The sequence below is a fragment of the Gavia stellata genome, chromosome 1, assembly GCF_030936135.1.
Source record: "Gavia stellata isolate bGavSte3 chromosome 1, bGavSte3.hap2, whole genome shotgun sequence".
NCBI classification, from domain to species: Eukaryota; Metazoa; Chordata; class Aves; order Gaviiformes; family Gaviidae; genus Gavia; species Gavia stellata.
The window spans coordinates 120,501,731-120,645,036 of record NC_082594.1 but is presented as its reverse complement, the minus strand read 5'-3'; the positions used below and the strand labels follow the sequence as shown (position 1 = coordinate 120,645,036).

The window sequence follows — 143,306 nt, the reverse complement described above, 5'->3', positions numbered from 1 at the left end:
CCACTTCCTTACCTTTTCTGCACCTCCAGAAGATATTCCTGATCTTTTTTCAACGTGTCTGACCATATTACTTGGACTCCTGGTTGATGTCAGTGAACACGAGCAAACCTGGTACACTGGGGGAATAGAAAGGGAGGCAGCTGCATGCCCCCTCCCACCCTGGCTCCCAGGGCAGGGATGGCCTAGAGTCCTGGAGCTGGGAGAAGACACCGCAGCCATGCGTGCACCCGTGTCCGTGCCTGGCTTCTCTGCAGCCATGCAGCTCCCCTGGCGCTTTGAAGGATGTGGGCATGCAAGAGGCATCTGCAAGGACGGGAAGGTAGAATAGACATGGGGGAGGGTGGTGGTGGGAGAGGCTGAGACACCCAGTAAATTGCTGTGCCCATTGGATGCTGTGAAGGTCAATGACTACAGTCCTGAAACCAAATGTCAGCTGGCCAGAAAATCAGGACTTGAGCTGGATGTCTGCAGGGGTTTTCTATCATCCAGCGGAGTGCCAAGGGCACTCAGCCCACCTAAACAGTGGGGCAAGGCTGGGAAAGCCTTTCCTCAGGCAGGCAGCTTGGATGAGGAGCATTGCTTCAGTGAAGGACTTGGCCATTTCCTACATCCGAGAAGCGATGGACAGACAGTAGCTGTTGTAGTAGCTGGCTGGGGGTGAGTACTCTCATGGCAGCCAGCAGTCCCACAGGGCTCACACGTAGGGTTCAGGCCATTGCTGTCCCAAGCAACCTGCGCCGTGAATAATCTGCAGAGGAGGCTACCTCATGCTGTTGCTTCCCCCAGGGAATTAAAAGTCCCCTTGGACCAGAGCTGCCCCTGCCCTGTGGCATGGGGTGGTCGGACAGGTATCTGGCAGCTCACGAAGGAAGCAAAAAAGGATCCTTGTGACGTGGCTCCTAGATACTCTGTTGTCCCTTCTCCAAAGGCTTATTGGTGTCACCATTTGCTTATACATCTGTGATGTGAAAGATTAAGAGTGTGCGTGAGGAGACTGGTTTTGTAATGTAACCTCCTGCAGTAGGTCCCTAAGTTAGATGCTGCAACTACCCTATCCTTCCTCTGGCAATGAAAACAGCTGTTTAAAATTTACTTTGAATGTTGTAACCTAAACCTGTGTGTGGATCGTGGGTGACCCACAACAAAGTCTCTGCTGAAGGCACAGGCTGAAATTGCATGGCATGATTTTCCAAAGTGACTATTGGCATTGTCTTCACAGTGGTGTCGTCTTAAAAGATGCTATGTAGCATCTGGGTTTTCAGAGGGGAAGTCCTCAACGCTGTTTGAAAACCAAAGCCTTCTGAGCTGCTCTGTGTTGCATATGCAGAATCAGAGAGATCTAAACTCACAGTTACTTTAGAAAATATGGACTGGAAGATTTAAAAATTAATTCTTCATCTTTTAATTTCAGAGAATAGTTCTGTTGACATCACCACTGACATAGAAATTGTGAGTCTTTCAATTTCATTACCATTGTTGTGGGTACCGTAGCAATGGGACCATTATAATACTTCTAATTCTTATAATGCACAGAAAATCCCAGGCTTTTTAAAAAGACTTGTTTGCTCTGACAGAATTCAGAGAAAATCCTAGCTTTTGCTTTTGTTTGGTTTGGGTATCATAATTAGAAGTTTGGTTAAACGGTGACTTTTGGCCATCTTTTTCTGCAAATCTAGATAGTTTCTTGTATATCAGAAATCAAAAACTAACTGAAGTGTATCAAGACTTTAAAATATTAGCTTTTCCAGATGTGACACTTGAGCACAAGATGTTCAAAGAAAAGGCTTTTGGCTTTCTGCCAAGATATCAAAGACATTCACAATGAATTAAAATAAATTTTGTTAATTGTCAGAGACTAAATGGGAAAAAGAAAACATTTTGTGCAGAGATAGAAAATTATTCTGACTCCTTCCTGTTACACTGATGATAAGCTCTAAGTTCCTTACTTAGACTGATGCAGATCCGTAATACTACTTCCAAAATCAATACCTAACCCATATTTACACTGCTGTTCAGGCAAGTGAGCTGAATATTGCTCAGGTACTTTCTGCAACTTTGATAAATGATTCCAGTTCTCTCAGATGAATCACCTCAGATTAAGCTTTTAAAAGGTTTACTTTAGTCTTAAAATGTATGTTTATTGGTTCATCATTTCAAATTGGAAGAAAGTACAGCGCAGTCTGTTTGTGGAAAATAAAGCCATGTTTTAATTGATACTGGTTACATCCTGCTAAAATATTTTTTGAAATTTAACAGTAAGTGGAAAACCTACATTTAAGAAAAAGAAAGTAAAAAAAAAAAAAGAAGCTTCTTACTTAGAGATACATGGATGTATAATATACCGTGAATATTTGTTTTAACAGCCTAGTTGCAGGTATGGAGCATTAGAAGTAGGAAGTAATGAGAAGGAAGAATTTAAATTAAAATGGTAATAGTGAAGTCTCATTTTGATTTAATCTCTAAAAGGACAACCTGCTAGTTACAAACAAATGGAAAATCTAATATTCTTTTACCAAAAACCCCACCCCAAACCGAAAAAAAAAAACCCAAAACCCAAAACAAACTGAAACAAAAACCCAAGACAGGTAAAATACTGGATGTTTCTCCCATTACAATCCTTACAATTGTTCCTAGAAAATGGGAGTTATTTGCTTCAAGTAAGTCACTGATTGAACGTATTATCACTCTCTCAAATTTCCCAGACCCAGCAGGATACACCTTGAACTCATGTGCTGAGATAAGAGATAACATTTGAAATTTGCCTAAACCACATGGGATGTCAGCTCGTGCAAGCTGAAGGTACCCCGTCAATGTTAACGTTTCTCTAGGGCCGGTCCTTTGTGGCAGAATCCCTGCTTGGTCATTTGTTTGAATGGTTCCTGCTTAAAGATAATGAAAATCAGACAGGTTTGCTGCTGGAGATACTAATACGGAACTTCATCCTTCTGAAATGTGGCTCTAATGGACTCTGAATGAGCTAGACAGTATTAAAATGTCATTAATTTGCTTTCTAGAAAGTGAATCTAAAAAATATCCATGGTTTGTTTTTCTTCCTAATAGCATGCAGTCAGAGCTCATCAAGAGGAGCACACAAAACTAACTTGTTGGTCCTGGTGCTCTTCTGTATTTGGCCTAAAATGGTTTATCAAATTTGATCTGAATTTGTGCTTTTAGTTCCCACAAACCTGTGTATTTCTGCAAATAAACTTGTCACTATATTACACTAATACTCATTGCTATTGCTAATACAGAGTAAGAAAAGAATTTTCTTTGTGCATCAAATTTCATGAAGCAGGAGTGCAGAGCATGCTCCAGGGTTAAATTATTTAATATAGGGTATAATACAAATGACAGAAATAGGGTAAAGCAATTTATATATGGTATTTATTGTATGTTAAACAAGAAAAAGACTTCAGTCATGATTAACACAGGAGAGAGAATAAAGTCAAGAATCAGAGGAAAAAAGAACACAAGATTAGATTTTTAAATAGTAGCTTAAGTTAATGTTAAAGGAATATTATCATAGAATCATTGAATGGTTTGGGTTGGAAGGGACCTTAAAGAATATCTTCAAATGCATTCTTTAAATACAAATCCTATCTCCTAAAATCACCCCACTCCCCCAGTCAAGGGACAAATTCAAGATTAAAACCTTATCTTGCAAGGCACAAGGTTAGAGCTCTTCTCACCAGGTCCCCAGTTGTGTTCCTCTAGCAACATAGCTATGTGCCTACCTTTGCATGGGTGCTCTGAAGGTGGAAGATGCATCACAGACTGCTTTAGCTTCTGAAGAAATAATCTAATTTTGCAGAAGAAGTGACACTTCTGAGTAAAGAAAAAGAGAGAGAAATGTTTTTGTTGGCCAGTGAAGCTCATTACACCTTCATTTCAAAATCATAGTACTGTGATTTTGTGTTTTGACCTGTGCTTGTAGCACTGAGTCTGGGAAGGTGCAAAGTGGAGAACTTCTGGGAGCCTGGTTTGCTATAAGCATTCCTGCCTTTGGCAGAGGCTCTTCTGCTTGCTCCTTTCTGCAGCAAAAATAATGGGCATTTGTTAAAATTGGGATCTGAAAGCAAAAAACGGATAGGACCTGTACTGGTCACTGGCTGTTGTTGGATCTTGAGAAGCCAAAATACACTACTTAAAATTGTAAATATGCACAGTGTAAATTAGACTCCACAATTCTGATGAAAAACTCTGGTATGAGGAAGAAATATATCTTAGTCTTCCCCATTAAGGCCCAGGTAACTATTTGCCGCAAGATGAGCAGAGTGCATGGTATCTTGTAGGGTGAACTCTAAGACATGCCGATAGTTTTAATTTTGGTATAATTTCACCTGGGGGCAACGTATAATATGTTGATAACGTGGTGATTCATAACCACTTTCAGAGGGGGGATTGCACATTTATTGGCATGTTCATCTTGCATTGTGAATAGATGGCTGGCTTTTTTGAATGACTGAGGTGACACACCTTCTTAGGATGTGTTGAGCAAAGGATGCTCTATTTTTTTCATTATTGTTACCTCGCTGCTATTGTGTTACTGTTGAATCTGATTGAAAGTTAAAAAAAAAAAAAGCAAATGTCTATGAAATAGGTCATGGTGGGAGAGGAAATAAATAAATTGGCAGCTGGCACAGTCGTAAGACTTACAACCTATGGCTCCCGAAACTCATCTTTGGAATGAACAAATAAGGTCTTTCAGTGTAGCTGTGCTGGTTTCCCTGGGTCCTATAGGCTTGAGAGCTTCTGGAAATGTTTCCTGTCTTGGTTCTGTTTGGGTGCCTGTTAGTCATGATTAGGTTTCCAGACCACTTTGTCATCGCTCGTGTTTTGGAGAAATCTGAGAATAAAAACCAAATACCTCGTTTTTTGTTTTTCACTTGAAATGTTTTTATAGAAAACAAATGAGCCTGCTTTTCATTATTAGCTATGGAGTAAGCTGGACTTCTCTGAGGGACAAAACAGAATGGAGAAATGGCATGTTTTAGTATTTGTTTTACACTAAAGATGACAGATATCACTTGTTTTCATTTAGAAGCCTCCTTTGGTTAGAGCTACCCTTGTTTCAGTGTGGACTTTACATAGCAACTTACTGTGTGAAATTAATTAACTTAAAAGATACAGTTTGTATTAAGCCTGCACAAAACTTACAGCTTCAGGTAGATTTTCCTGTCTTAACAGTTTTTAATCTGAATCGTCAAAGATCTTTTCACCTGGGCACTCTCTTTCTTCTCCTCGTCTTTATACTCAGTCCAGTTTTCATTCCATTTACCTCACTGCCTCATGCAGATACTAAAACACATGCTATTCTTATTTACCTTGGGCTGCAATTTCTGTATCTCTGGGTTGGTTTTCTTCCCCACCCCCAGCCAGGAAACAAAAAACAGGGTGTGCTTTTAAAGACAGGAAAGTAGCTTTAAATATCCTGATGGCAGAGCTCTGAGATATTTTTCTTTTTTCTTAAAAAAAAAAAAAAGCATGATTTTCTTGAAGACTCTCCAAATTTGTAGCTTTGTGAAATGTTTATTTTAGAGTCCCTTTCTGAGCCTAGAAATGAAGCTTCTCCTAACAACACAAGCAGGACTTCCTTTTCTCCTCTTGTCCCCCTGCCTTCCCGGGGCCTTACGAATAGCATTTTTCCTGTAGAATAAATAACTTCACCAAAATAGATATATAAACCCGCTGTAAAACTCGGTCTGTTTATAGCTGTAATCCAACTGTTCTTTTGCAGCTGGTCTCTGTAGTTTATGCTGAACCTCACAGAAGGTTGTTAGCTTCTCGGAGATCTTTGTTTTGCACATTAGTTCCTCTTGAATGTCCCTTGTCCCTGACCTTTCTTAATGCTCATTTCTACAAGCAATAGGTTCAGGAAGGCTCAATAAAAACAGCTGGGGCTTTGTTGAGGCTTGCAAACTGTTCACCACGTACAATTTCCGAACTGGAAGCTGCACCAGAGGCAGGAGCTGGTGTCAGGGCTGGATGCAGCTCTGGCAGCCATCGAGGGCAGCAGAGGAAGGTGATGCCCAACATAGTTGTGTGACAGGCTGCTCGCGGGAAGGTGGTGTGAGTCCTGCCAGCGTGCCTCTGCTGCTTCCCTGCCCTTGGACAGCAAAGGAAGCGATTAAAATTGGGATGAGCCAGAGGCTGGAAATCACGTCAGACGAGAGAGACTTGTGTGGCACTTGCCCGTGGTGTAACACCATGAGTCGCACATGTCCCTAGGCTGTGTCTCATGTGGCGAAGGTCATTAGTCGTGTGCTCGGTAATGGAGTCCATAAAGGGTACCAGTAGCTCAGTACCAGACTTCCTTTTCAGCCTATTACTTAACTCACTTGAGACAGGTAGCTTAAGCCCATACAACGATGTTTGTGTTGCATGGTCTCATTTTGCTACGAAGCATGCAGAAGGATTCAGCCAAAAAGAGCTGGTCCCCTGAAGACTCCTCACCTGTGAACGGAGCTGGGGCCTTGCAGTGCTGAGATAATAGAAACCAAGCAAAAGCTCCACGTGATTATCATTATTCCTGCTCTACTAAGCCGTGTTGCTTTGCTTTTTGTGGTTTTGAGGCGGGGGAAGAGAGACAGAGGAAAGATTCAATGAAGTAATCTGTGCAGGACTTTTTGTGGGTGAGTTCAGGACACGGCTAGCATCTTTATTTCGTAATAAACTGTAATTGCCAAGCTATAGGTCATGGTCATAAAAGATTCGTGATCCTGGAGGTGATGTTATGTGCCTAGAAGCACGAATAAGAAATGTATTTATGAAGCAAAAATTTTGGGAAGCAGCCCTCTCTTTTTGTCAGAGCTACTCTTAGGTTCTGACCACAAGAAAGCCAAGTGTGGAGACAACTGGAAAATTATGTTGCTGTTCCAGTTCAGGTGGTGTTGTCAGAATATGCAAGACCTGACAAGATTAGAGCAGTTTTGCCCTTTAATTTGAACAGATGCAAGTTGGAGTCACTAGTAGATTTGCATCATAACTTTGGTTCAACCCTGAGTCATGGGATTATTTCATTCTGCTGTATTCATTTTTGATGAACGACTTTGCTCCTTTTTTTTGTGAGGGTGGGTTAAACAAATGCTAATTTCTCAATGAAATACTTCTCCCTTGTTGAAACTTGAATGGGATATTTTCCAGAGCGCAAGATCAGAAACCACCCTTCACACAATAGCTGTGCCAGAAATGGCTTACCAGGAAAGCAGACGGCCTAGGGGTGGGTAATATTAATGAAACGGGCAAGGGGGGCTTTTCAAGGAATATTTCTATTTTGATGTTTCTTGTCTTGCGACATTAATCTAATTTTTTGTACCGAATCAAGTTGGATGTCACACATTTCTTTGATCCAAGTTGTTAAAATTCCCAGCTCTTGCTCAAGCAGACTGTCATTCCTGCTTTTCATTAAGGTTGTCTGACTATTTCATGTCATAGAAAAAGAAAGCGGTTATTCAGATCACGGCGTTCCTAGTTGTGAACAGCAGATGGGATCGTACCTAAAGCAAGTCCAGGACCAGGTAGTGACTTTGTGGATTTTTACAGGGACCCACGTGTTCAGATGCCTACAAGGCGAAACGGGCAGGAGCGCAGCACCTACCTCACCCCAGCTGAGGAGAAGGCCTGGGGCACTGCAAAGAATGAGTCATCTGTGCGGTTCCAGATTGCAGCTGCTACAGCATCGTAGGGAAGCGCTAAACTGGAGCTTAAAAACGAGGGGAAGGGACAAACCCAGTGCACAAAGAAACTACAAGCTACCTGAAGGATGCAAAGAGGTTTTTGAGAGACCTGTAAGATTTTCTTGTAATGCCAAGCCTTTAATGAAGAGAAGCATTTGTCCCAGGATGGAAACAAAGATGCAGCTACATGTATGGTCAAGCTAGGCCTGGCTGTGGTTGCTAATGTAAATGGAGAATGGATTTTTTTCCAAGTCAGTACATTTAAACCAGAGCTAAAATGTCTGAAGAAAAAAGACCATCCTAGCCTAGCACTGATTTTCCTTTTACATTTTACCTACGTTTAAATCCGTTTTGCTTTTCCCCCTAGAAATTTGATCCTCCCCAAAGTAGACTTTGTAGCTATAGGAGCAAGACTGCACTGTTCTTGGAAAAATCTGCATGCCTTTGTGCTTAGATTCCCTTGCTTTTGCGTCTGAGCTGAGCCCCTGACAATTGAAAATATTTAAAGAAGGAAAGCTAAACCCCAATAAATGTGGAAGGCATTTGTACAAAAACACAAGCCTTCTTCCCTCTGTCTTAATTGAAATACCTTCAAAGGCTTGCATAGGCTATACAAATACATACAACTACTCGTTCCCTCTACGCTCTTGTGCGCCAGTTTTAAATGTCTTTGTTTCTATTTTTGTCTCCTTATTCTTTACCCTAATAAAGCTCTGTAAGAAAACTTTCTGTCTGTGTCTAAGCTCAGCAGCTACGTGGTCACATCTCCTTCGTATCGTTTTTCCTGTGAACTTTCAGTTCCTTCTCCTTTACTTGGAATAAAATCAAGCACTGTCAGTGGCCAGAAGCCTGCAGTGGGAGGGCCGTACCGCAGCTCATCTGGGCCTGTGGATGCAATAGGTGAAATGCTGTCAGTCTACTGGAAGGGTGATGAGTATCTTTAAAGTCACTTTCCTATAATAGCAACTTAGTTTAAGAGCAGAAAAAGTGCTGGTCTGCTTCACGACTTCTCAAGACCTGTTTTCACCATGTAAAGTCAATTGGCTGTAAGCTGTGAACCCAGCTTGGCTTCAAAGCGTGCCTGGCTCTTCATTCACAAACTAAATGCTCTAGAGAGCTGCCAAATTGGGGAGATTATTCTGTCTCATTTTCTGGCAAGCTGCGACTGCGTGTATCACTTCATTTATATGCTAATTGAGGCCAAGCCTCCAAATAGACTCCGTACAATATCAGTGTGACTTGGCTCCGTCTGTATGGTTATTGTGCCTTCCAGCAGCCTCAGTGCGTGTGCTCTGAGCCGCGGAGGGTTTAGTATGTCTTCATCGATGAAGTCCTGTGTCCCGACCCCAGCTTTCAGAAAGCGATGATTAACCTCGAGGAGCACGGGTCACTCGCACCAAGGATGACCACGTCACTGTGAAGGTGAGCTCACGCCATTTCTTGACTGGGACTCTCCGCATTTCAGCTCTGAGGAGATACTGATAGTTCTTAGGCCAGCTGGCCTAATAAGAGGTTGTAGAGGGACAGTGTGTTGACGAGCTGCCTAGGTAGAACAGCCCGTTTTGTTACCTCCTCTCCTCGGCCAGCTCGTGCGTGACTGAATGGCAAAAGCTCACTCTCCTCTAGACTGCCCATTTTTGAAGCGTAGTAAGGATCCACGCTTTGTCAGCCGTTTCTTGAGGAGCACTGTGTTGTTATAGAAAGAGAAGGTACAAATATATGCATTCAGGGCTACTTTAAAATACATACATTGAGGGCTCCATTTGATTGTTTAGGATGTAATGAATTTCAAAAGCCAAGGATGAGCTATTCAGTAAATGGACTCACGCCTCACGCTGAATTTTACGGGACGTTTCACCGAAGGCTACTGAACTTAGGTTGGGAAGTGCACATGTTCATGATACAAATTCTTTGAACCTTTTCAGAGGGAAGTATTAGTACCTCGTGCTTTAAAGCAGAGATGTGACATTGGCTCTCACAAGCGTATTTTACCATTAACCCCAGGGATTAGAGGTCCATTCTGAAGTTTCTATGGGATATCATTTCCATACTTTTTTAAACTTTCAGAAACATATCGAGGTGTGTTTTTAAAATCTTGTTAAAAGAGAAATGAGCACTTGAATTAGAAAATTCCCAGCTGGCAGTCACCTGTTCGCATCCTTTGCGGGTCTGCATTGCGGCTCAAGCCGCTACAGACAGCAGCAGCTCAGGCATGGGACGAGTGAGCTGCAACACGCCTAACTTTGAAAAACCCAGGGCTTGTACTGCGATTCCCAGTCCTGGTCCAGGTGCCCAAAAAGGGGCTTCACAGCCTACTGGAGAAGGAAAGACTGTTGACAAGAACAAAAATGTGTCAAAAATTCCTGTGCTCTCCCAGGCTGAGGGCATGCTCACAGCTTTGAAATAAGGGATTATTTGAAATCAGGATTCATGGCTTGGGCTCAGGCACCTGCGTTGTGTCTTTGTACATGGGGGATTTGCTGTTTGTTCTCTTCTGAGCTGTGGCAGTGCCCACCTCTCATCTGGGAAGTGAGGGGTATCAATTCAGCATGAGCTTGATGAGCTCCCCTGCCTGAGCCATGTCAAACGTACACCTCGTGTGCAAGATAATTGGCTTATCCAGTGAACAAATCGGCACAGAGACACTCTCTACCTCACCTGTGGATGTGGAGTCATGATCTGGTCAGAAAAGGAAGGAAGACTCATCAAGCCACACAGAAAAAACCAAGAGGTAGCATGACTGTTTTGCCTAATGATGGGGCAATTTCCTGGGATGGAGCAGTTATGGGATCTGGTACTTCCCAGAAGTACTTAAGTGTTTTTGCAATCTGCTCATCACTCATCAGATAAAATTTCCATGGGATTTCCAAAGCCTGCCCATGCATTCAGTTTTCTTTGTTCCTGTGAACAGTTTGTGTCTGTTCTCAACAGTGTGTTGCCTCCAGGTTATGACCTGTTGGTTGACAAAAATAGGTGCCAGGTGAGGTTCCTGCCAGGGCATGACCGCCAGGCTGAAGAATACCACCGCGCTTGTGCAAGGAAGCGACTCATTTATTTCTATGACACGGCTCCTTTGTGTGCTTCGTGGAGCAGGTCTTGGCAAGCGGAGTTCACGCAAGTCTCTCTGTTTTAAGTGGAAAAGCTCCAAAGCTGATAAATTTCCTGTGTCAAATGGGTCAGAGAAAGGACATCCCTGTTCTAGGCCAGGATGGTGTCATTAGGTAAACGGGGATTGTTCCTCAGCCTGGGAACTGGCCCAATCTAGACATGAGCATTCGGAAGCTGTGCTAAAGGAGGTGATTGCAAAGGGCAGGATCATGGTGGGGGATCAGCCACACTACAAGGGCACGCGGCCCTGGGAGGAGAGCTTGTTCCTGCACTCAGAGCACCATCCTGCGCTTTGCGAAGCTCTGCAAGGGGCAGCAGTCCTCATTCCGTCACCCGTCGGCCTCTGCCCAGGAAGCAAAGGCAGTAAAAAAAAACCTGAACAAGTTGGGGAGTGCCAAGTTGGCACAAGGCAGTTCCTAGGAGGCTCATATCTGAAGCACCATCCAGAAGTCTGGAAATACCATATGAACAGTGGAAGCCTGAAGCTTTCTGTCTCAAGTCCGTTGCTACCAGTGCTGCAGTTCTGTTACTGCTGGAGTACAATGCTTGCTCCTTAGCAGCGCTGGAGGTTTGAGATTTGTTTATTCCATACTGGAGTGAAAGGAGAACTGTTTGAAATGTTACTCTTTTTTTACATATATATTTTTCCTGTTAACTCAGTTGTGTTAATGTCTGCGTTTGGATGCTAATGGGATGTTTTAATCTGTGAATGTTTGTTTTGTGGTATCAGACACTGACCTGACACAGGATGCACCCCGCTTTAAAGTGGTAGTTCTGCCTAACTTGGAGGAGAGGATTTAACTCCAGATGTTCTCAGATGAACACAGCAGGAACTTGAACGTGGGTGTCCCATTGTCAAGAGCTCTCCAGAGTACGAAAACAACTTCCACTCATTGCCAAAAATTCCAGCTTTGACTGAAAGGTAAAAATTCCCTTCCCCCCCCCCCAAGATATTCTGGCTACACTGTGTCTTACCACATTGAGGCTAGCTGACAATACAGGTTAATTTTGAAATGTGTAGAGATGTGTTTCACAAAGTTACGAATCTACAGTGAGGGAAAATCCAGCTCTTGCAGCAAAGAGAACAGCCCTTTGGCAGATTTAATTGGAAAAGGGAATTAGCTGGGGAGAGGAGAGTGATTTAAAGGGCAGGAGGAAAAGTGGAACAGGTCGTTTTCCTGAAGTACTCAGATACTGCCTTTGTCAAGGAAAAGGGAGCTGCTGCATTTAAACACAGGGCTTCTTTACTGTAGGAAGATAGAAGAAGGTGGTCTGCAGCTCCAGAAGTTTTATAGGAAGAGATTTGTGTGCCTGAGAAAACTTGTCAGTGGTTAGTGTCCTGTTGAGTAGTTCTGAGGGACAAAAATACAACAGCTTGCCTGTCTACTAAAAATGCACGTCTTGTGATGCTGGCAGTTGCGTGAAGTCTTGCTGAAGGTAGTGGGTGTAACAACCACCCTTCGAGTCGACTGCAAAGTGCAATTAAGCTTTATGGAATAGATAGCTGAAACAATAGGAGCCACCACACCAAAAATGAGGGTACATACAAAGCTGTTTAAGAACGTATTGTGTAGGTGGAGGGTTTGATAACAGGCTGAGTTAACGTGCAGGTGGCTGAATATTGTTCATGTGGAAGAGAGACCAGAAAGACATCAAAGCAGCACGCAGAGAAGGCATCAAGAAAGTCCCAGCAAAATAAATACTTGCTGCCTGACTGAATAAAAGCTGAGTTTTCAGAAGTCAGGCACCTGGAGCTCCGAGCAAGCAAGGTGTTAGCTGCTCTGAAGTTTCACTGATATGTGGTAACTTGTGTTTAAGAAGTTGCTCTGAAATCAGAGGGCTTTGTATTAGAAAAATGCAGTGCTGGGTTCCAACATCTGTCTATCGGCCAGAGAGATGATGCAGAGTATTGACCAGCTCAGAACGGGGTAACACTCTAATGGATCTCCTTATTATTGCAGTGGCAAGGAAGCAGGTATCTCTGCTTCTAGCTGTAGTTAAGGAAGTGAATCTTTTATAGGGAATGCAACTTCAGGTTTCAGTGTGGAAAATATAAACGAACACCAGTTAGAAGGGAAAGGCCAGGTTAGAATAAAACACAAACCAGGCCCACCTGGCCTAAGTAGATTCCACTGGACCTTTCTGTGTAGGAATATTTAGTTGCTACAGAGTCGAATTTGGTGAAGTGAGACCTGTGCTTGGCTTTGGAGGTTTGCTTTTTCTCTCTATTGTACAGTCAGCTTGATCACAGTTAACCTTTACTCATCTTTCTGATCACTACAGTGTCCCACACACTCTTGAACGAGCTTTACTTCATTATTCACCTATCTCATCGCTTAGAAGAAACCAGATTTTTTGCACAATGTTTGCTTTGTTGACTAGATTTAGCATGTGGCTGGGTTCTCTGGCTGTGACAGAAAGGTTGTCCCTTATGTCTTTGTTTGAAAAAGACTTTTGACGGTCTATTTATAAGCATGACCCTAAGAGATTTCTAACATTATGAATTTGGGCTGCAACTGAGACAAAGTTCAAGACCATCTAAACAGTGCCTCCCACAGATAGTTCCTCTGGATTTAAAGGGTCTGCAGGCTCCATGTAATTTCCCGTACAACTGAGTCTGACTTTTATTAAAGCGCTGCCTGAATCTGACTCGCCTTACTCCCGTGAATGATCACTAAGTGTAGATTTAGATTCTTCTTACAAAAATGCAAACCGAATGGGCTTAAGGTAAAACTGAAACAAGGCTGTACGTAATTCTGCTGTATTCTTCTGAACCCCAGCTAGTCCTCTGGCGCTGCACTGGCCAGAGTACTGGCTTTTCTGAGCTTTCCAGAATACGTTACCCAGAGTTCAACCTCTAGACTTTTGTACGCAAAAATCCTTTCATATGTAATAACGAAGATTTTAGTCAACTTTCAAAGTGAGAAAACAATGAAGGCAATTATTTATTTCTCATAAAATACTGAGCAGTGTGAGACACTACACACCATACATGGAATAAGTCAGCGGGGTCATCTAATCCAGTGCCTTACAAGCACAGGGTAATAGCGGGTTAGACCCAAAAGGTCTACAAATCACCCATTCTGCATATACCACAGGCCACAAAACACTCCCCAATGCTCTATAACAGCTTGAAGATATATAGTACAACCCATTCAAAGCCACAGACTGTTGTTTGCCACAGTCGGGCTGTTGCAATCATGGCGATCTAGCATCTCTTATAACGTACCGCAAGAGATGGTGGTAAAGAGATCTAAGGCATTTTCAACATCCTAAGCACCAAACACCCTGAAGGCCTCTAAACGAAAACGCACTGAGCAATATATCCTACCCCATTCTTTAGCCAGACTTTTGCACTCTGCTGCTGTTACATGTGCCTAATATAGCATGCACACCTTGTACTTGAGCATGCACACAGACACATTCCCTGGTGATCTCCCAGAAATTACTTCTCTGTCTTTACGGCACAATTGTGTTGTGTCTTCTGGCCTCTGCAGAGCCAGAGAAGAGAGTGGCACCTCTGTCCTTCCCAAGCACTTCCAAAGCCTGTCAGTAAGCTGCCTGGGGGCTCGGCAGCCTTGGCCATGATCCAGCCCCGAGGCCAAAGGTTTACTGTTCTCTTTGGTCGCTGGGGAAAGACAAAAGCTCTAATCTGTCTTTGAGGTGAAGCAAGTTTTGGGTCCCAACAATCTGAGTAGACACATCTCCTGGGAGTTTCGCTGCTCAGATGCAGAGGTTTTTTTCTCCCTTGTCCTGCTGGTGGCTTTCATTTCCATGAATAATTAGGTGTGAATTGCCAGCAAGATTTCCCCCCTCATGAAAACCCACCTTCTGTAATTTCAGAAACAGCTGCGTATGTTTAATATCACCATATCTGGATGCTTCTGGCAGAGTCGCCGTGCCCTGCTCTCTGTACATTTGCAGAAGAGATATGGAGTATTCTCACTTGTTTTTCTCCCCCTCTCAGACCAAAACATCAAATACAGCAACCAAAAAGACACGTGCTATGCAGGACCCTATAGAAAATAGCTATGTTTTCAAAATGTTTGATGCTTGGTTTTAATTTTGAGATTTAGTCCAGTTTAGGTCTTCATTTACCCAAAACGGTTGCAACCGTCTTAATGTAATACATGAAAATAGCAGCTCTGCTAGGGACCAGAAAGCTAATTCTGTAAAGCTAGTTCCAAATAAACTGGGTCAGGAAGAAAAGATAATCTGAGGACAGTACTACTCTGATAGCAGGTAGATGAGAACTTTGCTTCACATGGAGGATAGACTTGGTCTATTGGCATCCAAACAGATCAGCAGTGTGACATTTCTTTCTCACAGGAAAATCCTTTCCCTAGGGTGCAGGCAGGAAATCCAAAATGAGAGGAGGTAAATACCAAAGGACCGCTGAGGAAAGGGGAGGAGAAAGAACAGTGTTCACTTGTGTTGGCTGAGGAAAGGCTCAGGAAAGAAAACTGCATGAGAAATAAGTGCTTATTTTGAGATTATATGAAGTGCTCTGATTGCAGGATGAAACACTTCTGTGCTGCAAAGCCGTAGCGTAGATTGCTGTGCTGCCTGGTGAAGTCTTTATTTACTGTGTTCTTTATTTCCTCAAAAGGCACTGAATTCCTTTGGGCAAAAAATTTCAAAATTCATCTTATCCAACTAATGCCTGAGGCAGACCCGTAAGTTTGTTCGCAGCACCTGTTTTTCTGACTACTGATCACTCGGAACCAGCAGCTTCTGTGGAGTCCTTGACTCTTCAATGTTAGGAATTTTGGTGCGAACTCAGTGACCCGGTAGCGGGCTAGGACTTACAGCAGCACACACGTATTTAACTCGGGGACCTTTTGCTGACCGTACATTGTCTAGGCTAACACAGCCCTCTAAAGCTGCTTCCCTCTGAGTACGGGGTGCCACGTTACAGGCGTAACGAGGGGTGGGAGAGACAGGAGCCGATCCACTGAGCCTTGCAATCACCGCTTGAACCCACTGATGGGAGCTTCGTTTTGGAGCGATGCTGTCGCATCAGCCTCCCCCAGAGCTCAGCGTGCAAACGCTGGGCAGCAACGGGCGGGTAACGAGAGCTAATTACTTAAGCACAAGGAAGAGAGTAAGGATAATTCACCTTGTAAGGAAGGGCCATGCAAGGCTTTTCTGTGTGGTGCTATTGAGATGCTCTGGGACAGGGAGACTGTGAAACGGGGGCTCTGAAAAGGACATTCCTCCCATTGGATTTGCTGCCTTGAGGTTTTTGTCAGCTGGATCTTTGGGCTTCTTGCCAGCCCAGAAAAAAACTAACAAAGGCCGTTTCTTCAGTTGCATATGATCAGGGAAGAAGGAGAGGAGGAAGAAAAGAAATGAGGGACTGTAATACTTTTAAAAGAGAAACATTTCTTCCAGGGAAGTAAAAATGTCTTATTTATATAGATACTCAGCCTCTGGTTACTGTGAGCCCCAGCATAATTCTTAAACCTCTGCAAAGTGGCACGGATCACATTGCTTTAACATAGTACAGATGCCATTTGGCACTACATGGAAAGTTAGGACAGTCTTGAAACTGAACCTACAATCCTACTGTGGTCAAAAATTTGAAAAGAAAAGATGCAGCATTAAGACTGAGAGGGAATTGGTTGAACTGGATTTGTCCATCAAAGGCAAATTTATAATTTTAAATATCAAATTATAAATTAAAGGCTTATTTCTACTTACTCAACATTTTTTCAGTCAGTTTCCTAGGTTCTTCGGAGTGTTCATGCTCTTAAGACAATGCTTATCAGGGTTGGCTGATTTCTGTCCTTTCAAATAAAGAAATAAATAGGGTACTCATATACCCCTATTTTTCAAAATTCCCATTTCAGTTTTCCAGTCATCTAAAAGCCGTCCGACTGAGCTCAGTGATTTCATGGTGCTCATAGCCCCTGGCCACGGCATATTTGATGAAAGTTGAGCTGTTAGATAGCCCTTCCCAAATAAATTCCAGTACAGCTACATTTGCACAGTCTCTTCCTGATCCTGTGACCAGATACAAGTGGCACCATTTTAAGCATTGACAAATTCTATCCAGCTTCTCTTAAAAAAAAAAAAAAAAAAAAAAGAGGTGAAAACAACATTTTAATAGCGAAGTATAACTCACTGTTGCTGTCCTTTCTCTGTATAAGCTGTTATCAAGTCTTTGAAGTTCTGCCAGCTTGTTTCCATTACAAGGAAAACCTGATACCAGCTGGAATTTTTGGAGTACAGAGGGAGCGATGGCAATGGTCCTGTTGACTTAAAAACTGTGCATAATGTCATGCTTTTTATGAACACAGAATAAAGATATGGGAAACAGTTTTCTTTTTACACATCTCTGCCTTTTCAGCAGTACTGCACCCCTAAGAAGCTTCATCTCTTTAAACTTCTTTCTAATGTGATATCCACAGCAACTTTTCTCATTCTCTCCCTTGTTTTCAAGGCTTTTATTTTCTGTCTCTCCTGCCCATCAGTACTTCAAGCTATCAAACGTTCCAGCCCTGTGTTTATCTGCCCCGCGAGAAGCCTCCCGGCTCACATAGCATAGCTTCTACTTCGTGTTTTGGGTGTTAGCTTCTGGGGTTTTTCTGCCATCACTACCCCCCAGAGTCTTTGAGTCTTCCAGTTTGCTTAATGCAAGCCTGGGACCGATGAAAATGGTTATTAACACTTTCAGTCTAACAGCTGGCTGCAGCTAGTGACATAAAAACCAGCTGCCATGTTCTGTTGATCGCATGCGTCAGTGGGCAGGTAAAGCTTTATAATCAAGATAATCTGCGGTAGGGATCCTTCCTAGCATGCACAAACAAGCTATAGTCCTGCTTTATCTACAAAACAGGGTTCAATATCAGCGTGTGTACTGTATTAAGCTTTCTTTGCATCAATGTAAAAAAAACTTCTGCAGTATGTTGTGATTTGAGCCATATGGCATATAAAGAACAGGTGGAGCAAAGGCTGAGCAAAAAGCATGAAAGGAAGAAAATACCATTTTTTTAATAGTCAAGATAAAGGTCTACCCTTGTGGCCATCACCCTCCCAACAATTATTATCAGAATAAATAGTCAAGCCCTTCCTAACAAAGAACTTATCCAGAGAATGGAGGCTGAATATAAGAAGTTATCCACCAGCATGCTGCATGCTTGAGAGAGGTGCTGCTAATAGTTCATCCGTGTATGTTACAGACGGCCATGAACTGCTACAGTCCTGTTGTCTCTGACTTACATGTGAGTGTTCGCAATCTGCTCTTTTTGCTATGATTTTTTCACCTCCGTCAGGGAGTTTTATTTCCATGTCCCGGTTGCGTGATTCTCAAACCCGCAAAGACTCTTTTCAGTGTGGTTGCTGGAGCAATTCCCAAGTAAATATTTGTTGAAGTGCTTATTAGCAAGATGATTTCCTTGTATGTTTTCTGTTTCCATGAACATTCTTATTAGAAATGTTAACAGAAATGAGAGGCAATTTGCAAAATGTGTGGCTATTTCTAGCATAGTTGAATAGGATGGTTTAATCAGTGTATTTACAATTGCAAGCCTTCTTTTTATTTTGCCTTTTGCTTGATGTCTGTTTTCTTTTTATAACAAAAAAAAGTATGCAGTTGCATGTTCCTATGGCAAGTAAAAGCCAAAGCAGTCATCCAGCTGTTAAAATTAGTGTTAGATCTGAATTTTCTATGGATTTCCCACTGCATGGCAGGAAATCAGCTTTCATTGCTGCTTCCCCCTCCTCCCCATCTAGCCTCCTATTAGATTAATACCAGAAGCATGAAGTAACGTTTAACAGAAAGTTGTTGCTTTTAGCTCTGGGAAAACTTGGCAGCCTCTCCAGAAATGAAGGGGGGAGGGGGAACCTGAAGCCTCCGTTAACTAGAGAGGAGATCTGAGGCATAAAGCAATATTTTTCTCCTGTTAAACTTCTGTGGTTTAAAAAAGCACGCTAATGACAAACTGTTCCTAAGTCTAATGAGGATCTGCTGTCAGCCCTTTCCTCTCCTGATGCATTAATCGCCTGGCTCCGGCGGGCTACTTTTGTGTCCCCATTTCATATTGCTCCCTAATTTATGTCCTGTCAGCGAAGTGTGTCACTAAGACAGTGCATTTCTCTTCTTGGTTAGAACGGGTTTCCAGTTTACAGGACTGTCCGGGGAGCTTGCAACCACAATGAAGGTTGTTGCTCACAAACGCTGGGATGCCCCATTCCCCCCCACCCCGCTCCCGACTGTTTTAACGTTTCAGTAGTAGAAAAAGGGAGGAAAAAAAATGCAACGTGCAAACAAGGCATTATGAAAAAGAAGCAAGACCACCCCCAGCTTCCTATCTCAGATTTCACAGTGGTCTTTAAACTACAGTACAAAATCATAATTTATTAAAACAATGTGTTAAAGATTGTCATATGTTAATTTCCTGTGATACTGTGGGATCAGCAAGCAGATTTTATTGCTTCCTGTGAGCCTAATCCTACATCAGTCAGTGGGAATTTCATTGGAAGCGCATGGTGTCGTGGCCACAGCGGTGCAAGCCCAGACTGAAGAGCGTGTCTAGGGCTTCTTCACAAATAGGCTACCCCGGCTGCCGGGAGCAGTGCTGCAGGATGGAGACGGATGCTCTCAGGTGAGCAGCGTAGACAAGAATACATGCATAAATCAGCAGGCTTTACACGGTCCGGCCCCTGCAAAATAGCATCTCCAAACTTCTCATATTCCCCAAATAGCTGAATTTGTTTTTCAGTTCACCATCGTACCATTAGCCGACGTGTTGCCCCGTAAAGCTTCAGCTTCTGGTTGAAATGCAGGCTGGGCAGGTGGAGAGCTGCGGAGCTTTGAACCTGAAGTACCCGAGTGCTTTACTTTCTTTAGAGTAAGTTCAGGGCGCCAGCAGCTCTTCCAGCAGCTTGCAGCTTCCCTGCAGGTGCCGAGGGTGAGGTGATCCGGAGCCCTCCCATGGTTTCACCCTCTGCCCTGCCTGCTGGAGGCCAATCCTGTCACTGGCATGCCGACGGATCCCGTGAGGAAGGTGGCACATCCAACAGCGGGCACAGGGAAACAGCATTACCGGTAGGATGGTCCCCCATTATTCCCCAGGGTAACCCAAAATGGGCCTGATATAAGGAGGAAGGGGAAGGATACGGATTAATCTGACACTGGGCATATGCGAGGTGTATGTGCCATATCGTGCCTTGCACGCCAACAAGCTCTCTGCTACAGAAGCTGTCGTGGCCTCAGGAGCCAGATTCCTACAGCATCCATCAGTTAAAAACCTGCGGGGAGATGCTTGTCCATCTCCCCCCCTTCCCCTGCACGTTCTACCAGGACCCGAATGTATTTGATTCTGCGACCCTCTCCGCTACCCCGCTATATTTTTAGGATTTTGTTGAAGGGGGTGCAAGTGCAGTGGGGAGGTTAGATGGTGGGTTGTCACTTGACTACTATTTTGGTTTAGGTTGATTTTGCATTGAGCATTAGTACATCTTTAGGATGTTTATCTTTGGGGTTTGTGTATTTTGTCTAAGCATGTAAGGCAGTGTTGAGTAAGGGCTACATAGGGAGAAAATGGTTATAGTTTATATTTTTCAGTTGCTTTTAATCCCGCCCCTATTTGGAGAAAAAAACCCGGAAAGCTGAGGCTAAAATATGTCTCTGCATCTTATTCTGCCCCTATTAAAGTGGGAAAGTAGTAGCGATATTGTGTCATCCTTTGTGCTGTTAATGGACTTAATTCCACATTTGGGGGCCATCTGCTAAGAAAAAACCTCTACAACCCTTCTCAATGCGCATATAAAAACTTGTCAGCAAAGGCAGCTTCATGAATCAGTTGTGAGGATAAATTTTATCTGAACTTTGTTAGGTGGAGCTTTTTCCTTTATGGAAGCCACTGCATCAATTCCAGCCCATATGACTCCGAACAGAATGAAGTAAGTTTTGGCAACCATCTTTCCTTTTGGTGGACATGTATTGTTTTACCTCTTTTGACTCTGTACTAATTAATTGAGTTTCACCCAAAGGGGAAGAATATTTTTTGCAGGAGGAAGAGACCAAATGAGTATTTATTTCAACACAGAGATCTATCTTTACACAGGTTAACTGTGAAATCAAAGTAGTATCTTAGGTTCTTGCATTCAATGCCTTGCTCCTGCTGAGATTTCTTGCATAACCTTGGACAAGAGGCTTAAACACTTTTAGATGTCTTCTAATTTCCTACTAAAGAAGGTACTATCTCACTAACATGACCCACCACGTTGTTAGATATATGAATGACTTCTGCATCCACATTTGATAGAGACCAAAGGAGAACAGAAAACTTCCCTGGCTTGGCACCAGAGGCAAATCATAAGGCCCCAAACTGAAGTGCGTATAGGAACTTATGAATCAGCTTAATGCTTGCTGGGAAAAAGATAAGTCTAGAAGGGACAACTGTAGGATAAAGATACCCTTGTATCCAACCACGGAGTACAAAATGAGTTGCTGCCCTAATCTGTGACTGTAATTGTAAAGCAGTGCAGCTATGGCATTTGCACCATGTCTTCTGACAACCATCTGCTTACTGACTTAGCATCTATGAGGAGCATGGACCAAGGTTTTGCCTGTAGACCTACTGCTTGGAGTTTTCAACATGTTTGCTCACAGATCATGTAAAAAGGTACTTGTATACAGAAACACTTCAGTAACACTGTAGTGAGCTTAGCTGTAGTATCAGAGTGGGCTAATTAAGCCCTAAGCCACCCCCATTCACAGAAGCATGCTAATTCTAGCAAAGGGAAGCAATTAATCAGCTGCAAAGACAGATAGCCATACACAAGCTAATAGGGTAGTACTCTTGTGATTTGAAGCAGAGTAATGTCTGGCCTGTGTTAGCAAAAATCCTTTTGATTACAAAAATGTTCTATTTAAAGAAGAAATAGCATGATCTTTTATTGCACTAAATGGTCTAGTTGCTTTACTAAAAATGGTTACCCTTCCAAAAATTCTTGTCTTGTTTATATCTTAGACATTACGGCCACAACATTGCCACTACTTAACTGAGTCATTATGAGTTGTGGAATTTATCGATAGAGACATTTTTAAGGTAACCACTTATTATTAACAGAAAACTAGCCACCTAAATTAGTTGAGTCCTCACTTCAATGGTAGTTTTGCAATACAGCCGTACTCTGAGCTAGGCAGTCAGCATCAAAGGAAGAGCAGATCTCACAACCGCACTGCAAATCTAGGCAAAGCCTCACAGAAATGCACCAAACCACACCGTACCAGACCCATCCTTTAAGTTCTGAGTTCAGCTGCAAAAGCAGCCAGCACTTGATGATTCAGAGGAATGCAAAACCTAACTGCTTTTTGGCCTTGCAATTACAACCTAGTTAATTGTGTACAACTGCGCAAAGGAAGAGAGTGAGGAAATTCCTTTCTTGACCCTTCCAGCAATTGACTTGTGCCCTGGACCATAAGATTTGATTACTCATGTTACTTATTTTCCCCAGGCAGTTTCTTCTTGACAGCTCTTGTGTGACAATTTAAGAAAGTTTCAGGCCAAGTCACAAGAACACTCCACTGGTTGAACCTCAGCTTATATTATTTTATTATTGTTAGATATACCTCTGTACTGTGTGCTGCCTTAATAGATTTTTAGATTTTAACTTGGACAACCACTGTAACTATTGGGTGTGATTTTTTTTTTCCACGGGAATGGTACTGATGAATGCAGTCATGCTCCAGGTTGCCTTTTTATTTTGCAGAGATTCCCAATGAGCCTTAAAAATCGAGTTTCTTTCAGTACCTAGAACCTAGCCTGCTACACTGCCTCAAAAAGTCTTTGAGGAAGTTACAGCAGAAGAATCACCACTCGCTCTGAAGTTTCACCAGAAGTTCTGGTTGTGACCATTGTTATTATTTTCAAGCTATAAACAATTATGTAGTTTTATTCTGCAACGGCAAGCAACAGCTGGGTTTCTTCACTGAGGCAGTAATTCAAAATGCTCTGGTTACATGCTGCAAAGCACTGAATCCTTACGACCTCATTTGTTGCCATATGTTGGTTCAAAAAGGGTGCAATTTAATAATCCACCGGTGTGCTGGTGATGCCGGTTCAAGAACAGAGGCTCAGTCTCGAGCACAGCTGCTCAGATCTATGTTGTTCCTCTTCTCATCAACCCCTCTAATGCAACTACTTGTGGGACCTTTTTCAGAAGGGGGAGAGGTGCGGGGAAGGAAGAGGTTTCACCTGGATCATTTTCTTGATCTGGTTTTTACAAATAACTGCGTCAGCCCACCAAAGAAGCTCACAAACTATAGATTGGGAACCCAAATGAATAGTTAAGGCAGGAAGGGGAAGAAACCAGACCAGTTTTGCCACCAAAGAAAAGGCTGGGTGTAACTACACCCACTCATCAATGGATAGCTTTATCTCAACTGACTTTGTCAGGCTGGGTATTGTCTCTCCTCCTGCAGGCAGCATAAAGCCTGAACCAACTCCCAGCTGTGGGCTCTGGCTCATTCGACAGAAATGCAGTCATGTCCACACCTGATGTGGATAAAATCTGTAAAGGTCAGGGACCAGGTAATGCAGAGGTTGTGATTGCGGGCGCCTGCTCAGAGGTGACTTCAGATCTGAAGCCGCTGAAGCGATGCCTCCTTCCCTGTTACAGAAGCATGGCACTGAAGTATTTTATTACCATTTTCAATGCTCCTGATTAAAGCATACTTTTTGCAAACATTCCAACATTTGATTTCTACTTATACGAATTACCATGGAAACTAAACTTTTATTGGGCATGCTTGCATACTCAGGGGTGGAGAATTTTAAAAGCTGCTCTGATATGAGGTACAGTTGATGTAGCCGTGCAACTGCCATGAAAACAGTTCAAGCTAGCTAGGTGGACTGTTGAACCCATCTACAACTTGTAGCTCTTGTGCAAGTTTCCATACCCTTTTTCCTGACTTTCTTAAATAGTAGTATTGTTGCTTTTTTTCCAACAAGAGTTTTCAGCTCTTTATTTTTTGGAGTTCCATTTGTTTGCTAATTTTTAAGTATTTCCTACTCATAAAATGTCCAAGAGAGCATTTTTTTTGTTTTGTTTTTAAAGTGCCAGACTCTTGCCTGTTAGACATTCCAACTTATCAAGTTATTTTAGGGCCTCAGCTATGGCTGGTTTTGAGTACCTCTTGTTTTTTTAGAAATAAGCTTTATTCCTTATTTTTCTCTCCTTTGCTGCCGAGAAACAGAATACACTGACTTGGATAATATTTTGCCAGCATACATGTATGAGGGGAAACACACGTTCTGCCTGATCCAGCTCTGCTGTCACCTCACCTACTGTGCAGGAACTAACTAAAGGAATATTTCAGCCAGCATATTGAAAGTCCTTCAGAGTAACAGTTTAGCCACGAGTGCAAAGTTACTCCTTTCCGTACTATTAGACATCATTTTCCCTAGGGAGATTTTTGCAGACTAGTACTTACAGTTTTCCCACTTAAAAGAAAAAGGAAGATCATGTGAGACGAAGGGAAGGCTGCTTGCTTTTGGCTCTGGCTGCAGCAGGGTTAGAAGTCATTCTCGCCTCTTCCAGCTGTGAGCATGTCATTAACTCTGCATTCGTATATGCCTTTATTTTTTTAACTGCGTGTACTCCTTCTTGCTTGTTCAGTGAACAAAACGGAAGAGCCAGGTTTGACACTAGTAGTAAATGAAGCACTTGGACATTTGTAGGGGCATCACATAAGAAGAACTCATCTAGGTTCTGGCCTGTTAGAGTAATGGGTCTCAAAAGCTTGTCTTTTTATACGTGAACTACAGTAGACCCCAGGACAGCTGAGGCCATTTCTTTTTTTTTTTTTTCATATTCTCTGGTACTGTGGGTGTTACCATACAGATTCCAGATTTAAGGAGTTATTACAAAGTTTATATTGTGGTAAAGTAATGGTTTTAGCCAAGCAAAATATGGCCTGCAATATGCAAGGCAGGAACCGGATGACAACGCACCCCGCTTCCCAAGGCAGATGGGAACAGCCAGCGATGGCGGTAGCGGTTTACGTGTCAGCTTCGACTCATCCCGCAGAGCCCCCGCGCAGCAGGTACGTGCTGCGATCCCCACATTTCCTCTTTGGGAAACAAACGGGGAAAGGTAGAGCGCCGAGGCCACACAGCACGAAACAAGATCGCTATCCAGGATACTCTGGCTCACTGCCCTGCGCACAGTCCTCCAGGCTGGCTCGCATCTCTCATCGCTGGCGTTTTCCTTACCAAGCTGACACTATCCATGTGCTTGGAAAGCGAAGGGTTGTTACACGCCCTGGGCTCCCAGCTCCCACCGATCCCAGGGCTGGGACACCTCCCCAGAGGCCCTTCGCCCTTTTTGTTTTCCTCGGTACCAGCTGCAACCCAGCGGTTAGTCTGGCTGCCTCCGTCACTGAGCAGCCTCCTGAGCGGGGACCTCTGAGGGGGTCTGCATCAGCACCCCCAGCAACTCGCCAGGCACGGGGCAGACAAGGTGCCCCGCGCGGGCAAATACGCTTTGCCAGGCTGGCGTTGGTTTGTACGCTCGCTGTGGTTTGGAAGCCCCACCAGCGAGGCCTGGCCAGGCTCACCGGCCCGCTCCCCGCTTTGGGACGGCAAAACGCTGGCGGTGGCAGCTGCGCCCTGCGAGCATCCTTCGCTGACGCACGGGGCCTGGACGGGGGTCTTCTGGGGCCCCCTGTGTGTGTACACACACATATATATATATGATACACGCATGATACACGTGTATTTTTTTCAGGTAAGACTAAATTGCAGGAAGGTTTCGGGCAGGCGGCAGCAGGGCGCGATCCCCGGGCGGGGGTGAGCGGCCGGGACGCCCCACCCGGGCACGGAGGCACCCCGGCTCCCCTCCGGAGTTGGGAGGGCGGAGGGCAGCCCCTCTCCAACACGGCTGCCCCGGGGACGAGGATGAGGAGGAGGCAGGGCGCAGGTAAACGCACTCCCAGCTCCAGGCGCGGAAAACCGGGCCCGCGCCCTCCCAGAGCCGCCCTGTTTGCTCAGCTAATCTCGCGGGCAGGAAATTGCTTCGCGATTCGTATTTATGGACCGCGCAGCGCCCGCGGCGGCCGCTCCGCCGGCTGTCCCCGGGGGCGGCCCCGGCAAGACCCCGCCGAGTCGTCGGCTGAGCCCCCCCGCCCGCACCGCGCTGCCGGTATCCCTGTGCGCCGTTCCCTCTTTTCGCCCGGCCACCTTCCGCCCCCCACCCCCGTTCCGGCTCCCCTTCGGCCGCCCCGCTCCCGCAACCCCGGCCGGAGGGGAGCGAACCATTGCGCCCGCGGGGGTGCCCCACGCCCCAGCCCCGCCGGGGAGCGGGCGCGCCCCTGCGCGGGGCGGCGCTGGCTGCCGCGCGGGGGGCGGCTCCCGGCGGCGGCGGGGGGAGGCGGGCGGCGGCGGCGCTCGCGGCAGCGGCCGGGCGGGCAGCGGGATGCGCGGGGGGCAGCGGCGGCAGCGGTGAGTGTGGGGCCGGGGGAAGCGCCGTCCCGCGGGGTGGGTGTAGCGCTCCCGGGCCGCGGCGGCTCCACGCGCGGCGGCGGAGCCCTGCGGGGCTGCCGGCGGAGATGGGGAGGGGGTCCCTCCCGGGCGCGCAGAGCCCGGGCTGACGCCGGCTCAGCTGCTCGCAGCCGTCCCCGGTTTTTGGCTACTTTTAGGGAAGTTTGTGCCGCCCCCCCCCGCGGCCCTCTCGCTTTTCTGACGGGTGGGGGCGGCGGGGTCCCCCCCTTGCTGCCCGGCTCGGCGGAGACCCTGCAGCTAAAAGGGAGGGGGATCCCCCCGTGTCCCTTTCGGCGCCAGTCGCCTCTCCCTCTTTGTCCGGGTGTTTCCCCCCGGTGCTGGCGGGCGCTGGCGCTGCCGCGTCCCCGCCGGCGAACAAAGCCTCTGCCCCGGCCGGCGGCGGGGGCGTCCGTCCCCCGGGCCGAGGAGGCGAGGGAGGGACGGCGGGGCTGGGCTGGGCTGGGTTTTCCATCGCCGGTAATCTACCTGGCGGAGGGGAAGGCGTAGGACAGGGCTCTTTGTCCGCGCTTCTTTGTTAGGCTGGTGGCTTTTAAAGCCTCCTGCGGCTGTGCGAAGGCTGCCGTGCCCAGCGGAGGTGGGTTTCTCCCGGGGCTGAGCTGGTGATGGATGCCGTCTCGGCATCGCTGGAGTTCGGCGGCGGGCAGCCGGCGTTACGTCCGAGCGGCTTGCGGGAACCGAGCGTTTGGGGCTCGCTCTCCCCGGGCAGATTCGGAGCTCGTCGGCCGCCCCTCGCGTAGCCCTGTCGGCAGCCGGGGCCGGGCTGTGCTTCGGCGGCCGCACGCTCGGTGGTGAATTCAGCCTGGAGATCTTCTCGGAAAGCTACCTGCTGCCCACCGGCGAAAGGAGGAGCGGGCCCGAGACTAACAGTCCCCGCTCCTTCTCCTCCCGCCCCGAAGCCGCCTGAGGAATTTCCCCATGTGCGGGAGTGTAAATAGACTGGCCGTGCTTACATAAGGGCTCAAGAGATGGGCTTTCTCCTCCCGCTGCTGAGCGCTTGTGTGATCTTAAACACATGGCTTTTGTCGCCAGTTCCTTTTCCCCCAAATGCTCCTCTTGTCAACGTGTCATCTTGTCTTGACTCTGCACGTGCCCGAATCCTCCCTGTCCGCAACGCCAGGGCAGCTGGGTGGGCACGGTGCCAGCCAGAACGGGGTGAACCTTTCCTCTTCGTGCCACAGGTTCCCTCTCTCTTGGGGAGGAGGGAGACGAGAGGCAGGTTGGCAAGTTCTCTCATTTGGGGAACTTCTCAATTTTTCCTTTCTCTATATTCTCATAGATAAGGGCCCCAAAGATAAGGTATTATTAACATGGGAAAGGAAGAGAGGCGGGAAGAGGTAAAGCATGGTAGTGCCAAACGGAATCGCAAAGGATGAGGATGGGCTTGCCTTCCCACAGCAGGAGGAAGCAATGTAGGCGAGAAAGGAGATGAAGAAGTTGGAAGATGGAAGAGTGCCTACCTTTGCTGTCAAGGGCAGGGGTAGGCTGAACTGAGAGGGTAACAGAGAACGAGATACTTTTAGGACAGTCAAATAGAAACACCGTATCATCTCCAGAGCCAACGGTACCGTTTTTGTTCATTTTACGCAGTTCCTTTTCCACACCAGAAATGTATTTCCCTTCCATTTTGACAAATGCTAAATTGACTCTTTTGTGTGTCCATGTTTTTACTGAGGGAATGGAAATCTTTGGCAGCAACCAGGACAGGAAGAGTAGTCATTTCTTCTGGTTTTTTCCATATCACTTACTGTCTGCGCTTATCAGATACAATTAGCAACCAGCTCCTTGAAAGTATGCAAAGACACCGTTTGACAATTGTTGGGAACGAACAAAGTCCATCATGAAAAATTTGGAGTATTTTGTTTTTAGATAGGAAGCAGAGGATAGGTGAGTTAAAGATTGCAGGTCCACCTTGAGGCTGGAGTTGGATCAGAAGGACTAAAGGGGTTTCCATGGGAAGATCTTGTCTGTCTTTGCCACTTGAAGACCCAGAGAAAAGCTAAAATAGTGGAAGTGGGTGGGAAGAAGTGCTGGTGATTGTTTATGAAGGAATTAATGCTGTGTTCACTGCACCTGGAGTGTATTCTCTCTGTTTTCATTTGTTAAAGCAAGCGGTTAGTTCTGATGTGTAGTAACTGCCCGTATAGCGAACAGTGCTTCCCATTGAATTAACTAAACAGCTCTAAGAAAATGCCCTGTTCTGGGTGTTCAAATCGGTTTTGTTTCAGACCAAGATGCCACAGAAATCCAAGGGGAGTTTTCCCCTGTAGAAGGTCCTCCAGAGACTGCGACATAGGTGTGAACTCCGTAAATGTGACCAGGCTTGTTTTTTCTTACTCAAGTTTCATGCAGGTGGGATCAGTTTTTAAGTGAACCACTTTATTTAACCTCCTTAATTATATTAAGTGGTGTAACTGCAGGTATGGTAGCTGTACTCCTCGCTTGAGGGAACGCTGATGAATGCTGCCCTGTATTTGTGCAGGCAGGCCCATGGCTTGGTAGCACAACAGCCACGGCAGATGCCACTTGAGCTGTCGCTGTGACGATGTGGTTTGCCAAGCAAGCATGATGAGAAGCATTTAGTCTGGGGGCATGCTCGCTGCCCTGAGAGTGCTGGGAAATGAAGAAGCATTAAAGAGCTAGAGGGAATGTTTGGAAATATGGGGCAAGCATCTCAGGAAGGAGACAAATTGAGGAGAAATGGACAAATGAAAGAGGAGAGACAGAAACTGTCAGAGTAAGTGGGCGCTGGAGGGAACTGATTAACGAAAGGAAGTGACAGGCACAAAGTGGCAGTGAAAGAAATCAGCGCAGAGAAAGCAGATCATGGGCAAAGGTTGCCTTCTCAGGCACGCTCTCGAGTGGGAAAATGCAATAGATGGGGAAAAAAAATGGTAAGGACATCCAAGAAGGAAAAAAAAAAAAAAAACCCCACAAAAGAAAAAGGGAGTAGATGATCTTTGAAGCTGTTCTGGTAAGTTTTTTCTAGCTGCTTAGATTTTCTGGGACTTACCTACCTGCTGTGTATGGTAAACTCTCATTGAAATTGTTAGGGGCATCCTAGAGGCAAGTTTATCATGTCAGGTAGGATGGGAAAGGAGAAACTTTTCTTTAGCGTCTTTCTGCTCTTGTACAGTGAGTATTTCTGCTCCTGTACAGTATGAATTTGGATTCATAATAGTTTTTCACTCAACCCCCTTCCTGAAATTTTAGGTGAAGAAAGTCTGTATTTCTTGGGCTTCAGGCATGAGAATTATATTGGTCTAGAATATTTACGTACCTTTATTATTACACCAGCTATGTTGTTTGTTTTGGGTTTTGTTAATCTGCACAATGAGATAGAAAGCTCTGCTGGCGGACTGTGATTCCTTCTATTTGCCATGTCTGTGTGAATTTTTTAAGTCTCGATTTGCAAATCTGTTGAGCACGCTCAAATTTTCAATAGGAAAGGAGTTAATGAAATAGTGTCAGAATAATACCAGGGAGCTCATGGTTACTGACGTGAGATGAATCGGTCATTGGATCAGATAACTGACTCTTAAGCTTAACTACCAGAAAGGTACCAAGATAGAAAAGATGAGTATGACTTGGGATTGGCTTGTCCTCTGCCAGCCCTGTTTTCCTGCATGAAGAAAGGATTTAATTGTTTTAACAGAAATCTCTTCTAATATGTTTCTACCTGTCAGTGACTTTTGTTTGTGCAGAAAAGAATTAACTCTCCTTCTCATTTCAACTTATCTCAGTGAACTAGTCTGGATGAAACAGTGGCTTGTGTGACTGCAAAATAAGGAGGAGGCAGTGATGTCTGCTAAAATAATGCAGTTTGAGTAGGTGGTCTGATGTCTGGTCCTACCAAATGCATAGGAATGAGATTAGATTCATTGAAATGGGTACTTTAACAGTTTCAATTTCAGGTAAGGGTAGCTATTATGGCACAAAACTTAAAAAGCTTCAACATTTTCACTGTCGTTTTTATTTGGACACACTCAGCGGTCGGCGTCTTTTATGTCAGTGGTTTAAATCTCAGTTTGTAGTCACCAAAGTATAGTATTTCCATGGTAATGAATGTTTTCATTTTTGATGCATATTTAAAATTGTCAGTTGTCGTGACCTGATTAAAACGATTATGTGGTTTCCATCCACTGGAAAGAGCAATTGATTTGACAATGCCTACAACATCAGTCCTCATCAAGTAGGAGAGAATCATGCTTATACAGTAGGACAGAATAATTAAAAATGTTGTATTTGGGTGCAATTTTTGGAGTAGTTGGGGTAGTTATTCCAGTAAAATGTATGTGGTTTATGAGGGGAATAAAGTTATTTAGGGTGTTTTCTGTTGTTGTTGCATTGCCCTTTTTCTGCTCCTTCTCCAATATCCAACATGATTATTTCACAGAGGAAGAGATAAGCCATAAGAGCGACTTCCTTTGCCGCTCCCTTTTCCACATCGGAAACCTGCAGGATTACGGGGGAGTGACTTAGTCAAATCTGATTCACAGATATTTGATTTTTCGTTTATTTAGTGCTGGTGAAGGTGCCAAGCTGTGAGCTTTGGGAAGTAAACCGCCCTATGCCTGTAACCATACTTTGTGCTCACTCGTACTGTGGGGACCAGTGTATTGCAGGACCTGTATGGTGAAAAGCCAGGGGCTGAGCAGATTTCAGGGCTATGCTGGCAGGAAATTAGCTGTAGCTTAGGATCTAGTATATTGTGTTGCGGGGGAGGAGGAAATGAAGAAGGATGTTTAAGGCGACCTTTAGATAAAAGCCTTGCCGAGTTGCCCAGTTTTTGGCAGAGGTGGCTGTGTTCTCTCTTAAGGATGTGTCCGTTCGCTGGTTTATGGGTACAGAATCTCCACCAAATTATGCAGGTGCCTTTCTGTGAATATATTGTTTTAGTTTGACAGTAGGCTTTAAGGGGTTGGGGACAGATGGATTTACACTGAAGTGTTTTTGGAGGTAAACTATAGATCCTGGTGAGTTTTACTTTCCCATCAGTTTGAGCCTATCAAGACTTTCATTTGTAAATGAGCAAAGTAAGTCAGGGGGAAAAAACAGGCTTGATTTAATCAGCAGCAAGTACATTGTCCTCAGATTATGCAGGAGAAAGGTACATCAACTTGGTAATGGAGCAGTCCATTTATGCACCTAGGTGTGCTATACCGTGGGAAAGTTAAATCTCTGGGCACCGAAGCCATCAGCACTCATTCACCGAATTTTGTTCAGGCTGTAAAAAATCTAAGAGGCTTTCTTGTTCCCAAAACAGTGTGTGTTTTATTGGAACAGTTGAAACAGAGCCTAATCATTTGAAAACCTTCTTGTTTCAGAACAAATTAAACTAATGGTGGTGAGCAGACGGTGGCAATGATGGGTTTTTGTCCTTGCCCTCCATCACTTGGGGTTTCACCTGTTTTCCATGGGTGGCTGTACACTGTGGTAGGAGTTTCTGAAGAGAAGCGTCAGAGACAGGAGAGGGGACAGGAGCTGCCGGGAACCACTGCTAATGTTTTGGGAGCAACTGAAAACGAAGAAACAATGAAGAGCAGAAAAGCCTTAGAGGAGAGATGGCCAAATTGGAGAGCTTTGTTTCAAATTGGCTGTTTATTTTCAGTCAGAGGATCACTTTAGCAACGCCTGAGGCATTGCAACCCACTCGGTTGGTAAGGTGAGAGCAAAGTGGGTGCCACAGCAGACCCAGCTAAAGGGAGGTGAGCATCAGCCCGGGCAGAAGTAAAGGAAAGGGCGAGAAACCATGTGGTGAGAAAAAGTCGCCCTAAATCCATGGACTAAATGCTGGGTAGAGCTGTACCTTTGGCTTGGTTGAGCCGCAGCTCTAAGCTCCTACACCAAGGGAAAGGAGCCGTTACTGTAAAGCCACCCTGTCTTGCAGTATCTTAAAATTGGAATCCTTTGTTTGACTCGCTGCCTGTTTGAGTCGTGAATCACTGTTTCTTCTGGTCGTTAGTGAAACAAAACTTAATTTGGCCTGGGCACTGTAGAGATGAAACGTGGTTAGTAATGCTGTATACATTCACTTCAGATGACTTTATAAATCCCAGATGAAATCATTTTGCTTCGTTCCAGCCAAGGCAGAGCGCAGCATGTGCTCTGTAACGAGAGTCAGCCTCGCTGGTTGTTGGATGAGGCCCTGCATAACCCTCATCTGAAAGAATATGATTTCACCAGAGCAGATAAACTGTGGATTTTGAGCTGTTCATTTGCTTAGCTCGTTAATGAATTAATGGTTTCTTGTTTATGGTCACAGTGGAGAGTTTTAGAAAGTTCTTCCCCTCAAAAATCCAATTATTGTTAGGTGACAGCTTCTCTGATCTCTCATCCTCTAGGACGAGAGATGTGTAATGAGTTCTCAAACTTTAACTGAAACCATATAAATATTTAACCTTAAAAAAGACATTTTTCCTTTTGGTTGTTAGCAAACCCAGGTATTCAGCAAACTTGAATTAAAGATTGAATTTTCGATTACATAGAAACCCCTCCCTCTCAGTTGTTCTCTCCTTCATGTGTGTCATGTTGATTAAGTGGTAGCCGTGATCTTATGAGGTAGAAAGGATGGGGTTTTTTTAGTGATCTTACCAATGTTTTTAACCATAAAGCAGCAATGTTAAAGACACAGGAAATCCAATTATACCTTTTCCTTTTCCTTAAAGCAACCCTTTCTTCTACCTTTTAATTCCAAGTTATCCATATTTTGGTTTTCTGTTTGATGATATAATTATACTTTTGTTACAGAACAGTGTGAAATGTTGAGAGTCGCTAGTTTTCTGTGTCAAGTTGAACACGTCCTGAAAAGTTAGATCTTTTGGTTCTTTTCTGGGGAGCTCCAGGCTTGAAACAGTATTTTTAATGGTGATTACACAAGCGATACGCCTAGACAGCAACACAGCGGCAGTTTTAACAGGATTTCTGTCCTAATCCTTCACGTTTCGTAGGCAGGCAAAAGGCAGAGAGGTGGTTGGAGAAGCGGGAGAACTGCTGTGAACGCTCGCTGGGGTCATCTGCCTGTTGGGCGCAGCCCTGCCGGGGGGTCCCCAGGCAGCCCCCCGCTCCCGGCAAGGAAGGTGCCCGGGGTGCTACGCAGGTTTCGAGTTTGGAGGATGCAAGGCAAGCTGGAAGGAATTAGGAAAGGAATCTCTCCATGGGGTGGAAGACCCAGTGGGGTGAAAAGGACGGTAAATGTTTCACGTCAATAGAATAACCTGTTGAGCATGAAACCTGGGTTGAAAAGCTTTCTGCTCTCCAGGCTGTTTCCCACCATCTGCTCTGGAGAGCTTCAGTCCTGTGGTGCTGGAGAGGGCAGACGTGGTGGGTGAGTCCCCCCAGGAGGTCCGGCGCTCTGTGGGTCTCCTTCCTCACCCGGGCTCCGCGGAGAGCAGCGCCGGTTTTGGGGAACGGTAGATTGCGTGCTCTTGAAGGGGGCTGTCAGAGTGTGAAGCCCACCTCTGGCTGTGAGGAGGGGAGAGGTGCCTGACGGGGTGGAAACTCTCTCCTTAGGAGTGAGAAATGACCTCTGCAGGGAAGGAAAAAGCACTGCGAAGTGAGCCCAGCGCGGGGGGATTCCTTGGGGGAGCAGAGGGGAGGGAGAGGGCCTGGCCCCCCGCCGGAGAGCACCTTGGAGGGAGCAGGCGAGGGAGAAGCTGGAGGTCATGGAGAAGGAGCCTCCCTCCGCAGGGATTAGCAGCCAGCTCCCTTCTCCCAGGGCTGTCCTCCCAGGAGAATAATGTGAAAAGGCATGACACGAAAAGTCAGTGCAACGGAGAACTGAAACGTTGCGGCTGTGACGACTGTGGTTAATTAAATAGGTGGCTCGTCTCTAGACAGCCCCAGACATCTGTCTCCATTCTTCACTTGTTTTTCTGCCGCGTTTCTATTTGCTTATCCAGAGTTAAAGCCCAGAGGACCTACAGATGGTCACCATTTATTTTGTCACTTGATGCAATTTTTTTTAAAGCTTTTTTGTCAACCTTTTAAAAACAGATGTGTGTTTAAAAAAATAAATAAATCTTTTAATAGAGCAGCTCACTAGAGGTCTTCTGTTTGGATTTAGATTTAATTTTAGTCTTTAGTGGCTGGGATTTAATTTTGGTGTTTGTTTTCAGCCAAGTCTCTCTTGTAGCCATATCAATTTTTTGGTTTGGGTTTTTTTTTTTAATAAACTTTTAAGAATCTCTTTGATTTCCTTGTCTGTCTTTGGAACCTCAGAAATCATTGCATGCCAAAACATTTTCAGTGTTTTGGATCGCATACCTGTTTTTGTATAGGTTTCTTCGTGACTGCAGGATGCTGGTGTTGCGTGGGCTGAAATTGGGCTATGGCTTTCAAAAATAAAATCTTCAGCAGAGAAGTCCAACTTTGTGAATGATTTCTTAAGGAAGCCACAGGATCACAGGCAAAACTTGGCAGCTGTGACTAGTAACTGCCTGCACAGAGTCAGGATCATAGATAATAGCTGATTATCAAATGAAATTATATGGACTTTTAAACTGATAAAACAACTGCAGACAGGTTTTTTTTCACGGTCTCCAGACTAAACATGCAGTGCCCTTTCCAAATATCTTTTAACGTACTTCTTTTTGAGTTGTCTCTGGAAATTCTGCCATAAGAAAAGCCAATTTTGGTCTATATTATACACTTTGAAAAACGTTCTCAGAATACACTTCTTAACACAACATTTTTGTCTTTTGTTACCTTATTTGCAGGTCAAAATTTATCTGGTTCACTCAAATTAGCGTTGTTTTAACCATCCTGTAGAAGACGAACATGATGCCGAACAGAAGTAACCTCTCCTCCTTTCAGAATGTTGGATCAGGTAATCAATTAATAAAAATAAAGTTTGTTTGTAAACGTACTGAGATCTTTCAGATTTCATTATTGATTTTGGTCCTTTAATTCTCCTGACGCGTGGGTAAGATCAGCGCTCTGTTCTTATTCCATGTCTAGCTCTATTTATCAGCCAAAATAAGGCCACAGCTGGATACGTTGCAGACAGCCAACCCTCCCCCATCAATTTAATGCCTGGCTGGAATAGATATCAGTGACCCCCAGCTAAACAACTTGGGAAAGGAAGGACAAGAATGAGGGGAAAAAAAAAAAGAAAATAAAAAAAATGGAAGAATTTCCTTCTGTATGGCTCCAGGCAGCAAATACTTTGCTAAACGGAGGAGCCTTGCGCTGTGCGCTGCAGGTTACCAAGCGAAAGCTGGGGCTGACCTGGATGCAGGATGGGTTCAGGGCATGCCATGTGCCGGAGCTCCCCGCCGCAGTCCCTATAGCTGCATGCGGAGGCAGCGTCAGCCAGGATGTGTTACATATTCATAAAGTCTCATCCCAAACATTACCCTAAAAATAAACAAAACAAACAAGATCTGGTTTGTGGGAAGCAGCTACGGTTCAGCTAAACATGTGCTGTCGTCCAGTTGGGATTTAACCGTATGATTGCGGGCACTGTGGTGCTGTAACCAAAAATGCAGAAGAACTGGCATAAGGTATAGTAGAGAAAAGTTGAATCTGAGTGGCTACATGAAGGTATCGTGACTTTTTCTTACTGTACTTGTTTGGATTTCAAGTACAATGAACACTTCATTGCTGTGGTGAACAGGCCTGAAAGTTTCCATGAGCTAACTTGTTTTTTGGCAAAAGCCTCCAGTCTTTGTAGGATTAAATGTGCCCTACTGGTGTTTCAAGGGAGTAATAAACAATCATTAATTGTCCTTTAATGTGTCTGCTAAGCTATTTATATAGGAGACAGTGGAATTTATGCAAAAACATTTGAACTTCAGCTGTGTTCAAGTTATGATTTGGACAGTACAATTCTGATATGAGATGAGCTTTCAATTTTAAGAGAGCTTTGGAAGAGGGAAGGAGAGAGGCAAGGATGGAAATTAGGTTCTGTTCCACAATGGAAGGCTAAGTACACAAGGCATATACATTGTGCTTTATATCTGTGCTCTTAACGTTCACCTCTTGTTTTTCTTCCTTATAACACCACTAATATGATGAATGCTTGATCTTTTCCAGATGATTTTGTCTTGTCCCAACAAGAGTTGTGTTGAACATGGGTCACATTCCTCCTTTTGTTCATTTGAACTTTATCATTGCTGTTGATCAAAAGTTGTGAAAATAGCTAAAAAATGTCAAGTAAAATGTCAAATTATAAGGAACTGCCATTTCACTGCTCACAGCAGTGATGGTCTGACGGAGAACTCTGCGAATTTACTAGTTCAAAGGCAACTTAGATGGTTGTATCATCATAATAAATATGTTAAAATTACAGCAAATAAAATCACAGTCAGCATAAAAATAAAAAATTCTATTTAGTAGTAAACCTGAGGCTTGGTTTTGAAGCTGCAAGTTAATGATTTTGGCCGCTACCAGAGCTTGTAATTAACACATGCTTAGCCAGGTCCACTATGCTCAAAAAGGTGTTTGAGTTGTTTGTTTGTTTGTTTTGTTCCTGTCTCCCTGCCCCCCCTCCTTTTATCTTCTGCCTATTCAATTACGTTATTAATGATGGTTACCTTTGTTCTTAAACTTATGGGTTTGTTCCTTAAGAATTGAGGAGAACGTGTTGTTACACACTTAGACTTACCACAGCTTGCATAGAGGAAGCCTGTGTAGCAGAGGTCTATTGAATGATGCCCCGGACAGTAATGAATTCCAGGGTTTTTTGCCTTGTTAGCAAGGAAGGTCCCAGAAACGAGGACCTGCTCAAAGAATGCACTGCCACCTTCCACTAGATACCTGAACCTAGTGATCTTAGCGGATCGTATCAGCTCTGGTGAGGGGTGGGAATCCAAGTTTTGTGTCTAGGTTCATATAATTGTCTGAAGTGGTACTTGGAAGAGGATTAAAGTATTGCCTCTGAGGATTTTAAAGGCACTTACACGTTTGGATGTTAGGTTTTCCTGCTGAGTGACAAGCTGAGATTAGGTTTCTCACGAGGTGGCTGAAGTCGCAGGTGAAATGTGACTGAGGCAAGAGTAAATCCCGGATTTGACCCTTATTTTCGGAAGCAACGCTCGCTGGCACTGCAGGAACTGACACTGAAGAGTGCTTCGAAGCACAGCTAGCACATCCAAGGAGCTGCTGTAAATGTTAACGGTGCCATTTCCACATTAGCTGAGGTCTAAGTGCAAGGCTGCTGGGGGTCCTGTTTATCTCCTGCAGTGACTGACACTGTCAGGAGCTGAATTCCTTTCTTTGCTTTCGGCGAAGTGGGGCTCAGAACTGTAGGCTGGAGCTTGACCCATCGTTGAACAAGAACATCCACCACAGCAAAGGCTTTTTTGGTCAGTGTCCTCTTCCAGCATATAAATTATAACTCTGAACAAGCGTTAGGACTCGGGACCTGAAACCCCTGTCAGTGTTTTTAATGGTCATGTGTTTTTGTTGTTGTTTTGAATGAAGTCACGGAGCTTAGCATTATACTTCCTTAAGGCTGTCTTTTAACTAAAGTGCTATTTGCAGATGTAGTTACAGCTTTGTATTTTAAGAGCACTGAGCTGAAGCACCTTGAAAAACGGGCCTCGGTTTTGTACTTTTCCATGAAGCTTCGCACGACAATCCCCAGAGTAAGCAGAAAGGTGACAAACTCCTACTGAGCTTTGAATTGAGCTCATTAGTATGTTGGGGCTCAGATGCACTAGCTGCAGAGGTTAAAAGAAGAGGTGGTCCAGAGCAGTATCTTATGTTCTGTATCCTGAGCCTTGGGAGACCTGCGGTCTGTTCTTTAACTCTGCTGTCTGCTTTGCATCTTCTCCCTCCACCTCAGCTTCTCAGCTGTAAAACATCAGGACAGTGATGCTTCCTTATGTCGCAGACATCTTAGGAGGCTCAGGATTATAAAGGCTGAGCCACAGACTCCTGCAATGTATAGGACACTAAAGAGAGAGTCTAGCCTCTTTCTGTGTTGCTGATTTGTAGTATGAATTTGGTGATGTCCCTCTACCCCTTCTTTTTTAGTCTCCCTCTTTCGCAAAAACAGAGATGGGAAAGTTGTGCATCCCCTCCTTTGCGTAATGATCTGAGACACATTTATTACAAGCACAGTAATTATTACAAAAAGTGTTCTTTTCAAGTTAATGTGCAGGCATGCACATGCAAGAGGCTACTTACTTGCTAAAAACTTTTTTCCTTGTTTTCTCTTCCTTACAGATTCCAGTAAGATTATGGCAGAGTATAGCCACACACAAAACCAGATGGAATTACAAAACGCTAGTTTGGGAAAGGGTTCTGTGGCGAATTCCCTTGAAAACGGTCTCCAGGATATTATGGAAAACCTCAACCCAAAGAAATATTCATCAAGTCTCAAATTTAAAACAAACGGGGACTATGCTGGCTCGTATTTAACCCTTTCACAACCTATGCCAGTTAAACCTAATCCTTCCTCCAGTGTTAAAAATACACACTCTATTACCAAAATTCAAGGAGGCAAGCAGTTCCCCTGTGAAAGCCCATATCTTCCAGATAAAAGCATCTCTGTAAAGCATTTGGGTTCCGTATCGGGCACGTCTCCATCCCTCAGCGGGTACAGTTTAGGAAGGACAGACTTTGATATTCATGCCAGCAGAGAAAACGAAAAATCCCTTGGACACATGGATAAGTTTCACTACTCCAAGTACAGTCAGAAAAACAAATCCTACGACAATGTCTACTTCCCGGGAATGCTGGAGACAAAGAAGATCTCGGGCTCTCTTCTGACCATGTGGAATGGAAGCTCGGGGAACGAGCTGATGCTTTCACCTGCTAGCAATTCGGGGGCAGCCAGCATGCCTTCTAGCCCAAAGCAAGGCAGGAGGATGAATATTGAAGACAGCCTGGCCCTTCACATGAAACCAGTTAAGCACAAGGATGTGATGATGGAGGCTCTGGGTTCAAGGCCGAGGAAATACTCTGGTGGATCTCTAAGTCATATGGGAATGTACAGTCGTTCCCTACCCAGACTTTATAAATCAACAGAAAGCCAGCTGGTGCCATTAAGTTTGCCCCCCAGAAGCTCTCTGGGTAATACTAAAAGGAAAAAGCTTGGAGAAAAAGATCTACCTCAGAATGCTTTAGATGCTGATAATTACCTGAATTTTTCTTCTTGCAGCTCAGGGGTTTCACCACATGCAAACTCTGTCTCTGGGAACAATCCCTACGTCAGTTCAACTCTTAGTGTTCCTGCAAGCCCTCGAATTGCTAAAAAAATGCTTTTAGCACCTTCTTCCCCATATCTTTCTGATGATTTTGATAGACTTGGACTCTCAGGAACAAGTCCCAGTAGTTCTTTCTCCCCGGTGGATTTTGACAGGTCGTTCTCTGTCCGAAGAAACCTTTCCACCAGTTCCGTGGAACTTGACGACACAGATCTAGAAAGTTACAGACAGACGCCAAACTCACTGCAAACGTCCATGCGAGAGCGGAAGAACAGCATTAGCTCCATTTCTGGAAGAGAAGACCTCATGGACTATCACAGGAGGCAGAGGGAAGAGCGGCTTCGGGAGCAGGAGATGGAACGGCTGGTAATTTTTTCATTTCCTCTTAGTTTACCATGGCAGTTAGCATTTGCAAAATGTCCATCCCAGATGCAGCCATCAGGAGGGTACAGTGAAGCATAAGCTGCCGTGTTTTGAAATTCAAACGTGGCCTGCTTCAGATGCCTCGTTTTATTATCACAGTCCATGAAGCTGATGCTTCAATTGCGTGCTGCTGTAACAGCTCGGATAGGCAGTACCATTCAGCCATCCTAAAAAAGTGTTGGAACCCATGTAAATTGTGTTCAGTCATCCTGTGGGCTCTGTTCAAATGTCTATGTACATAAAACCCACAAATTGCACTGCAGGGATCCAGCACTCTTTGTTTTAGATGATGGCACTGTTTTGTGGGTAAAAAAAATGAGGCTCCGCTATTAGCTGCTCAGCTGCCTGTGCTGCGGAGTCAGGTAGACGTTGGTGTGGGCTCAACATCCATCATCAGAGCTTTCTCTGCTTGGTTGTGGTTTTTCCTTCTGAGTATTTTCATTAAAATATCGGCCTTCTTGCGTCTCCCCCTCCCAAAACGGAGAGTAGCGGAGGGGGACAGTGTTTCTCCCTTTGTCTCTAGTCAACGTAAAGCTTCGTAATTCTTCAGCTCAGGATTAAACTTGGTAGTAAAATGTAATTTATGTATTACTGAAACGACTTTAGGGTAGGGGGAAAAAAGGTCTTCAGAACACACAAAGATGTTTGAAGCAGTTTTTTATTGAAACTATTTCTGAAAGGATTTCTTTGAAAAAGGTTTTCTCAGTGGCTACAAGAGCCTCTGACCCTATTAACTTTTACTCATGTTGTACCGATTTTTATCGCCCACACAGAAACCGAGGCCGTTAGATGGGCCAATTTGTATTACTGAGTCTTAGATTTGAGACGTTAACTTTACATTTGTGTGCTTTAATTCAAATCTTTATGGACTTGAGCAAAATGGGGATAGGATACTCTTAAGCCTGTCGTTTCGAGCCGCAGCCCCGCGCAGGTTCAGCTGGAGGACTGTAACCCCTTCAGATCGCTGCCTCCCGTCTCGCCTGTGTCCTTGACGCGCCCTGCCTTGCCCCCTTTGCCCCCCGAAACCTCCGCCAGCTCCCCTTGAAGCTGCGGTTTCTCGGGAGCAGGGGCCGGGCTCCCCGGGGAGGGGAGGGCCAGCTGCCAGTGGAGATGACTGGGTGGCTTGGGAAAGGTTGTGGAGCTGTGCACACAAAAGCGGGAAGCATCAGCAGAAATGCTGGCAGGTTGTTTCTCTCTCTTCGTGTTGCCTTCTCCCTGCCGTTCCGCCACTCCTTTCGGAAATCTCCTCCCTTCTCCCTAGTCCTGGTGTTTTGTTTGTGCAAAGCGGTGTTTGCTTCTTACGAGAGGGTTTTCCAGACAGTCATGCTGTAAAATCTGAGATAATCAGTCATAAAAGACAACGTAGTAGAGCGTATTTGTATTTCAAAGAGAAGAGCTTTTTTTTTTTTTTGTGGTGGGGGATGGAAGCTATGGGGTTGTTTCAGTATTCAGTAATGCTAAAAATTGTTCTGGTTTTATATTTGGATGTAATGACTACATTTCCACCCTCCCTCCCACTCCCCCCATTTGTTTTCTTGCCGGACAAAACTTCCTTCACGTCCTGATTCTTTAAACAGAGAATTTGCCTACTGTTTTTCCAAGCACGTTAAAGTTTTTGAAAAAAGATGATGTTTTGTGTGTTGCATATAATTTGAACATGAAGAAACTTCTCCCTGCTTGAGTTCGTCTTCTGTTCAGGATCCTGCTCAATATTTGTTTTCCCCTTGTTAGAGCTATCTGGTAGAATAGTTGAATATCAGGAGAGTGTCTCCTTCGAATGGTTTGAGAGTCTGAAAAATGCCATAAATGGGTTTTTAGATCTCTGAGAAGAAAGAATATATTTACAAAAATAAAAATCCGCGCATCAGCTCTCTGTACATTAGGCCCTGTCCTGTTTTGGTTTTGTTTTATTTTTGTCCTTCTGTGTGGCTCTAGTCATGGGTCTATCCAAACAGGGTCTTTATATATTCAGCCTGAGCCTCCAAAGAGCAGTTTTGTCTGACCTTGTGTACTGTCAGATGGACAAAGGTTAGAGATCCAGGTCTGCTCAGGCCTCTCTTTTTTGGGGGGTGAGGGAAGGTGTGAATAAGAAAGCCCAACTAAACAAGCACCCATGGATAGCAAAACTGCGTGCTTTAGATATTCAGTGCTGAGTAAAAGTTCAGATTGAGTGGCTGGTAGGTAAATGGTAGGGGAAATGTACTGCCTCTATGCACAAGCGTCAGACTCTCCCATACTGTGTTTTTGAAGCAAGGTAAGCAGAAGAAAAATGTAGAACCACTCAGAGAACTTCATCAGAAACATAAGCCTCCTTTTTAGAGGATTAGACTGCTCTATGGCCCAGATAAGAAGTGGAGAGCATCTGTTGCTCCACAGTGGAGCGCCGGTCAGAAGCGGAGTCTCCGGGGGTTCAGTTTTGGGGCCGGTTTTGTTTAATATATTTATCGATGATCTGGATGAGGGGATTGAGTGCTCCCTCAGTAAGTTTGCAGACCACACCGAGTTGGGTGGGAGTGTTGATCTGCTCGAGGGTCGGAAGGCTCTGCAGAGGGATCTGGACAGGCTGTATCGATGGGCCGAGGCCAATTGTATGAGGCTCAAGAAGGCCAAGTGCCGGGTCCTGCGCTTTGGTCGCAACAACCCCATGCAACGCTACAGGCTTGGGGACGAGTGGCTGGAAAGCTGCCCTGCAGAAAAGGCCCTGGGGGTGTTGATTGACAGCCGGCTGAATATGAGCCAGCAGTGTGCCCAGGTGGCCAAGAAGGCCAACAGCATCCTGGCTTGTGTCAGAAACAGTGTGGCAGCAGGAGTAGGGAGGTGGTCGTGCCCCTGTACTTGGCGCTGGTGAGGCCACAGCTCGAATACTGTGTTCAGTTTTGGGCCCCTCACTACAAGAAGGACACTGAGGTGCTGGAGCATGTCCAGAGAAGGGCGACGAAGCTGGTGAGGGGTCTGGAGCACAAGTCTTATGAGGAGCGGCTGAGGGAACTGGGGTTGTTCAGTCTGGAGAAGAGGAGGCTGAGGGGAGACCTCATCGCTCTCTACAATTACCTGAAAGGAGGTTGCAGAGAGGTGGGTGTTGGCCTCTTCTCCCAAGTGACCAGTGACAGGACAAGAGGAAATGGCCTCAAGCTGTGCCAGAGGAGGTTCAGGCTGGATATTAGGAAAAATTTCTTGTCTGAGAGAGTGGTGAAGCACTGGATCAGGCTGCCCAGGGAGGTGGTGGAGTCACCCTCCCTGGAGGTGTTCAAGGAACATGTGGATGTGGCATTGTGGGACATGGTTTAGTGGGCATGGTGGTGTTGGGTTGATGGTTGGACTTGATGATCTTACAGGTCTTTTCCAACTGTAGTGATTCTGTGATTCTTTGCACCAGCACTGCCCCCGTAGCTATCCTGCTGGCACAGAGCAGTTTTGGGGTGTTGAGTTTGATAGATGCTATTCACTTCTGGATTATTATTTTTTTTTTTTGTAAAATCTATGTACACATTGTCATCTGACCTAGTATCTGCCCTTGGTCTTTTCTATTTACTTTCACTTTTTTCTTTTTCTTTTCTGTATAAATTATTCTATGAGGTTTACTTGTGCTTAGTTTGCTTTTTAAGTGACAGCGGCTCCTCTGGACGTTTGCATTTTGAGCTGCTGCTACAGCCTGCATATGATCTGCTGTCATTGCCCAAAGAAATAAACAGAGAATTAAAAAAAAAAATGATACAAATAGTGAAAATATGCATTGTGGGATTTTTTTTTTCTTTTTTGAATGATGTAAACGTCTGAGTTTTAATTTGTTCCTGTGCACCCAACAGAAAAGACATGTATGCAGTTGTGTAGGATTTGGTGTTTCTCCCTCTCTCTTTTGATTTGCCTTTTACGGCTGGGTTCACCCACGCTAGCCGAAGGCTGGTGCCGCTTCTGTTTTGCCAGCCTGTTCCTCTCTGACTCGAGGAGCGGGAGGCACCGCAGTCCCCCCGGCCGCCGTCCCTCCGGCGTTGCTGCTGGGCGCTGGGGACCGGTGGGCTGTGGGCACGGGTGGGATGGCGCGAGGTCGCTCCGGGAGCTTGCCCAGGCAGCGGGCTGGAGGGTCACACTGCTCCTGCGTCCTCTCCAGCCCGGCTGGCCGGACGTTGCATCTTGGCGTAGGCATGGTTATACAAGCTTTACACAAGTAGAAGTCAGAGTTAGCTATTGCTGAAGCTAGCCCAGCAGCCTTATAAACAAGGGAAAAAATTATCCCTGTGATCTAAGAATATTCAGTGAGATTCAGTTAGCTATTGAATTTTTATTTTTTTTTAAAGAGGAAATCTCACTCTGTTTTTCCTATCTGAAATGAAAGCCCAACTGTGCTAGCTGCTGGAATTGAAGGCAGTCTTTCTCTTCAGCCTGTGGGGAGGTCAGGGGTGGCACAGCCCAGACAGCATAGTCAGATATATCTTCAGGCCATCTGTTTTGTTTGATGTCCATTCATTCAAATAGCACTGAACTCGATTTTTCTACTGCTGGTTTTTAGGCAGTACAGTGTATTCCCTCTAGATGGTGGTAGGTACTTAAAAATTATATGTGCAGGATCTGCATGATACCTTCCACGGTTCAGCTGTCTGTACGGATCTGTAAACATGTGGTTGTTAATGAGGTTTTACTAGATGTAGGAATTGTGCTGGGAGAGATTTCAGCTCATATGACCGATGCCCGAATGAGCAATAATAAAATTCAAGGAGCTTATTCCATCATCTACTTTTTCACAGTCAGAAGAGCATGGAATTTCATTAAGTTTATTCAGCAAGTAGGAAATAATACAGAATATCCCTGTGCCTGGTTTGCTTTGATGCATTACAATTTAGTAAGATGTGCTCATGTGAGGGGAACATGAAATGAAAATATTTTGGAATTTTCAAGGTGGTACTGCTTTAAAATTATGGTTAATAGAGCTTATGTAAATCTCCTGTACAGCCTGGAAAAACCTCATATACATGTTTTATAAATTTATATTGGCACTGTGTCTTCTTATAGACCCTTTAACCATGAAGTACTCAAGTTGTATGTAAAAGTGTAAGTGACTTACCTCTTACAGGAATCTCAGCCAAGTAGACAAAGGCTAGATCAACATAATTTTTCCCCCCACTAGTATTTGACAGTCTCTATAGCATTACAGAATAGCTACTTAACATCAATTTAGTTTAGTAAATGAACAAGTGCCGTATAACGGGATAAAAACCTCCCTCAGAATATAACTAATACTGTCGACTCAGTAAATTTTCAGGAACGTTCAGTTCTAATTGTGTTCCAAAACATTTCTGTGGGATTTTTAAGAATCCAAAGTGTGGCTTACGTATACTTAATTTTTGCAGCTATATGTTTTATGCAAATGATCAATATGGGCCAGGAAGAAATCAATTTCAGGAGACCTGTTTTCATTTACAGAACTTAAGTACTGCACTGGAGCTCCTTCAGGCTCCTTCCCTCAGTGTAATTCGAAAAGGAGCATCTGCATAGGTACTGTAGGGGCACAAGGGCACTGGCCTGAAGAACGCTGTTATTTTGGAAGCCGACGGCATTTCCTCAGAGCCGAATACGTGCCTGCAGACACAGGAGAGAATTCTGCAGAAAGTCGTCTGCTTGGTTCGTCCCTGGAGGTTTACTCCACTCCGTGCCACTGATCTCTCCTGTTTTTACCAGTCCTTTTCTTCTGTGCCTGTGCCGGGAAGGTAAGGACGAGGCGTGCCAGCCTGGTCCCTGCACCCGGTCCTCTGCTCTGAGCTGAGGCGGTCTCTCTGCAGCGCTTCTCCGTGCAGGTGCCTGTGCTGTGAAGGGCTGCCTGCGCATCGCCTGCGAGAGACGGACGTGAAATACGGGCACTTCTTCTGAACTCTGTGCCGCTAGTGGTAACCTCAGAGCCGACAGACTAACGATAGCAAAACAAGGACTGAAAATGAGAAAATAAGTGAGGCTGGAGCGAGGAGCTGGTGCAAACTGGAGGGAAGGGGAAGAACAGTTGACAGGCAGTTCTCAGACCCAGTTAAAGTCTAGCTGCGAAGTAAGCTTCTCGGTATCTGACAGGTGTGAAATCACCAGCTCCTTAGACATGCAGGAAGCAAAGAGAAACCCTTCTCCTGTCTCGTGTCCATGGGGTACTGAGTATATTTGTAAGAAGAAAATTTGGGGAGTTTCTGCTGCTCTCTGCCTTGGCCTCTCTCCCTCTTCCTCCCCCATCTTTTTTGTCTAGCAGCTGCTCCAAGCTTGTCCTGTGAAGCTGCTTGTTTGCCTGCCCACGAGCAGCAGTGCAAAAGTGCTGTTCTTTGGTAGCTGAAAAGAGCAACAGCCTCTTCTTCAGGCAAAGGGAGCCCTGGCTGCACGGGCTGGCCATAATTCTCGTTAGTGTCAGTCACAAAGGATAGACTGCACGTGTATTTTTAATGAAATCTGGGGTTATCCAGTTGCTAATGGCACTTATCTAAAAAGCTTCCTGCTTGCCACAGCTGATTAACCAAGTCTTGCCTTGATATCTAGATAGAGCATCACCTCTATGCATTTGTAGAATTCATATACGTGACATGCAGCAGATGAACAAATCCAGGAATCACCGACATGGTTGCTGTTGAAAAAGCGGGATGTATTTATCTCTGCTATTCTGGAATATTTTTCTTTAGAGTCTGCCAGGGACGTCTCTTAATGTCCTTGTTAATCAATAACAGAGGAGGGTTATTATCCCCTTATCCCACCCTTCTCCTTCAGCACCTAAATTTGCAGCCATCCATAGGTGGTGTGGAGCTTTGTCAAAGCCAGGAGTGCTGAAACTGCTCAGGCAGAAAGTGCACAAGACCTGTGTACCCCTTTTCGTAGCAGGTAAGAGATCCAGTGAAAGCACATGGAGATATTTTAGTCTGTTAGATGGGGAGTTAGTCTGTTAGATTTTATGAGGAGGTACACTGAAAGGCTTACAAGGCTTGATTCAACACCCCTCCCTCCCACCAGAGCCAATTTTAAACCAGTTTCCTTCTTTTGACGCACCTTTTTTTTTTTCTCTCTGCTGTCTTCAGCACCACAAATAACTTGTGTGGTATTTCTTACAAAATTTTTGACTGGATTTTCCATGTGCTACTGCTTTTGCACTTTTCATTGCAGGGGGTGCTTTCCTAGCTCGCTGCTTGACTCAGATATTTATGCTCGAAACAGTTAAATGCAGGTGTGCTGGCGCTGGAATGAGTTGGCCAAGACGAAATGATGAGAATAGAGTGTATAAAATAACCACAGAGCTTCCTGTCCGTAAGCCTCTCGGCACATGTCAAAATAGAAGTGAGAGATATCGGTATTTCTGTAACGTGTCTGAAAGTTCATCAGGAATTATTTTGGAACCTGGCAGAGGTTTTCCTGCAATTTTTAAGCTTTCCTGAGCATCTGAGACTTGGGGGAAAAAGAATCCCTTTTCTTTTTTTCCTTGACGGCTCAGCAAAGGGCAGGTTTGCGGTGAGAGCCCTTTACCTGAGCGCTTAGGCTAGGCTGAGCAGCGGCTGCGCTTTGACATTTGGCATCTCCTATTATTATTGAAGGGATGGAGGCTCGGCACGGGGTAACCTGATATACCCTGTTGTTGCAGGGAAGGATGGGACTTTATGTCCTGATGCCGTCTTTTCCCATTACAAGGACTGTATGAAAGTGCCAGGCCCGCTGCTGTCACAACAGGGAGAGCTGCATAATTACCGGCGATCCCAGCCAGCACTTGCACAGTGCTTTAGGAATTGGGTTGCGTGGCCAAAAGACTTAGTAAGAGGGAGGATAGCGACATTGGAGGGGTAAGGGAAGAGGCTTAGGGTCTGGCAGTGGTTGCCTGGAGGGAACGAGGCTTTGGGGAGTTATAATTATGTCGATCATTTGGGGTTGAAAGATGTCTGCAGAATCTGCTGGACCCATTTCGTGGAAAATACAAGCTTGCAGTTGCTGCCCCGGGCTCCGTTATTTCAGTGGCTCGTCTCTGCCGGTGCCGTTACAGGAGGCTTCGGAGGAAAGCTGCAGTGGGAACCTGGGAATAAGCTACCTGAAGGCAAAATTTCTGTCTCGTGGTGCTCTCTTGGTTGGGTAGTGCTTGGAAACAGATGGGTTCAGATGGGTTATCCAGCTCAGAAATGCAGCTCTTAACTGCGGGTGATGCGGGGTGATGTGAACGTGTAGTGCATACCCGTGGGTTATCTCTTGGTAGCTGTATAAAAAGCTGGGTGCTTGTAAACCAGTGTTAAATTTTCACGAAACTCCAGTGGCTTGCTGTGGGGAAGGAGCAGGCAATGCATGGGCCGAACTGCTCTGCTCGATTCTTGCTACTACTTGCTGTTGGGCATAGAGAGTGTTAGGACTGTCAGAAATAGCTGCTTTGCAAATCCTGTTTGCAAATGTCATGCCAGGTAGTGCTTGGAAAGCAAATATGTCTGCAGTGGTTCCTGGGGAGGGAGGCTGAGGATTTGGGGGTTTTTTGGCTTTCTTTTTAAATACTACTAAATATAAGAAGGATTTCCTAGAAATCAGAAATGAGATCATTAGTGCAGGTATTAATGCCAAGCGTGGAACTCTCACAGTGGTCTTTTTTCCAGCAGAATTTTCAATAGGCTTATGGTAAGCAATTTTTTACTTACATTGTTTTTCTTCTTTAGCAAAAGAAACATGAAATTACATAAAAGCATTACCTCTTAAAAATGAAAAGGTAAAAAAATTTCATCTGAAGTGGAAGTTACAGGAGGCTGTACGTATAGTAAAATAAAACAAATACAGTGCTACTTTTTGTAAAGGATCATAGAGATCTAGAAATCCTTTGGGAATTAAATGTTTGTAGCAACTTGAAGCACGTCAGGTCAAACTGGCACAGCTATTCAGATTCTCAAGTTTGAAATGTTCCTATGAATCCATAGGGAATTTGAGTTAACTGGTAAATAAAGATTTCCCCCACTTCTGAGCATTTGACATCTGTTGTATTTTAGATATGAGGCCTCATTTTTCTGTTAATGCTCCTAAAACTGTGTGTTTCAAAATGTGGACTAATTCTCTCCCAAAAAATTAACAAAACAGAAAATCAAAAAAAGTCGGGAATGAGTGAGTTCATGGAAAATCTGTGCGATATTTTGCAGCTTAGTAGGAGTATAGCGTAAGTGCGAAAAGGGAACAATTAGTGATTTATACAGTGAGCTCACTGGACACGTGTACATACAAATGGGGTATGGTTACAGCAACCTGAATAAACCATATTAATATTAAAATTTTCTACATTGGAAGGATAAATAAGTGCTAGGACATCTTATATAAGTAGCTATTCATTTCTGTGAAATGTACTTTTAATTTTTTAAGTTCTTCTTCCATATTGACTTTGATTCTTCATCTTGCGCTGTAATTTATTTATCTGTTTATTATCTCTAAATGCTAGAGACATACATGGACCTGGAGGACTTTAATCCTTCACTCTAAAAAAAACCCCACCAAAAACCAAACAAAAACGCAAACAAAAATATCGCCCAAAATAAAAAACAGCAAACTTTTTTTTTAACTTCATCTTTACTTTAGCTGACATGTGATGCTTAGTGCTATTATCTTTTTTTAAACTAGGAACGACAGCGGCTGGAGACAATCCTCAATCTGTGTGCAGAATACTCCAAATCTGACAGCGATCCTGCCGCAGCTACAACAGTTGCTGATGTTCAAAAAATTAACAAAGAACTCGAAAAACTTCAGCTCTCCGATGAGGATTCAGTCTTCGAAGACTCCCAGACGAATCTGGAAACGAGGTTCAGAAGCCACTTGAAATCATCTGCAAGCGATTCGGACTTCTCGGAGCTGAGCAGCCACAGTCGCGGCACTGCTGCCTTCCTCCCCTCTAGAGGGTTGAGAGCCGATGAGCACTTCACCGAAAGCGCGAAGCCTCCACCTTTCGCTGCTCCCGGCTTCCTGAAGGATGCCGCCGAATCATCTTACCTAAGCATCACACCAAAGGTAACGCCCTGTAAGAGGAAAGGAGGAGTACAATCCAGGTTCGACTGCTTGAAATCCTCCTCTAGGAGTCAGCTCTCCTGGCAGGGGCCACGGTTAGCGTGGCTTAGGTGTGAAAATTGATCTCGGAGCTCACACAGCTTGGCAGCCAGCAAATTATTATTTCATTTTCTGTGGAAGCTATTGGTACTGGAAGTTGTTTTTTTTTCAGAGAGGTATGTACAGTTCAGGAAGAGTTTTAAGATTTTCTGAGGGAGAAGGATTTGCTTGAACAATTATAGCTACTTAAATAAGGAAGGTTTCAGGAACCCTGCTTAGCACCGTGCAGGGATGCAGGAGGGCAGGGAAGCTCTGCCATCTTCTCCCAGCCTGAGGCTCCTGTCTTCCGTAAGAGGAGGATGTTTTCTTTTGGGCAAACCAGAACAGTTGCACGGGAGGTGAAGAGGAGTTGCCTGAGCCAAATTTACTGTCCTGTCTCTTTTCCCGGGGTTGGACCTGAGCCACTTGTCAAATCAGCTGTTGCCTCTCGTGGGGCGCGCGGCGGCAGCCAGCCTCCTGCCACTCCAACCCAGCTCCTGCCTTTAATAAGCTGCGGCTCCTTTCCTGTGTACTTCACACTGCTGTTGCGTTACTGAAGGGAAATTGTCCTTTAAAACAATGAGCTAACAGCATTGCTAACAATTTCCTTCAGCTAGGGCAGCAGCAGCCCCCTCCGGGCTGGGGCAGGGGCCTTTCGGCGCCTTGGGTCAGTGCCTGGGCGCTGGTGGGCAGCAGTGCAGCAAATCCTGGTGACAGGCAGCGTGTTAAATAACTCTATTCGAGTTAGAATCAGGAGTGTAATAAGACCAAGCAAAGCCATAAAAGCAGGTTTCTATTTAACAGATTCACACCTTCAAAATACGTTGTGTCTCTCCTTTTTACTGTTACTTACACACTGTGTGAGCTTCAGCACAGTTACATGCCTAACATGAATTGTATTTAACCTCTGCTCAACTTACATCTTTTTAGTTAATAGAAGTGTGTATGTGTAGAAGAAGAGAGAGGTGTGATAGAAAAACATTTTATCATCTAAAGGGGTATCTCTCTGGAAATCTGTCTGCTGAGTCTTTTGGTGTGAAATTATGTGGAACAGAAACATGCTATTATGGCTTTACTTGGTCTTTCCATGTTGAAAAGGTAGTAAGATATTTCACTTACAAGTTACTGCGGTCTTGCATTTCTTTCCCGTTTGTTGCTTTCTTTGTGCAAGTCAGAGATCCTATTTTAAATCCTTATTAGGAAGTTGAAATTGAAGATGTTATGTCAGCATTATCCGAACAGGATACCGGACAAAAAGAGGCTTTCCTGCTAGGATTACTAATGCTAATCAAGGAATACCATTTATTCATTCATTGTAAAGGGTGTTCCGCTAAGCCCTGAGAAAAGCAAGAACAAGCAACTGTGTTAATGAAACACAGCTCATTGTTTTAAAATATCGAGATCAGATTTGTTCAGGATAAAATGCCTGCTCTCAGAATAGCCGTTCAGTAGCTGAGCTGAGCCTCTTTTGAGCAAGGCTGTGTGGTCCAGCGGTTAAGGCGAAGCCCTGCAGGCAGCCCGCTTCTAATTCTGACTGGGGACAATGAGCTAGCAGCCTCACCAGCGTAATTGGATCGCAAGCCCCTTGGGTCAGATGAACATGAAGAATACATTTGAAACTCAATACTCTTTGATCTAGCCTTTGCTGGTATAAGATCACAGGTATTTTCTTAATGTTTAATTCTTGGCACAGTTATCTAGTAAGTAAATGATAATGAAAAGAGCAACGTTAAGGGTACTACTTCCTCAGTGCTAACTGGGGAGACAGAACCAACTTTTGTCCTTATTTTACAGAAGCTGCCCATCTTAATGACTGGTTACAAAAATGTCCTATCCTACCTCCTGGCTTTTATTCTATGAACAGCTGAAATTTACATAGAAAGCATCTTCGTCTATCTGTGTTATTTTTAGAAGGGAAAAATTGGATTTTTATAACTGAAATAGCACAGCATGTGAAGTATTCTCAAAGGTTAGGTTTTAATAATTCCTGTAGAATGAATAGTATTTACTGTTAAGTATAGTATTTACTTCCAATGCCTGGAAGTAAAGTATCATGTTTGTTTCTCTTGTACACCTTCTAAATATAGCAATAGCAATATAGTAGATAAGAAATATGTCATGGGTTCAAAACCAGCAGTACTGTACTTGCCTAAAACAAATACAATACAAAAGGGGGAAGGAGAGAAAATGTTCAACTCTTTTTCTAATGAACTTCTTGTAATGTGCAACTGCAGATGCCAGAATGCACAAGTGATGAGCAAAGAGGGCAGGAGCTTGGTCGACTGGAGGAGGAGCGTATAGTAATACTAAATAACTTGGAAGAACTTGAGCAGAAGATCAAAGATTTAAATGACCAGATGGATGAATCCTCGAGAGAGGTATGAAATATGTTTTGGTTTTAATTATTTTGTTAGTTAGGTATGGCTACGTAGCATAAGTCTGATGGGTTCAGCAAGTGCATGGACAACTCATGGATGTATGTAGCCTTTGCATTCTGTGCTTTTTCACCAGGATTAGGCACAGAATCACGGACCTGACAGTCTTCTACTATGAAGGTTATTTTACCCCGGCTGGGAGATGGATGTGATGCTCGGATCAGCCTTACCCAGCTGTAGCCATTATACTCCTAAGTGGAATTAGAACGATCTTGCTTGTTTAATGGTCACTCAATTGATCTAAATACCTTGTGTCAGTTGGGAGTTTTATGGTGGGATCTCCTGTGACCGTTTAAAGAGAAAGGAAGTGAGACAACTTCCTTTCAAACCTCCTTGGCTTTACGGTGTCAAGGGTATGTGGCACCCTCTTGACTTCTGGAATCTCACAGTTGCAGACTAAGCTGGCCAGGCATTTGGGTTGTCCTTGCTCCAATTATCAGCGACAGGAAAGAAACAGCTGTTCCAGAAGGGTTTCCTACAGAGCCTGGGCACAGAGAGTCGGTACAGTATCATAACAGGAGGAAGCACAGAGAAGAGATAGAAAAGAAAAAGTTTTGGAAAAAGAATCTTCAAACTAAAGTTGGTTTGGACTTTATTTTGCAGTGTTTTATGTTGCACTTTTACTTTTTCTCAGATTTGTGATCTCCTTTTAACTTTTGTGGCAGTAAAACTTACTTCCCCCCCCCCCCCCCCTTTTTAAAATGTTTCTCTCTTGTGAATAATCACCAACTCACTCCCCTCCCCCAGAAAATAATGTGTATCAAGATTTCTTCTTTATCTGGACTGCTTCTGAAAAATGTTTTGTGTTCCTAGTTGGATATGGAATGTGCCCTTTTGGATGGGGAACAGAAATCTGAAACAACAGAGCTGCTGAAAGAGAAGGAAATATTGGATCATCTAAACAGAAAAATAGCTGAGCTGGAGAGAAATGTTATTGGTGAAAAGACAAAGGTAATTGAGTTATCTTAGCTAGCTGTGTGCTCTGTTCCCCTTGATCTTCAAAATATGTTTATATGATTAACATATTGATGGAGGTTTTTTTATGAAGTACTTTCTATAAGTAAATTTACTTGATAAATATGGAAGAAAAAAATAGTTGTCTCACCATCGTCTCCCTGTAAAAATCTTGTTTCCCAGGGTATACTTGACAAGCAAAATATAGTACGCTTAAGTACAAAGACCTGACCTACTGTGAAGATATTTTTGATGAATAAAAAATCCATATAGGGCTTGGACGGAGGTTATCTGTTGTTTAAAAGAACAGTATTAATTGAACTGTTCCACTACCTTCCATTGTAGGTTTTATATCTTGAATTAAAAAAAAAAATCCTTTCTCAGCAAAGGATCAGAATGAAAGAAGGCTGTGGTTTCAGAAGATGGCTTTATTATTATATAGAATGATATATAAGACATCTGTCAAATACGTAATTTTAAAGCAATTATGTTGGTTTATTTTGTTTGCTGACTGACTGACAATTTTAGTACTGTAGAACACTCTCTCTGTGATTAAGTCCAAGGAATTAATTAGTTCTCCTATATAGTCAGATACTTAATTGCTCTCAAATATGCAGCAAATATATATAAGCATATATTTGCAAAATAGGAAAGCACTATAATAAGATTTTAAGTACAGATATGGAAAGGGCCTGCAAGATGAAGCTGTCCTCCTGAAAGCAGAGAGTGCTGGTTCCCCCCGGCAGACTTTCTGCTGGGCTCCCCAGCCGGGCAGTTCTCTTCTCCACGGGGGATGTGCCACGGCCAATAATATCTCAAGGTCAGGAAGTTTTTCCAGGGCTTTCAGCCAGTAATGGTTCTTTTTTAAATTTCATCCTCTACCTCATAATTTAAACCTGTCACTTCTGGAAATACTCTAGCTAGTCTCTCCCCCTCTTTTTTTAAGCTTTCCAGAAATGTCTGGAAGTCTTCTGCATTATTTGCTTTTGCTTAGACAAGCTGGACATTTTTGCCTCTTTCACAGTTCCCATTCAATTCACGCCTTACAGTTCACATTGTTTCATTCTGAGCTTTTTGTCTTCGATTTCTGCCTACCCTGTCCTGAGCCTGAACGCTGTTTTGTAGCTGTACTCGTCAAGCCTGTGTCCGAGGAGGAGAATGGCACTACCACCTCTCTGCCCTCTGGAGTGACAGCGCACGTCCAGTTTAAGCTTGAACTTTCCTGGACTTTCCTGCCTGCACTTTTCCTTGTTCTCGGGTACCCCTCAGTGATCCTTCAGCTTTCGGTGTTGCCTGTGGTCACGTTTTAAGTTGTCCACGGAACATGTTTCATACTTGCTTTACAGTATAAAGATGAGTTTGAAGTTGGTAACAGCAGATAGGGTGATGCACGCAGATACCCTCCAAAAGGATGCTGCTGGAAGTTTTGGTTGGTAGGTGGTAACAAATAACATATCCAGAAATTCAAGAGATCTTTTGCCTTTTATATTTGTCCTCCAGTAGCCTCAAAGTTCAATGAAACTAATGGAAATTATTCTAAAACCTGTAGGTTGTTTAAATTTCCTTGCAATCATATGATGGAACATTAGTGTGTAGCACTCAGAAAATTAAAATGCCAGGTCTAGTTTAAATTTTCAGTTGACCTGAAACATAGAAAGCAGCCTAGAAAAAGCACTTCTTATTTAAAAGGCAAATGCACTCAAAACATTTTTTTCAGTATGAAGCACACCACTAGTCAGATCAGTTACAATAATTTAGTTGTCTTTTCTTTTGTGTTCCTTTTTTTTGTTAAAACAAACAAACAAAAACCCAGCTGTGAGCGCGTGCTCTAGACTTAAAGCCATGGCTCACTTAATACTGAAATTATCTTTGTAGAAATAAACTCTAAGAGAGTCCACAGGTTTTGTTCTAGAAGATGTCTGAAAGCGTTGCATAAAAGTGAAAGTTTAAAAAAAGGAATGGGAGACAAGCTTCTGCTAACGGGAAAAATATAAAGTGACAGCTGAAGTGTTCTGGAGAAAGTAGCGTCAGCCAGCGAAACAGATGGCACCGAACATGTCAACAAATAAAAGTTCTGACTTGAAACAACAGCATCTTTTAAAGCTTGATTTGTATGTCTGAACATTTAAGGTTGCAGCCCTGCAGACCTGACGCAAGATAGGCAACATCTTCGCTCTGTAGTAGTACAGAAACACACCCCCCCAGAAACGGGGTGCTCGGGTGGAGGCGGTAGGTAGTCCTTTTTGCTGAAATAATTTGAAACTTATGACCTCCTCAACAGAATTAAGGCTCAGGTTTTGGCTAGTAGTTGCCACCCTGCTAATGGTACTTTTTTTTTGCGTTGCTTCTTGCAAGAATAAGTGTCCCAGTGTCCACACAGTAGTCACAGTTTCTTCTAGTCACCTGAATATTTCACCCCTAATAATACTGGTGGTCTTGGTTTTGGTGGTGTTTCCTGGCAAGAAGCTGTTGGGTGGTTACTGTCGGGCAGCAGTTACATTTCTGTCAGGGTAAGGGAGTGATATCTGAATATGCTGCATGGTGTCATCTTGAGGTGAGAGAGTTAAGTTCACTCATGAAACGATGGTGGGGCGTTAGTGCCGTACATGATGGCACTTGTCTCTGGAGCGACTTGAGCGTCTCCTGGAATTTGCCGCTGATCTCGGCACCTGTTTGGCAGGAAACCCCTGCCTGGTTGTGTTTCACCCTTACCCATGCACCTGTTTGAAAAACTTGTGAAATTCTTAAAAAGAGAGATCATAAACTACAACCTAATTATTGGGCCATCCTAAGTTCTTTAAATAGACTGTAGGTGGAAGTTTTTCTGCTACTTTCTACCTGATCATTTTTTAATGCCCTGTGCACAATTCATTTAGATGAGGACACCAAGTTTTGCCAACTTTTGCACAGTTTTAAAGTCACAGTTTAAAAAGTTTCTAGCCTTTGCGAGGCAAGTAGATTGAGTGGAAAATGTACTCGAAGGCAGAAGGCAAAGAGAGTTGTGAGTTCAGTTTCAGGCTGTGCCAGTGTGTTTTTTGTTGTGGTACAAGATGTCTGTGTCCCAACACCTTGCTTGTAAGTCAGGAATGGATTTTGCAAGTGGGTTTGTACGTTATACAGTATGCTGCATTCTGATCTCGTTCAAGTCCTGTGCTCAGCCCTACCTGAACACGTGGCAGGACTAATGGTGAGGAATAACGAATGAATCGGTGGGGAAGATAATGTAGCGCACCCTGTGGTGAGTTGAAAGCGTCTCCCTTGCTTTTGTGAGTATGCCACCAGACACATTGTAAGGAATGAAGCAATTCGTGTTGATTGAGCTAGAGCTCTATCTGGCCATGGTCGTAACGGATAATAAAAAATGTTTTTACAAATATATTAAAAACAAAAAGAGAGCCAAAGAGAATCTCCGTCCTTTACTGGATGCGGGGGGGAACATTGTCACCAAGGATGAGGAAAAGGCTGAGGTACTTAATGCCTTCTTCGCCTCAGTCTTTAACAGCCAGACCAGGTATCCTCAGGGTATTCAACTCCCTGAGCTGGAAGACAAGGATGGAGAGCAAAATAAACTCCCCGTGATCCAGGAGGAAGCAGTTAACGACCTGCTATGCCACCTGGACACTCACAAGTCTATGGGGCCTGATGGCATCCACCCAAGGGTGCTGAGGGAGCTGGCGGAGGAGCTTGCCAGGCCGCTCTGCATCATTTATCAACGGTCTTAGTTAACAGGGGAGGACCCAGACAACTGGAGGCTTGCCAACGTGACGCCCATCTACAAGAAGGGCCGGAAGGAGGATCCGGGGAACTACAGGCCTGTCAGCCTGACCTCGGTGCCGGGGAAGATTATGGAGAGGTTCATCTTGAGGGCGCTCACAGGGCACGTGCAGGGCAACCAAGGGATCAGGCCCAGCCAGCACGGGTTCATGAGAGGCAGGTCCTGTTTGACCAACCTGATCTCCTTCTATGACCAGGTGACCTGCCTGGTGGATGAGGGAAAGGCTGTGGATGTTGTCTGCCTGGACTTTAGCAAGGCCTTCGACACTGCCTCCCACAGTATTCTCCTGGAGAAGCTGGCAGGTGGCTCATGGCTTAGACAGGTGCACTCTTCACTGGGTTAAAAACTGGCTGGACAGCCAAGCCCAAAGGGTTGTGGTGAATGGAGTGAAATCCAGTTGGCAGCCGGTCAGAAGCGGAGTCCCCCAGGGCTCAGTTTTGGAATCGGTCTTGTTTAATATATTTATTGATGATCTGGATGAGGGGATCAAGTACTCCCTCAGCAAGTTTGCAGAGGACACCAAGTTGGGTGGAGTGTTGATCTGCTTGAGGGTTGGAAGGCTCTGCAGAGGGATCTGGACAGGCTGGATCGATGGGCCCAGGCCAATGGTATGAGGTTCAACAAGGCCAAGTGCCGGGTCCTGCACTTGGGCCATAACAACCCCATGCAACGCTACAGGCCTGGGGACGAGTGGCTGGAAAGCTGCCCTGCAGAAAAGGACCTGGGGGTGTTGGTCGACAGCCGACTGAAGATGAGCCAGCAGTGTGCCCAGGTGGCCAAGAAGGCCAAGAGCATCCTGGCTTGTATCAGAAATGGTGTGGCCAGCAGGAGCAGGGAGGTGATCGTGCCCCTGTACTCAGCGCTGGTGAGGCCGCACCTCGAATACTGTGTTCAGTTTTGGGCCCCTCACTACAAGAAGGACATTGAGGTGCTGGAGCGTGTCCAGAGAAGGGCGACGAAGCTGGTGAGGGGTCTGGAGCACAAGTCTGATGAGGAGTGGCTGAGGGAACTGGGGTTGTTTAGCCTGGAGAAGAGGAGGCTGAGGGGAGACCTTATCGCTCTCTACAATTACCTGAAAGGGGGTTGTAGAGAGGTGGGTGTTGGCCTCTTCTCCCAAGTGACAAGTAATAGGACAAAAGGAAACAGCCTCAAGTTGTGCCAGGGGAGGTTTAGGCTGGATATTAGGAAAAATTTCTTGTCTGAGAGAGTGGTGAAGCATTGGAACAGACTGCCCAGGGAGGTGGTGGAGTCGCCCTCACTGGAGGTGTTCAAGGAGCGTGTGGATGTGGCATTGTGGGACATGGTTTAGTGGGCATGGTGGTGTTGGGTTGATGGTTGGACTTGATGATCTTACAGGTCTTTTCCAACCTTAATGATTCTGTAATTCTGTGATTCTGTGATGTACTTAAGTTTTGGAACGAGAGCTATGAGCGGTTGCTGTTTTGAAACAAAGATGGCAAAGCCTTTCAGCACCGTTGCAGAACTCGGCGTCATTCTGGCTGGGGTGCATCTCTGCCTGGTACAAGTGCTGGCAGGACTCTGCTTGCCTGGCTGGGGTAGCTACTTCTAGAGCTGGGGAATGGGAATGCTGTTTGGCATGTCATGTTCTTTCAGCTATGCTGGAAATTGTGTTAGTGTATGGAGGAAGGTCTAGCTTTGCCTCCATGGTTGTGCTTATTGAGAACAGCTTACAAACATCTCATTCTTTCTCTTTTTTTTTTTTTTAACTATCATGCATTGCATATTTGTTTTTATCCACAGAAAAAGATGACCAACTATGTATTTGAATAGCAGTATTTAAGCTATTAACTGCAAGTTCCAGTTATGCAGGGACAGCCCTGATAAGTCACTAGTAACACAATTTGACACATGTAGCTTGAAGGTCTCCAGGAAAGAGCTTTGCTACAGATATTGACAAAATTACTTTGAGCACAGCCTGCTCTGGAGAGAGCCGAGCTGGGCAGTCCCCAGAAACAAGCAAGTAGGTGAGCCATCTCCCTTTTTCCCTGCCACCCGACCCGGCTTCCTGTAGTTACCGCAGCCATCATTCATGCTACTGTACTGTAGGTGTACAATAATGATGCTATTGTTTCAAGTGGAATACCGCCTTGGGTCTCCGGTGCTATTTACAATTATGACTTCCTCCCAATGACTCTTCACTCAGGAGACTTAGTTTGGGATTGACATTTGTTTGTAAGGAAGCTAGAGAAAATTGTATTTACCCACTTGGATGTTATCCAGATTTGCCAAGTACTTTCTTTTCGTACAGTGTTTCCTTCGTCTGTGTAGTTTTAAAACATGCAGCCCAGCATACATGGAGAAGGATACTTAATGATTTGCCATGCCTGATGTCTCCAAGTTAAAGCATGAGGTTGACAATAACAACATAGCCAGGGAAAGAAAGAATAGATCACCAAGAATGAATAAACAGAAGTAACTGAAAATGAGTAATGAATTCAGCAGAAGTGCTGTGGGAGGTTATCATAGCTAAATAGGAGTTTTGGCAGAGAGCTTCAAAACAATTATTTATGAAAAAGTTTAGACTGTGTTTTAAGAGAGGGAGCTTATTCCTTTTCTTCTGGAGGACCTTTGCCTTATATCATGGTGGAAATACGTACTCTGGGACTGTTTTATCAACCTGGATTTCCTGTCCCTCTTCAAGAGCAGAAATCAGGAGCAGCTGGCAGTGGATAAATAATCCTTTTTTGGAATACATTTAATTTTGTCCACATGCTTTTGTCAAAATATTTTTCAGTCATTAACAGAATATCCCAGGCATGCCAAAACATTTGAAGCTCGGCCTCTTTACTGAATTAGTACTGCAAAGACTAGCAAGAATCGAGTCAAGGCAACAGCAGCTGTCTGATGAGCCACCAGCAATCAGAGTTAAATATACTGGTGGTCTCTCCTTAATCCTTTCTCTTCTGGATTCAAAATTCCTGCTGTTTTTTTTTTATCCTGATGAATCTGACAAACTCATGTCTCATAGTATAGCCTTTTAAATCTTTCCTGGTCAGATTCCAGTTCAGCAAGATGTAAGCAAGTGTTTTAAATGGAAGGCTGTTGAGGGACTTTTTACAAGGGCAGGTAGTGATAGGACAAGGCTTGAAACTGAAAGAGGGTAGATTTAGATTAGATATTAGGAAGGAATTCTTCACCATGAGGGTGGGGAGGCACTGCAAGAAGGTTGCCCAGACAAGTTGTGGATGCCCCCTCCCTGGAAGTGTTCCAGGCCAGGTTGGACGGGGCTTTGAGCAACCTGCTCTAGTGGAAGGTGTCCCTGCCCATGGCAGGGGGGTTGGAACTAGATGATCTTTAAGGTCCCTTCCAACCCAAACCATTCTATGATGAGTTATTGTGTCTACAACATTATTAACCTCCATAAGACACGATACACAAGATTAAGTATTTTGAGGAATCCTTGCATCCACTGGATATATCCACATAAGGATAGCCTATTGAGAGAACACCAGTGAGGAAAAAAGATGATTATGAAGACTCAAGGAGAAAACACTGAATTCACAAGCTTTCTTTTAAAACAGTCATGAGGGAAATAGCAGAATGGGTTGTACCACTAAGGGAAATCCTCTTATTGTCATCTAGATGTTGAAGACTATACAGAATTTTAATTTTCTCACTTGAAATTTTTTTCTTCTGGTTTGGATGATTATTTCCTCTTCTACATTCATGAAGGAACAGTGGTCTAGAATCAGGGGTTTCCTTTTGCCTCCCCATCTGTTCACTAGGCCAACACATTGCAATGGTGGGAGAATGAGCTTAGAAATTCCAAAAACATTGAGTTGTTTTAAGGGCAAGTTAATGTGTGCAACTATTGTGATTTTTTTACTTACAGCAGAGGGATTGCTTACTCTGATTTTAAAATGCTTTTTAACATCAGCTTTATACATGCATGTGAAACAAAACTGTTGAGATCTCTCATAGAGATGCCATCACTGCATACCGTCTGTTATTATATAATAAATTAGTTACCACTCATACAGTAAAAAGAACTATTGTGAAATACCTTCTCCTATCATATTACACGCCTTTTCGTATGCCTGGCATACTTTTTTTTTCCTCTTAATGGCTTCTTTCATGAAGCCCACAGGGATTTAGTGACAAATAACTAAATTGTGGACAAGTTTTATGCTTCTGTCCTGAAAGAGGTCAAGGAATGCAAGAAAGAGTAGTCTGAAAAATATAGAAGAGGAACATGTACAGTTTGTGCACAGGAGGATCTGTTTCATTTCAACAGTATATTTTTAATCAGAGTTGTATGTGGTCTGATTTGTATCAGCCGTAGCATTGGAAATGCTTTCAATTTGCAAGAGTGCTGGAAGAGTTGGTAGACCTCAGGTTTAACACTTTCCCCAGATGTACCATTTGCCCCTTTCAGCGAGTAACCGCTGAAGAGCAGATAACAGAAAGCAGGCTAGGAAATGTTAAGGACTAGACTATTTTCTTACAAATTCATGTCAACGGTTAGGCCAATTTCGTCAGTGACTTGTTAAAGTAAAATTTTCTTGCTCTTTCACTTATTCTCCAAAATGTTTTACTGAATGGACAAACTCTGTAGCATCACGCTACTTTCAAATAGAAAGGAATCATTTCTGTAGTCTGCTCTTTCTCCTCCACTTCTAGCTTCTGCAGTAGATTATTTTGGAGAAGGGGAGGGATGTTCTTTTGGAGTGTAAAAAAATAAAGTTTGGCTAGAGGTGAAAGCATGAAGATGAGATGGAGAAGCTTTTCAGAACAAAGAACTGCATGTGCTTCTCCTTACTGCTCAGAAACCTGTGAGAGTTGTGAGACTTGCTGATTCCATACTGAGAGACAGGGCGTGCACGTCTGAAGCTTGGTGTCGGTAATGAGATGTTGCTACCTTAAAATGTGATAATTTGCAGGTGAGTTGGACTAAGGAATATCCTGGAGTACTTCAGACTGGAACGTTTAAAGTATAAGAGCCTGTTGGATGGGAAGGCATTCAGTATTTTTTTTTTCTTCGTTTATGGTTTGTAGGTTTCTTTGCAGATTCTCCTTCATTCTGAAAATAACACATACCTTCTTTTTTTGTTGGGTTTTTTATTTTTGGGGGGAGGTGGGGTGGGGTTGGAAGGCTGTAGAGTGACCCCAATTCGCCTAGCCATACAGTCCATTTCACAGTGACCTGGTAAAAATGATAGGTTCCTAGCTTTGTTTTTTTTTCCAATTTTTATCTGGATTTTTGAGCTTTCTCTGTTTCATCTGCGTTTACTCTGACTCATTTCTGCAGAGTCTACCAGTTTATGCGGGAAGGTTGGTTCAGAAGGCACGTATATGTGCAGACACATGGTGCTCTACAATTTTAGCCTGCCTGCCTGCAGTAGCAGAATGTGATGAATGGCAAATTGAAAAGCAGAACTTCTCTGCAGAAGGGGCGTGGGGACCTGCTACGGTTTTAAGTAGCAGTACTGATCAGGCATAGGGCATCCTTAACCACAAGAGACAGCACTGAAGCAATTTGTCTCTCTTTTTCTTTCTGTTGTTCCCATTCTTCTAGGGGCTATGATTGCCTTTAATACTGTCCTTCTATCTCCTCTGTGTCTTCATCATCTGTGAGATGTGTTGGATATATATTCTTTTTTTTTTCCTCTCTCTTTGCCCTAAAATCAATTCTACAAGATCTAAAGGTTGATTTCCTTTTGTGACCTATGTTGATCACTTATGGTCTGTGTTCATTCCATGGGTGCTCTGCTGACATCCTATGTCTGTGCTCTTGGGGGACAGTATCACACGCCAATTCTTTCTATTGGTATCCTTCACAATATTCAGATATCCTCCAAAACTGATCCAGGCTGTGCCCCAGCATCATCAAAAACCAAGTCAGTCCTGCTCTGTATCCTGGCTGACCCCAAGTTCACTTAACATGTATCTAGAGGCAGACCATAGGGCAAGTTGGGCAGTAGGCTAAGACCAGATGGTATGCTTTACTGAGCTGTACTTTTCTCTGGAAACAGGATGTTGAGAATTCAGCCAGACTACAGTTAATGCGACTCCAGAGTCAATGCTGGGGCTGGGAAGCAGTTGACTGCAGAGAAACGTTTAAGGAGTACAAGCTCATGCGGTTAGGATGAGGATGAGCAGCTGGAGCATGTGGGGTCTGTTGACGGCTCTGCCTCTGGCTGGTCTTGAGCAAACAGCTCATGGAGTTAGCTGCAGGCCTGCATCAGCTGCAAAGTTATTAATCTTTTCCCTTCTAAAAGAACTTGCCTTGATCCATTTGTAGAAGAGATTGTATGAAAGACTTCTGATTATTTATTTATTTATCAAATTACTTTTGTGAATTACATTGACTTTACCAATGCACAGTCAGAGATGTCAGCGAACTTAACTCCACAGCTGCAAAACATATAATGCTTCTCACTGCTGAAAGTGATATTTCCTGTTAAGACTGCACATTTTGAAGGGAGCCAGTTTGGTGGGATGTTAGCACTTCCTATGCTATAAATAGACCAGATGAGTATCACTTTCAATCTCAAAGGAATACATTTCTAATTTCTTGAGGGAAGTAACAGTATCTCTGGCAGGATTCTCAGGGAGTTTTATGCTTGCTGATGATGTCTCCTCACACTGAGATTTGACTTGCTCGTTAATGAATGAGCGTGCTTGTTTCAGCGCGTTGACATTTAGAGAGCTATTAATAGCTTCAGAGGCATGATACTGCAGCTAAGGTCAGAGAAGTCCTTGCTGCTTTAGATTGCTAGGTGGGCAGAAAAAAAAAAGCAAGAAACAATGTGGCAGACCATAGGTTGACTGTTAAATGGACAGCAAGTTTGTGAGGAGGGGAACTGCCGGTTTATTCATAGATTTCCTTCCATGTTGGCATTAAGGATGACTCAGCAAATGGGGTTCCTTGGGGACAGGGCTAGAGGTAACCCCTCAAGAGTTGCATGCTTCTCTTGACAAGAAAGACCTTGAGGTGCTGGAGTGCGTCCAAAGCAGAGCCAGGAAGCCGGGGAAGGCTCTAGAGAACAGGTCTGATGCGGAGGCAGCTGAGGGAGCGGGGTTTGTTCGGCCCGGAGGAGCGGAGGCTGAGGGCAGACCTTGTCGCTCTCCACAACTAGCTACCCGAAAGGAGGTTGTAGCGAGGTGGGTGTCAGTCTCTTCTGCCAGGTCACAAGCGAGAGGAAACGGCCTCAAGTTGTGCCAGGGGAGCTTTGGATTGGGTATCGGCAACAACTGCCTCGCCGAAAGCTTGTCAAGCGCTGGAACAGGCTGCCTGGGGAAGCGGTGGAGTCCCCATCCCTGGAGGTATTTAGAAGGCGCGTAGGCGCGGCGCTTAGGGACACGGTTTAGTGGTGGGCTTGGCAGCGTTAGCTTGACGGTTGGACTCGGTGCTCTTAAGGGTCTTTTCCAACCTACATCGTTCTTTTCCAACCTAAATCATTCTATGATTCTCCCACCTTGTGCAGCTTGCACATGCTACATCCTCCGTATTTCTGAGCCCTGCTGCTGTTGTAAGGCAGAGGCTGGTACAGGAAGTCCAGGTAATTGAATATGCTGGCTCAGTTGCTCATTTTTACAAGCTTAAAAAAAAAATCTTTTCTGTTCAGCATTTTGTCCATCTGATTATATGAGCTGAGAAGCTGCACATGTAAATGAAAATAACAGAGCTGGGAATTTGCTTGACATTGAGCTTGAATGAGAGTGCTTCCTGTTGTTTTTAAATACTGGAAAAATGAAATCCCAACCCCTTGATCCCACTCAGGTTTAAAGACAAAACCATAAAGAAAGCAGACTGCTAATATATGTTTGTTATTGTGCCTCTACCATGTGCGAGGGTTTGAGAACCTTGTCAGGAACAACAAAGAGAAGGCTTTGGGGAAAGACCATTCCACAGTTTGAAATGGCAAATACTGTATACTAAAAGAAGTCACTTCTCTATGGCGTGTGCTGTCAGGGTGCTGCAGAGTGTCTGATCGTACAGCACCTGCTGAGCCATGCATTTTATTTTAAAATTAAATAATAGCTGGGACCAGAAAGAGGACAAATGAGTGGATGCCATGACAGAATTCAGATGTTCTTGGACCATCCAAAAGAAGCTGAAATTTTTGGGCTGATACTGTTAATTTTTGAGTATTAAGGAGAGTTAGAGACCATCTGAGAGGAGATGCATAACTATAGAAAAAGAAGTAGGAAAAGGGAACTATACCATTGTGACTCTAGAAGGTAGCAGAGCACGAGGCTTCAGGGACTCATGTGATTATTTATGCCTGGCATATCAGGCGTACTGGGTTGCTCCAGTTATTAACTGCTTAGTTGAAGAAAATGCTTCTGCTATGTTGGTCAGTGTAGAAGCAAGTAAAAGCATTGAAAAAAATTCATTGCACTCTCATTTATTCAATCCCAAACTTTGGTCAATAGATAAAAAATAGCCTACAAGGTAGTTTTAAGTGATCTACAGCCAGTCTTCAGAGCAGTCCTGCCCAGTAAATCATGTAGTATTTTATTAGAAAGGTTTAAAGGCTAAAGGCTTTTGAGAGTGAGAAGCAGTGTGTCGAGTACTGCTGCTCGAGTGGAACGAGAGGAAAGCTGAACTACTTGGAGGAGACCAGGGAGGTCGAGCAGTCCCCTTTGATCCCCGAGAACAGGTTACAGTTCCTGTACCCTGAAGCAAATGAATTAATTTGCTAAATCAGTTGGTGTTTCTGCTGCAACAGCATTTCCTGGCCAAATGACTTCTTTATAAAGCTCTGTCTTGTTTTAGTTTTTCACTGCTTGCTAAATGTACTTATCTCTACAGAGGCACATAGGTATGTAATTCATTCTCCTGTGAAGATCCAGTTTCCCCTCACTGCCAGACTACAGTCATTTTCCATCCATTTTGCTTTCTAAAAGCTACTCTTTTCTCTCTCTCCTTCATCAGTTACCTCACTAACATGGCTACCACTTCCACCGCTTTTTCTTAGTGTTCTTATTTTTATTTTTCATTAGGGGAGACAAGTGTTTGGGCAGTGGGGTTTAACAGCATCATCCAGGCATGGGTACCAAAGACAGTGGCAAGGGAGAGAATTAATCACTGCACTAAAACGATTAATGTTTTGTTTTGATCATTTTGCATCCCACTGCATTTCAACTAACAAGAGGTTTCTGTCTTTGACCTACGTGATTCAACTGTTCGTTAAGGTTTTGCCACACACTGTCATAATCACTAACAACTGCTTGGGTTTGAAGGTAATTATGTTTATTTTCTGGTTCATGCTTCAGGAAAAATTAAAACTTGATGCTGAGAGGGAAAAACTAGAGAGGCTTCAGGAGCTTTACTCCGAGCAGAAGACGCAGCTTGATAATTGCCCTGAGTCCATGAGGGAACAATTACAGCAGCAGCTGAAGAGGGTCAGTAGCAAGTTTCAAGATTGCATTAACTTTTTTTTGTTCATTTTTTTTTTTTTAAGAGTTAAGTGTAACATTCTGTTTCAAGTATCCAACAGAGTGTCTGAACACATTTGCAACTTATACTTGTTAATAGTAACGAGGGTTATGGTTTTTTGTGGAATGCTTGTAATAGATAATGTGCATGGTGGCAAACAAGTTAGAGTGCAAATGGGCGGATTAGGAATCATTTTGTGTTAAATGTTCTTAAAGCATTGGGCTACTTGCCTGTAATTAGCCCCTTAGGGCTGCTGGGTGATGTGGAAGCTGTGGTGACTTTAGATGGATGGTGGAGCATCACTCTTTACCTGTGTGAGCAAAGACAGCAATTGAACTTCGGTCTGTGGGATCAACCATTTTAGCAGCACTTTCCGGCGCTGTTGTTTGATCCTGTTGTGCGCTCCTCCTTTGCAATGTTGTAAATGGCTGCCTCAGTGAAGCCATGGATAACTTCTTTTTTTCAGTAGATAACTTAGCTGTTAGCCTGAACTGTGCTTTGAAAAATTAATTTTGAAGATTATACCACTTATTAAAATAGCTTTATTTTTTCCTACATTTTCAACAGTTGCATGTTGGTATAATAGCCTTTGCATAAAGTCTAATTGTAACTTGATTTTTATTTTTTATTGTTTATAACTCAAAAAGCTACAGTATTGTCTGTGAAGGTACAGTTATTTTCTGTGGAAAGATTTTAGTATTCATTAATGTTAGGTGGGTTCTACAGCACATACAGCTAGCTTTAGTGGGGGGAGAAATCAATTTCCAAGCATCAGCAGGGCAAGCTCAAGAGGCCGTCTGAAAGTCAAACTAGGTTGTGGGGGTTTTTTGATTGTTGGTTTGTTTTTTCTGGCTTGAGTGTTTGTATCAGGAATAAGGGCTGTAACAGCAGTGACCAAAAAAGGGCTTTTTTGCTTTATAGGAAATGTTCTTTACATTGTGGTTTATTTGTAGAATTCTGGTTAACTTTTTCTAGGAGCAAAAAGTAAAAAAGTCCAGCTTTGGAAATGACAATGTTAAATTCTTCTGGAGTAACTGAGAAGTTTGTTGGTTTTGAGACAGCTAAGGATTTTTGAAGTTACCTTAAAAAAAAAAAATAGAAAATCAGTATTATGTAATCTCTCATACATATTAAAAGGAAAGGAAGCCTTTCCTGTGCAGTCATGTGCTTTAAGGTAGAAATTCATGAGAAGTTGCAGTCTTGTTGCTGTGGGATGGTAGTAAATCCTTTTTCACTATTGACCACCAAGAGGCTTCTAAAAATCTGTTTGGTTAATTTTTTTTTTATTTTTTTTCTCAGTTCTTAATAACAATTTTGGCTTTGAAAGTGGGATGAAACTTGAAATGTGGGGGTGCAGTTAAATGTGCAGTTGTTCCAGGCCAGCTATAGTGAAAGTTAGCTGTGGCTGCTGTGGTCGAAGCGGTAGAATTATCACTGAATCAGTACACAGTATCTCTCAAACAGATATCAAATGTGAGAACAGTTATGAAATTATTGTAAGTATCATACCCAAAATATAGAAAATCTCTTCTTCCCCCCAGATCAGCCCAGCCCAGGATTAAATACCTGAGTGTGCAGCAGGTTATGCTGTGCTACTTTACTGCCAGCGCAGTAGGCGTGAAGGCGATGAATTCCCTTATTGCTTCATCTCTGGGACTTCAGTAACTTTGTAGTTTGTGCCGATTTCTGCAGGGTGGCTGTGGAGTTTGGGCTGGGGTTGGCAGCGGGCAGCTGGCACACTCTGTATGCTTCCTGGTGTCCCTAATGTAGGTACGCTCTCCCCGTTGGGCAGGGAGGACGCTTCATCAGAGACTGGTGAAACCTAGGGGCTTGTGGAAGGCACTGAGGGAAAGCACTGGTTTTCCTGATGGCTTGTTTAAAGTTAATTAGCACGCTTCATCCTTTGCTGTTAATATGAAAGCACCAAAGCTTGTTTGTTCTCATGTGCCTGGGTTTATAGAGACACACATAAAGGGAGAATGAGAATAGATGCCTGGATTCCTGCAGAGACCTGAGGAGACACTGTCCAGTGCTAGGAAATGCCTTACCCTTTGGATAAAATTCTAATTTTTGCATATGTTGTGGGCCTACAGACCTCCCACCAGATCCTGAAGTAAGGGCCAGGTTCTCTCCCATCAAATTTTCTCCAGTGCCATTACAGAAGTAATAGAGATGCCGGAGAAATTTATGGTTTGGAAATCCAATATGGAAACATTGTGTCTGTTGTTTGTTAATAGATTATAAGTTACAGTATTTTGATGTCAATTGTTGTAATAAAAGGAAGGGAGTACACTTGCTAGTTGGTTCAGGAAGCCATTAGCTACAGTGACAACTATCCTCCTACAAATCCTACTCTGCTGAGTAGGATCCTTGTGAAGGTTATGGCGAGGACTCTGTGGACACATCTTGGAGCCAGACCTCGTGCCCCGGCCGCTGTGCCCTGCTCCCGGCAGGCTGCCTGGGGTCTCGGTCCCCGTGGGTCTGCCTGCCTGGTGATCTCACTGCGATGTGCTTGCAACCACTGGTAGAGCTGAGGTACTGCCACTTACCCTTTGGAGGGTTTTTAAGTAGAAAATAGACTTGGTTTTGAATTAGGTACGTTTATTTTTCCCCAGTGGACACAGTGGTACAGAATGTGGTGAAATTCTTGTTCCACGGAACATCTCACAAAGAATATAGCATTTCGTAAGCTCAGCTGGGTACCAGTTGCCTTTCTGGCTATCGGTTACCTTTTCTGAAGTCTGTTCTTCTGCCTCTGTAGCAATTAATGTGGTGTGAAATAGGCTGAATTTGTTGAATTGCGTGGCCCAGGCAAAGACCTTCTGTTTGTTTTGAATGCTGAAGATGGCTGACTGGTTTGAGTGAAGCATTTCTGTATTGTAGGTAACCGCTTTCTTCTAATTTTTAGCCCACCTCTTTGCTTTTGATCTCTTCACTATCTCCTACAAGTGAAAGGTACATCTTTGAAGAATAATGGGAAGATGTTGGTATTTCATATAGTAACTTGGATTCTTCAGCTTCTGCATCCCGTGTCTTTCCCTGGTACACTGGAAGCTGGTTTTGAATGCCTTTGCAGAGACCCATCTGCCTATCTCAGTCACTGACCTTTAGGTTGAAGTAAGAAAAGGACTAAGTTTTCACTTCTCTAAGCATAAATTGCTTGCACCATATAGGTTTTCTCATGTAACAAGTTATGTACGATGTGCCTATTTTCGAGAGCTTTAGCATTTAATAATACTGTGATTATTTAAAATCCCTTTTTCTTCAGGAGCCTGGAACCTGTAAGTAGGGATTCGTGTTACAAATACACAGATGTTGCAGGAGAAAGATTAGCGTTCAGTTCTTGTGCTGAAAAGCACTGTAAGTTTTATCTCGTCGTCCCTAAGTGGAAGGCAGGTGCGTTCTTATTTCTTGGGTCTTTTCTGCAGCATTCAACCTCTTTTCCCCTGGACCAGCGCCAGGTTTTGTCAGGAATGCATAAAAGTGGGCTGATGCCCTTTCTGAAGTAATGCACCTACTGGCCAGGGCGGATGACTTTAGAGTCCTTAATTGTGTGTTTGCACAGGAGCAATTGTCAGCTCCAATTCAGTGGTCCACGAGCAGCCTCTGGCTGAGCAGCTGGCATGGTTGGACATCACTGCTGAGGTGATGGCAGTGTGCTGATGGCACACCGCTCCACATACCTTTCATCTCACCTGACCGTATGTCTGTTATTAAAAACAGTGCTGGTACTTGGGCTAGACCTGAAGAAATTCCAACTGCAGTCCAGACTCCTTCATTTGAGTGTGTATTCCCATAGTTAGTTAATTCAGTGTGCAGTTCTCCGGTGTTACTGGGGTGATACTCTCTGCCCCTTTTGGTTGGTAAGCAGATGCTCTCCCAGTTTGGCATCTGACAACCTCGCCAAATGGGTTCAGGCTTTGGTGGTATCACAGCTAAGCTACAGCAGGGTGATCTGCGCAGCCAGGGTGCCTTCGCTGCTTAAGAGGCTCCAGCTTGCTCTGAACCCTGCAAACCAGCTCCCTCACCATGCAGGTGCTTCATCTTTCTCAGCAGGGGGGACAGTAGGAGTGATGGAGAAAGCAACATCAAAATAATGATTAGCCCTATTTGCTCTCTCATTATGACAGTAGGTCATTGAAAGTGTTGAGCTCCTGTTTGAACATGTACAAGATACGTAAATACCATTTTAGACTGATTTTTGTCTTTGTTTGTAAGTGTGTTTACTCTGGTGTCAGTGAAAGCACGATTACTTTTTTTTTTCCCCACTTAAGGATGCTGATCTATTGGACATAGAAAGCAAACACTTTGAAGACCTGGAATTTCAGCAGCTTGAACACGAAAGCAGGTTAGATGAAGAGAAAGAAAATCTGACACAACAGCTCCTGCGTGAAGTAGCTGAATATCAACGTAGCATTGTCAGTAGAAAGGTAAAAGCACTAACACTCCATTCCTGTGTTCTTTGTTGTTGAGCATAAAGGAGGTGAAATGGATCTACAACTTGAAATAACGCAAAACTTCCCTCTTTGAAAAAGCTTTTGCAGCAGAGAAAAGGTGATGGCCCAGTAACATCCCACACACATCAAAGCATGCACTTCTCCAAAAGGAAATAGGTCAATAAAATTCCATGCCCTGTTTGTATTTTTGCGTATGAAAATTAAACCGTGAAATTTGCTACATGAAGTACCAAAGTGTTGGCTTTTTCTTCATTAACAAAGGAGATTCGTACACTCTGGACAAAACTACAGTTATTTTATGCTCATGATTGGTGTTGATCTAAAATGATTTTGTTAAAATAATAACAGAACACCAAATTAAGAAAATATCTTGACTTTTAAAATAAGTTTTAAAGGTCCTGTCTCAACCAATTAAATGCTAGTTTTTCAAAGATCAGAAGTTGCATCTCTAAACCAGTTCTGTTCAGTATATGGAAACCAGTCGCCATATTATCAAAGAACATGTGCCATTGTTCTTTTGTTTTGTCTCTGGAAGAAATTGTCTCTTTACTGCCTAAATCTTATTTAATTATCAATGTTCTTTTGTTTTGTCTCTGGAAGAAATTGTCTCTTTACTGCCTGAATCTTATTTAATTATCTCCTTCAGAGCAGTGAGCTGTCTTGTAAAAACTTTTTTTCCTACCGCCTCACTTATATGAATGAGTGAACTCTCATGAATAGGATCCTTGCTGCAGGTTGTCTTGTGCTTTGAAAATGAAACATGTAAATAGTGATTATTTTCTTTTTATATTAGGAAAAGATATCTGCTCTCAAAAAACAAGCCAATCATATTGTCCAACAAGCACAAAGAGAACAAGATCATTTTGTAAAAGAAAAAAACAACTTAATAATGATGCTGCAAAGGGTAAGTATTTATTGTCTTTCAGATATTTTTAGTGTGTAATAAAAAACCGTTTCATAGAATAAAAGAACGTAGAGCATGAGAAAAACATGTTGTGCAGAAGCTAGCAAGAATATAGCCCGTACTAGGCCACAAGAAGAGCTACTTAACATCAGCTAACACCTGCTTAATAAGAAGTTGGCATGAACCCTTCACGTGCATTTTATGCTTTGCTTTTAATTGTGAGAGAAATCATGTTTAGTTCATTAAGCAGAACCGGTATTTTCAAAATGCTGAAGGAAAAACCTTTTGGTTTGGCTGTGGTTATTAGATAAAATCTTTCACTAGCTTTTCGTTCTGTACCTCCGTTTTTTATTCAGTTCTGCTGTAAGTGGGTGAAGCTGAAGCTCTGCTGTGCAGTTTCTAGCCTTCTATCCCAGCATGCTTCTTCACATGCTTAAGAAAACGGCTAGCATTTATTTTCACTACATGGCTGTTGGTCTTTAATATAAAATGCCTGTTTTTTAACAGGAAAAAGAGAATCTCTGTAATCTGGAAAAGAAATATTCCACGCTTTCCGGAGGAAAGGGGTTTCCTGTCAGTCCCAACAGTCTAAAAGAGGTAAAGAGATTCACTGCTTTTTACTTTACCATAAGTAACTTTTAATAACACTTCATACAAAAGCACTATAGTATTTAGTGAAGTCCTATTCATACAAGTGTTTTTGAGCTGTGATGAAATTACTTTGTAAAGCTATTCATGGAAGCCCAAATGCGTGGGTGAGCAAAAATAGCTACTCTTGACATTTTCCCAGATGTGACTGGTATTGCCTTAATCTCTTGCCCTGGAAAAATGATCATTTTTATGGGGGGGAAGGGGTGTGTGGAAGGGAGTGTGTAATTTTCTCAAAATAGACAATTAAACCTCATTGAAATGAAGAATGAGGTCCAGGAATAACTCTGTTCAAGTACGAATACGGTTCAGTCTTATTTTTGCACTGTAGATTTTTACCATTGCCTCCCCTCCTTTATTCTAAGGCTCTGCAGTAAACTATGACAACTGTATCTTTTGATCTTTTTAAAAAGCATTGAATTGAAGACCTCAAGCTATTTTCGTTGCAAGATACCTATTGAGCTATTTATTGAACTATTTTTAATAGTTAGAGTAAAGGCATCAAATATTTTTTGCTGAAAAAAATGAGTTAGTTTGGGTAATGCATGATGAGACCCAGAGCTCACCTGCAGCTGTCAAGACTTCATAGCTTTGAGGGTACCGCTTTAAGCCTCAAGGTCTGCAAGCAAGGTCAGTGTAAGGTAAGCCACAGCCCATCGCAAAGATTCAGTCAGCACGTACGATATTAGCATTAACTCCCCATATTTATCTTCTTGACTTGACTTGATGAATCTGCAAATTGCAGATAAACATGAAGTTCTAAACGGAGAAGCGGAAAATCTAGCATTTAAAATAGACTGACAGGTATCTATGGCTGCTTCATTAACTTCTGCTTAAGAGGTCTGAGTGGACTTCCCAGATCTGCTTGTATCGACGCCCTGAACGAGGTCTGCCCCATCTAATGATGTAGGTGTCACTGTGGGAAGTTGGGCTCTTGAAGTCTAAAGCAACCACGTGTCCTTTCAGCACCTGGGAAATGTGATCTTGCTTATTTGGCCTCAAAGTCCCTGGTGAACCTGCGTGGCCTCCAGCACGTGCCAGTGGGGTTGAGCACCCTTCCTCACTGCAAGCCATGTTGCAGATGCTTAGATTTCCAATGTCCTAGGTTGCGCTCTGACCTGGACATCTGACCTCCCACCAGGACATCTGGCGAGTCTAAGCTTCGTTGTTGTTCTTTTGAGATGGAACTGTTTGTTTTCTCACTAGAGAGTGGGTGCTATCTCTGATTTTTGTCTTTGCGTCCACATAATGGTTTGTTTAATCACAGATTTCAAAATGCAACTACATTAAGTGAGCCTGACACTCTTTTTATTGAAATGGATTATTCAGCAGTGTCATTCTGTTCACTGTAATGAAGTCAGTTAGGACGTACTCTAAGGTAAATGAGAGAAGGACCAGCATGGGTTACCTGTTTTAAGCTCAGCGTCCCCATAGCTCTCTCCTATAAAAGAAATGCCATTCCTTGCCAGACGTTGTGTTTGTCTTTGTTCAGTTTTATTTTTCTCTGACTCTTCAGGCACCTTTAAAAAGCAGGCACCAAATGGCACACAGGCTTAAACAGACTCCCTGCACACAGAAGCTAATTCCACCACGCAGTTGCTCATGTATCAGTCGAGTCTGTGGTCTGACATTTCCCAGCCCCTCCTCGCCAAAGCTCACGTTTGTGACTCTCCCATCCATCTTGACGCTTACTCCCTGCATGCACGGCAATAGAGAGTAACACGGCGTCACGTAAAGAGGCAGGATGCTTGTCCTAGTACTTAAATAACTGAGGAAAATAAATGCTGTTTAAAAGTTTAGCATTGACAAAGATGCCTAATCTGACTTGAAACCATTTGTTTAATCTAACATCATAGGGGCCTGAGCTAATGCACAGTGAAGTCATTCCTTGTTTGCTTTTTTTTTAACCCCATGGTGAATTCCCATTGGGGTTGTGAGCCTGAACTGAATGTTTTTCATAGAATGGTGAACATGCTTTTATCATCTATAAAAATGAATGCAATATTGCATTCATGGACTTGCCAAGCTTTGGTTACTGATATACAGCTACTACAAGATGGTTAAGCAAGTTTTATGTTTAATCACACTGGACTCTATTTTACTGTAATATGGCCACATGTTTTGAGAGGGAAACTTTAGTATCTTCCCCAGTCTCCTTCTCATTTAATAGTTCATCACATGGTATCTGAGTCAAGATTTGCCTCCTATTTCTAGAGTGCTGTGTTCACTGTATGATACTTAATTTTCCACAATTGAGTATTTGCTTGAAATAGCTGATAAAATACACTGAAAATTATGCTGATAGATAACAGGGTTGGTGTTTTTTTCAACCTGCCTTCTATGATCATTGCTAAATTTATGCATTTTTTAAAAGAAGAAATAATATAGCAGCCTGTGGCCTGTGCCAAAGTATGCATACTGGCATGTCAGTGTGCTGGTACAGTAATAGAAACATAGCCCCTTCAACACCTTCTCAATTTAAAAGCAGCTTACCATCTTGATTTAAAAAATAAGCATACTTCTATTTCATTTTTATGACATTACTTCAACAGTGATTTATTATTCCTTTTGCATAGCTTAGTTTTCTATGGATAAGAAATCAGGACATTTGACTTTTTACAGTCTGGCATCCTATACGCTAAGGATTAGAATCCGTATTTTATTTTTTAAATAACATTTATTCAGTTAACACCAGAACACATGCAGTAATTTTATTGTGCCATTATATCTCAAATCTGCCTGCATAAATCTTCTCTGCAGGCAGAAACACACTCTGATGTCCGTGCCTTTCCTCAGTCCATCACCTCCTATATGATTTAAAAAAAAAAAAAAAAAAAAAGGAGGCAAATTGTAATGGATCTGGGGCTAACATTAATAGCATCTTACCTGAGTCTTCTGGTAACCCTGAAAGTTAGAAGTGACTTCCAGACAATGCAAATGGAAGGTGTTGTGTCAGTGTAATTTATAGAGTAGCAATGGCTTGTCCTTAAGTAAGTTCTTCCCAGTTCTGTTAGTCATTTGGTTTACTCTAAGTAGCTGAATAGTTAACCAATAAACAAATCAGGGTAAGTTATTTTATTTAAACATGGACAAAAAAAAAATTAAGAAATAAAAAGATGGGTGAATAAGATTTGTTTTTCCTTTTCCCCCAATCTGCTTTCCCGAGAAAGAGCTACACAATTTCTAAAGGGTATTTACATTTTAGTAAAGTCTTTTCATCACTTAATGTACATTTGCTTTTTGATCACACAAATGTAATTGTTTAAATGAAGAACAATTTTCAGAATCCAAGTATTCAACATTTGATAAGCTTGATGATAATTTTATTTTATTTATGATTAAGTATTTCAATGATAACAAATATTTGGCTGTATCACTCTAAACTAACTTTCATCGTACTGGATACATTAATACTCTTGCACGTCTTTTGGCTTTTGCTCCTTTTAACTTCTGAATTCCTCCTTTTAGGGCTATATCAGTGTAAGTGAAATTAGTGAGCTGTATGGCAATTCCACGAATATATCCCCTTCCACTCAGCCCCCCACAGATGCTGAAGCAGTTGCCACTGAGCCTTCCACGGCTGTGCTGACCAGCCAGCCACAAAATAAAGAGGTTTGTTTGAGAGACATTTCCCTTTATTTGCATTGTTCTTTCATGGCTGCCTTTTAATTTTCTTTTTCTTTTTTTTTTTTTTTTTCTCTTTTGGTAATTCAACATGTAACAAACTGACCCTAAGGCAAACTGCCATCTGCCAGTTACCAAGTCAGATAACGATTTAATAGTAAAGCTGAAGGACTGCTCCAGTTGTAAACTGTCTTTGATGATGTAGATGGGACTTTGAAGGCCAAAAAACCTGAATGCTTATGACCCAAGCAGCAATAAGTGACAATCTTTGCCTGTCAAACACTATAATGTAATGCACCTTTGGAGAAACTGTCTGTGGACACATTTAATGAGTACTTGTTCAGGGGTGTTTAGGTGTTAATTTTGTATGTTTTGTAGGTTTCTGTTTTTATCCTGTGAGGTGGTAGAAGTATGTCTTGAATATTTGTGGAGACGGGTAGCTTCTACTTATCTTAGCTATTTCATGGAGTCTGTCCAATCTGTGTCTTCTAGCTTACCTTCTCTTTTCCTCACTCTTTGTGATGTTTTTGCCCTTGTAATGACCATAGCAAATTTTGAATAAATCCCCTTTTCAAGGAATGGAATAATCTTACGAATGTAAAGCCACCTATCTTTGTGTTGCAATAAGGCAGCAACGGGTTTAGAATTGGGCATTTCTGTGCTGCTTCTGGTAGTTAAATATGCCTCGAGAGTTGCAATACAACACACCTCTTTCCTGCTAAACGCTCCAACAAACACAGTGCTAAAACTGCAGCTTGTATGTACCGTATCCTTTGAGCAATTCCAAAAAGAAAACCCTGTGTGTAATTTCTCTTTTTTCTATAAAGCTAAGATCACCTCTCTGTTCTGGATTTGTGTTTCCTCACTCTCTTTCTCCTCGCTCTATTGCTCAACTTCCATCAGTCCATTGGCCTGAGGTCATGGCTACTCATGTAGATCCTATTCCTTTATCTGATACACCTCCACCTCTGCCAGCTAAGAAACACCGCAGGCAACAACAGGTAACAGATTCAAAGCTGATAACTTGGGATGATTTTTTTTTTTGTTTTGTTGTGGTGGCCATGAAGTTGATCTATGTGTGAAGCTCTTAAAATGATTGGATAGATTGTCCTTGCAGAGTGTTGCACTTAAAGGCTTTGCTCATTTAAAAATCACCACAATGCATTATAGAATGTTACTGAACGAAAATTCTCCTTATATAAACAATCCAGAGGCAAAACCTAATATTTAGGAGCCACTGTAACTGTCAGAAGACTTGCTGCAATGAAGTACAGGTGGCTGCATTTGAAATCCTAAATTAATTTTTCACATACATTTGAACAATGCCTCTCAAAAGCTGTATCAGTTTTAAGCCACCAATTCATTATAATAACTTGTAAATAAATGTTTTTCTGTGTAATTGGATCCCACTTGTACACTAGACTTGAGGTTTTTAACAAAAAATTTGGTACAGGTACATGTACACAAAATGTGCACCTGAATTTAATGTATTTTCCTAATCAGCATGATTTTAATGTGATATTTGTACAAATCCTGGAAAGCATTGTGAAACAGGAGGTACTCTGTATTTTAGATTTTGTTCTTTCCAGTGAAGTTCCCAGACTATCACCTTCAGTATGCTCCATATAGAGCGTAACTGAGCAAGTAGGTCAATTCATTTTGACAAAATGGTGTAACAAATTTACATTTGAAGCATTTCAGAAATCTGGAAGAGCGAAAGAAGCAGCACAGGGAATGCATGTACATGAGTGACACTTTACCTCGCAAGAAAACGACTCCGTCTGTATCGCCGCACTTCAATAGTGCTACGCTTGGACGAAGCGTGGCGTCTAAAGTACGTAGTTGCATGCTATTAATAGCCTTCCAGCATCTCTATTAAAACCTGTATTATGTTAGAGGTAGGGTTGGGTAGCACGGTAGGCATTATGTAGCCCCCTAAATTCACATCTGAAATTGACTTTGAAAGAAATTCGGGTCTATTAACATATGGGAATATCCATGAAGCCTCCCACACTCCCAGCCTTTAGTCTGACCTCTGGAAATGCCATGCTGTAATAGTAATCTTGCATTTTGATGCAAGATGTGATGCAAGATTTGATGCAAGAATGTATCTCAAGGATTGTACTTCCAGGCTAGTTTAGTTGAAATTCATTGTAGAGACTCAACAGGTTGTTTTCCTTCCTACTTAAGGCCTCTAAGTGGTGAAGATAAAGTTGCGCATAAAGTGAAAATACTTTTTATTTGTGACGTGGTAAATGAACAAACAGCAGCAAGGTGGAGATAGTACTTTGAAAACGTTTTGGTCTAATAGAGACTGTGCACAACTAAAATATCCATGGCTGATTGATATGACGTGACATTGATAGCCATGACAAAGCAAGTTATTTTACCATTAGTTGTTGATACAAAAGAAGTCTTGAAGTGTAGTTTTAAGCAAATATTTACAAAATTTCCTGCAGGGACATTTACCATTAGGACAGAGCAACAGCTGTGGCAGCGTACTTCCTCACTGCCTGGCAACCATGACCAAAGACTCAGAGTCAAGAAGGATGCACAAAGGTAAGACCTTTTCATTTGATTCACTGCTGTCAAAAGTCAGTATTTTTTCAGAAAATAAGTCTGAAACTGGTGTTGCTATAATCAACAGGGCTATAGAATGAAAGTTTCCTTCTTGGTGAAGAAAGCAAGCTCTAAATGTAATTTGCAAATATAGGATGTTAAGATGATGACATAGGTGCATGTGTAGCTTTGAAGCATGTGATCACCAAACATAATCAAGTAAACAAGAAAAGTAGATTGAAAAATACACATTGGGTTAACTGGGTAATTTCTGTGAGTGATTTTGAGGCAATAAATTAAAGATATTACATGGTGCTTTCTTCTTTCTTCCTTTTTTTCTTTCTTTAATAATTCTTTTCATGTTGCGATCTGAAAAATTGTTTTTCACAGGTGTATATTTTTGCCTGGACAAAGTAATTCCCCAGACAGAGATGCAGTATCATGACTTACCTTTGAGAATCTGTAACTGTGCTATTGTCACTGGTCTTAAATATTTGGGTTACAAAATAGGAAAGGAGAGAGGTGTTTTATCATGGATAGACAGCTGCATTTTTGCAATAGGGACATGACAATTCTGGGTCCCAAAGGAAGTTACATCTTTGAAACGTAAGCTTTTAGTCTGTGGCCTTCTGTGTCTGTTGTTTGTCGACTCGAGTCGACAAACTTAATTTCTGCTTTAACGACATGCATTATTCATAAGTGTCCCATCTTCAAATGGAGTTGCTTCAGTCCCATCTGTCAGTTTCTTTTCTTTACAGCATCTGCAGCATTTGTTATCAATGTAAGTGCCAGAGGTCCTTATGTACAATTGCACTGACTAAGCCTGAGCTGAGATAGGATCCATCCTGTTGTTATAGGACTTGCCAGAGCTAGCAGCTGTTAAAGGTCAAAGAGCCCAACTGAGGTCAGCCATACGCAGCGAGATGACTCACTACAGCAATGGAACACGCTTGCTGAGAAGGGATCATGATGTACTACATTCACTTTGTAGAGCTGATCCAGTTGTGATTTGGTTTTTTTGAGCTTTAGTTATGCAGCAGGCCTTCCACAAACCTACCGTGTTGTGGCTCACTTATCTTGAAGTATTTTGGATGTGATGCAAAAGGAGCTTCATGCTCAGCTTGGAAAGGTTCTTTGATGTAATGCATTTGCAAGGGTAGCATGGCTTGCCAGTACATTCATACTCATCATTATGCCGTTGTGCAGAAACCACTTTGTTTCAGTTTGAAAATCAGTAAGGATGGTTTGGCTAAACTTTGATGACAAGAGATCACATGTTTAAAATTGGAAATACTTCTGTAAAATGGTTGCAAAAGAGCATTGGTGTGTGACCTAAAACACAATTACAAAGTGTTACCAAACCTAATATAGGCAAAGATAAGAGTTTTAAAAATAACTTGATCAGTTTAAATGTTCCTTTTTGTCAGCATGCAATTAAGAAAATCCTAAGACTATAGGCAGATTTCTTGACTTAAGAGGGAGAAAGAAAAAAAAAACCACAAACCAAAACTGAATTATGGCCTGACAAAGAAGAGAGGCAGGGGAGAATGAGAGAGATGTATTTGTTAAGGCACTTGGCACAGTACTTGTCGTATGCCATGAAGAATCATGTGTGCTATACTGCCTGACATACTAGAAGTTGACCATTATTCTTTGGAAGATCCAACAGTTTGAATGGAAATACTAAGTTATGAAGAGAGCCTTACAGGATTAATTTGCACTAGGAAAGAGGACAGTTCCAGGTGGCCTATTCTGAAACATCAGCTTTGTCAAAAGGAAACGATGCTGCAGACAGGTGCTCTGCTTGAGCTCTCACAGGATTTGCAAAGTAAGAGATGGAGTCAAAACACAGAGGATATAGGAATGCAAGGATTATTTGTGGCTTGACTACCTCGCTTAGTAGTTAGTGAAGGGTTTATTCCCTTTGCATTCAACATGGAGCTCCATGAATTTCTTGCTGTTGGAGGAGCTTGAAGAGTATAACTGCTTTCTCTTGCTCTTAAGTGCCGTGGTTTCTAGGTTTCTTTGTCTCAGCAGCACACCACAAAAGTTTTTGCATGGCGCTCTCTGCTGCTATGTAGGTATCCCACTGCAGTGCAGAACTCGGCAAGGAAAGAGATGTTGACATCAGGTGGCTAGAATCAGATCCTAGAGCATTTCTATCCAGCTATACAAAAGGGCCAGGGCATGCTGGACACACGTGATCATCTGCACTGTGTAACTGTCTGTCAGCATCCCTCTCCTAAACTGCTCTGGGCTGCTCAGACTAGCTTGCTCCATGACAAATGTGGTTTTGAAGGGGGACAGCCCTACACCATGAAATAGTCACCAGCTCAGGCTGGAGGGACAATCCTTGAGCATCTTTCATTCAGCCTTATAGGCATAGCCTTTCTGAATGTCATGGTACGAGCGGGGATGGGTCTGCATTCAACTTGGTGTGATTTCTGGTTTCCTCTAGTACCTCATACCCATGCGTAGTGCACAGAGGAAAAACAAGCTTTTCTTCCCAGTCATGAGTAAAGGATGTGCATTTCTGTGGGACAGTGAAATTTGGGAAATGTTTTGAACATGGTGTAGTATTTAAACATACCACACAGTACAACTAAAATGGAATACTATTGTCAGTTAAAATACTGAAATCTTATGTGGCTTCTGCTAAAATCAGCGAGACTTGAGTCTGTGTAACTACGATTAATTTCAGCAAACATCCTTAAATACATCACTGAATACTAACCCAAATCTCATGTCAGTGGACATCCTTGGCGACGTTCTTTTATTCCATCACTCTGTGATAAATGTTTATTGGATAATAATACACTGTATTTCTTACAAGAACATTCTTGAGGTAGATCAGTTTTGCCTTTTTGGACTAAGTGAGTATTTCGGAGGAGTAAGTTTTTCTACTAAATCAGCGGAACTCTGCAAATGTATAGATACTGCTTATACTGATAAATATGTGCTCACTTCTCTGCTGGCTCCAAAAATCAGTTGTTCACCTAAAATAGGTGATGAACAGATAAAAAGTGTTCTTGACTTGTCATGTATATTGAACCACTGCTTGCTTTCCTTGCATTACTTTTCCCACTTGACAGGTTTTTCACTCCGTCAGTTTTCTGCGTTCAAGGTGATGTATTGCAAATGACACGGGGGGCTCGAGTTGCTGATACCTTGAGCATATAGCTGCACCAAGTGCATTGGAGCTGGGTGTGCTCAGCTCAGTGGAGGTCTCACATGATAAATGCCATTTCATCCACTCCGGAGCACTGGCTATCATGCAGTGTCCCACAAACTGCTATACAAAGAGGATGATGCGGTCCTGAAGCAGTATTAGTAGCTTACGGTGTTCCTTAGGGCTTAAAAGCATTGAGCAAACTTCTAGGCTAGATGTTTTGGCATGTTCGTAAAGATCTGAAAAAAAGTATATTCCACAGTGCCTGGAGGAAGAAGTGGCAGCTCAGCTAGTTTGAAGATATTATCTGAGAATCTTCAGGAAATTAGTAATGGTATAAAATGAGTTTTCTCTAATTTGCTTTCTCCAGTTTTTCTCATTTCAGTCCAAGAAGGTAAATGTGAAAGTTTGAGATGAAAAACATTCAAAGTAAAAAATGAAGTCAGGAAATGAAGAACAGCCACTTGAGCTTGAACATGTATTTCAATCTCTTTGTCTTTGCGCAGGAACAAGTAATGTCTGTGAATAAATTTTAGGTCAGATCCAGTAGGAAATAGTCTAGGAAAGACTTTTAAGTACTAAATAGTCTTTATTGTAGGATTACCAAAACTGTGTTTAGTCAGTCATGTGAGTTCAAGAACTGTTCTTGAAAGAAACAGTCGCTGTCAGTAATCATAGCCTAAGAGCAACTTATAAAATGTTTAAGAGGACGCATCTTTGATGTAAATCATTAGTGGAAAAAGCTTTTTCTTAGCAGCCATTCATGAGGTATTTTTGAAGGACTGTATTTATAAATTCACCTCCTGTGTACATGCCTACGTAAGCAAACCATGTGCAAAAAAAAAAAAATTAAGAAGCTGCTATTTGGTACAATCTAGAGACCTCGCTCTGCACAGGTCAAAACTTGGCCGCAGGAAGCTCCCATGGGGTGCTGGGTGCCAGAAGCCTGCACAAGGACAGGCAGAAGCGAGGAGGGGGGGTTAGCCAATTCAGTCCCATTGATTGCAGGACGGACTCCAGAAGGCAAGAGGGAACAGTTAGCTGGCAGTTAAGATGTAAGACCAGACACAGCACTGGGAACAAAACTATTGGGACAGAGAAGTTATGTACCAGCAAGATGGATTATCTGTATTCTTTCTAAGCTTTATAGAAAAACAGTATACTGAGAGCAAGGTATATATGTACAAACAAATTATAAGCTTTTTCAGAGCAGTTTGCTTTTTTTTTTTTTACCTCTTTCTCTTATTGAACTCAGGCAAAGCCAGAAAAGGTATGAAAACATCCCTTTTACCTGGCTGTATCTATCATTGTCATGTTTTGGCAAAAGTAGCGATTGCATCAGCACTGTCAAGTTGTTCCCAAAATCTTGGAAAACTTTTAAATAGTTGTTAAATAATGATAGCATTTCAAAAATTCTTTTCTTCCTGCTGTCAAATAACCTGTCACAACAAAACTTCTGATTAATGCTAATATCTGCAGAGCTGCAGCTTTGTGCAGGCCTAATTTTTTGCTTCTTTGCTCATAGCCACACAAATAGAGCAGAAAATTTAGAAATCTTTGCAGATCTGTAGGTGACAATGACAAGGTAGACAGACTTGGGCTTCCTACTTTGTCATGTTTCCATACAAAAAATGTATCTTGACATGTTAATGTCAATCTTTAAAAAAAGAAGAAAGAATGGCAATAAAAGAAAATGTTGTACCATGATCTTTTTTATGAAGTACTATTTTTTTAACACACTTGACAGTGCCACTTTTAATAACAGCTTTCACCTATAGTTCTGACCTCACCAAAATTTTGTGGTGGTATATCTGTTTTTTGTGATTCTGCAATAACTCTTGGATTATTTTAAATGATATGGCTTTATGGATATTTGCAATATTTTGCTCAATGGTATGGCTGTTAACAGTGTTAAGTTTACTGTTTTACTACAGAGAATACAAGCCAAAGCAACAAGCAACACTTCAGCTCTTGTATCAGCTTAGACTTGGCTGATACAAGCCTTGGCTTGTGGCAAACTTTTAGTGAAGTGCTGGATCCTGCGAGGAGTCTAATATTTTTAATTGCATGGTCTGTGAATATGCACCTGAGCAGTTGAAAATTCCTTGAGCGATAGATCGTGCCTGCGTGATGTGTAAGTGGGGCTGTAATGGAGGCAGGTTGGTTGTGAGGCTTCTCGGTGTCGGTACACAGCTGATCCTGAGCTTTGAACTGCCTGTTGCTTATGGCATGAGGAGAAAATGAGAACATCACATTACGCTTTGTTTCTGTGAATGAATCTCATTCTGCTACCTAACGACTGTGTATTTCTTGCAGTGTTTAGCTATTTTTGCATGATTACATAAATTTAACTGAAAAATGTTTTACTTAAAAATGGGTTCTTTATCTTCAGGGAAAATTGACTTTCCTTTAGGAGAGCGTTTGTAAAACTGCTACATTTCTCTACGCCTTTTAGATGGGTTTATTTAGATACGGAATTAAGTTTTATGAGTAGTCAAGGTTTTGCAAAGGGCTCAAGAGAAAAACATGCATTTGAATAAAGTTCTGTGAGTAATTTATTTTTTTTTCTCTCTTTCCATAATGAATAATTGATAATCATTTCACAGGAGCAATTAGTCATTCCAAAGGTTCGAGTATGAAAGGTAATTGCTTATTTGCAATAACAGCAGCATTTGCCACAATAATGGGGAAAAAAAACAACTGCACATGTGACTCAGTAACACCTGTGTTGTGTGATGCTATTATCTATGACTGCTGAGGTGTATCTGTGTCCCTTTTGTCTCTTTTACTAATCAGTGCAATTGAACTTTTATTAAAATTTAGTGTTCTTTCAAGTGGCAAGTAAAGTCCTATTAGTTCCTTAGAAATCAGCTCTAATTGTCTGTGAGAAACCTTTGTATGGTACAGAAGGAAGAGTAAACGATCTGCCTTGGAAATGCTTGTAGGGAATGATTTCCTTAATAATATGCTTTAATTAGTCAGCTTCAGTCATGCTTTTCAGATACCTTTTGGAGAATATTGTAGCCTTTCCAAGGTAGAGCTGTAGTTGTTGGCTCCCTGAACTGGGACTCTCCCCACTCCGGCATGGCAGAGAAAATACCAGACAGTAACCTTGTATGTGCAGATAGAGAGTGAGAATAAGGCAGGAAAATATTTCCACTTTAAGCATGTTTTCCTAACACCAGTGTCTTAATGGTGTCTTGTAAAAAATCTTTATCTGGACTTTGCTGCATTTGTACATTTGTTTGCATTTTTCCTGGGTCTGTTTATCATAAATATGTGGAATGTCAGTGGTTATTTTCCTGTACAAATGGGAGGTTTTCATGTAGTCTGACAGTCCTTCCCAACATCCAACTCTGCCACCAGCTCAGATTTTGGGTCAGGAATGTGCAGAGAGTATTATAAACTTGACTGAGCATCAAAGCCGTGAGAAAGTCTCACTTTGTGCATTGATTGAAGGAAAAGATGAGCAGTGCAGTTGCATTTGTAATGACATGGGTTAAACGAACCTTAAAAGGGCACTGTAAAATAACTTCAGCAGTTAAAATGACAACTGTCATTATGCTCTCCTCTTCATCAGGCAAGCTCAACAACCTCTCTGTAAGTCTGTATAAATACTGCTGCATTATTTACAAAGAGCAAAGGAGACATGAGATAAAAATAATTCTGAAGAAGTATTTTTTTTTAAAGGAGACATAGCCAAACAAAGTTCCCTGTGTTCAAGAAGGATGGCTTTTCAGAAAGGATGATTTTGTGGAAAAATAACAGCGCAAAGAACTTAAATGTTGCATAAACCTTATTTTTCTTCACAGTCATTGAGCTATAGGGATCTGCTTCCAACACGTAGGGCGAACTGCAGTTTCAAAACTCCAGGAAAGTACCTCTACACTAGTAACTATGATGGTGTGACAAGTAGCCTATATTATCTCAGCTGAAACTAAAAGCCCAACTTGCAGTTACCAGAAGGCAAAGTTCCCCAAACAGACAAAAAATAATCCACATTCAGTAAAATCAACCAAGCAAGTACTCAAGACCATTGAATACCAGGACTTTTTGTTTTTTATTTAATTTAATCAGTGTCAATTCTTCTAGATCCCTGAATTTAGCTGCATTACTGTCCAGATTAGACCTAATTTTCATTTTCATTCATTCAAATTAAATTTTCATAATACACATACAAGAATATATATTGAGAAGTCAGCATTACTAATCTGCGTATGTTTGCGTCCATCATAGATAAACCAGGTATTTAAAGGTTTTATTTCAGTTATGATTAACTTGTGAAATTAACCATAATATTGTAGTACTTTGGTCATAGTGCAGTTAAGACTGAGGTGATGTTCAAAATGCTTGTGCTGCTAACATGTTATGTTCGGGTCACAAAATTTCTGTGTAAAATAAATGTTTTCTCTGTACTCCGTAGGATATAATCATCAACGTATCTGTGAAACCCAAAGGCAGAAGTCTCCTGAATTCTACAGCAGAACAGCATCCGAATCGAATGTGTATTTGAATAGTTTCCATTACCCAGATCGTAGTTACAAGGACCATGCCTTTGATACACTAAGCTTAGACAGTTCTGACAGTATGGAGACAAGCATATCAGCATGCTCACCAGATAACATTTCCAGGTAAATCATCTTTCTTTCTGATGTTGTAATGGTCATAGGTTTATAATGAAAAAAGAGAATATGTACATGTTGATGCTCTGGTAATGTGAATGCTGCTAACTGGTTAAGAAAATACAAGATGATTAGAGAGACGTAATATTTAGTGTTTGTGTAGCCCTTCATCATCAGATTTAACTATCATCTCACCTGTTTATTTAAAGATGGAAAATAAAAATATGGAGAGGCTAAGTGATAGTGTTGAAGGCCACAGAGAAATCAGTGTCAGTCCTGAACTGAAATTATGAAGTCATTGATGCTCTTTTCAGAGTGGGTAATACCTGAGCTTCCTTCCCTCGTCACTAGAGACTTCCTGTGATAGGAAATTTCCTAAAGACATCTGTCGGCGATGAAGTACGCTTGTTCTGCATGTCCAGCATGTTAACTTACTAGAGCCTTACGCTGAAGCGTTTAGGGGTCCTCTGGTGATCTGTTTTCACCATTTCTCCTCCCTTTTCTGCGTCAGTAAGAATGAAGAGATGACAGTGGAAGGCTCAGAGCCCTCAGCTGCTTTTCTCCTCCTCGGAGGCTGTCAGCCCAGACACCGCTCCTCAGATAAAAGGAACATCAATGATCTGTGTTAAAAGTCCAGCTGAGTCTCAAAATTGTGTGCCAACAGTTTTCTTCTGACAGTCTGGTTTTAATGATAGCGCTTTCATTTCTGCTCACAGTCCTGTCCCAGCAGTTTCACAAGCATAAGTGGAGGCTGATAATTAAGTACAATGTTGTCACGGGATTAAGAATCCCTTGTGAACACAAGGACAGCTTTTTTGGCTAGCATCTTATGTTCTATTCAGCATCTGTTTCCTGTAACAGGGTATCGGCCCACGGATTTCCTCTTGTAGTCTTTATCACTGCAACGTTAAGTGTTTCAGAAAATACCAGTGGCACTGATTCTGCTGGCTGGGTTTTTTTTTTTTGTTTGGTTTGGAGTTTGGGGTTTTTTTGGTGGTGGTTTTTTTTTTTTCTTTTTTCCCTTAAGTAAAAACATTAGGACTCCAGGTTTTGAGGATTTTTGTTTTAAATATATAGGCAGTTGGCAAGATTCTGATTTTTAAATAGATAGGCAGTTGGCAAGATTCTGATAGCTGGAGACAGGCTGGGTATTAACTCTTATCTCTGCAGTAATCTAAGATGGTAGTGGTATGAAATCTGCCTCTTTTTGACTGGCTGCTCTGACCATTTTGGAGGAAGATGGCATGTGTCTGAGCTACCTCGAGGCCATCTCATGGAATCCCCAGTCCAGAATGGGGGAGCCCCAATAGCTGTTGAATTTCACTAGTGGTGTTTGCCTGTCTGTCTCCCTCTGGCTCTTCCGCAGTTTCCAATCAATGCCAGAAGAAAAAAAAAAAAACAAAACCCAAAAACCAGAAAAGGACCCATTACAACAGACGTTTCAGTTTCTCACAAGGCAAAGACTGGTGACGGAAGAAAAGAGCATGGGCTGATTTTGTTGATAAGTCTTGGAAGACAGGAAGTTAATTTTCCTCAAGAAAACTTCCCTTAAGCAAAATGAATTCGGATTGTTTTAATGGTGTTTGAGAATCTTTTGTAGCCATATGAGACTTTAAAGGAAAACAATTTATCTTGCTTTGTTCTCACACATTTAAAATACGTAAGGTATATTTTACCTTGTGTAAGGTGAGAGAGACTTTTTTTTTTATCTGGAAACGCAAAAATCTGTCTGTTATTAAACTACAGAAGAAACAGAACCGCTGTAGCCATTCATCAACTCACCAAACAATAGTCGTTTCAAGATTCATTAGCAACTTATTTTTTCATGGTTGAGGTTTCAGAGATTATGATCTTCTATGCATTAATTTCTGCGAGTAGGATAAGCAAATCAAGGATGAAAGAACTTAACTGAGCTGAAGTGTTGACAAGGTTTATATGGGAAAACCTAATGCAATTCACTGTCTACTGGGTTGCTCAAATGACTTCATTTATGGCCCCATTGCTTTTACTGAAGTTATTTGACCCAGATTCTCAACTAAATATAGTGTGGCCAAACTAGGCTTAGGCATCTAAGTCAGTGGCACCCCTTTTTTTGAGAGACAATAAGCTTTTAGACCTCAGCTAGATTTCAGAAGGATTATACCTTTTCTGCAAGGTTGGGTTAAATGGGGTATATTATTATTCTATTGTATCCTCTCATGAAACATATCCCCAGTATCAGAGAAATATCTTCTGAAGCCTGTCACACTTTGGACAAAAATCCTGGTCTTATAGACATGACCGTCAGAAGCGTTCTCAGAAAACGAAGGATGTTGTTCTTACTTTTTTTTCTTTTCCTTGCCCAGGACACATATTTGGACTATTTCCATTCTACCTGTGTCCCTTCACAGTTGGTCTCTCTGCTCTTAAGTAGCATGAATAAACCTGCCATCTGACACCCACTTCCACTCGAGTGGTCAGAGAGCGTTTTCAGTACGATCCCAGGTCAAGTTTCTCTCTGCCCTAAACATCTGAATCCATTCCATTTCCTCACCTCGTGCTTTAGTCTAATGGCATTATTAATGGTATTATAGTGATATTTAACATCAGGGTTTTTTCTTGAACAGCATAAGATGAAAAATAAAATAAAGAACATGCCATGGAAATGCCACAGTTGAAATGGCTGTTAAATTTTGATGAAACAGAGAAACTGTATTGGAGAAAAGAAACCAAAGAAAAAAGGGCAGGCAGAGGTGATAGCTGTGTTGTGCTGGGCCAGGATCTAGCACTCTTTGTGACTACCCTCGTTTCTTTGGCTTGCCAGTTACTTTAACTAGTAGATCCTTCCTGACACTGCTCTGTCACTGAATGGCCTTTATGCATACCTCTTAATCCTCCCTATTTTTACTGAGCATTTCTCAATGATGAGCTCAGTGAGACACAAAACAGAGGCAGTCTACAGCCTGAAAGACTTAAATGGTATATTTAGATGGCTACTAATGCCGGCTCTGAGGATCAGTACAGTGTTCTGCTAGGACATGGTAACCACCTCCATCCATATTCTGTTATCTGAGAGAAGATGACAGACAGCTCACAACGGACTGACAAGATGCATTTTTAGGCACTTGAGTCTGCGTTTTTCACAACTCTGTATGGGGAATGTATACATTGACAGCATATTGTATACTTTATACATGCTTTTTTGTTAGTGTCTGCTGCACTGAATTGGATCAGAACAGTATCAACTCCATTCTTAAACTGTCTAATGTTGGACTGTAAAATACATCTTTAAATACCAAGTATGCTTTTAAATAACTGTGGTTTTTTGTGCAGTGCTAGCACTTCAAATGTTGCAAGAATAGAAGAGATGGAGAGACTTCTGAAACAAGCACATGCTGAAAAGACTAGGCTGCTTGAGACCAGGGTAAGTATAATTTTATGAGTAAAACTAAGAGTGAGCATGTTAGTTAGATAACATCCTCCTAAATGCAACACTGGACCCTAAATAGTTTACACCTAGTAGACACTTAAAAAATTACCTCTCCCCCCTTAGTTTTGTCTAGTTTCACTCTCATACCACATCTTTGACCCCATATGCAACAGCTGCTATCTCAATGGGTGAGTTGATGGCAAAATCTCATCTGAAGCTAGGTCAGCATTGCTCCTACACCTGCTAGGAAGGCTGCTTTAGAAGAACCTTAATTTCTACAGTGGTAATATTTGCAATTCTGATTCCAATTCTTGGTCCACTTTGCTGAATATATATTTCTGCAATATATAGGCAGAAAGAGATTTAGTCCTAGCTAGAAATTACATTATCAGCTATAGTTTCACATATAATACAAGTTCTGCATGTGCTGTGGTATTTAGGAACGGGAGATGGAAGCTAAAAAACGAGCTCTGGAAGAAGAAAAGCGCCGCAGAGAGCAACTGGAGAAAAGACTGGAAGAAGAAACTAGCCAGAGGCAAAAATTAATTGAAAAGGAAGTCAAAATACGTGAGAAACAAAGAGCACAGGTGAGATACGTTGACATAAAATGTTTTTTAAGTGCAAGAACTCCCCTCGATATACAGAAGGGCCTAAGTGTATTTCTGCCAATGGTAAACAGAACTGCTTTCAGTTGAATAGACGGATTTAGTATTTCTGAGGTGTAACTGTGCCGCTAAAAGTATGTTTGGGCTCTTGGAGCGTTAGATAGATGTCTGGATATTAATTTAAAGTTAAATAATAGCATAGATACCTATTTAGATCGTGTTACTGACTGGGACCATACAACATGGGAACCATTACTTAACTAAAACAGTGTTACCTCCTACATCTTCCTGCTTCTTTTTTGAATTTAGAGGTATCTTGAGCTTTCTTTGGGCTCAGAGGTCTTGCCTATTTGTTTATTCCACCACAACTAATAAGATCTACATGGTATAGCAAATAGACTAGGCAGTCATTTTATCGTTAGTATAGTATAGCAAGACAATGTCTCCATCTTAATATATTCATATCATATTCCATATCATATTTGAATAGCTTTCTGCTTTTATCTGTGGTACCTTTGCTAAATCTTTGTTTCATGAGTTACTATTATATCTTTTTTTATGAACATTCCTACATAACTTGCCTATCTAATTGATAAACACTAAATCAGAACAATACGACAACTCCAGAGGAGCTTTAAGCTGTTTCTGGTTAAATACATCCATTCATTTGTTTTTATATAAAATGTAATTACAGAATGTTAAATTCTATGCATACTTTACTTGAATGCCTTCCTTTTTTCTAAGAAATTCTAATGACAACTCAAGTATGGCGTAAACAATGATGACATGCTTATCTTTAATCCCAAATGGGAGCGTGCATGTGTTGTAATAGAATGTCCTATCAGTTACTGCTAATTGACAGACTTGGCAGAGAGGCTGAAGACTGAATTGGCAGGAAGACAAAATGTATTTGTCAAAAATAACTATGATTTTTTTTTGTTAACCTTTTTTCTTTCCTTTGTACAGTGAGACCCTGTTTTTTATTTTTTTTTCAGCACTTTCTGACACTTAGAAACATGAACTAGAGGAAGGAACTCTACCTTTGCACTTGCCAAAGCTGGTACCAGCTTGTATCATACAGGAAAGCATAATTTTAGAAGGGTGCTAAGAGTTCTTGCGGGCAACACAACTCCCATTGCACCAAGAGGTTCTTGAGAATGCAGTGAGGGAAAGTCCCTTCGATTTGTGACTCTCGGTGGGACTTAACAAGCTAACTTTAGGCATGGAACAGGGGCAGATTAGATTCTCCAGGTCATTGACTTCTCTGGAGTCAGGGGAGAGACAGGGAGGGACATGCTCCTTTCATGGGTCATTCGAAGCACCTAAATTCAACTTCCATTCTGAATCGCCCTGTGATGTAGCCTCTGTTTGCCTTGACTGCAGCAGGAGCCTTGGGAGGCTTGTCTTCTGTGTTTAAAATGAGTGGGGGAGTTGTGCGTAGACCCTTCAGGCATAGAAAACAAGCATATTCCCTCAGCTGGCAGAGGTACCAAATCACTACTTCCTCCTGCTTGTTCTCCAAACTTATATTATCTGGGCTTCATGCAGACTCTTGAACTGCAATCAAGAATGAGGCACTGTTTCCTGTGCTGCTGTGCTGTCTCTTGCAGAGGGACGCGCTTCAGCTCTCTATACTGTATTGCCAACTGCGTACTAGATACCACGTTTAATTTGTTCAGAAGAAAATAATTGTATTTTGTTCACAGCGATCTCTGTGAAACTGACTAGCGATTACAGTTCATGCTCATTATTAATTTTTCCTGTAATAGCACGTTCTTATTATTTATATTATACTTTGCATGAAAATACCTGTAGCAGTAAAATATTAATGAGTGAGATATGTGTAGTGAGTATCTAGCCCAGAGAAATAGAGGGTTTGCTTAACATCATGCAAATGAAGTTCTTACACTTCATCTAAAGCAGCAATACACCTTTACATTTAATTAATGATTTCATTCTAAACCAACCTTACTATGCTGTGGCCCCTGTTTCAGCAGCTTATCATCTGATTATTTCAAGAAACTCCTGTGCTCTAATCTTGCTTCTATAAAATTATCCAACACCTTGTCAAGTTACAAGTTTTAAGGATTTTTCTTTTAAAGAAAATTAGGGCTGCAGCAAAGGCTCTTTATTTTTCTCATGTTCATTCCTAGAATCTATGGGAAGTTTGCAGTTATGTCTTTGCAGCAGAAAGAGTGAAGGAGAAGTTAAGACTTCTGTTAAAAATAACACTATTTTCTTTTCTTTACTGTAGGCCCGTCCCTTGACTCGCTATTTGCCCATTAGAAAGGAAGACTTTGACCTACGAAGTCACATCGAAACAGCCGGTCACAACATAGAGACCTGTTACCATGTCTCCCTCACAGAGAAGACCTGCCGAGGCTTTCTGATTAAAATGGGAGGAAAAATTAAAACGTGGAAAAAACGATGGTTTGTTTTTGACAGAAACAAGAGAACTTTTACTTATTATGCAGGTAGGTTGCAGGATCACTACTAGGGTACACCTGTCCCTCTGTTTTCCTGTTAACCTCAGCTGAGTTACGAACACATAGGGAGTCCTGTGTAAAACTTACATTTCCGTTTTGTCGGGTGTTTTACACATACACTCAGAGCTCGTTCAATCCCTTCCCTATAGTCTTCAATCCTAATGCCAGGTAAGACAGAAATGAGATAACAGACAAAAGGAGAGATGTAGATAGGCAAGAGGAAAAAATGGAAGATCATCAGGTTCCTAGTACACAGAATAATGTCTCCACATAATTTATTTTTAAATACTTCCCCCAATGACAGAATGATTTCTGGTACCCTTCACACAAGAATGTAATTTATTATACTTACTATGAAAATTAAATGGAATGCTTCTGCAGTCCCATTGCTTGACGTGCTGAAAAGTCTTTCAGGAAATTAAATATACAGGAGTAGACTTCTTGAGTTTGCCATATTTTGAGAGTCTAAGGAATTTCAAATGAACAATATGCAATACTCCAAAGAGGTTTCTGTACAGTAAGTTGTGTTATATGGTATCTGGAGCCATTATAAGCATTATGTTAATTTGTTATCTTGGTGTAAATACAGAAATTTGGAATTTAAGAACATATATGTCTCTCCGATTGCATGCCAATCTACACATGGTTTGACTTTGAAGTTTCTGAGGAAGCCAGAAAAATGACTTTGTGTTCTGAATATTTATTGTTAGGAGAGGCCAGACAGGGGGCATGTGTAGGATGGTCATTGCTAAGAAGAAGAAGAAAATATTGAGTACAAAAAACACCCAAACAGTTCCATTTCCTTTTATGACATTACTGCTTTCCAGAAACTCATAAGGAACTTAAAATTGATGGTATGGTTATGCATTGCTCAGTGCATTTTTTTTTTAAAAAACACATATTTGAATTCATTACATTCATTCATTACATACCCACTGAATATTTCTTACTAGTTTGCAGCAATACTATGAAGTGTGTAACAAACTTTTTTTTTTATTTTGCTCTTAACATCTGGTTTATTGGTTAGCAACGCCTGTAACATACAGCAGTGGTCCCATCTGGTACTGATTTTTTTTTTTTCTTTTTTAGTAGTTATGTTAACTATTAACAGTTTCAGTTTTGAGTGCAGTACAGTTGCCATAATGCAATTTGAATTACCAAGGAAAACTTCTCATAATGTTTCACGGACTCCAGCCAACAAACATAGTTTCATGAGAATTCTGTACCAGCTGTGCAAAAATGCAGCTGCTTGTATGAGCGAGGATCCATCTAGATCTTTAAATATATAGTAGACTTCCAAAATAAATACTGATGCTCTAAATTCAAGAGTAATTGAACTCTAAGTGAATATACCAGTATACTGTTTTAGTTCTGTAAGTGTACTGAACAAAGAACTTACCCTAAAGTCTGACAATTAAGTGCAGCGACTGAAGCATCTGCACTTTCTGACGCGAAGCATACAGGGAACTCTACAAAGACTGTTGCAATGGGAGCTTGTGGGTACCTGAAATGCTCTTGTAACCAAGACCCCAGGTGGGGCTTGAAAGGAGAGTGGATCACTGTTTGCTGGTACTGCATAGACAGTATACTTTGCATAGTATTGCATTTAGCTTAGTATAATGTGTGCTATAGTGTCGTAATCTTATACCGCAGTACTTCTGCTGGTCCCCAGGGGGCTAGCAGGGAGATTCCCAACGCTGTATCGTTTGGTCTCTGGGATTTCTTTTTGCCATCATATAAAGCTATGGAAACTGCCTGCAGCTACTGATAGGATGTAAGCTGAGTTTCGTGAGTGTTCAAAATGACAGCAGAATATCTCGTGAGACTGATAAAGATGTTCTGCATGACTGTTCAGTGTTAAGGTGATACCAACTTGGGGTCAGAAAGCATTATATTTCCCTAATACAGAAGTACTGGGAGTGGAAGGAAATTTGCCCTTCAGTGTCACATGCAGTTGTGATGCTTCTTAACGCCTTCCAGGATTATTTAACAATTTCTCTTTCATTGCAGGAAAATGGAGGGTACTGTAGACGCTTATCTGCCCGGTTTCTTTTTCTTGTGAAACATTGTAGTTGTGACTATTAAGGTGTTAAATTCCCGGTCTGTATCCTCCATGCCCTAGAGATACACTAGCTAATGCTGGGACAGAAGGCACTATCAGAAGATGTCTAAAATAGTTTAGAATTGACCCCCTGCAAGTGTCTGCTTCCTTCTGTTGCCTTTAAAAGGAGATTAAGTCAGCTGTGTCTCCGTTGTAGATACCAAAACTTAATGAGAAGTCTCCCACCCTGTATTTCAGCTTTGCTGAAGTGGGATATTCATACCAGAAACACTGGATAACAACCTGCTCCTTGTTAGCAGCCTCCTTGGAGTAACTGTCCGTTCAGGCGTTCTTATCTCGGGCGCTCTGAATCAAATGGGGAGGTCCCTTTCGCAACAGGGGCAAACTGCATCTAATTAATTTGGCTTTTACCTTGGGTGTCAAGAGTAGGAGAGTGCAAGCAGACAATTATGATGCTGCAGCTGGTACCCAGGAACTTTTAACCCCCTGTAAACTTTTCCATGTCTCAGAGCTCATAGAAACTTGCCTACAATCTGTTAACCTCGTATTTAAGTAATAAATATTAGCTTGAGACTGAGGGAGATTATTATAAATGGGAAGAAGCATTTTTTTAGTAAGTACAAGCACAAATGGTGTTCTAATACAAAGCTTTTGCTATCAAATTGTATTTCAAATTTGCTTATCATAACGGTTTTCCTTTGAAAGCAAACTGTAGGTCTTAGCCTGCGAGCTATGTGAAGTCTGACTAGCTTTCATGGAATTGGAAGATAGGATGTACCTCAGAGACATATGTCCTTCTGTTGGCTAATACCGGCTATAATGTTTAGACACTTCAGTGAAGTGAGTGACTTGCAAATAGATGGGGAAATAGCAAAAGCTTTATTTCCTTGGAAACTAGGTGGAAAAGAAAACATATTAAAGTAGGAAATGCATCTCTCAAAAAAAAAAAATTGACCAACTAGTAAGAAAGATTGAAAATTTCTGTGGGATTTCACAAGCAGGAGTGTTAATCCAGTTACTTATCAGCTGAACATATATGGAAATGCAAATTCAGCTTCTGCTTCTTGAAGTGTTGTTCATTTCAGTTCTCAAGTCATTCTCTCTTTTCCATTTTAGACAAACACGAAACTAAATTAAAAGGTGTAATATATTTTCAAGCTATTGAAGAAGTCTATTATGATCATCTAAAGAATGCATATAAGGTAAACTTTGTTATTGTTGTTTTAACTGAGTATCATATGGCAGTACCCAAAGTATTGTAGGTGCCTGTAGAGTCAAAGGGAGAACTGACATTATTAAAAACAAACAAACAAACAAATAAAAAACCCTGGAGTGGAGGAAAAGGAAGATAAAGCCAGATCAGTGATTAGCACTGGGGTTTTTTTATACTGATGAAAGCAGAGATAAGTGAGCATCTGCCTGCCAAGTGATGGTCCCACACAGGATTTGCTGTGAGGAATTCCTTAGTCCAGTGGCGAGACCATGGAATTCGATGGCTTTGGCAAATCAAGGGATGGCTGTATGCATCTGTCACATGGTGGGAGGTAACTGGTGCCCGCAGCTCATGGCACCCCCTGCCTCTCATCTGTAACTTAAATGAGCTGTGAACAAGCGGAATATAACCTTGGCACGTGGATTTGTGAAAGCCAAGGTGGTTTTGACCACTGGACAGAGTGGGGGAGTTAGTTGTTTGGGCATGAAACAACAGTTTGGAGCCCAGTACTACTGTGTAACAGTCTAGTGCAAGTATGTTGTAAAAAGAGTTTATGCTAGATGCAAACACTTTAAACACATCTCTGCTTCCAGCGCTGCAATGTAGGATGCAGTGACACAGCATTTTGCATTTTATCTTTCTCCTTAACCCTATCGTAAATCTCCCTGTGAGTAATTTCACTTCTGGTACCAATAAATGGCTTTGATTTCATTCTTTTGATAACCTCCTTTCTGTTCTATTTTAGAGTCCCAACCCGTTGCTCACTTTCAGTGTTAAGACACATGACCGGATATACTATATGGTTGCTCCTTCGCCAGAAGCCATGAGGATATGGATGGATGTTATCGTTACAGGCGCAGAAGGCTACACCCACTTCATGTTATAATAAAAGGGGGCAATAGGGCATACTGCAATAACGTAATGTATGAAGTTAGCCATATGTAGTGAAATCCGAAAAGCCAGTGAATACTCTGAAATGTCCTCCTTATGATGTGCACCCGAAACCTCAGAATGAGACGGTTTTACAAATGCATTGAAAAGGGGGGCTTGTTACTTGTTTTAGTCGATCTTTATAGGAATGAAAGAGCTAAAGCTGTTGAGAGAATCATAGTGCTCCAAAACGGATAATCGGGCAATTTAAATTACAGCATCTTGATTCAATGATAATTTTCTACAAATTCTCTTATATGGAGAATGTCTTCACAAACTCACACTAAGCAGTTTACAAATGTGTGTGTTCTCATCAGTATGCAAAAATTTTAGTAATGGAACAAAAAGGTGTAATAAGCATATATTTTAATATGCAGCATTTGACATTTATAGATGATTAGGTGACTTTTTAAAACTTTTAGTCGTGTATTTTATAAAAACATAAACAAAAAAGCAACCCTAAGGTACACACAGTTCTTGCCTTAGTAGTTAAGTATTACAACAGAGCCAAAGAGTTATACAATTCCCTTATCATAATGTTTTAAAATTGTTAGTTGTACCTAACTTTCTGTAAGGGGACAGTGCCAAAACTCTTTATGACTTTTAATGTAATTAAATTGTGACGATATTCTGTGTGTTCAAACACGCAGTGACACCAACTGTATGTTTAAAGTCTGCATCTATGGAGCTCAACAGAAAAAGAGAAGGATAGCTTTATAAAGATACATTTTTCCACAAGGATATGAAACGGAAACACATGTATTAACTTCCTCATAAGGAGGGGTTTTTTTAATCTTCCCTGCTGAATAGAATGAGCTGATTCTAGACCCTACAGCAATTTTCTTTTATATAGTAAGGTCCCAGCATAGTTCTAACCTTACTTTGTGCCAAGTGAACACTCTAGTGAAACCTCTCAAACATTGGTCCCCTTGAAGCCAGCATCAAAATCTCTACCAAATTCTTTGGAGCCAAGTTTTCAGCCCCGGAGAGGTGGGGTTTTTTTAAATGCATATCTGCACAGAATAATGCTGTCAAATAGAATAAAAAGAGAGAAGTGAGTTCTAAGAGTTTACAATAAGCAGTGTATGAATAAAAAACCCTGAAAATTTTAAGTAGCAGAGATTGAGATTCCTAAAACAAAAATACTGAGGGTGCAGTGGTCTCCCACTTTCGAATCCCTTCCAAGTCCTTCAGTAATATTGCAAAAACATAAATTGTTTAATTGAACTGAACTTCAAGAAAGTCTCTCATAATATGACTTTAAAGAGGTTCTATTTCAGTAATCAAAATTTATGTGCTATGTGGTTTGTGTAATAGAAGGAAGCACATTAGCCTTTTTTTTTCCTTGATGAAAAGTTAATGGGTTTGATGGAACAAACAAAAAACGGAAAGCAGAATAGAAGTATGCTGGCAGAATATTTTTGTTACACTTTTTAGACCCTTGTATTTGTAATGAACAGGTTGAATTTTTTGTGGTATACACAGGTGATACGGTTGCTTTAGCACGACGAACATCAGTTTTGACTTGAATCATGAAAGAAGGGACTGTTACTGCAAGATAATTGTTATCATCTGTGCAGATCACAGCTTGTAATCTAATGATTTAAAAAACTATCAGAAATAAATTGCTTTGGTTTATATAATTATTATTTTTCCCTGCTGTATCTTGATTTTACTCCTAAGTATGGTTATAAAGGTTTTCTAATAATGATTTTTGTACCCTGCATGATGCAATGAAGGCATTTCAATAAACGTTTTTAAAAATACACTTGTTTTAAATATTCACTTACTGCTTAATCTTGAGACATTTTCTGCTTGTCTTTTAAATGGTCGCGTAGAGTTCTGCAAGCAATTTTGTATTTCTTAGTAATGCTTAATCTAACCATTCCATGTGTTTCCCCATAAAAGAGCTATGGAAAATAATCTTTCAGATGGCAGTGAAATTAGGAGCGTAGTCTGTTTACTGCGTGTACATAACATACTACCTTTCTCATTTTTTATGACCCTGTTTGAAAAATTTATCACTAGCCTTGGATGTAGACAAAATTTTGTTTAACCGCGAAACAGAAATTGCTTAAGTTTGAGGGTTTCCCAGTTTTCCAAATGTTTGACTTCGACATGACTTGAATTGCAGGAAGCATTAGCTCATTGTAGAAGCCCATGTGGGTTTATGATTTTTTTCACTAAGTTTGCTATCACCATCACAAAGTGTGGTGGATTTTGTAGTGGTGGACATCAAGACAACGTAAGCAAAACGTGGCAGTAGGCACCATCTTTTAGGATCAGCCTGCAAGCTTGCCAAGCTTACCCCCATGGGGGTCAAGTGCCCACTTATCCTGAAGGATCTTGGGCAGTTTTAAACCACGTAGGCTGCGTCTTAAGGGACGCAGCGGCTGAGGTTTTTGATCTACAGCTGCTGACAGGAGCTGGCCTGACGCTTGCCTGGGAAAACACTCGTACCTTTGCAGGCACTGACCTTTCTTAGCACGATTTTCTTCCTTTCTGGGTGGCTGCCATGGCCTGTATGTAAAAAGTACAGTGCATAAAGACCTTGCTGTGGCTAATGTGCCCATACAAATAAGACCAAGTAGAGGTGGGTAAGGAGGTATGAGCTGGTTCCAATGCCCTGCAGGGCGAGAAACAGCCAAGCCCTGATGCCGCTGGAAAAGCTACTGAGGGAGGGACACTGGGTTTTGAAATGTCCTTTCTGGCTGGCTGTAAGGGCCAGGTAATTATGTGCATTACATTATGTATTTGTGTACGTATTACAAACTGTATACTTCCTAACAGTTTACACCCACATACATACAGGCAACCTGAAGCACAGGGTTTCCAGACCGGGTCTTACCAGCCCTGTCTGGTACAGAGAGGCCTTCAAGGAGGGTCCTCTCTCCAGAGTACACACACACCTAGGGAAATGCTCATTAAGTGTTCTTATTGACAAAACTTCGTTTTGTACTTCACAAGCAAGAAGACGGCGTTAATTATACTGCTCAAAGCCCGCCTGCAGCCCCGCAGCGCACCCCTTAGCCACTGAGGGGACACCCAACCGCCCTCGCCCCCGCCGGCGCACGGCAACGGCGCATGCGCGCTCTTATCCCCTCCCCCCCCGCCGCGGGCAAGCGCCGGTTCACGCGCACGGCGGCGCCATGCCAGGCCGGGGAGGCGGGAGGCCGTGTGGCGCATGCGCGTGGCCCTCGCGCCGCAGGTGGCGCGTGCGCAGTGAGGCGCTTGCCCGCCGCCAGCCGTGAGGGGGGTGTGCGGAGCGGGGCAGCGGCCATGCCGGCGGCGGGCGCGCTGCGGGGGTTGGTGCGGACCGGCGGCCGTTCCTCGGCCATGGTGATATTGCTGTCGCCGCTGAGGGCGGCCCTGGGGCTCCCGGGTAAGGGAAGGGCCCCGGGGCACCTCTGCTTGCACTCCGGCGTTGCTCTTCCGCCGCCGGCCTGGGAGCCTGGAGGAGAAGGGGGTGTCAGTCAGTCAGAGGGGAGAGGATGCGTGTCGGGTGTATATACCATGTGTAATAGCTGTGGGGAGGTGTGTTTGCTCTCGGCAGAGCGCGGGGCGGGCCGCAGGAGATGGCACCCCTTCCTCCCCTTCAGCGCCGTGTCGATCGGGGACGGCCAGGGCGCGTACCCTGGGGTGGGGATGTTCAACTCGGCTCTTCTCCCAGGGACGGGGTTTCTGACAGGCCTTTCCCCCCTGCCGAGCCTGAGGGAGGCGGTTCGGGGTGTGTGCGCAGGGGAGGGCAGATACTGCGCAAACCTGGGCGTGTCTACAGAGCAGCTGCTTTCCCACGTGTGTTTAGTTCGCTGTTGGCTCCTGCTGCTGCTTTCTGGGGAGCTGGAAATACGAGGAAGTGGGCCAGTTCGCTTGCTGGGATGTGAAGCATGCCTATGTGTGGGCCTTCACCAGGCACCTGAAAAGCTCTGCTGGCATCCACTTTTGAGTGAGATGAGCCTCTGCCCAAACGCATAGTGCCCCTTCTTCCCCTTCCAGACTCAGTGCCTGACTTGTTGAGTTTATTCACTGCCTTAAATTTGGCAGGCAACTGCTCTTTTTGACAAGGTAATGAACCTCATCTGAGGTTGCACGATGTAGAAGTGAGCAAAACTTGTTTGCCGCTAAGGGTGCACATTTTGTATCTGCACATAGCATGAATACAGTGGCTTTTTGTTGACGTTTTTTCTTTCTTTGTGTTTAAAGCGATAGTGTGGTGAGAATAGCTGGTTACTGAGTGTGCTGTTAGGTGCTCTGAGACTGGGCTAAGCAGTAGTTCCTGCCAGTGGAACTGCTGGCCTTCTTACTCCTGTAGCATAGGCAATGGCATGAAACAAAGTGTGGACAATGTTGAATCCATTATCTACCAGACCTGTGTTAATCTGCTGCTGCTGTTGGCAGTGGGTAGGTCACAGTGCTGGAGCATTCCCAAGGTTATTCAGAGGATTTCTTTGGCTTTGACATGTAGCGCTGGTCTCAATCACAGTTTCTGTTGGTCATAACATGAAATTGCACAGTGATTCGGATACGAAGAGAGTTCTATAGCATCAGGCAAGGGTCCTGTGGTCTTCCTGTAACTAGCTCCAGCTGTCTGTAACTTGCTTTTAGCAATACTAAGTAGAACCGTGCACCCGTCAGAAGTTCTTCCCTGCTCTTACCAAGGTCTTTCACTGAAAATAGGAGGAGAAATTACTGGGTAGCTGTTCAGTTATTGATGGTTTTGACTGTCTAAAGGGGAGTCTGAGAGCATGACTAGTGAGCCTTGCTTTTGGATTGGCTGGCATGGTTGCTTTAGGGTTTGTGTTATTCAGGTTAGGATTGCTGCTGGTGCACTTAGAGTAACTTGTTAAATGCAGAAGACTAGTTTGTGGAATAGTTTAGACAGTGGTTGTGTCTTACAGCTGCAGTTTAAAGCCTGCCCAGTGTCAAAATGGTTTGAGGGCACCTCCAGAGTGCTGCAGGATGGAAAACCAATTACTTTAGAGATGGTGGTCAGGGCTTAAGGGGGCGAAAAATACTCCTAATTCTTTTTCTATCAAGTTTAGCACTTCTTGGGGTATCTCCTCTGTTACTGGCAAGTGAAGAAGTGGCTGGCTTACTGGTACAGACACACAGAAACCAAAAGCCATAGTATGGATGCATCTGAATAAAAATACCTTACTGTGGCGTTTATTCCCCTTTATAATAATTGATGCATCAATAGGATGAAGAACTGTCCCATCATTTCAGGAAGGATTTAATGGTTTTAATCTGTAGTTCAAATGGTATAATTTCTGTCAGACTGTAAGAAAGTGCCGAATACTAGCTGCATCCTGCATCTTCTGTACACCCACATTTACTTATGCACATGCAAGTTTAAAAACAAACAAAACCCTTTGAATGTAATCTCTCTGATAGTGAGAAAACACAGCTCATAGCTGCAGGAACAGTTAAGTGGTGTGATATTGTCATGGCCTGTTTTTGCAGTATTTATCCAGTTATTATACCACTAGGAAGCCGTGATGTATTTGGGGTTGTATCATTATCGTACCCTACTATTGATTTATAGTATTGAAGAACCAGTCGTCTTCTAATCTAAGAATTAAGAGAATCAAAGTCTTAGAAGTCTCGACCAAGCTTTCAGTTTAACAAATTACCTTGCTGAGTGGGATAATAGAGTGGATTAAGTCTCCATAACACCTCTCTACAAATCACTTGCCCTGACCCACAGCAGAGGTACAATTGACTGCTAAACTTAGATTGAACGCCGTAGCAGCTGTTGAGATTCAGCATAGTTATTCATTAGTTAGCATTTCCTTTGGTAATCTTTTTTCCTTGTTTGAAACCAACTCAGTTTTTTTGATGGTTATTAATGTGAATAACAGAGCCCAATCTCGTGTTTGCTTTCCAAATGTGTCTGGTTTGTTATCTTGAACTAAACCGAAACAAAATAATTTTAAGTTTATGCTGATAGGAAAACTTCTCTGTCATGTAATATGTTGCAGATCACTTTGACAGAAGTTGTGCTAAATGATCTTTCATTTTTTTAAATATTTGCAAAATGCTTAGGTTTGCAAAGTGCTATTTCATTCTGGATAAACATAGAACAATCTGAGTACTGGAATAATGTAACCTCTCCAACAAGAATACACCAAACCATGTAATGGGATATCTCTGCCTCTTCTGGAGATGCATATGCTCTGCAGTGGTCAACTCTGCTTTTTCTTGTGGGATGTATTTAATGTATTGCTCTGTATTTACACAAAATGTAGCTTTATTTTGTTTTTTACCTTCTGTACTTCATATTGGAGAAACAGAATGATGTTAAGATGGCATAGTGTTAAAATGAACCTTTTTTTCAGTGTTCCTGGCAATAATCTTTAACTTAAGCAGAAATAGCTGTTGATGATATGATGAAAAAGGCTAGATGTTACTTACTTTATTTGGTTTTAAACAATGCTAATGTTGTTTTACATTCATCATGATGAAAAAGTTAGTCACAAGATTCTTTCCTAATTCCCATTATTGAACTTCCCCATTGTACAGCTCCTTCATAGATCTTCTGGATCTGGGCGTTTGATGAAGTTTTGACCTTCAGTTTTACTTTTTATTAAAAAATTTGTCACCTCATATACTTGTAAATTTACTATTGCACACAGTACTTTAGTCCCAAAATTGTATTTTTCGAAATTGAGTCTGGAAAAACAAAAAGGAAAAATAAAAAGTTAAACTAAGCAGATGAAATATCTTATTTCATGTGAAATAAGTAAATATATTCAAGATGGTATGAAACATGAGGACAAATGAAGTATAGGAAATCTTAGCATTTGGCTTCAGTCAGCCACTTTACTAGTTGCTGAGTGAACTCCTTACATGGTTGGCATTTAATGATTTGAGAATGAATTACAAACAGCTTTCCCTACCAGGTTGATCAATACTAGTTAGTCATTGAAGAGCATAGGAGATAATTTTTTCTTTTCTCTTGAGCTAAACTATCTTATTTTTACATAATGCGCCCATATTTCCTGAATCCTAATTTTTATAAAATATTAGTATTTCTTCCAAGGTTATCATGATGATTGTACTAAATAGCTCTTTTTATTAGTTTGCAGGCTTAAATCAACGGTCAGCTTTCTTACTCGACCAGATCGACCAAATCTTGCTTATCATAAACTAAAAGGCAGGAATCCAGGGGTTATTTTCCTTCCAGGCTTTAATTCAAATATGAATGGTCAGAAAGCAACTGCCCTTGAAGATTTCTGCAGCTCTCTAGGTCATGCCTTCGTCAGGTACACTCAGAACATCATTCTTGAGAAAATGAAACAAGTATCATGGGTTGGGGAAGGGGTTTTAACAAAAATATGTAAACTTTGGCATTTGGTTTGGAATGCATGCTGTGCTGTACACAAGTTAAAAAGTCTCTTTCTTCCATTTCAAATGTAGGCTTTCTTTCTGTAGAGAGACTGAGGTAAATCAGGAGAATGTATTCTGAAAGTAATTCAGAAAATTCTCTGATAAATTTCTGTAGTCTAGCCAATGGTATGTGTTACATTAAGGCTATAGGCACAAAAATGAAAAAAAAAGCAAGAAAACTTTAGAAATTTTTAGGTTTAGGGCCTGGAGTTCTGATTTCTGTAAATTATCACTGTAAGTGTGCTGCTTAACTGCCAAAGCTTATGAAGCTATCCAGTGTCTTCTGTGGGTTTAGAGGAACATGCACATGCTTGGTGATATTCTCCCTTGATAGACTAGGTTGAATGCTGAGTTTCATAAGTCCTTGTAGTTGGGAATAGCGTTTGAAAGAGAGTTTGTACATTTTAAAAATACCTTTAAAATTGAAGCATGTTGTGTTTTGGCTGTAAGGGAAATTAATTGTCTGGGAAATATCCTGGTAAATTTGGATATTGTTATATCAAATCGTAAGAGAACGCTGCATCACTTAATTGTATCTGTTGTATTTAAACTTCTTTTCATGTGATTTCTGGTGCTAGTGATAGGCAGGACCAAGTAAGAAAATACCCAGTGTGATATCTTGTCCCCTCCTTAATTTGATTAAACAGTACTGTTTAGTTAGCTTCTGTGTTGCTGTAGACAGTACTATGAGTTTCATTTTGATGGTTACTTTTTTCAGATTTGATTATACAGGATGTGGAAGTTCAGATGGTAACTTTGAGGAGTGTACAATTGGGAAGTGGAGAAAAGACGTTCTGTCTATACTGGATGAACTTACAGATGGACCACAGGTTATATTTTATTTTTAAATATAGAATGCTTTTTGTCCTCAAGGTGCAACGTTAATTAAAAATATGCCATAATAGCTCTGGTCAATAGTAGCTTCTATTTAACAGCTTACACCTGTTCACTTTCAAGCTGAATCATTTGAGAGGTCATATTCATAGGACCTCTTTTGCAAGCAGGTAGATCACAAAATAGTGGAAACATGGTTTGGCAGGACCTCCTGGAGGTCGTTTATTAGAGCCTCCTGCTCAGAGTGGGGCTGTTGTCCTGGGAAGTCTGAGAAAGTCTCATGGTGGAGTTTCCACCTGATGGGGAACTGTTCCAGTGTGGCGCAGCCCTTTTCATGAAAAAGTGTGCCACTGTCCCAATGATGATGCATTAATTAAAGGATTTGCAGGAATGTTACAAGTTAATATACTTTATATGATAAAATAGCTTAAAAAATCAGCAGAAGCAGCATTTGACTTTTTCAGTTACTTTAGAAATGACTGTCAGAAACTTGAAATCTCCTGCAAACTGGAAATAGTTACTATTATGTTTAAAACAATCTTGTATTATGAATTACTTCTGTTGACCTCTTTCACTGCACTGAGCCTTTACCATGTGCATTTATTTTAAGAAGAAAACAAAGTGTGCATGTGATACTGAATTATTTCAACTCTGATTTTGTTTACAGTGTTTCAGTCTCAGACAGCAATAACCAGCCATGCCAAACAAAAAGAATAATAAAATACCAGATCCTGTGGTGCTTACTCAGGCAAAATTTCCACTGGAGGTGACAACAGTTCTGCCTGGGTAAGAACAGCAGGATTATGCCCAAGGTTTAAGTTGATAAACAAAATGAAAACTGATGCTTCTGTAAAAGAAAAAAAATAATTAGCTGTTTCCTGTAAAATAATATCTTATTTTCTCTCTTTTAAGATTCTGGTGGGCTCCAGCTTGGGTGGATGGCTGATGCTTCATGCTGCAATAGCACGCCCAGATAAAGTAGCTGCTCTAGTTGGAGTAGCTGTAGCAGCAGACCATCTTGTAACAACTTTTAAGAAGCTTCCCATTGAGGTAAATGCTGATGGTTGGCTTTTGTGCAATCTAAAAAAACCTATCAGGCATTTAAGAAAATCTGTTGTTCAAGCTGTACTTTTCCTGCAAGTCTTCCAGTAATTCTTCTGTGTTTGGGGTGGAGGTAAGCTGTAAATTTACATTAATCTGAAAGTCTGGAAAATACCATGCTTCTAGTACGAAGCTAGTGTGAACACTATCTAGAATGTGTTTATATTATTACTGTGGCATATAGGACCTGAAGTCGGATCCTTGCAGTTCAGCAGTCCATTAGAGTTCAGCGTTGAATATCTTGTATTTGCATTCAGATTGGATCCTTGTGCTTTCAAGGACAGAGAAATAGTTGCTAAAGCAATTGAGATGACATTGGATGAGATAAATCTGACACAGGTTATGTGTGTAGAAGGGGAATTCTTCAGATTAGTGTGTTTGTGAAGACTGTAAGATTTAGGTGGTGGGAAGTCTCTTTCCGACTTGCTTCCTTGATGATGATAATGTCCAGTCTTCAGGAAAGAACATCATGTGTTATAATGTGATAAATAAACATGGCAATAAATAGCTCATACTTAAGAATAATTATAATATTTTCCTGATTTTTTTTTTTAAGGCACTGTGTAGTGTTAGTATTGCTACTTAAGACTAAGGTAAGATTCTGGAAATACAGTATTTAGACATACCTATTGTGGCAAAGACTGAAAAGACTGATCACTGGAAAATTCCGTTTTCCCTAGGATTCTCCTTGTTTGAGGTTCAATGAACTGATTGAAGCCAGAGAGACTTACTGTTTATTGTGGCTATACATCTTTTTCTTTCTGATAGAGTCTGGCTGAGAAACTTAATTTCATTGGTGAATCCTAACTAGGTTAATTTGCAGGAGAGACGTGCAGAGTAGCTTTTGTGACACGGTAGGGGTTTTGTCTTCTCAGATGCTGGAAGGTGAACAGAAATATACCTTCTCTGCTAATAAAAATGGACAAGTGAAATTTTATGCCTGGGGAAGTTTTACTGCATTTAGAACAGAAATAGGTTGAGGCACTCTAAAGAACTTATAACATCTGTCTTGTCTATTCTTTGTTCTCTTTTCTTACAGGCACAAAAAGAAATAGAAGAAAAAGGTGAATGGAAGTTTCCAACAAAGCATAATGAGGAAGGGTATTACTCCTTGACATACGACTTTATCAGAGAAGCAGAAAATCACTGTTTGCTAAATAGTCCTATTCCTGTAACATGTCCCATACGACTCATTCATGGCATGAAGGATGGTGATGTCCCTTGGCAGATCTCTATGCAAGTTGCTGATCGTGTTTTGAGCAAAGATGTGGATGTTATCCTCCGCAAAATTGGCCAACATCGGATGAGTGAAAAGGAGGATACAAAACTTCTTGTGAATACTGTTGATGATTTGATTGACAAGCTGGCAACACTAGCGTAAGCTGCAGAGTAGCATATGTGCGTGAACTCTACACCTGACTCTTTTCCATGAGTAGCAGAAACCCTGTTCTTAACAAGATGATGCCAGGCCTGTGACTGTCACAGTAGGAACTGAGCTTTATCTGCTGTTTCCTTACCTCTGTTTCGTAAATACAGGTATTTTACTGATGCTGCATTTGCACAGACTCCAAAATGTGAAGGAGTGCTGCTGTTGTGTTCAGAACCTCTCCTTCACCACTTAAACCTTTTTTTTGCAATCTTCCTACACTTTTGTACTGAAATGTTGATTCATTTTTGTTACTGTTGGCCTGTACAGTAAAACTTTAATTTCTCATTTTTCGGATGCCTTTTCAGTATTGTCCTTTTGCTGTAACATTCTTGTATCTTATGTCTGGAACCATCTGTGCAAGGCAAAATACAACTGAAGTGTTTACTGAAGTTATTGTTATTAGAAATAGTGAATAACATGAAGCATAATAAACAGATTTCAGATAAATTATACTGTTCTTAAGTAGTGTTAAAATTGAAGAGTGGAAGGCACACCCTGATGGTGTGCTTGGGGTACTACATAAGGAAGACATTAACTTCTAAGAATGCAAGGCGTCAAAGTGCAGATGGAGCTTTCTTATCTATACTTATCAGTAGGATTTATGTCCTCCAGGCTGTCTTTTTGTAATCATTAATTTTTGGGCCTGCTATTAAGGGAACAATAGATAATCTTAGTATAAACTGAAACTGGATCAATACAGTGACTGTTTTATAGTAACCTCTTTAAAGCGGGTAGTACAGGACCATAGGGCATCACTGCCTCTTTTCTATCACTTGAGACTGTAGATTATTAGGAATAGTATCTTCCAGAGTTAGGAATTTGAGGTACACGATTGCAAGCCTGAAAACTTGCAACTGAAACTTGATAGTTGGATAATTTTTGTCACGTAGCTCCTCAGAATTTAATAGTAAATGGATTTAATTGCAAATGTGACTGTTACCTGGTTTTTGTCCAGAAATATGATGCCATTTATACACTTGACAGAGAGGAACTTACTTAGGTGAGAGGCTAGAATTAGTTCAGGCTGGCTTTAATATGAAACATCAGTCAAAAGTATATAGTTGTGTCTGGCTTTACTATTTTAAGTAGTAAATAGCATCACTATTGCTACCTTAAAAGACTAAAGCTCCTGGGGGTAAGGTATTTCTAGTGGGTTTGTTGTTTTCAGTGTTAGCATTGTCGGTAGAAGTACATTGTATAGAGCTTTGCTGAGATAGTGGGTTTTAATTTAAGAAAAAAAAATCCAAACAACTAAAACAAAAAAAAAAAAAAAACAACCCCTACATTTCCGATGAGTTCCTGTGAAGTACAGTTTTACTTAGCCTTCAATACTGCAAAAACCAAGAAGCTGTGATGTAAAAAAATTGAATTCTGGTATGAGAGTAAAAAAGATCGCTCTAGTTTAGGTGCAAACCTTCTAATTCAAGTGTACCAGTTCCCTAATGCAATTAATCTAGCTCAGGATACATACTTGTTTGAGGAATTACAACATTCCATGAAATCTTTTTCCAAGTATTTCTGAAGGGAGTAGACTTTTTTTTGTCTGTATGAGTATGCAATTCACTACTTTATTAAGCTTTAAAAACTCTTGAGTATGTATTTTACTTTTGAGAAAAAATCATTCAGATAACTTATGCAAATTGTTCAACCACTTCCATTCCTGAAGGTTAAGCTGCGTTCATATTTATATATTGTTAAACAGTTGTCCTCTTAATATGTATTCATGTGACTTGTGTCTAATACAACCTGAAAAATAGATTTCGTGAGTTTTAAAGACACAGTCAAATCAAAATTAAGTTACTTCAAAACTTTCTGCTCTTAGCTTACCTATGACGATTTTTTTAATCCACTTTTGTCACATCTCTTGGACTGCTTTGTCTCTTAATGGAAGAAAAAGTTGGAAAAAAAGTGGACTGCAGTAATTCTAAGTAATTAATTTTAATTAAGGCCCAAAGTTACCAGTTGTGATAGATTTACTTTTTGTTGACATCTATTAAAGTTATTTCAGGAACTGAAAAGTTTTGAGCTATTTTTTTGAATTGGGCGTTATACCTATAAACATTCAATTGAACTGTAGCAGTACTTCAGACAGGGAGAAGCCTTTGTATGTCTGCATAAACTGTAGCTGTGTATTTCTCTTGAAAGAATTGCATGTATTCTTTCAAAGCTTTGCCTTAGCTTTTATTATGTAATTGGTATTTCATGGGTAAGGTCTTTTTGTTACAATGCCTTAGAGCAAGATAGGTGAAAACAAATGTGAAGGGGAGCAGTTGTGTGAGTAGTTTCAAGGTTTGTTTGTTTGTTGGTGGGTTTTTTTGTTGGTTTTTGTTTCCCCTATTACTCTGTTGTAATAACATTAGGTGGGAGAAGGCAGCATAACAGGGTTGTCACAATTGTTGAGGATACAAAACTGCAGCATCGGTAGCTCAAACCACAGCATTACTGAAACTTAGGGAGGTTGTTTTTTTTGCATGCCACTTGTTTTGTAGTTCTCTCTGTTTTCCTTCTCTGCTTGCTAAATGGAGATTAGTGGTAGCATTTACATTACAGGTACACCCAAAATTTGCTACATACAGCATAAATGCAAAGGCAGAGATAATTCTTCATATGGATAGTATTCCAGCTAGTATTTTGGGATTCAGTGAATGCTAGTGCCCTTCTTGCTATGTTCACTTACCGTTTTCTAAATTCAGTCTATATTCCTAAAATATGAAGAGGTGGCTCTGGGGTAGACCTTATGCAGAAAGACCCTTTAGTCTAACTTTGCCACAGTAGTTCCATTGGTATTTCCCTTTGCAAGCATAGCATTTTCCTTGTGTTCATGCTGGAAATTACCAGCATTTTGGGTACTGTCAATTTGGCATGTTCAGATGGCCTGAAAGAAGGGATAGATGATAACCAGGGAGATTTACATCCTACCGGTGACTAGCTCCTGACCGGTCAGGAAGTTTTGACAATCTTGAATAATGTAATAGTCACATACTATGGTGTCGTTCCCATTTGGTACTATGTTTTGTCCCCTGAGTTAATGCCTGTGGCATCTCTTTCATCTTTGCCAGTAGATGCCTAGGTAGTGAATGATTTTCAATATTAGTCATGTTTAAAAACAAGTATTGCTTTCCTCTGTAGAAATATTATATTAAACTAGGGTGTTACACATTTGGAAAGGTCTGCATGGTGCAAATTTTTTAAGTCCTTTGTAATGAATTCTTACATTCGTGTTTTTTTCTGTTTTTACAGACTTGTAATTTGCTGCCAAATACAAAGTACGTTTTATGAATGTATAACACATTTCCTCAACAATAAGCCTGATACGCACGAAATGATCAGTATCTTAAGCTTTCAAATTTACCAAGTCTATCTTGTGCTGCCTGGCAGGGTTGGTTTTCTCTGAATACCTTCATCTACATGTAATTATTTTCAGTAGCACTCCTAGCTTAAGTTGTTAGCATTCTCATTGTCTTTCACTTCTGGCAGGTCTGAAAATGACTTCTGGGCTCATCTGTCACTGAGTGTAGTACAGACATGGTGGGGCTGACACTGCTGTCACAGTACAAGGAAGCTCTGGATACTAACCAAGCAACTCAGCTGCTTGTGTTGTTGGTTTTGATCAAACAATACTAGTTAAATAAGCATCTCGAGGTACTTGTCTTACATGTAATGTTTAAACTACGTAACATTAACTCCTGCTGAGGAGTTAGTTATAGTCATTCAAGTTTCATGAGTAAATAACAAAAAGCTTTTATAGCTGGGCAGGAAGCCTGATTAGCATATAATACCAAAGAAGCAGGTAATAGTTTTCAATAAAAAGAAACAAAAGCAATAGCAGCTGACTTCAACTGTCCCTAGTCCTTGCCACCATTTTCATTTCAGATCTGCTGCAAAATCAAACTACTTGAGACTTAAGTTGTGAAACAAACTATTCTGCCTTCTAAAAAGGAAGAAAACGGTGAGGCATACTTTCCTGGGTTTGGGATCAAACTTTGCAATAGACCAGCATGTGTTGAAAGAGTCTCTAAAGCTTATTCAACTTGTTTCCTAATAAACAAGTGCTCTTACTCTGTGTCTGTTGAGCTAATGCAATTTTATATACATGTATTTTTATCTTGTCAAGCATTCTACTTGTTTTGTCTCTTCTGTTGTTTGGCTCCATATTACACACTTCAGCTCGTTTTGGGGTTTTTTTTGAGTTAAATGGTATTAAGTGTTTCATGTAGATTCAGTTTAGCTAATTTATTTTCTCTTGCATCAACACTAAATGCAAACAAAGCAGTGTTCACAAAAAAACCTAGCTGGATAGGCCTTAGAAGAACTGCCTCCTGCTGTTTAATTTTTATGTTAATTTTGATTATGTGCTCTCTTGGACACGCTGTTATTCAATAGGGCTAAGAGATTTATGGTACCATACTTTTCATAAGAAATTAAAACGTGCTTAGAGACAAACTTTCAGCCAGCTATGTGTCTGCAGCTGCTCAGATGGTTTCAATGCACTAGTCATACTGCAATACAGAGTTACAACATTTTCTAAACCAGTGCCTTGGTCAGAGTCGCTACATTAGCTCTGTGCTTGTCATTTCTCCTTGGCCCCTATCCCCTCCTCTGGGAGGGGGGGTGGGAAACAAAAAACAAGTGGGAGGGAAAATTGTGTCCTGGGCAATAATGAGATTTGAACTTCCTTGTTTTCTGAGTTAACTCAGTTGTGCTGTTAGAGAGGCCTAACTTACCCTTTCAGATTTTTTTTTTTTTTAAAGTGCTAAAAATTTTTGTTAAAGGCTTCCCTGGAAATAGAAGAGGGTTATGTATTTCATCTGAGATCAGCAAACTCTGCTTTGAGCTCACGTACAAATTCAGTCAGATGTGTGAGAATGTAAAATTTCACTAAAGTTTGGTGATAATTCAACAGCTGTGTAAGGAATGCATACAGAAATACCATCACTCTCGCTCTCCCACCCTTGTTCTCAAGCCCAGCAGGGACAGGAAAGGCAGAGGGAACTCAGCTATTCTGTTTATAGCAGGCAGCTTGGTCATACGTGGTTTTAATGCTGCTGTGCATGTTGCTTTTCTCCTGGCAGGTGTTTTCTAGGGGAAGAGGTTACTGTAATGGTTGGGAAGAAGAAACAGAGATGAAGGACAAAAATACCCTGCTCACAGATTTACTGCTCATAGGTCAGTTTTTATAGCTCAGATTTACTTTGTGACTGTAGGACCTCATCTCTCTTCAGTATGTATTTGCCTAAAACAGAAGAATGTTAGTTACAGCCTTGGCCATGTTATGCATAAATCTAAATTACAGGACCTATTGCCAGTCTAGTTGCAGGCTTGACCTTGTATTTCTCTTTCAAGTCCTGCATATGTATGTTATATAGTCCAATGCTTCTATTCCATTAAAGAGAAATGGGCATCCTCCGTATGACGCTGTAATTGTAGCTTGTGATGTGCTCACGGGTGGGAAATAGACGTGTTCACAGCCTGCCACAGTGTCTTGATTTGCGTTTGGCAAGGAGCTTCAGCTAGCTCTGCATTTATGTTTGGAATGAAAAGCAAATGACAGCTGCTAAAACTTGCAGTCATTTGGTTCTGAAACTAAAATACAAATTTAAAATGTTTTGAGGCTAGTACGTGAAAGGTTGTGTTGTTCTTGGGCCTTCTGACCTGCACTGTGTTGTCTGCTTGCCTCCCACGTGGCAACACGAGAAGGTCACTGCTGCCTGTCAGGGTGGAAGCAGGTGCTCCTATCTGTGGCAGAGGTATGCTGAACAGTCGCACACTTAAAGGTTGGAGGGATGTAAATGGCCTGCCCAGACTTTGGTCCTGGAAAAGCAATCCCTGAAGGACACGTGCTGCCTGGGATCAGGTCTGGGCCTTAGGAGAATCCTCTCCTTTGCTTCTGCATTGAATATGGTTTGCTGGCAGAAAGTATGCCAGAGTGTGCTAGTCCTTGGGACAGTAACTCTTGAAAAAGTCCCTGACAGCAAAGCTAAATCCCTAATCATAAGAAGAAGCCTTTATTTAGTTAGGGGATTTTGTTTGTTTGTAAATCTTGCTGTCTGTTTTGACCTATGTTTCGGTGAAATAAGGATTTTACTTCTTTTCTGTTCTTCTGGTAAATGTGTATTGCAGTGCGTAATTTTCAAACCAAGGTAGTTCTCAGAAGGTGGTGTTTTTGTTGGGGACAGATAAAAATTGATATGATGAAATGCGTTGGTTTTCTTTCAAGGAGTCTGTCAATCCAGCGCAAGACTTCAAAGATCCTGAGAATTAAAATGCACAATTTATCGCCAAGGTCATCTTGAATATCGGGAACGCTGGCAATTATATCCACGGGCATTGGTTTCCAGTGGTAAGTGGTAACTGTTTCTGCTGGCAAGCTGCCTGGAAGGTGGTCAATGACTTATGAATCCCAGAAACACTTCTGGTCATGGCAGCCTTAGGAGTTACCGTGTTCTGCAGACCGGAGTGTCAGTGCATTCTGTTCTGTCCCACAAATAGGAAGGTCTTCCTGAATTACTTTGCTTTTAATCCTGAATTACTTTGCTTTTAATCCTGAATTTGAGGTGTTCAAACAATGCACTTGCTTGGGGTTTAACATCTTCAGAGCTGGCAAAGAAACCCTTTTGCAGGTGAAAGAGGAGATGCTTGCTTAAGTTAGTACTTTTTGTCTTCGAGGCTCTCTAGATTTTAGATTTCAAATTAATGGAGAAGCTAGAATTTTTAAAATTAACGTTGTCCACCAGTTCTGACATCTTTGCCACCCAGTTTGTACAGTTAAAAAAGATGGCAATATTCCAATAGCTTCTTTTTTCCCCTAGTCTGACTGGTTCTCTTGTGTAGAACATCTCGAGGTACCTTATGACAAAGAAAAGCCATGAATAAAACCAAGGGTCTGCAGAGCACTTACATGGTCTGGCAGCTCTTGAAAAAGGCCCTGTACTTGCACTGAGCTGGCACTGAACCTTAGCATCCTCTCTGCAACTCTAGAAAACGTGACATCACGACATAGGCATATATGCAGGGAGCATCTTTCAGCAGCCCTTCAGAAGTTTCCTTGTGAAGGGAGGTGCTGTAAACTGTTTTACAGCTGTGGAAAATTTCCTGATTTTTTTTTTTTTTAAACTTAGTTATGAAAGGTCTATTATTGCACAGTGGCAAACCTGGGAAATGGAGCCTGGACTTCCCAGCTATTCTAATTTCTGGATGGCTTTGTCTGATGGGAATTGACCCAGCATACTTTGAAAGATAGTGCTGCGGGATGGCTGAAATACCAGGCGCTTTCTAAGGAGTTAATTGCCAAACAGGGAATCTAACGAAGGTTAAGGGTTGCTCTGTAGCAGCGTAAGTTTTAGTTTTCCCTCTGTGTTCCAGTTGGAAGACATTGAAAGCTATCGACTTACCCTGGATCTAAACGTGGGTAGTGAGCTAATTAATGTCAGTTTTGTTGTTGTTGGCAGCATTTGCTTATAGGTTTACAAAGATTTTTAAATTTATAGGGTAATATTGTGATTATCTGAAAGCATGAGTTGAGCAGTAGTGCTTACAGGCATGAAATCCTACTTGAAGTATTCAAGCTTCATCTCTATTTTTAGTCATAAGTTCCCAACTTGTGTTACCAAGAAAAATAAGAGTACAAAATCCATCGGAAACAATAGGTGAAGTGTTCTAATGGTAGTACCTTTGCTGCTGAAAACCTGCCCCTTTCTTCCTGTGCTGGTTTTGGCTGGGGTAGAGTTAACTTTCTTCATAGCAGCTAGTATGGGGCTGTGTTTTGGATTTGTGCTGGAAACAGTGTTGATAAAGCAGGGATGTTTTAGTTACTGCTGAGCAGTGCTTACACAGAGTCAAGGCCTTTTCTGCTTCTCACCACCAGCGAGTAGGCTGGGGGTGCACAAGAAGTTGGGAGGGGACACAGCTGGGACAGCTGACCCCAACTGACCAAAGGGATATTCCATACCATATGACGTCATGCTCAGCATATAAAGCTGGGGGAAGAAGAAGGAAGGGGGGGACATTTGGAGTAATGGCGTTTGTCTTCCCAAGTAACCGTTACGCGTGATGGAGCCCTGCTTTCCTGGAGATGGCTGAACACCTGCCTGCCGATGGGAAGTGGTGAATGAATTCCTTGTTTTGCTTTGCTTGTGTGCGCGGCTTTTGCTTTACCTATTAAACTGTCTTTATCTCAACTGATGAGTTTTCTCACTTTTACTCTTCCAATTCTCTCCCCCATCCCACCTGGGGGGGAGTGAGTGAGCGGCTGTGTGGTGCTTGGTTGCCAGCTGGGCTTAAACCACGACACTTCCACATTACATTTCTAGCCATCAGGCTTTAATACGCCTGTGTCCAACAGAAGGAACTCAAGTTCCTTCAATTCTTCTTTGCTTTGTAGCCACATGTGCCTGCCATTTCTTAACTTCTGGGTTTGGTGAGCTCAACAGATAATCCTTCTGAAGTGATTACTGCAAAGTCTCTAATTTTCAATCCTCTGGTTACGAGACTGACTATTTGAATTTACTTCATTCTTTCACCATTTTTTCTGGAGAGTGATTGTCAGAACAGGATATGATATTCCTATTGCTGTTGCACCTCCCACGTTTTATTCAACCAAGCCCTTCCATCACAGTGTCATACCCAGTGTCTGTGCTCACCTGCTTATCTTCCGTCACCCTCTGCATTTTATTAACATCTTCTTTTTCATAGGACAGAGTGCTACGTTCTGAAAAGCACTTTTCTGACAATGGCTGGACTTTGGCTGCAATGAAACACATTTTTGCCTGCTTCCAGGTAGACTGCTTTCAAGGAGTTTTCTTTATCTTTGTTTACTCATCACAGCTTGCATGAGATGGGATCTTCTTGGACGTCTGGGATTTTTTTGTGACTTCTAACAACATATTAAATAATTCAGGCCTGGGAACACATTCTTGTGCAAACTGAATAAAAATATACACAATCATTAATGATTTTTCAGTTACAGTCATATTATAGGACCTACTAGTTAGCCAGCTTTAATCTCTTTAATGTGTCATGTTGTTTCAGAATCAGTTTAGTTCCCTAATCAACGTGTCATGCAGTAGCCAACTCTACTGTATTACAGAGCTTTTAGTAAATTGCATCAACACTATAGCTTAAAAAAAAAATAAATCATTCCATTGTTTTTCCCAGGACTGATGGCACAGAAGCAGGCTTATGATTTGATTACTTGTACTTTGGAAACATTGGTGGGGGGCTGGCATTTTTCCAATCCTCTGCAGTTTCCTGGTTTTCAAAGCCTTATTAAAAATTGATATTGACGGACAAGCTTGCTTTTCAGCTTTCACAGTATGGAACGGTCCCTCGAGAACAGGTTGCGACATCTGTGAAGGGGGAGACCTCTGCTCTGCAGCCGAGGAAAGTTAAATTACCCATCCCTGCCCCCAGGTTAGGAAAGAGGGTCAGAGGCTGATGCAAAGGTAGGTGGCTTTCATGAAATCTCATTGCCAGTGAGCACTGAACACCCTGGTGTGACCAGAAGCAGCCAAGCAACCTAGGTAGCTCCCTTCTAAACTGAAGAACGCAAAAAGATCTGAAAGTGCAAAATAAAGCTTCTTACTCTTTGTGGGACTGGCCAAAGAGTGTAAGGCCCGGCCCTTAACAGTTGCTTGAATGGAAAGGACGTCAAATTCATGTACTGCCTTTTACTGTTGCAGCTGCAGTTTACTCCTTCGCTGATCTCTAGGCTTGGTTTGCAGTCTTGGTTCCTGAGCATTTGCTGTGCCTTCAACAGCGTGTTTGCTGGGACAGAAAGTACTCACGTGGTGGCCCTGTCACGTAGCACGCTCCGAGTTATGTAATCAAATATTTCATAGGTTTTAAAACTACCAGTGCAGAGAAGAGAAAGCACTAAATGAAATGCCTGTGGAGGACAACAATGAATTAGGTCATCTATTAAATTTTTCATCTCTTGAGTCTGCTCAAGCCCAGCAGCATCCAAAGCAGTATAAATCTGAGAATTCATAGTCTTAAAATGAGAAAGTAATGGATGAAGAGACCATTATGAGATAGATATACAAGGAGCTGTATTCCTTTCCCCCTTTTTTTCCTTTTAAATGCAGCAGCAGGACTTCTGTTGGCAAAGCTGATTGTGAACCCAGCTCAGGTTTATCAACCTCCTTCCACATCAAGCTGAACATGAATCATTTGCCAAAAGGGAACTATTTCATATAGGGTGGATAATACAGCATGGCCAAAAGACATTTGATAAAGTCTGGTGCAGCTTGGAGAGGAGCAAAATTATTTCATTTAATAAAGGATAAATCTGTACAAATCAGACCAGAAGAAAAGTCTCTTGTCTTAACCTTCCTTCTCTCCCCTCCCACCACTGCAGTGGTATAATCAAAATTTAAACTACCGTACATGAGCATAGCTCCCTTGCTGTCACGGGAGGTATGCTGACTCATACCAGCAGAAAATATAATCCTTGTGCTTTATAGTAGGTTTGCTATTTTTTGGTGACTTCCCCTTGTTTTTAGTGGTTCAAGTAGTTTTTTTGGGACACTATTGCACTGTTTGATAGCCTAATATATACTAATGATAGGGTGATAATAATATTCTACCACCTGCCTTCTTTTCCTTGACTTTTCATCCTGTTGTCCCCTTGTTGAAATTTTTTATCAGCACTTGAACAGCGAGGAGGAGAAATTATTTTTCACACTCTAAACCAATTAGCATTGTGATGCAGAACAGGGAGAAAGAGGTTTTGCTTCTGCTTTGTGATTAAAAATAAACGAGAGATGTAGTAATTTCTGTTACCTTCATTTACTTGAGTGAAGTCTGGTGAAGTCCCTCTATTTGTGTTTCTAGCTCTCTGGCACTGGGATGCTCGGTGCAGTTTGGGTTGATGCAGACTAGGTGGAGTAAAACTGAGCCTGTAGGATGAACAGCGCAAGGCTGAGGAAACATGCATGAAAACAGACTGCAGATGGGCGAGATAAACAGGATCCCCAGGCTGTGACTGAATAGGCAGGCCTCTTTAATGGCTCTTAGCAACGCCCCTGCTTTGACCCTCCTCATATGTGAGGAAAATCAAATCAATACACTGCTCTTCAAACCACGATGCTGCAGCAGCAGCAGGGCATTGTGGCAGCCTTCGTCTCTTAAATTCATCAACGCTTTTCAGTTTGCTGATTTCTGGATATCCATCCCTGCATCTCGCTGAGGAAGACCCTGACTGCATCTTTAATCGGATTGTTTGAGCTCCCATGTGCAACCACCTTCTTATTAGCAAGTATTAGGTAGGCAATTTTAAAGTGCTTTTGGATTTTCGGGCAGCTTTAACATTGATCTGAGAACTCTATTGTATTCTCTGTAAACATAGCAAAAGCCTCTCTTTAAAACCCACTCTGTTTTAAATCTTGCTTTTCTTCTGTTTTTGTGGTTGGGCAGGGGGGATATCTGTTTTTTCCTTCTTTTTTTAAAAAAAAAGTTGTAGCCAATTTGTGCTTTTGGAAGAGGATATTCCCTCGTTGATCCCTCCCCTGTTCTGCAGAACAGCTATAACCGGTGCCATACAGTTACTTTCAGTGTTGATGAACATCTGTTCAACTGTCTAACGTATAGGGCAGGCTGCTCACTCTTTTATTCTTTCATTTTCCAGTGCGTACTTCAAAGCTGCAGATCAGGACTCTACCCACTAAGTAAATTGTGCTTTGGTTCCAGAGATGGCTAACAGAGGACCAAGCTATGGCTTAAGCCGAGAAGTTCAGGAAAAGATTGAACAGAAATATGACCCGGAATTAGAGTCTAGGCTGGTGAACTGGATTATTGTACAGTGTGGAGAACAGATAGAGCACCCTCCTCCTGGAAGGCAACATTTTCAGACCTGGCTGATGGATGGAACGGTAAGTGTTTTGTCCAGTTATATACTTGCATGGGTTTATATGCACAGTGTCCTTATTTTCTGTCTTCATCTAGCTAAATTGGTCAGAGCTCATGGCCAGTGCATAAATATGTATCTTAGCATCTGATTTATTTCCTTTTGACCAGGAATCTTAATCTCAGAACATAATTATTCTACTAATGCACAGGGATTAGCACAGTACTTATGATTCTTATGAGTCATGCATGTTATGTATGAGTGTGACTCATTCCTTCAGCACCTTTTCTCATACAGTTAAATGAGATCTGTTTTAAAATCAGATGTATACTTTTCTGTTTAAGAAATAATCAGTGTTGACAGGCAAAAGTGAAGAGATATAGAAAATTTGAAGGATTGGATTATGTCATAACTGTTTTCTTCTTGGGAATAATTCTGTAGCTAAAACATTGTATTCTATTGGTTTATTGAACAACAGGCAGATGCTGCTGTTTGCAGTGGGCTGTAAGAATACGCTAATCATTGAATCTCTGCCAAAGTGACTTTAACAATATTTCAATTGACATTGCTTATTTTTTTGGCTGGGGCATGTGGTTTCTTCTCTGTCAGTTGTTACATAACCTTTACCAGTGATTGCTTTGTTGTTTCTAGCAGATTAGGATTTATATGGTCAGGCTATTGCCATCAGTTAATGAAAGCTTTAACGGATTTCTAATATACTTTGATTATTATCAATTCGCTTCTTTGTTTTTGATTGAAGAAATTATGTCCCTGACAGAAACTGGCCAGGTCAAAAGCATTTTGCAGCATCATTTCATGTGCAGAAATTGCCTTCTAGTTTAGTGACTGCTTTCTAATTTTGTTTCTGTATTTACCTCTCAGCTGTTATGCAAGTTAATAAACAGTTTACATCCGAAGGGAAATGAGCCCATTGCAAAGATCTCTGAATCGAAAATGGCTTTCAAGCAGATGGAACAAATTTCTCAGTTCTTAAAAGCTGCTGAAATCTACGGAGTAAGAACAACAGATATTTTCCAGACAGTGGATTTATGGGAAGGTAAAAATAATAAACTGGAAGTCAGCTTGCAGACTTCATTTTACTTTGCTTTGATGTGTTGTAATGGTGCATTTTGTCTAAGGCATATTCTCTAATGTAATTATCTTTTGTTTCTGTTTGCCTTACCTCATTACCATGTTCTTCCGGTGGTGCATTATCTCCTCTGAGGGATTTATATTGCCCTGAGGGCATAACGGAGGCTTTCCAAGCTCATGTGTTATCCAAAAGCCCATCATTCTGATAGAAATCCACAGACCTAATGAAACAAATGTTCTCTATGCTAATTATTCCCAAGTAAATAGCTTCTAATAGTAGATATGGAACCCCCTTATTTTCTGATGACAAGATTTTATTGCAGCTTTCAAATTATAAGCAAAGCTTAAATTTGAGCTATAAAATACGTTCTCAGGAGCACATACGCCTCTGTGGAGCTTATGAGGGCTCGTTTATGACTAGCGAGAAGCAAAACTCACTGCTAACACCATGTTAGCTGAGCATCTCTCTCTAAGGATACAGTCTTTTTAGAGAGGTCACTATGGCAACAGCAAAAAATTTCGGAGTGCTCCTGTGGTTTTGCAGTAACCCAGGTGAAGGCTATCTCCATCCCATGCTGGAGGTGGAAACTGTGTGTTCTAGTTCCCGAAGAGCTGAGTCATTTCTGCATTCGTATGGCCGGTTTTGCCCACTTCTGTGGTGATGCACCTCTTCCTGGTGCTCTAACCTAATACACCGTATATCCTGCATCTCTCTGGACAAGGCGATGCAAAACACTTTGTGTGAAGGCTCAAAACAAGGACAGCTGCAGGGTAGTGAAAGGGTCAAAAATCTGCCATGAGAATGAAACAGCGGAAAGAGGAAAGCAATCCACTGAGAAAGCTGGTTTGTGTAGGAACACACGTGGGGCGAAAAAAGTGGGGTCTGTTTTCACAGGCTGTCGGGATATGTGGAAGAGATCACTCCTCTGAAGGACAGTTTGAGGAATGAAAGACAAGGAAGCTCTTTGTGGATAGGTTAGAAGGGAAGGAAATACTGGCAGCTGGAGTTACCACGATCTGTAATGGTCTCAGGGTGCCAGATTTGCTTCACAGATCCTACCTTTGGACACAAGGGTAGGATTGGTTCTTCCAGTTCAGTCTTCAGTGTTTCATCCAATCTACCTTTAAATGTCTTAAATGAAGGGATTTTCACCTCCCTGGAGTAACACCCTTCCTCCCCTCAGACTAGCAGGCTGTTGAAAGAGAAGCTCCATCTATCCTGTAAGAGATAATAATAGCTTATTTCAGATGCTGTTCTTTGCAGTCTTTTGCATCTCATAATGGCTTCACACCGTGCAAATGAAAGTATGGTACATTGATCCTTACGATGAAAAGGACTTGCTTTGGAGACAAAAAGCTCCTAATGATGGTTGGTCTCTCTTCATTTCTTTTCCTTTCACTCATCACCTTTTCTCAACAGATGTAAGGAAAAATGCTAGTAACTTCCAGAGGACAGGGAGTTAAAACACAACTCTCAACCTAGGAGGGAGACATATGAGACTTTTCTCCACTGTTATTTTAGGACTTCCCAAAACCAATCTGTGTCTCCTCGCTTTCCTGCTCCCTTTTCATCCCTCCTGCTGCTCATTTCAGTGCTGAGGTGAAACAGTATGTCTCTTCAGCAGTGTGTCACTGCAAGCTTTTTGTGTCTAACCATAACTCTGAGCTCTAGCAACTGTGCTGCTTCAGGGCTGAATCGTCTGAACCTGGATGCATTAGCTGGACGGAGAGGACAGTCTCTTTTTCACTATTTCATAATTACAGTGCTCCCACACTTCTGGCCATAACCTCTTTAGAAAGAGAGGAGATGTCAATGTATGCTTATAGGGAAAGAAAAGCATGTGTGAATGTGTGACTGAAAAAGAGCTTTTCTCTGGCACTAATTGTTTTCCGAGAGCTTTTGCTTTGAGATTCTTAGTAATGATTAATGAAAATGTTTTAGGACGCAATCCGCTGTTGGCTGTTTCAAACTCGCTCAGTCCATCTGGTGCATTTTTCTTCATCTCTGCGGCTTCTTGATCCAGGAGAAGTATCGCTTCTCTTTCGGCCCTTTCTTACATAAATGTACTGTGCTGAGCAGCTTTCCCGAATCCATGCCTGAGATATTATATTCACTGTTTTTTACAGATACCTCCCCAGTATATCTTCCAGGCAGGCAAGAGGCAGCTGTACCTCTGGGTGCTTGTTCAGCCTTTACAAAACAGCATTTCAGGAATACTGTGTGGAGCAGTTCTCTGTCTTTGGGTCTGAACCTTCCCCTTTCTGCACCTGGAGAAGAAGGCTTTCCAGCCAGGTTTCCCCCAAAGGGAAAGGCGTAGCATAAGAAGTGACCAGAGGGCCCTTCCTCCTTGTACAGGCAGTGCCAAGATCCTCTGCGGGGCTGTGCTATTCAAAGCACGCTGCAGAGGACTCTGAAGATGCCGAAGAATTCTGTCGGCGTGGGTCCCTGCAGCAAGATTCAGGGAGGCTGTGGCCGGGGACCTGGCAGGCGGCCCCCATGGCTGTCAGTGAGCAAGTACTGGAGCTGAGGGAAGGCACTGACCGCAATTTTCTGCAATGCCAGAGTCAAGCCTGGCTTCAGAGAATGCGTATGATCCCTTCTGTCAGGTGGCTGCAGCGTTAGGTGACTTTCTCGCTGGAGATTTAAAATTTTTCACGGCCCTTTTTATGCTGACCACCGAGCCCCTTGTATCCTTTGCTGGAAGAGGGCAAATGTCACAAGACCACAGGGATTTGGGGTCTTCCCTCACCCGCAGCATCCCTCGTACGCAGCAGGGAGGATCTGCAAAGCAGGGCTGTGGCCATGGCTTTGTTTTGTCACGTGGCACTCGCTCCCACTCGGTCTGTTTTTCCCCTGCAGCGTCTCCCACTCGCCACTGACAAATAAAGCGGAGCTGAGTGCAGAGCGTGGGGGGGCTGCCAGATGGCTCCGCGAGGCTGATCATCATATTTTTCTACCCGTCTTTTGTTTCTTTTTCTTTTTTCTGCGCTTGCTGTCATTATTCAGCTAATTCACTTTTAAATCCTTCTTCACATCCCTCTTCATCCCAGTCAGTCACCGCGCTCCCTGTTACATGGGAGGCATCCCAAGGACGTTGTACGTGGCATCTGTTACAGCATATGGTACATCTGCTGCTTGGGGGAGCTCTGAGTGTTTCTGCCTCGCGCTCTTCCATGTGCGCCTGTGTGCGTGTGCGCGTGTGAGATGCCGGCTCTTCAGCTGCCCTCTCTTAAGCAAGGACCCTGTCTGATGCAGTTTGCATTAACAAATACAGTAAAACGAGGATTCTGGATGGCTGACAATTTATTTTCTGAGCAAATGGTCCCCTGCAGATAGGATTGCTCTAAACTTTAATAGGCTGTATGACAGTCACAGTTGGAAGCTGCTAGACATTTTAAGCTTAAGGTGTCTTCATCACCTCAGCCAGTGCGTTACGCATTTAGGTTTGTATGAACCAAAGCCCTGAACTCCGTCTACCTGTACTCACGGTGGTGCATAGCATAAACACAGAATGTGCAACGCTCGCTCGCCTCTACGCTCCAGCTGGTCTACAGTGATTTTCATTGATGTTGGTCCACTGGAGGTATTCCCGAAATCTGTTACCCTCGTCATGTCTCTAGTATCTCGTTTTTTATTAATTACTTATTTTACCATGTGAAGAACTTACAGTCAAAATCAGATCTGTTAACTAGATAAATTATTTTAGGAAAGAGAAAGAACTGGAACAGAAAGAAAGGGAGGGGAGTCATAGAAACACTTATGGAAGGATTTCAGAAGGGAGAGGCAAAAGGCAGATTTTCAACAACTCACCACCTCACACAATTGGAAATACATTCTGGAACTCATTTTTGCCAGAAAGTTTTCCAAAAGTTATCATGTCTGGACTGGGTAATGAGTTAGGGTCTGTCTGGCTCTGTTATTTTATGTTCCCTGCCCTTTTTACACCAAGTGACTAAGTCCAGAGGAAGAACTAAGAAAAAAGGAGTAATCTTAATTTTTTAAAAATTTCTGTGTCTCTTTTTTTTTTTCAATTCACTGGAGGAATCAACAAAAGATGTTGACCAAAAAGGAAAATGTATTTTTTATCCTACTTTTGGAAGGAGAGACTGGAGGAGGTGATACTATTTTTAAAATGTAAACCTCTATTGAAAACAAGCCTTATATTTCAAAGGTGTAAGGTACCCTCTTGGAAACCTGGTGAGTTTTCAGCTAGGTGGGAGGTGTGCCTTTAAGCAAGTGATAGGCAAGTTCACCCCTCTCAATACGGGTGGGATAAATTATCCCCTGAGAAGCTTTTCTCTCGCTGTTGTTTACGGAGGAAACTTAAGGAACTAATGATGACCAGATATGTAACTTTTACTTGGCTAAAGATGACATGAGCCCTGACTTTTTGAAGTGAGGAATGAACTGAGGTAACACAGGGAGGGAGAAAGTGGAGGAATAGCAGACTGGATGGCAGGAACTGAAGGTATGAAACTGCAAAGCATCGATTTTTCGCAGCCTGAGAAAGGAAGCCAGTAGGAAGGATCTGAGAAGTGATTTGATGGGTAAATTGGGAAGGACTGATGCGAGTTATCCACACAGGACCTCTCCAGGACTGCCGTGAGCTCTCTTAGCACAGGGACTGTCTGGAATTGCTAGGGGTTAAATGGTGGGATCAGTCTTACTAGCTTACAGGTGAAGAAACTGGGACACAGCAGTTATTTGCCACATTGTTCTCCTTCAGCCATGTTTTACTGAGTATATTACTGTTCTTTGTACACCAAAGTGATCTCTTCTTAGGAGAAAATTTTGCCAAAAGTACTATCTACAAGGACTTAAAATGGTATAGGGGAAGGCATTCAAATAGCCAGAGGCCTGGAAATATCTGAATTTTTAAGTTTCACTTTAACACTGTCCCTTTGATGACTTTTAATAAGCTCTCACATGTCAATACCTCCATTTCAGCAACTGTAAAGTAGCATTTGTAATGCTATTAATGCACTATTTCAAGGGAGCTGAGGGAATTAGATAATACATTGGTTAACAGTGTTTATCAGTGTGCCAAGCTCTTTGTTGTGCAAGGATTTCTTATATTAATTTCACTGTCTGACTTTCTAGGGAAGGACATGGCAGCAGTGCAGAGAACCTTAATGGCTCTAGGCAGTTTGGCGGTCACCAAGGATGACGGCTGCTACAAAGGGGATCCATCCTGGTTTCACAGGTAAAGTCCAAAGCACAGCTGCTCAGAGCTGTCTTCCCCGGGAAGCTGGGATTATCATCTGCCTTTAGGCTTTAAGGAAATTTATCGGGAAAGGAAGGGAAGAATCTTTCCAAAGTTTCCTTGTAATGGAGAGATTTTCTCTCTGGAGTCTAGAGAAGGGAAGCAAATACCCAACCAGGCAGCAACACTTTCTACCCTTCACTGGTTACCAACTTTATCAGCATTACTGCTGGAAGAGCACTACTGGTACCAGCAGTCAGGAGCGCATCACCCGTGGCTCCAGCTCTGGTTTCCTCCTGGAGGCACCACTTTTGAACGGCTGTTATGGGCTGTGTTGGTGTGGACACGTGTGCGCAGGCGTGGGGACCCTCCTGGATGGCTGGCTTTTGGTGGTGCACCCGGGGAGGAGTGCAGCATCCTGCCCCAAGCGCCTTCGTAGCGTAACCATCTTGCTGTGTGAGGGCCCACACTCATCGCTGAAGAAGAGACACAATTTTCTTGTCTGTTGACATTATCCCTGACTCTTATTCTCTGGAAGGAGAGCAACGATACTTAGGAAAATCAGCCACCAGTTTTCATGACATTCAGCTATTTAGCAGCTTCAGCTCATCCTCTACATCCATTTATGAAGAAAAGGGAATGAAAATGGCCACAGCCATGCAGATATGGGTGTCCTAAGAGTCACTGGCAGGAGAAGTGTACTTTTGCCTAACATCAGATAACAGACTGAAAGACTAACGAAGATAAGGCTTTCATGGGTGTCTGCAACCCCCCGTGTAGTGACCCCTTTACCGAGCAAAGAGAAGGCATGAAGCCTCTTTCCATTTTTCATCAAACCAAAAATGATTTCATTTCCTAGTCATCTTCTTTTCTTGAGGAGCACCACTTATCTGTGAAGAATTCTCTGTCTTGGCAAAGCTGTTTATTTGCTCTAAAATTCCATTTGTTTTGGCTAGGGAGGCTGAGAAGTGGGGACAGGAAGAAAAGGAAATCCTCCCACCGTTAGCCCTTCTGCCCCACAGGCATATTATTGACATGAGATTCCGACATCTAAGAGTATTTCTTGTGCCGAAATGTCTGAGGGATGTTAGCAAAAAGAGCACTGGCTGCTTGTCTTTGGTTTCCTTGAATTTTCTGATGTCTAGGTGAGGCTCAGCAAAAGCAAAGCAAACTTTATTTGGTTTGTCTTAAACCTTGAGCTCGTTTAACTGAGGCTAAGGGAGGCTTGAATTTTAGGTGAATAAGTGCAAACTCCTATGCATTCTTCATATGAAATTAGTTTAAATTAACTTAATACAGTCCACAAAGAGTTTTGTATTTATTGAATATAACTGGGTTTAAAATTCAAATCCAGTTACAAGCTTTAATATAAACCAGACATGAAATCACTATGACCCAGACAGGGTTATTTGTTTTATGTAACTAAAACAAAGTCCTACATGGAAAAATTAATTTTCATCTGGACTCTTAATTGTGGGTGGGAACAGCTTTTATTGGCATAAATGAAGATGTGATCACCTCCCTCCTCCCCTAGCTGTCTGTCCTGCCTGTACTGCTTGGAGAGCCAATCCATATCTATTGCAGCCCCTGAAATACCGTTTTATAGCCACTGCCTTAAGGAAAACTGATGTTATTTCTATAAGGAAATAACATATGGCAGATCAGGAGCTGTTTTCTGAGTAGCTTACCCATCCATTCAGGCAGATCAAGCCCCCTCACTGCCACCCAGTGTTAGTCATGAGTCAGGGTTTTCGGGCTGACTCTTAATCGCCTTAAGTTAAATTGAAAGAAGTGAAGATTAAATGGAATAAGAGTATCCATGCAGGGATCTACAGTGATTAAGACACCCCCACACTTGAGCTAAGCTGTTTAACTTTCCATTGCCAGTGTCTCATACCCACTCCCGCCAGGGCTGATTCCCCCCGTGCCCTAGCGAGGCTCGTGGATCCGTGGCTCTTTGTTATCCTGCAGTTTGGCAGCCACAAGCACTGGTGCAAAGTTGGCATAAAAAGTTAGCAGATCTGCATGGTGGGCGATGCCAGGTGATGGCAGACAGGCCAAAGAGCACTTGACACAGGGTGAGACACTGAGGGGAACGTGCCATCACCTCTTTTTCTGCTGTCTCAGTTAAGGCTACACCAACCTGAAGGCAAATCGCAAGTACATGTTGTTATCTGTAAGACCATCATATACTAAATGTGGTGCTTTTGATGGTAAAAATAAAAGCACATGATCCAAACTGTGTATGTAACCAACTTTTATTAGCGTATCCAGACTTCCCTTTGGTCTCTCTTTTTATTTCTTCTTTGCAGTTCTCTTTTTTTTTTTTTTCCCTGTTCGTAGTTACATTTCAACTTTCTGTGGAATTACTCCGCAACACAGCTGAAAATTCTAGGAGGAAAAAGAAAAAAAGAATAGAATGTGTTCCTGGGATTTTAATTAAAACAAAGGCAGACACAGTGAACCTGAGATTCAATTAGGTAATAGGAGTAGTTCTGAAAACATCCTCTTGTGGAGATCCTGGCAGTAGTTTCGTGCACTGCGTGAGGATTCTGGAAAAGAAATTAAGCAGCAGTGAGAGGGGGCTGCTTTCTGGGGCACCGGCAGTTCTGTGTGCCTCCCTCCAAAAAGGCGTGCTTTCTGGCAAGAGCTGTGGGATCTGAGAGCCTGTGACGGGCCTCTGTAAGCCCTCTTAATAGTCCGTACGGCAATGCTGGAGACCTGGTCTGAAAAATGGCAGGTCAGCACTGCTTTTCTCTGGATCTTTCTCACCTTCCTGCTTTGCTGGGCTTTCACGCAGACATGGGCTCTTCTCCTGCGATGTCCTGAACACCCTGAGCCTGGTGAAGAGTTTAAGTGCTTTCTTGGACTTGAGCCAGGGTGCTCAGCACGGTACGGGATCAGACCCTCACAGAGAGGATCATGTTGATGGTTTTCAATCACAGCAGGCACCTAATCTACCGTTCGCATCTAGCGGTGGGGTGGGGAGAAAAGGGGAATTGTAAGGCGATGCCATATTGCAGGGTAACCCGATCCCAGGACAGACAGACACAGCAGGGAGAAGGATTGTACCTGGGTGGGAGCAGAGGCGGGTTGGTTGAAAGCCTCTCTCAGTCTGGGGCTCTACCGGTTCATACGGCTTATTTGGCAGCAACAGCCTGATCCTGCTGCCTTGTAAACGACTTGTTTTCCCCACTTTGCATAAATGAAAGATTAATCCAAGATGAACAATTTCTCGCAAGGCAGCAGAGCACAAACTTTTGTGCTGCTTCGTAGCAGCCACTTTTGCCCTCAGTGCTATTTTCAGGGAGAAGAGGCTCCTTTTAAATGCCAACAAACGTTCATTGATCCAAAGGGCTTTTGAGACCAGTGGGACCGAACAAAAGTGGTCAGTATGTTTTGACAGAAGATAAAGGACCATCATACAGTTAAGACACAGGTGCAAAGGGCAAAGTCTATTGCTTAGAGGAGGGAGATCTGGAAATGGCAGCAGAGCAATTGGTCTGTCCCGTGGGCAACCATCATCCGCTCTGCGAAAATGAGCAAGTCACTCCTCTGTCCCATTGTTTCTCCAGGTACATTCAGCTATTATTTACTCCACTGAATTAAATTATACCAATTTGTACTGTTGCTGTAGATGGGTATCAACTTGTATTAGAGCACAGGTGAGTGTCTCATTGATCGGATCCCATGGAGTACAGCTTTTAAGGGCTATAGGGCTTAACACAAATTAATCCTTTCATGAGTGTTATATACCGCGCTACATAAATATTTTACCTGTCATAGCTGCTGGGGAAGTCCCTTGGGGTTCTTGGATAAGTGCTACAGTGAAAGTCTGAAGCATTGTAGGTTTGACTAGAGCATTACTTCTGACTGCAGGAAAGCAATTAGCCCAGCCAGCATTGTCCAGCCCATGGGATGGTGCAAATGAAATATTGCATTACAGGGGGAACGTCTGTTAACATGAGCCAATTTCATATTGCTTTTCATGATCTCTGGGCATACGCAGAATGACGGTATGTCTGTATGTTGCTTTTTTGTGTGTATCTGGACAGGAAAGCACAGCAGAATCGACGAGGATTTTCAGAAGAGCAGCTTCGTCAGGGACAGAATGTAATAGGCCTTCAGATGGGCAGCAACAAAGGAGCATCACAGTCGGGTATGACAGGCTATGGAATGCCAAGGCAGATTATCTAAAAGCATCTCTGTCTGTAGAGAAAACACTCCTTCTGCAGCATGGTCTGTTAAAAAAAAAAAAAAAAAGAAAGCTCATTAGTTCCCTTTCTGCCTGTTTTTTAATAGTTAGCGCTCTCTGAGGTTTAGGGTATTTTTAGTTTGATTTGTTTTATTTGCAGCTGCAAGAGTTCATCTAGGCACTTGGGTTTTCGTGGTGGTGTGTGTCAGTTCACAGCACGTGCGCACTGCTGCCTCCTACTTTTCACTTCTGAACTATGCAAAGACAATTATTCACTATTAATTTATTTGCAAAGTGTTATCTTCCATATTTGTCTCACACCGCACTTGTATTTCAACCAGTAACCTCGTTCTTCAATTCAGTGATGATATTGTTTGACCTAAGAATAAAGACAAATTAAAGACACCTCTTGGACTCATTATTTAAAGGAGGTAAAAGCAATTAAAACCAACAAACATACGGTACAGTGCTGAGGAGTTAAATGTTTTGAGTGGTTGATCTGTCTCATCTCTAACCCAGAGCCCTCTCGAGTGACTCCTTGCTATAGTGTTTTTAGTCTGTGTTACATGTTCAATTTAGTGTTTGTCTAAAGGCTCACCCAATGTATTTTCCTAAAAAGAAGAAAAGATATATTATCCATTGAGTCTGATTCATGTAGTCCCACCCAATTTAGTTCAGATTTCCCTTGACCTAGTGCGCTGGGTTGACTGTAGCTGGCAAACTCCTGGATTGAGATAAAATCAGTTCAATAGGGAAAGCGAGAGCGGCATGTGAAAACAAAGCAAAATAGGGAATTAATTCACTACTTCCCATTGGCAGGCAGACATTTAGCCACTTCCTGGAAAGCAGAGCCTCAGCATGCATGATGGTTAGTTGTTACCACAGACATCCCGCCCTTCCTCCTCCTTTTCCCTGAGCTTTTGTTGCTGACCATGACCCTGTATGTATGGGATATCCCTTTGGTCAATTGGGGTCAGCTGTCCCAGCTGTGTCCCCTCCAGCTTAGTGCCCACCCCAGCTGTGGGGGCAGAATGAGAAAGGGAGAAGACCTTGACACTGTGCAGGTACTGTTCAGCAACAGCTGCTGCACTGGTGTGTTACCGACACTGCTTTAGTCACAAATCCAAAGCACTGCACCCTGCGGGCTGCTGGGAAGAAGGTTAATGCCATCCCAGCCAGACCCAGCAGCGGGTGAGTCTCCGAACTCAGGGAATTCTTCACCATGAAAGGAAAATCTGTCAGGCAGAGGTGAGAACAGGCTTTACCTTGTGACAGCTGATACTATATCAAACAAAACACAAAACAAGGTGTGTTTTAAATGCAAAGAAAGAAATAGAAGAAAAGTGCCAGAATGCTTCTGACATGAAAAACACACACAGTTCAAATTCAAATAATTTGTTATGTTCACCTGTGATGGGCTGTAAATGCGGCTGGTAGTTCATTTTGGGACAGTTTGCTGGAGAGTCAATAGAAGAACTTGCTGACGTACTCATCTGGCCACAGCAGCTTACCAGAGCAGGTTGACCTCGCGGCTGCATGGCACATACACTTGGGGGATGCACACTATTTTCTCTCCTGTTCAATAGATGCATCAATGACCTGGGTGAAGGGATAGAGCATGCCCTCAGCAAGTCTGCTGATGACACAAAACTGTGAGGAGTGGCGGACATGCCAGAAGGCTGCGCTGCCATTCAGTGTGACCTGGACAGGCTGGAGACTTGGGCAGAGAGGAACCTTATGACATTCAACAAAGGCAAGTGTCGGGTACTGCACCTGGGGAGGAATAACCCCATGCACCAGTACTGGTTAGGGGCTGACCTGCTGGAGAGCAGCTCTGCGGAAAGGGACCTGGGAGTCCTGGCAGACAACAGGATGGCCATGAGCCAGCAACGTGCCCGTGTGGCCAAGAAGGCCCATGGCATCCTGGGGGGCATCAAGAAGAGTGTGGCTAGCAGGTGGAGGGAGGTTATCCTCCCCCTCTACTCTGCCCTGGTGAGGCCGCATCTGGAGTATTGTGTCCAGTTCTGAGCTCCCCGGTTGAAGAAGGACAGGGAACTGTTGGGGAAGGTACAGCAAAGGGCTATGAAGATGATTAGGGGACTGGAACATCTTTCTTATGAGGAAAGGCTGAGGGGCTTGGGTCTTTTTAGCCTGGAGAAAAGAAGACTGAGGGGGGATCTTATCAATGCTTATAAATACTTGAGGGGTGGGTGCCAGGAGGATGGGGCCAGTCTTTTTTCAGTGGTGCCCAGTGACAGGACGAGAGGTAGTGGGCACAAACTTGGTCATAGGAAGTTCCACCTAAACTTGAGGAGGAAATTCTTTACTATGAGGGTGGCAGAGCACTGGAACAAGCTGCCCAGAGAGGTTGTGGAGTCTCCTTCTCTGGAGATATTCAAAACTCACCTGGATGCATTCCTGTGCAATCTGCTCTAGGTGAACCTGCTCTGGCAGAGGGGTTGGACTAGATGATCTCCAGAGGTCCCTTTCTATCCCTATCATTCTGTGATTCTGTGATTCTCGACAGGGTTTTCTTGCTGTGAACTATCTCTGCCAGCTTCACTTGCAAAGCCCAATCACTTCTTCCCCGGAGGCAAATGGGAAGGGAAACATGGTAATTGAACCCTGGGCTTTTTTTTTTAAATTCATGGCAGACTTCCAAGGCCTGAAAATGTAATATCTGGGCAGGTAAGAAATGAAGGGTAATCTGTTCTGACAGCTGTCTGAGTGCCTACGTACATAGGTAGGGGTGACTTCTTCTCTGGGTTGGAACCTAGTGACACATGGTGGCACCTAGTTGTCCGCTCAGTAGCCCTGGAGCCAGCAACACACAGATTGATGTGGCTTCAAAAGTTTCTTGAAGGGTAAATTCAAGTAAATTGAAGGGATGATTCCCCAGCTCAGATGAAGCTCTATCCTCCCTGTCAGGAGAAGGATGGGAATAACACCTCCCCACTTCAGTCAAGCTTTGCTGAAGCACTGTGGAGCACGGCAAGCGAGAAGTGATGTAAAGGTCACGTTACATGGTTGGGGCTGAGGCGATCTATAGCAGCTGCCACTGAAAAGGTCCTGCCCCCACTTGTACCTCCTCTTATACCTCCAGGGCATCTTGGTTCCTCCATTGTGCTCTTGTCAAGCACTTCTCTGTGTTTACTACCTGTTTAGGGCTATTTTTCTGTTACTTAGGTGAATTATCTCAGCAGAGGATCAGATGACCACCCCAGATGGTGCATCTGGGGTAGAAGCTCACCTTTCAGCTGTGGTGGGGCGTTAGCTTAGTGCAAAGTATAACACATAACTTCCCCGTAGGTGTTACATTAGGTGTAATGTGAAGAGAATATCAGTTTGTCTTACTAAAAGCAAATAAGCTGATTAAGAAAATCTGGGTTGATGGCAAGACAAGTGACTGCGACCAGAAATTGCATCTTCATGAATGTGAACACAAACCATCTACCCCTAATAGAAACTGGAAAGTCACAGCCACGACAGACCAAACGGCCAGCTGAGGGGAGCTGGAAGAACTGCCTTGCAGGTAAGAGGTCTGAGAGGTCACAGCCTGACCCCTCTGCCCCACACAACCCACACAGGGGATACAGTCTGCAGGAGCCGGACCTGAGCTTGGTGACCTGGGTCTACCCCCTCCACCTGGCTGCAGAATTGCCATTCTGTATGTCTGGAGACACGATTTTTAAGTGCCATGTGCTAATTGCATTCCCAGGGTACATTACTGATTTTCTGTATCCCTGATGCCACGCTGTGGCATCACCTGCCTCCCTTCTCCGTCAAATTTTCTCCCTGACCTTACAGCCAGCAGAGGGGACCTGGGCAAATTCAGGTCCCAGCCGTCAGCACAGCTGGCTCAGAAGAGCAGACAGACCTACTGGTCGGAGCAGCGGTCCATCTAGCCGGGTGCTCTGCCTCTGGCAGTGGCAAAAGAAGAGGCTACTTAGAGCACTTGAGCCCAGCCGCATTCTGTGGTCCCTGCCCACCCTTCTCCATCAGCATTTGCGATTGTTGCACTAGGGTATATCCCAGCAGAAGAAAGACCATGCCCCAATTAAATGTTCTTTCATCAAGGCTACATTCCCTAGTTAAATTTCCCTAGTTCTTTCATTAGGTTTGGCATTCTAACAGCCCCACTAAATTTATAGAAGACATTGTGTGCTTGCACAGCAAAAAAAACCCATGGTAGTTTTAACAAACTGTATTAGCAACAACAGCTAAGTGCTCCAGGAAAGAAAATCTATAGTCTGTAGCTGCAGACACAGGAGCTGGTTAGTGTGGGAACAACAGCAAAACAGACTGATTCCCCAGGATCTTCTTTTCGGTACCCCCTCCCCAAGCTCACAACACATTCTTTCATTACCTTAAACTGTCAAACTAATCTAGCTGTTAATATCTGGCAGTAGATGCTGCAAAGTATACTTTATTCCGTGGGTAAACCTTATCCTTCCATATTCCCATATGATGGATATAGAAGTATTAATGTTATTTTAATTAAATATTTACACACTCTGGCCTGCTAATGTTCTCCTATTAAAACATCCTTACTACTAAGTTCGCAAACATCGTAAGCTAAAACGTAAATTAATATGGTACAAAGCTAGTTTAGTAATGAAGTTAGCCGGAAACTATTGCTTTTCTTATATTAACAATAAACCATTGTCAGTTTGCTTCTACTGCATCAAAAACACTTATGCAAGTCTCCCAGAAGCCTAATTAATTTCTATGACAACCTTCTGCACTTGTTACTACTAAAAGCCTTGGTATACATCAGAATAGAGACATACAGGAGCTTTGAACACCTCCTGAAGGGTATGGTGTGAGTGAGTGCTTGGGGCGGGGTGGGTGTGTTTCTCTCCTAGCTATAGGGCTCTCTAATGGTTAGGGGAGGGTTCCCTCTGCAGATGATGAACGATATCTCACTTAAGGCTGTGGACTCAGTTTGACATCAAGTATGAGCTGAGGTAAGACCCCTCACATGCTGCCTATGTCCCTTCTTGAAGCCGGGCTGTAACTTGGTCAACTATCCCAGCTTAAAACCAAAATAGAATATTTTTGTGAGGAAGTGCATTAAATATCCTCCCTCCCAACAGCTGTGCCAGAGAAAGCCCCATCATAGCAGGGGGGTTGGACCAGATGATCTCCCGAGGTCCCTTCCAACCCCTATCATTCTGTGATTCGGTGATAGCAGGCTGGACCAGAAACACCTTAAACATCGCTGCCCTTCTGCTTCAGTGTGCCATACCTGTCGAAATGTAAATGACATTTATCTGCCTTCACGAAGGTTTTGTGACCATCACCTCATTATGAACACTTGCTTAGTAACTTTTCAACATTAAGGTGGCATCTAATGGCCTTCTGAAAGGATGCTGTATAGGTGTGTGAGTGAGGAAGAACCACGCACATGAGCATGGGATCCCAGTTTATCCCCATTTATAAGGAGGGCAGAAAGAAAATACAGCGAACAGAAAGTCAATATTAAGTTCAGCCAGTTCAATTAAGCTGGAGCTTGAGGACTATTAGGCTAACGTAACATGATGTGTTTTAAATAAAAACTGTTGAGGGTGAACGGCATGAAGAGGCTTTGCTCTTCAGTAAATTTGACGTAGCGTCACTTTTGCAACATGCCTCTGCCGAACAGCATCCCCCGCGCTGGGCAGGGCTGCGAGGAGAAGGTGCTGCTGGCAATGGGTGCCAGCCGACCCTTTCCCTGGGGGCTGCCGGCGTGGGCTGTTCCCGCTCCAGCCACGGCCCGCTCAGACCCGGCTGACTTGTTTTGCCAACTGCTTAGGCCAAAACAGCCACCAGGGAGGAAGGGTGAGGGCTCAGGACATCGGAGGTTCGTTTCTGTGTCTGTAATCGATTGCATTTGGCTCTGGCTGCATTGTTTGGCTTTGGTCCCTCCGTTTCTCTTTCATGGAAGCGGGGCTGATACTTAAGAGCGATGGCTTGAACAGCTCAGGCATTAATAGGATCAGTGATAGGGTAATGTCTCCTAACTAGAAATAAGCTTTAAATACGTTGAGAAGGGAAGTGAGCACCTTCAGACGAAAGAAATTCAGCCGTTTGCTCTAAGCCCGTTCTGTGACTGCCATGGCAGCCCCTGAGCCAGCGAGGGAGGGGCCACCAAGGCTGCAGGTGGGTGTGTGTGCACAGATGCCCCCCTCCAGCTATTTTGTCTTCTATAAACTTAAAAAAACCCCATAAACCATAAAATAAACATAAATGCATAAGCTACTAAGGCAAACAATCTGCGACACCCTAAATTTAAGGCGATCCCGAAACAGACAGGGAGAGGAACAGACATTTTTGTCAGCACGCATTTTGTGCGCAGTATGCTCTTGACTGGAAACACGTGTTTTCCCTCTCCGTGGGGCTTGCTGTCCTGCAGAAGAGGCAAGTGACACAGGCACGAAGACAGCACAAGCGTCTGCTAGGAAAACACGCACAGGCTGCCGCCTCTCCCCACTCTAACAAACAGATTTACCTATTTAAACTTCGCTGAGTTGTTCTTCCCACCTGAATCTCCAAAATAAAAACGCCACGGTTCTGTGACTAAGCTCAAGCAATAGAAAACCATGAGGCAGAATGGGAGAGGGGAATGAAAACCAAGATATTAACTATTACTACAGGGGGAAAATCACAGCCTTGGCTGGAAGGAAATTTTTCTGCTCTTGTCTTGCAGTGTTCATGCGACAGCACAGTGCACGATGCTGTGACATTCAAGTAAAGTTATAACTCCATTTCTCAGATGCAGAAATACATTTGTCTGCAGTCCTATTGGATTTATAAAGGAAATTAGAGAGGTGACCTTTCTCCCTAATGAAATTTCTGCTAAATGGCTCACTTTGGTAGAAATGTTACTCCATTATGGGGCAGGAGTAAATCCGATGCTCCAGTGAGGCAGTGCTCTGGGGACCGCCTGGCAGGGTTAATGCTCATGTCTAGCTCCAGAAGTGATGTTCAGAAACGCAGGAGTGGGCTCTGCTCTGGTCCAAGGACCTGCAGGGCTTGGCTCGCCTGGCGAGGGAGAGGCAGCGCTAGAGGGAAGGCGCAGGCACCCCCAGGCTCCCCCAGGCACGTGGCGTGCGGGGGCTCGAAGCAGCACAGCGTGTCTGAGCGAGACCGATGACTGCCGGGTATTTCCAAACAGGATTTTAAGAAAGGGTATGCACTGTCATCTTGTCAATGAAGATGTGAGGTGGATGAAAGCTTTTGTGTTTGCACAAAAATCAGCTAAATACTCTGTTTCTCTCATTTCTTATTAAGGCATGGAAAAAGAGAAGTACAAAAACGCGCAGGGATTGTTTTTAGAAGTGGGTTTTGCATTAGTGTCATTATGAGTCAACACTTCATACTAAGTTTCTTTGTATTAGCTCCCACACATAATGTAGACGGAAGAGTAGCTCTGCTGCTTCCAGCTCCTCCCAACAGGAAACCCAAGAGATGTTGTTTTGACCAGGTTCTTAAAGATGCTGGAGTGCCTGCCCCCATGGATGTGCCTTAACACCCCCAGAGCTGCTGGGCGCCGGACCTGGTCTTTGTGGGTTTGGCTCTTGGTAAAAGGGGGACAAAACCACTTCCCCGTCTCGCAGGAAAAGTCACATAAATGCAGGTCTGGCTTTAAAGTGCCTGGATACCATGGCAACCTTGGTTTTTCAAGTGAACAAAAAAAGCTTTTGATGCAAGGAGGAAAAATCAATACTTTAGGTAGAGGTTTGGAAGGTGCAAGTGGGATATCAAGGGAATCTGTGCATGTGCCAGGAGCGATCATCATCTCCTGACATCGTCCGAAGAGACCTTTTCTTCTGATCTGCCACGACAGGTCAGATGAATCAAGCACTGTGCCACAGTTGTGACAGTGGTGTTAAATCAAAGCATTGTTTCTTGGGATTCCCCCTATCTCAGAAGGGTATTTTGGAATGTGGTTAATGGATGGACTCAATGATCTTAAGAGTCTTTTCCAACCTAAATGATTCTATGATTCTGTGATTCTATGAAGATGGGCTACAGCTGGGTCCCCACACAAGTAGCAGCTGGAGAAGGTTTTGCTACTGAAAAGCAGGAGTTTGAGCCGTAGCCAGGTGGATTTGGTTGCTAGATTGCATGAAGGAACTGCAGTGAAATGTTCAAGCCTTGCCTGAGGAAAGCTGCGGTGAGGTAACCAAAACTCAGGCTCATGTGCATAAGCTGAAGCGCGCTTTGCTTTTCTGTTGTGGGAACTTTGCTCTGAGGCAGTGTCCCTAAAATGGCTCAGCCTTGGCAGGAGCTGCTGGGACCGCAGCAGAGCAGCTATCAATCCTTCTTGGCTGTTTGTTATTAAGTGTGTTTTATTGCTGGATGTTGATGGAGCCGTTGTTAACCAGGGGCAGTGTGGCCATAGCTGAAAGTGAATCGTGTAGGAGTGCGGCTGTACGGAGGCATCTGTCTGCCGAGCGCACGTGGTCCTTGCAGGAGCTGCTGGGGGCAGAGGACAGCTGGCTCCCTTGGGAAAGGCTCTCAGCCAACGTGTGCCGACTGCCACCGTGAAGGTCAATGTAGTGAGTTTTAAGGAATGGACCTGCAGTTCCTAACTCCTGGGAATTATTTTTCAGACTCCTGTGCGTTCAGTTTTGTTGTCTACCATTTGTATCGGAGATCTACTCCTTAGGATTTCTTAGTGTATATAGAAAGCATTGTTTGCTTGGTTCTCAAAAAGAGACCCACTGAAATCGTAGTGTGTGTTTTGTAAGAGAATTACTTAGCCCTTAGTCTTGCTTAAAAACAAAAATTACTTTCTTTTCCTGCTGTGAAATGTTTAATTATGTGACTCCTTTCCCCAGAAGCATTACCATAATATGAGCTGGTTTATGAGGTGCCAAATACAATGGCTGGAACAGAGATGGTTTGGTTTGGTTTTTTTTGTGTGTGTGTGTGTGTGAGTGCTAATAAGTCAAGCTATTGCCATAACCTTTAAAGGGAGAATACAAAGAGAAGTATTATGTGAAGGTGATTGATGTGGTAAGTTTCTATGTTTTCTGGATGTGAAACACCTGTAACTAGTTGAGTCAAAGTAAGTAGAAAAAAGAGAGTAGTGCATTTGTAGTAATTGGCTATTTTTCTTTTTTCCTATTACTTCTCTGTCTTTTTCTCTTTATATATTTGGTGTAGGATGAGGATCAAAAGCAAAATTACAGTTTACAGCCCGATTCAGCAGTCTCTGTATTCCGTAAAATGAAATCCATGAATGATTAAACAATTTTGAGCTGTTTGCTTTTTAAGTGGGAGCTGTGAAATAAAAGCAAGCTGTAATACTGCCGTGTCACTGAAGCAGGTTGCATGAGTGAACCTCACTTCGGCAGAATATGTTCTGTATTTAAAATGTCTGTCTCCATGTAATATGATGAGTCCCTTAAGAGCTACCTTCTGCAGTTGCTTTGTGAATTGCACTCCCACTGGAGTCAAGTACATCCAGGCAAATTGGACTATTAGCTGGAGATAAATGGGCCCAGGGAGCACTTAACTGAAGGAGCAATGATGCTCATGCCCTTCAACTAAGTATAAATGCTGTCTCTTACAAAAGAGGGAGGTATGGAGGAAGAAGGTTTCGGTTCTGAGCATTGTCTGCTTTCTTTAAGAGGCTGTGTACTAGCTATAATGGGATGAGTCATAAACCTTAGCATTCATCTAGAATGAATCTTTAGTTTTGAAGACAATGAATTTCAGGAAATTTTACCTTCTTCATAGTAATTTTGAAATAAAAGGAGCGATTTAGCTTTGTGTTTAGGACAATCTTCTTAAAACAATACTGTTAGTTTAATCTGTACTGTAGGTATAACAGGCGTGATTAAGGTCAGCTGAGAACAGTTAGTGTGCTTTCAACTTCAAAACCTTTCCTGGCAGTGATATTTTCAGAGTATTAGAAAATGGAGGATGGAAACAGCTGGATTTCTTTGTTCGCTTGCAATGTCATGGTGCTGAGATGTGGGTTGCCAACAGAGCACTCTGCGGTCAGCAAAGTCTGCAAGGAGCTGAACTGCAGTGGTCATGACTGGCGTAAGTGGGGGTGATGCATGTAACGCCCTGTAATGGGCAGAGAAAACAAAGGTTTTTTCTTTGATTCCTGGACTCCTTTTTTTAAATCTGAAAAGAGGGAGGGGGGTGGAAAATACAGTCTAATAGAAAAGAAAAACTAAAAGCAAACATTTCCTACCCGCTACTGACTTGCCTGTTTTATACATGGGTCTTTAGGAAAAAAAAAAGCAAATTAGAAGAATAGATGAATTTCAAGTTGTCTTTCCGGTGAGCAGGCTTGAAATAACCCCTGAAATATGGGAAAAGATGGACAGAATAAAAGTTGTTCTCGGGGAAAAAAAAAAAGACTAGAGTGGAAGGGATCCCTGGGAGGGGAACCAGCTGCTCTATTAGAAAAAGGAGGATCCCCCTCATTTGGGAGGAGAAGGAGATGAATGACCTCTACAAATGGAAACATGAAACAGTCAGACTTAATGTCATCAATACCACTCCTCCTGTCATCGCAGGTCACCAAGGGTCTCAAATTTTAGTTGTCCCTTTGGTCAATATTTGTATATTCTCAGTTAATATTTCTAATTTAAACCTATAAATAGCAAGTGAAGGTGAAAATCCTGTCATCTTGGCTGGGAATGAGGGAAGGCGGAACTTTATTCACATTAGTGGGAAGTTGTTCATAGCAGATACCGGCAATGTACATTGCTTAAAGAGAACTGGCATTTGTTTGTTTACTTGGCTGTCTAAAAATATAACTGAATGCACAGAAAAATGCACACGCTCTCTCCAGAACCTCACCTCTGCGCAGGCAAAGCTGCTGCACTGGGATCAGCTGTTCCTGTGTCCGGTGGGAGCTACTGAAAGAACAAAGAAACCAAAGACAACGTTCCCACTGAAGTGCTTTTATTCTGAGATGGCTGAGTGTCTGTCCATCAAAAGGAAACGAGGACCTCCAAAAGAACAGGATTTTTTTTTTTTTAAACTGTTTTGCTCCTTGGAGTGAGGAAAACTAACGCCAAAAATAGCTCTTTACAGAACATTACTTATGAGCTGGATGCTTGCAACTACACTTTGTCCTTTGAGATAAAGGCTGTGGCTATTGCCGTTTGCTTGGCGTTTTACAGAATGAATCATGTTTCCTCCCTCGGGATTCATTACAAATGCAAAGCACTTCTGAGACTTATCATGGTGTCTGGGAGTCCTTTAAAATCCTCAGGAGGAAGGCTGCACTGACAATGCAATGTATTATGAAGAGTTGTTGAAAAATACAATTTCTATAACCTATTTAAACCATAGGAATCATGTTGTACATACAGTCTTCCCCCCCGCCCCCCCAAAGGAGCATAGGGAAATTGGACTCTAAATCTAGTCTTAAAAATGTTGCTAGAAAAAAACTGGAGAAATGATCAGGCTGAGACAAGTTCAGAAATTTGGTCTCTTGAACAGGATCCCAACAATGTGAAGGGTTTGGCATAAGCGTGTAAGGGTAGCAGGGCCCTTACAGCTGCCTCCCAGTAACGGTTCCGGAGGAGAAATATTGACAGCCCTGCATGTCACTTGAAAGACTGAGAGCCAAGACGCTGTGAGGCTGCACAAGATCCTAAGCTATGTGAGGAGGGGTCCAGCCTGTCCACCTAAAAGTGTAGGCATTTTTTGTCTTGTTTGTACTGTCATGTGGCCATGGCAGTAAAAACTCTTAGGAGGGTGGCTCTGCCAGCATCTCAGATGATCCTAAATTAGCTCTCCCCTCCGTTTGACTTAATGTAACACCACGAGGAATCCAACTCGCTTGTTAAAATAAATCCATTACAAGTCTGGGCAGGCAAAAGGTAGGAAGATGACCAGCCGATATGGAAGTGTCTGAAGGTCAAGGCACACAGATGTTCAGCTCTGCTCTGTTACACGGAGGAAGCGCAGAGTCTTGGCAGATTCTGACATTACTGTACACAAAGGATATAGCATGAGGATCTTATGCTTTCCAGACAAGAAAGGATGCTGAAATTTCATGGCATTAGGCAAGTGCAGCTTACGTGACCAGCTATCTTTATTAGGCGCTGTACTTGGACACATGTGATCAGCTTCTATTTGCTGTGATAACCTCCTGCTCCTCAAGTACTGATCTCAGGTGGCTTCCCCAGTTTGGCAAATTGCTGATCAGACTCATTTCCCCAATGGTCTGATTAGCTTCATTTTATCTTTTGTGAGGTGACTGGCCCTAACATTTTTTGTTTGAATGAATATGGAGTAGGGCATACTTTTAGAAAAAATGCAGCGTTTAAATCTCAGATAAAGCTTTTGTCCACAGAGCTGGCTCAAGGGGTCTTGCTGTGAGATGTCTACTGATGGAGCTGGATAACGTGGCAGTGCTGGAGGAAGGTTCACAAGCTCTTCGAGTTGAGTGTGTATGAAGACTCAAGGGCTGGAAAGGGTGCTTCTCTCTGCCGAACTTCAACATAGCAGATGCAAAATGTAAAAACCCCTCAGCTGTTATGGTAACATTTTTTTAGTCAAGGCCTTGTGATGACATGGCAAAGGGAGCTAACAGAGCTGTACCTCCCTCCTGTTAATAGCTCTTCAGTTCTTGCAATTTCATCATGCAGCAGTGAATGCATAAGGACACTGCCACATGCAGATCGTGACCACATCCAACCCTCTGAAGTCCTGCTGCTCTAACCAACATACAAACAGCGATGTCTATAATGCAGAACATAGAAGCAGGCAGGAGAAACAAATGCAGCTTGTGTGGATCACAGTAACAAGTTTTATATTTAGACTTTCATTTTTGTTTCTTTCGGTCCAGTCTTAACTCCTCCCTAGTATTTCATTGCACTTGGTCCAAGGGCACAAGTAGATATTCAAGTTGGTGATCAACCCCTAATGAAGATTAGCATCCCTGCAGCTGAGATAGAGCAGTTGCCTGCAAGTACTCCAAGATATCAAGGTCAGAGGGGACTGTGATGATCTAGCTAGAACATCAGGAGCATCTCTGAAAAAAGCTTGAACAGGGGACTGTGCAATTGGGTGAACAGGAGTCAGTGCA

At 42.5% G+C, this 143,306-nt stretch overlaps 3 protein-coding genes across 5 annotated transcripts; all 3 read left to right on the top strand.

Annotated features, from left to right (window-relative positions):
• Positions 1-35,029: 35,029 nt before the first annotated feature.
• Positions 35,030-98,935, top strand: PHLDB2 (pleckstrin homology like domain family B member 2). Of its 3 annotated transcripts, XM_059819087.1 has the most exons (18): positions 35,030-35,123; positions 38,468-39,816; positions 49,453-49,836; positions 52,146-52,289; positions 53,160-53,297; positions 66,319-66,447; positions 70,756-70,911; positions 71,732-71,842; positions 72,350-72,439; positions 75,959-76,102; positions 77,808-77,948; positions 78,574-78,673; positions 86,266-86,473; positions 89,777-89,867; positions 90,314-90,460; positions 92,733-92,952; positions 96,143-96,228; positions 96,985-98,935. In XM_059819087.1, the coding sequence occupies exons 1-18, from the start codon at positions 35,075-35,077 to the stop codon at positions 97,123-97,125; spliced, it is 3,828 nt and encodes a 1,275-aa protein (XP_059675070.1). In that variant the 5' UTR covers positions 35,030-35,074; the 3' UTR covers positions 97,126-98,935. The 3 variants fall into 3 exon arrangements, with proteins under 3 accessions (XP_059675070.1, XP_059675075.1, XP_059675083.1); XM_059819092.1 differs by lacking the exon at positions 66,319-66,447; XM_059819100.1 differs by lacking the exons at positions 66,319-66,447; positions 75,959-76,102.
• A 1,558-nt stretch (positions 98,936-100,493) lies between these two features.
• Positions 100,494-108,327, top strand: ABHD10 (abhydrolase domain containing 10, depalmitoylase). The gene is made up of 5 exons (XM_059822275.1): positions 100,494-100,551; positions 104,251-104,434; positions 105,277-105,388; positions 106,305-106,442; positions 107,533-108,327. Exons 1-5 carry the CDS (start codon positions 100,506-100,508, stop codon positions 107,872-107,874), a joined length of 822 nt encoding a protein of 273 aa, XP_059678258.1. The 5' UTR covers positions 100,494-100,505; the 3' UTR covers positions 107,875-108,327.
• Positions 108,328-119,609: 11,282 nt separating this feature from the next.
• On the top strand, positions 119,610-130,257 carry TAGLN3 (transgelin 3). The gene is made up of 4 exons (XM_009820591.2): positions 119,610-119,789; positions 120,647-120,821; positions 125,958-126,060; positions 130,116-130,257. The coding sequence occupies exons 1-4, from the start codon at positions 119,610-119,612 to the stop codon at positions 130,255-130,257; spliced, it is 600 nt and encodes a 199-aa protein (XP_009818893.1).
• Positions 130,258-143,306: the final 13,049 nt, after the last annotated feature.

Bases quoted from the DNA above. Each gene is read 5' to 3' on its own strand.
- TAGLN3 (XM_009820591.2), top strand. From the start codon at position 119,610: ATGGCTAACAGAGGACCAAGCTATGGCTTAAGCCGAGAAGTTCAGGAA. The intron at 120,822-125,957 runs GTAAAAATAATA...CTGACTTTCTAG, and splicing joins GACAGTGGATTTATGGGAAG to GGAAGGACATGGCAGCAGTG. The intron at 126,061-130,115 runs GTAAAGTCCAAA...GTATCTGGACAG, and splicing joins GATCCATCCTGGTTTCACAG to GAAAGCACAGCAGAATCGAC.
- PHLDB2 (XM_059819087.1), top strand. From the start codon at position 35,075: ATGATGCCGAACAGAAGTAACCTCTCCTCCTTTCAGAATGTTGGATCA. The intron at 39,817-49,452 runs GTAATTTTTTCA...TTTTTAAACTAG, and splicing joins AGCAGGAGATGGAACGGCTG to GAACGACAGCGGCTGGAGAC. The intron at 72,440-75,958 runs GTAAAGAGATTC...TCCTCCTTTTAG, and splicing joins GTCCCAACAGTCTAAAAGAG to GGCTATATCAGTGTAAGTGA.
- ABHD10 (XM_059822275.1), top strand. From the start codon at position 100,506: ATGGTGATATTGCTGTCGCCGCTGAGGGCGGCCCTGGGGCTCCCGG. The intron at 104,435-105,276 runs GTACACTCAGAA...TACTTTTTTCAG, and splicing joins CTAGGTCATGCCTTCGTCAG to ATTTGATTATACAGGATGTG. The intron at 106,443-107,532 runs GTAAATGCTGAT...CTTTTCTTACAG, and splicing joins TTAAGAAGCTTCCCATTGAG to GCACAAAAAGAAATAGAAGA.